Source organism: Tachypleus tridentatus, chromosome 3 (genome assembly GCF_004210375.1).
Source record: "Tachypleus tridentatus isolate NWPU-2018 chromosome 3, ASM421037v1, whole genome shotgun sequence".
Lineage (NCBI taxonomy): Eukaryota > Metazoa > Arthropoda > Merostomata > Xiphosura > Limulidae > Tachypleus > Tachypleus tridentatus.
This window is the reverse complement of record NC_134827.1, coordinates 77070399-77214577: the sequence shown is the minus strand read 5'-3', so window position 1 is coordinate 77214577 and position 144179 is coordinate 77070399. Positions and strand designations below refer to the sequence as shown.

Here is a 144179-nt window from a genome sequence, read left to right as displayed (position 1 = left end):
TCGCATTCAACTGTTCGGCCTATAGAGGCAATAAAGAACAAATAAATTGGTATTACTTTATCTTATTAACCGACAGCTCTTTCTAAACACTGTTAACAGACTTAGTTTTGTATTTACTGAATGACATTTATTAGGCTTAGGTATTCTATTTTATGATTGCTAAGCTATTTTTAAAAAGCTTAGTTCATAAAATTAAACCTTTTTGTTAAGATTAGGTCGAACGCCAAGCGAATAGTTTGTTCTGTCAGGCTATGCGAATATAGTAAATTCGTCCTATTAGTTAATAGTGTAAATAAACAATGTTCTTCTAGGATGGAGTTCCGTATCTTATTTTTTAAAACTTTGCCACTAACTTTTTGAATATAAAATGCAAATAAAGAAACACATCAGACGACGACATTAAAATTTAACACGGTGCAAACACACATCTATAATTTACTGTTTGCATTTGAAGATTAATTAAGAATTTTTTTAATTCTGAGCTTTTGAATCTAATTTACGTATCGGCAGCGTTATTGAGAAATACCACACCTTGGTAGTATTATCCACAAATATAACGTCTTGCCCTAACTTAATGCATCGTTATATAATAAAATGAGGAATTTAAGTCCACTTTTTAATCGGATGAGCACAGGTTGGCCTTGTGGCAGGGCTCTGGATTTCAGAGTTGACGAACAAAATGTTGTAGAACTTTAACATAACCTGAAATATTCTGTGGATTCGTAACGGTCGTTCCTTTAGTGTGGATGGTCGACAGTACAGCCTAGTGGCACAACGGAATATTTGCGGATTCATATTGCTAAAAACCGCGTTTCGATATCCGTGGTGAGCACAGCACAGTTAGTCCATTGCGTAGCTTTGTGCTTAACTTCAAGCAAACAAAGAAAAACAAGGCAAAAAAAACAAGAACAAGTGTATAAAGACCTTCTGGGGAACTGAGGGTGGAAGGAACTAAAATATAAAAAGAGGCACTGGATGAAAAACAAAAAATAAAATTAAGAAATGTTTTTTGTGTGTTGTATGTACACAGTAATCATGACTTTGTATTAGGTATTACCGATTCCCGGTGGGACAGCAGCAAGTTTTCGAATTTACAGCACTACAGTTAGGGACTGGATTTTCCTCTGTGGACGCAGAAGATAGCATAATGTGGCTTTGGCATAAGAAAACATAATATATTGTAATGTCGTAAGTATTTTTCGCTTGAGGTGACGAATGCACTTTGCAGTTTAACGCACTCTCTGTAGTCAACTTTATAAATAAAATTATTAAAATTTACATTTATTGAAACTTTCATAAGTTTAAAAACTCCTCGAAATAATAGTAGTAAAAATTAACAATTGTTATTAGTTCAATAGCAAAGAATAGTAAGCAGAATTGTGATTGGATAATGTAATCTTTCATAGAATGGCATTTTAATAGTAAACTTGCAAAGCATATTTCATCAAGATTCATAATAGATTTCTCTCCCCCACCCACCCTCCAGATTATTATCTCTAAGATAAATGAAAGTAGGCATAACTCAAAGTGTATGCTTGAAAGTATTGGTAAAACCTGTTCCAGTTTGGAAAATAAGACAAAATAAAAGTGACGTCACTTAAAAAGGGGAATTATTCCGAACGCGGATATTTATTACAAGATATACATAACAAAGTGGTATTTGTTTACGTGATAAGGCTTGCGTAAAGCTGTCTGGGTGACCCGTATCTCAGTAACAATTTTGGTACCAACTTCAGAAGTTTAACGTTATTTAATTTGAAATATACTTCAACTTACGGAAAAGGCATGCAGTGTATTAAATTTAGATGAAGTTTGGGTTTATTTCGGGTATTTCCACTAGTCCGTAGGTTTCAACTGATCGATCAGATCAAAGATTGGAAATCATTTGGTTAAAAAAAAAAGAGAACCAAACTTCATTCTCTTTGATAAGTTAATATTATTATAATAAACCAAATAACAAGTTAATAACAAACCAAATAAAATGCTAATAAACATAAATATAGAAATAATTAAACAGCATCAAAAGGAAGGAAGCACTTCTAAAAACCAAACGTTTAATGACAACCAATTAAAAAATTTAAAGAACAGTTTCTTTTCACGAAAATATCGCTATCTAACACACGATCCTTAAAAGTGTAATGTATAACTAGAGGGGAAGGGCACTCAGTAGAGGGCAACCCTCCCGCAGCGTTAGTTATATTCGGGTCTCAAAAATATGAAATGTGTCTGTCTGTTCGTCGCCCTCAACAGACATCGACCATTTTTGGCAGCTGGATAAGGAATATTGTAAAAATGCTCGTATTTTGATGCAACTTGGTGGACGTATATAGAATACTGAGTCATAGAGCACAAATAATGTGAGAAATCGGTCCCTGTGTTAACAGGTAGGAATATTTTCTATTTTCAATGTGTACTACCTGTCGTCCAAATCCATTTAACCGTTTCCGATGAGAAGTCTTTTAGACAAGGGGTGGAAGCATAACTTCCGTCCACCAAACGTGAAAATAAAAAATATATATATAAAAATATGTATAAATTGTTTATTGTGCCTATCGTGACCTGTTTAATGAAACAGCGCTAACAAGAGCGAGGTAAGGTCGTACTAGTCGACCAGTTGTACATTTGTGAGGATACTATTTAGTAAGAGATTCAAGAGCAGTATCTGGTCACTTGAAAAACCAGCTATAGGATGACGACTCTTGGACTAGAGGGAGGAGAACTAGGCTACAACACTTATCACCAGCTCTTGGGCTACTTTAAACTAATATTAGTATTTCACTATCTCTTGTAAGAGTACACGTGCCTCTAGGGTATGGAGCGCTATCTGGCGACAAGTTCCGAGCACTTGGATTCACAGTTCGGCACCGTTAAGCATTAAGCCACGACTGGCCCAACTTTAGATGAAAAGATAGTTGAACACAAAATTATTTATTGGTTACAGACTAGAGTGGAAACACAGTAAGTACTTCTAATCTGATGTACACTCATTTGTAAGTATGAAGACATAATAAGAAACACCTTAAAAGAGATTACAGAACTTTCATATAAACCTGTAAAAGATGGCATTTAATTAGAATTTTGATAAGTTTGTAATACTGGAAACGAAAGCTCGGGTCTTATCTAAACATCTTCGTTCCACAGAGTGATTACCCGTCATCTACATAATTGTGCAATTTATAAGAAAGTTAGCATTTCGGTCAGTTTAATAGAGGGTGTTACCGCCTTTCAAAGACTGTCTCGGGTGATGATCAGAACAAAGATTCTTTAATATTACAAGTCACGTAATACATGTTCATATTACGAACACAAAGCGACACTGCGAATAAAGTGGTTATAAAAGTTTAGAATGTTCTCGCTAAGCTACACAAAGACAGCCGTCCGTAATTACGAATTCAACTAGAGAGAAGACAGCTAGCTAGCAACACCCACTCTTAGGATACTCTAGTGAGTTAACTGACACCCACGGGCCTAAAGCGTGGAGAATGTTTTCGCGGCATCGGACCGCGAACCACGAATCCTCTAATTCATAGTCCGAGCATGCAAAGATATTGATAATGAAAGTTTGTAACCTCAAAGAATATCTTATCCAGAGGTAAGACCAGAATTAGTAAGCTAAATATTTTTCTTTTTATCTTCAGTATCTTAGTTTTGTTTAATTTAGATACACGGTTTTTCATTAGCCAATTATTTGACCTTCAAAATATCCCGATGAAGATGAAAGGTCAAATTCAAGAACTGTTTCTGTAGCAGGTCATGACCCTCGGATTCTTTGTTCACAACAAGGCCACTCACGGATCGAAGTGAACTGTAAGAATGTTCCAAGAAACATAGTACTTAAGGCAATACACAGAATGTTTGAAGATGGGGTTATAATTTATTATATCAAAAACCAATACCTGTTGTGTGAAACGCAATCAGAATGTTAATTATACAAGAGTTTGGGGCCATGCTCCCCAAAAATAGCTGCTATAGCAATAAATCTAAAAGCAATTTGCGAAAGAGATAGCTTAAACAGTTCTATAGATGTTCAGAAAATCTACAAACATCCAAAACGTTAAATACCATAAGTAGCTGCTATAAGAGCATTTTTTACATCACAAAGATAAGGAGCTCAATCGAAGCCCCTTAACAACCCCGCGTATGTGCGTGGCATCATTGGGATGACTTGAACTGTGTATAGAAAGGAAAATGTCATTTCTAAGATCCCCCCCAAAAAGGAAGCAACATACAATGAATACAGTGTGTCAAATGCGCTACGCGTGCTATACCCAGTGCCGAAGAAGCTTTTAGGCTAGTACCAGAACTCATTGGACTGGCTGGGATAAGGGAGGCATACATAATATGTTAGACTAGTTAATACGACATTTCATCTTATCGCGTCATTGCAGTTTCAGGCTTATTGCTGGAAGCGAACTCTGTTGTGGATCCTATTAACAACACGAGAAGATCCGGCGTTAGTGCTTCGTCATTAGGAGTTAATTTGCTTCAATATGTTTATCTGAGTATTCCAGGGACGTTTTCTGCTTCATACGTGTTTTGATCCACATTTTTAGATAAGCCTAACTTTGGTAAGATGGAAACAATTGGTTCAACTGGATTTTAATGATCCCTAAATTTATATTCTAATATATTTTTAAAGTATAGCGAGCCAAACTGTTAATAGTAATAAAATTATAACCAATGTTGAATTACATAATATTTTATAACTACATGATATTTAACCCTTTCTCTACTAGTTGGCACTTTGCTAGTCGACAAGTGGTTTAACTTTACCAAAATGGGGAGTCCATTGTAAAGAAAATGTTAAACAAAATTAAAATTAATGTTCTGTTTCAACAACTTTTACAGGCCAATGAATTAAGCCTGAAATAGTAAAAGAAACCTATTGCTTAAGCCAGGGCTTCAATTGAGGGGGGACAAGTCCCCCTTATTGAAGTGATATATTTCTCCTATTTTTACAGACCAGTGAATTAACCTAATGTTATAAAATCAACAATGTGCTAATGATGGGGGCGAGGCCTTTTAAGAGAAAAAAATCGTTTCCTTGCTTAACAGGAAGAAAAACTTAAAAATCTTCTGTCAAATGTCTTATTGTGAAAACGTTCACCCGTAAGTTGGTTTCACGTGTTCCATATATTGGTTATTTTTTGTTTTTTTACAACTGAGTTGCTAAAATCAACGAACATTTTAAAACAACGTTTGCACTAAGCAACATAAGTATTTGAGGACGCAAAATAATTGATTGTTCCTTTCCATACTAAACATATATGCTGAGCTTTGACGTGTTATAGAGAACAGTGACTTAAGCATTGGTCTATAAAAGTTGGCGCAGCATAAACAAAAGTTTATAAGAGTTGTTACGTTTGGAAGAGTTTGTGTGTTTTCTTTCAGCAAAGCCACATCGGGTTATCTGCTGAGCCCACCGAGGGGAATGGAACCCCTGATTTTAGCGTTGTAAATCTCTCGACTTACCGCTGTACTAACAGGGGGCCGTTTGGAAGAAAATGGATAAGAATGGTCAAGGAATAATAACGGCTGGGGGACACCCTTCCCCCGGAATATATTTGTAAATTTCACTGAAAATGGTGTATTTTGATTACATCTCAGGCTGTTCTTTATATCAGTTAAATATGTTTCACACGTATATGTAGATACAATTTAGGTGTCGCATTGTCAAACGGTGTAACGCAAAAGTTGGTTTATTGCTAATATTTGCGCCGAACTACCCGAGGGCTTGTTTGTTTTGTTTTTTGGTTTTTGAATTTCGCACAAAGCTACTCGAGGGCTATCTGTGCTAGCCGTCACTAATTTTGCAGTGTAAGACTAGAGGGAAGGCAGCTAGTCATCACCACCCACCGCCAACTCTTGGGCTATTCTTTTACCAACGAATAGTGGGATTGACCGTAACATTATAACGCCCCCACGGCTGAGAGGGCGAGCATGTTTGGCGCGACGGGGATGCGAACCCGCGACCCTTAGGTTACGAGTCGCACGCCTTAACACGCTTAGCCATGCCGGGCCTTCCCAAGGGCTACATCTCTACTGTTCATTTCTAGTTTTGCAACTGTAAACTCGAAGGAAGGCAGCTAATGAAAAATACCTATCGCAAGCCGTTGGGCTACTTTAATCGGATGGTGAGGTTTGATCGGCGCTCCTTTAATATCTACAAAATGCTAAGCGCGATAGTGAGACAACGGGATGTGAACCTAAAATTATCAGAACAATAGTCCGACACACTAACCAATATTAATGAGTGGTGTATGTTTTACTTCAGAAAACAGTTTCTCATTTTCCTTGAGAACTTTTTTTTTATTAGTCAGAATTTTTCGTCGTTTCTAGTTGCAGAATTTCAAGTTTTATTTATTTATCAGCGGTTGCTTTTCCTTTCTGTCCAGGATATTAAAAAACAGAAAGCACACTTCACTTGGTCATCTGAAATCGCAAAACGAATCTTACACTACAATCATTTAACCAATTTTATACCAATAAAAATAAAAACATAAGAATAACAGAAAATAAAAAAATTAGAATAACAGCAGCCGAATTAACAGAAATTAAAAAACATAAAAATAACAGCAATCAAAATGGTGTCAAACACACGGACATGTCCACGTTTTGGAGTTCCATCAACTTGATTTCCTGACATGATGTTTGAGATGAGTTTTAAACCTTAAATTTGCTGTATCCCTAATGTCCGGAGATGTTAACCTGAATAGTTGCATCTTGGGTAATGAATGGTGCTGCACTGCTAATCCAGGAATTTAGTTCAACATTGTCCAGAGCACAACGACTACACAATCTCAAATTCTATCTTCCTGGAGTAAACGCATACAGATAACGTTACCATTTTCCACGTAAGGAGAAATGTTGGAAGAAGTAATTGCCCTGCCATACAAGCCAGTTATTGGAACTACAGTTAACTCAGGGTTAGCCATTGTTCTTAGGACACGTATATCTGTATCCTTGAACTGGTTATGCTACCATGCTGAAATGTCCCCTGTAAACTTACCAGAAATGGCATTTTATGAGAACAACCACCTTGAACTCCACGCACTACAGAAATGGTATGTCTATGTTGAAATGTTAACATAATCTTAACATGTGGTTCATTCCACAACTGGAGAAACAAGCAACACCAAAAACCTTATACCACATGGGCCACAGCGAAACCCCAATAAAGAAAACCGTAACCACATACAACACCACAAACCTTATTATACCATATGGGCTACAGTGGACCACTAATAAAGAAAACCGTAACCACATACAACACCACAAACCTTATTATACCATATGGGCTACAGTGGACCACTAATAAAGAAAACCGTAACTACATACAACACCACAAACCTTATTATACCATATGGGCTACAGTGGACCACTAATAAAGAAAACCAAAGCTATAAGTAATACCATTAACCATTTTCTCTTGGTGAATCACCTGAATATGCTTAACTACTTTATCAGTCTAAACATTACAAACGCTCCATTATCAATGCATGTGTAAGATGTAAAACTCGTATAAATTTTAACATAATTAGTAACTTCATTATATTTATGAGAGTAGAAGGAAGGGGTCCGCTATTACACACCCTGTATTTATGTTTTCTTTTTGAGTTCAACATCATTTGTGTAATATAGTTGCATGACTTGTAACAAACTAGACGTGCTTTGAATTTTAAGTGTAAAAAACAAAACAAAAAAAATTCCTGTGTGGGTCTATTATATACATATCGAATTTCAGTCTCACCCACGATATTAACTGAATTTCATACATGCCTCTGGTTTCCCGCTGGTACAGAGTAAATCTACGGATTTACAACGCTAAAATCAAGGGGTCGATTCCTATCGGAAGACTCAGCAGATAGCTCGATGATGTGGCTTTGCTATAAGAAAACACACACACACCTCTGTATTAATTAGATTTCAGACTAACCTCTGTATTGGCCAGGTGGGTTAAGGCGTTCGACTCGTAATCCGAGGTTCGTAGGTTCAAATCCTGGTCGCACCATACATGCTCGTTTTCCCAGCCGTGGAGGCGTTATAATGTGACAATCAATCCCACTATTCGTTGGTAAAAGAATAGCCCAAGAGTTGGCGGTGGGTGGTGATGACTAACTGCTTTCCCTCTAGTGTCACACTGCTAAATTAGGGACGGCGAACGCATATAGCCTTTGTGTAGCTTTGCATGAAATTAAAAAAAAACCTCTGTATTACAAAATTTTTTATGCATACAAGAGAGGTTTACACATTTTGATGAAAGTTAAAAAAATTACCTTTACAATCCACATAAGTATATTTTTATTTAAACCAACCTTTACGGCTTCTTCATGGTTAATAATAATTCTTATCTCCTACTTGTGTATTAGTTGAAGTTCACGCTTATCCTTAAAGTATATTTATACTTCATAGTTCCTTTACATAAGCGCAGAGAACACTAGAGCAACTTTGCGCGAAATTCAAAACAAACCTTTATATAAATTAATTTTACACTTACCCTTGTACTGATTTGTTGACCCCAGTGGAACAGCGACATGTTTACGGAGTTATAACGCGAGAAACTGGGCTTCGATATCCGTAGTGAGCATGGCACAGATAGCCCAATATATAGCTTTTTGCTTATCTACAAATAAAATTTCACACTTGCGCTGCGTTAATCAATTTTCACTTAATTATAACTTTTGTAACCTCAATGACACACATTTGTATCAACTGAATTTCCTACTTTACCATGTAGCAGTTGAACTTCACACACACACACACACACACACACACACACACACACACACACACACACCTCTTTCCAATTGAATTTCACACTTTCGGTCGTATTAAATGCGATAATTAAATGTATCTTAAATAATGATTTTGAAACTTCTTTCTGTAACAGGCCCCGGCATGGCCTGGTGGTTAAGGCATTCGACTCGTAATCCGAGGATCGCGAGTTCGAATCCCCATCCCACCAAACATTCTCGCCCTTTCAACCGTGAGGGTGTTATAATGTGACGGTCAATCCCACTATTCATTGGTAAAAGAGTAGCCCAAGAGTTGACGGTGGGTGGTGATGACTAAGTGCTTTCCCTCTAGTCTCACATTGCTAAATTAGGCACGGCGAGCGCATATAGCCTTTGTATAGCTTTGCATGAAATTAAAAAAAAAAAAACCTCTGTATTACGGTGATGACTAACTGCCTTCCCTCTAGCCTTACACTTCTAAATTAGAGATGGTTAGCGCAGATAGCCCTCGCGTAGCTTTGCGCGAATTTCAAAAGCAAACAAACTTTCTGTGACACTCATATTGTGCTGTTGTTCATAGCCCGATTGCACAGTTTTCATCATGTTTTAGTACTGATATATTTGTGGTACTTGAATCAACTTAAATATCCCAACTTGTTTGAGAAAGCAGGTGGCAGTGTAAATTTACTCACCTTCAAACACTTCCGTAGCTCACCTTTGAACAGTGACCACTGTTGTCGTAAGCTCATTGGAGATGTAGTCAAACACCTGTGCATCAATTCCTTATGTACGTTTAAGAATATTAATAATTGACTTGATTTGTTGGTTTCTCAAACTAATAAACAATGGTAGAAGGTACACAGTTGTAATAAAACAGTAGAGAGGGGGCGATGACAGAAAGTTAATAAAATTATTATTAGGGCAATTGATACACCTACATAAAGGAGAAATCTCTTATATATCCGGGTATGTATATTAATTACTACACCCCTATTAAGCCTATATAATAACACCCACATATATAAATTCATATGGAATTTGGTGAAATAGAACCCACCTTGAAGCCACTCCTTTCCAACACCATAATTATTAATTTTCTAGAAACGTTTGATTAAGCTGACATAATGAGGTCAGCTGAGGGGATATGATTGACCTTCGTCGTTTTAACACTTTTTAAACATCGAATTGTAACACTACTGATGCGTTGGCGTACGCTAGGTGGAGCTGTCTGTACATAGGCGTGCCTCGCAGTCCTTAGATAAGACTTACTGTCGTAAATAACATAAATCATCCTCAAAATTTAAGCCTTTTGAAAAGAAGCGGGTAGTACACCCCCTCAAATTACTGTACGCTCTGAAGGAATCATGTTGCCAGCAGACTTCAACGAATGCACTCTTCAGTGCTCCTGTGAGTGTGACAGAACTTGATATGGGTCACAACCTCACAATTCTTCACTTATATTACGACTCGTAAAAAAGTAAAATTCAATTACAATTCAAGTATGTACGATAAATATCCTGACATTGTAATACGTTTAATCACCAATGGTTCAAATAAACTGTTTAATATATTACTTTTGTGGGCCATAGGGACTCTTGTTTTCCTTGTGATGTAATTGGTTAATATTTGCTGTCTTAAAAGAGCGCTTATAAACCAGCTGTTGAATGAACTAATCCGAAGTATATGTGTTTACAATAATATTTGAGGGAGTAAATTATGAAACATATTTAGAAATATGTGTGGGTTTTCTAGGCCTAACTGTACCAAAAACACTAGAGAAATAAATCTACCCTGACTGTATCTTGACTGTACATTGAAGAAACACATCTATCTTGCCTTCATACATCAGAAATAAACCTGTCTTGATTGTATCCTGACGAATTAAATTACCTGACAGTATTCTGGATAAACAAAGTTTCACCGACTGCCCACGACTTTATAAAGTGTTTTTATTAAAGACCGTTGTTTTTAACCATTTGTGAATGAATCCTAAGCCTTTCTCTAAAAAAAAAATTAAATTCTTAACACATTGTGATGAACAGAATAAGAAATACAATAAGTAAAGATTGATTTTATAATTTGTTTCATATGCAAAGAGAGCTGGTATAAAGAAAACTAATTATGAGCATCAAAACACGAGAAAAAAATCATGCATGAGAAACAGGTGTTGTGTGTGTTTATTGTTGGGCGAGTTCTTTCAGATAAAATAATTTATGATACTAACAACATGAAGTTTAGTCCACTTAATGGACAACAAAAACATTTCATTTCTTCCAAGTACTACCCTAATGATTACCAAGCGATAGGGCCCGACATGGCCAGATGGTTTAAGACATTCGACTCGTAATCTGAAGGTCACGAGTTCGAATCCCAGTCGCAACAAATATGCTCGCCCTTTCGGCCGTAGGGTGGTTATAAATGACTGTCAATCCCACTATTTGTTGGTAAAAGAGTAGCCCAAGAGTTGGTGGCGGATGGTGATGACTAGCTGTCTTCCTTCTAACCTTACACTGCTAAATTGCAGACGGCTAGCGCAGTTAGTCCTCGTGTAGTTTTGCGCGAAATTAAAAAAAAAACAAACAGTAACAAAAACAACATAAGTCGTTTTATGAACTCACCCTTCCTGCAAACTAGATAAATAACTTTTGTTTTAACCTTGTAAAACGAAGTGTGTCGTTATTTTGGTCCACTCCGTGTACATAAGATGACTTATCTTCTGTTAACTTGACGAGTTGTTTGATACTGTATTATTACTGGGAAATCCTTCCTTTTTACTGTTCCACTAACACGACTTGCATGTTGACAAGGAGAGTAAACTTTGGTGGTTTTACCTTGACCACACCTGGACTGAATGTCAGCCGAAAGAATAGTTTGTTTCTAGAACTTCGCACAAAGCCACTAGGGGACTATCTGTGCTAGTCATCCCTAATTTATTAGCAGTATAAGGCGAGAGGAAAGGCAGCTAGCTAGTCATCACCAGCTACTGCCAACTCTTGGGCTACTCTTTTTATCAACGAATAGTGTGATTGACTGTACCTTTACAACGCACTCATGGCTGAAAGGGCAAACATATTTGGTGGAACGGGGATTCGAACACACGACACTCATATTGCGAGTCAAGCACTGTAACCACCTGGCCATGCCGGTCTCAACACCTTATGTGCACGAAGACTAAACAAAATCCATAGGATTTAGGATTGGCCATTTCTAATTTGAACTGTTGACTCGAGGACAGGCACCCAGCCAGCAGCATCTTTCACCACAAGGGGTCTTTGAACTTAATAATGGGGTTGATTTTCACTTTTATAACTCACCCATAGCTGAATATGCAAGTTGAATTCAACGGTACTATCACGTTTCAAACCTCGGACTCACTATTACATAGCCCGATACCACAGTCACTAGGCTTCACCGAATAACGATTTCTAGTATAACTGATAGATGGGAGGTACTTCAACTTGTTTTTTTTTATTTTAAATAAAAATCCAAAATTTGAACAAAGAACACAAGAACGTTCCTTCCACAGACGAGCGTTGAACAATGTTGAAAAGTAGAACATCGGATCAGGATACGATAGGGTTTTCTCGAGCAGTAACTTTGTACGCAACAAAGCCACAAATTTCAGCTTCTCTTAAAGTACCCCCTCCTCAGTGGGTAAGCGGTAGTCCGTGGTTCGATTCACCATGTAACATTGCAGTTAGGAAGCAAATACATTTAAAATATGTTAAATCGAGGGATGAGCACGTAGTGTTTAACTCGCCTAATACGAACTGAACTCAGCAAGGGAGCAATGACCTTCATGAAGCTCTTATCCAATCTCGGCAGATATTTAGTTTCCTTATTTAAAAAAAACCAAAAAGAAACTGGGGTGTCCAGAGGTGTTTAGATCTCTCTTCGTCGCACTTGTTGTTAAGGGTAATTAAGGCAACGTGGAAAAAATAGCTTATATTACCTTTAAATTGTCATTTAAATGTTTTACTAGTACTAGGGTGTATCTGGCGTGGAGTGAAGCCGCCTCAAGAAATCCAAGAAAGTTATGAATGTTGTGGTACTTGAATGGTACTCGACTCGATTATGCTTGCAGATTGCTAAGCGTTCTACTTATTCAAATGGCCCTTGTGGGGCGGAAGGTCTTTCAGGGAGGGGGATTTATAAGTTCTATGTCTAAGGTGGTATCAATAAATCTAGTGCCCCGAGGAAACCCACTTTCACGGTCTAAACGTCGATTAAGAAAACCTGGGCCGTGCCCCAATAGATGTGTAAGGGAGGAAATCTGGGTTAGTACGCATGTAAAGCAAGAAATAATTTCAAAAATGTTGAAACTTTAAACTGTATTTAAATAAAGAGTAAGACGGTGTAAGATATTCGTTGACACTTGGAGGGTGATGACGTCTGTCGTTGGGAGATTTCATGAAAAACAAATCCATATCGGTGGACGGGTGGAACGGACTAGATGAACGGATGATTTTTCTTTCGTGGCTGAATTTCACTGGGAATGTCGGTCTGGAATGCAGAATGTGTTTGCTAGTTGAGTAAGGCGGGTTCACTGTCATGTTACTCCAACTGACCAATAAGGAGTGACTTGAATGTTTACGCCCATCCAGTACATATAGTTAGCAAGATCTTTCGACGAAAGGAAGTTCTGACGTGTGATTGACGTAGCATCCAGTAAAGCTACGTTACAGATAAGACAGATATGTAGAAAGTTCCATTTCATTATATTTATTTGTCATGACACGATACCAGAATTTTTAAAATTCACTCGCTGATGTAAAAACAAAAATAAACCTCTCTAAATGTAAGTGTTTTTAACAATTACACGCAACACACAGTACATTAAAACGTATTAATACAAAACACTGTAGATCTAAAGTTCATATTTATACAACACACAGTACATTTAAAGCTTATATTAATGCAACACAGAGTGCAAAAGTCTGTTTATTTGTTTTAGACCAAAGCTTCATTGAACTCTCTGCTGTAACGACAAGGATTCGAACGCCGGATTTTAACCATGTAAGTCCGTAAACTTACAGCTGGTTCACAGGGGGACATTTAAAAGTCGCAATAAACCAACTCCGTATATGCAACAATTATAATTAGATAACATATTATATTTAAAGTTTATATTTGCACTTTAAAGTTGAAATACGACAACATAGTTCGTATAAAAGCCCAAATCATTTAATAAATTCCAACAGTGTGTTCTGTTGACGATCATAAAGACGAGTTGACTGTTCTTCGTTGGAAAGGAAAAGTCTAATACAATCAAGCCGAACATTAAATAGGCCAACATTCGCGGACAAATGCAACATGTCTGACACCAGAAAAATCGAAAACTGTCCATATCACTACTTGAGACCTGTAGAAGGTGTCTTTATATCCAGTCCTATCTAAAATGGTTGGCGTAATACGAGCAGTTCGCGAAAATTCAAAACTGTGTTTTCCTTGCTGAAGAACTGAGAAAAAATAAAAATTCCAAAATTGTCTATATTTCTGTGTGAGACCTTTAGAAAAGTACCATTGTGCCAAATCCTATGTAAATTGGCAGAAATTCGACAGAGTAATTGTCAAAAAGGATAAAATTATGAAATTATGTTTTTTATAGCTTCTCGACCATAAAATAATATCAAATATGAAAAACTCCAACTGTTTTGAATATTAATGTGTTGAACACATGAATATTTACATTTGTGCTAACTTTCATTTTGATTGTCTCAAATATGACTGCACAGAAGCCCAAAATATACATGTGTGGGCTGTTTTACCTTTCATTCCATAAAATCTTTAAAAAGACTTAAATCAAAAATAAACCAATCAAAGGTATTTCGTTTAATCTTATCAAGCTTCGAGTTAATCATGAAGGAATTGTGTGTGATTGAAAAGTGTTTGAGACAAGAAACAATAGAAAACAAACAGTATATATATTTATGGACATTAAAAACAGTTAAGGTAAGAGCAGATAGCATTCATTCACACTTTTCATTTTTAATGTTCCATTTTTTTCTCAACAGATATTGATTAAATTAACGAAACGTTTTTTTCTTCGTGTCTTACAGTCTGAAGCTACATTTAACTACCTGGGTAATCGGCTCGTCATTACTTAATTATCTAAGGAAACTTGGTTCGAATCCTTGTCACAAGGTTCTCTTCCCTTCGGCCGTGACGGTCAATCTCATTATTCGTCGACAAAAGAGTAGCTCAACAGTTGGCGGTGGATAGTGTTGACTAGTTGCCTTCCCTCTGGTCTATCTCTCTTAAATTAAGGGCAGTAGTACTAGAACAATTGCCCAATAAGCCTCCATGCTTACAACGCTAAGAATCAGGTTTCGATACTTGTGGTGGGTAGGTCACAGAGGGCTCATTGTGTGGCTTTGCGGTTATCAACAACCAACACAAAGTTACGTTTAATTAACTTAGAAATAGACGAACGAATTCTTCGGAAAATCTCACCAACGCTGTTTTCTATGAGAAGTGTTTTGTACGACTATAAAACATTAGCTGATAATATTCGATAAAGATTGATGGATTACCACTGTACCTGATTAGATAAGTTGTAGAGAGGGCGTGGTAGTGACAGGAGTAAAAAAACTGAGACATCTGTAGACTCAACAAGACCACACCCCCTATTAATTATTAAGCTCCTAAAACCAATCGCTACTTAACGTAAGTAATAACTCGTTGGTGTTAATATCAACCATGCGCGAAATAAATTTTAAAGCGCAGATTTTGACACCCAATAAATAAGGATTTGTGCCTGGTTGATTTTTTATTTTTATGTTTTTTTTTATATTACGCAGCTCCACGCCTATCTGTCAGTCATCATACCTTTTCTATTTTAGGTAAGCCTAATTTTAGTTTATTTAGAAAAAGAATAAAAGGAAAAGTGAAATGTTTAAGTGTAAGTTACAGAGTCAAGGGTGACGTTTATATTTGTTTTGAAATACTAACAAACTATTTTTTTAATTCGTTTGCTGTTCCTGAAACGTAAATACATCAAACATCGAAAAATTCACATTTTTCATTCTGGCTAAAAAACAAGCCTTAACTCATATTTTTTAATAATATATTATTAGGATTTAGAATAATAAAAAATACAAACGCCATCTACATGTGAGACTACAACAAAAATCACGAAAGACATCTTACAGTAACGAGGAAATTATTAATATATTATTTACTATTTGTTTGGATTTTAACATAAAGTTCAATAATAGGCTATCTGTGTTCTGTCCATCACGGGTATCGAAACCCGGTTTCTAGCGTTGAAAGTTCGAAGACATATCGCTGTGCCACTGGTGAGTATTATCTACTCTTGGTAATTAACCACTGAACCCAAGATACAATTTTATTTGCACTAAGACAGAGTAGTTTACATATCTCATTTACCACTTAACGGAACTTCCATTCTTTCGATATGATTTATAATAATATCACAAAAAGTGTGGTTTTCCAACCTTTGATATTACTTGTTACTATTTTGTTTCATATTTCGGTGTTCTGTATTTGGCGTCTTATAGGGAAGAGCAAAACTATATCATAAAAAGTGAAATTTTCAGTCTCAACTACACATAGACTAAACTGTCAGTTGAGGGACCGTGGAATTACTGGACATGGGGAGAATGGTCAGAGCAGTAGTTTTTTTTTTTTCCCAACGAGAGCTTTATCCATACCTTTGGACCGAATAAAAGGCGTCCACAGCGAATAGACAATGATGCTCAATGGCATCACGTCTCGAACTTCGAACCATTCGATGTGTAATTCTATTATTCAATATATTAATGATGTTTTGTGAAGATATGTGGTCAGATATAAAACGTTATTTTCATGTGAAATTATTGTTTTTTATTCGAGTTGTACTGTACATTGTGAAAAAACGTTCCGAGCTTAAGTTACGTATTTCATAAAAACGCCAGGTGCTCAATGTGTTTTTTTTAGCATCAGATGACTACTTCTGTGCATGTTACCATCCACCAATCAGAGTTGTCGTGTTTAACTATTTTCGTTTGGTAATTGGAAACTGCAAGACTATTTTGTTTAAATATTTTAGACCAAGAAGGGAGACAAAAAATACCTTAATATAGAGCACGTTTCTACTTCTTGTATGTACTTTTATCATTTTGAATTTAAAGGTACAAGTACTTAGTTAAAAGAATTAATTATTATCTTCCACAAAGTAATGTATACAAGTGATATCTATTAGATTATTAGGGATTTGGTAACAAAAGAAATAAAGGGAACATTATCTGACATTGTTCTATATATAATTTTTGCTCTCTTAACGGGTACACTCAACTGGCTTATATAAATAAATAATTGTAATAAACAAATGAAACATGAATTTAATAATATCATGTATATGTGGGCGACAGTTTTCATCACCAAGAAACAATGAAGAGGACAATCTGAAAATGTAATCAAAATTCACGGAAATACAAAAAAAAACCAAAATAAAAACATATCAACAAACGTAACAGAAAAAAATTATTTATTATTAAACCTTCAAACTTCGTAAAATATACTTAAAAGAACTATAAGCCTAAACTGTATGCTTTCTTTTAGAATCAGGTCAGAACAACTATTAAACTTAGCCCTAAAATATCCATATTTACTTGTAACAATACATCAGTGTTAACCGAAGTCATTTCTGGTCAAAGAAGGCGTCATTTCCTTTGGGAATGTGTCAAACATGGTGGACACAGACACAGACTTAGCTTGCTAAAGTTTTGGAAACTACACCAATACGTCTTATTGATGTCAACAGCGCCGGGAACGGCGAAATCATTACTTTAGTTAATCGTAATATCATAGGCAACAGGTGTTGTTGATTAATTTCCCATCTACTAAAGTACCAAGTCAAAAATCTTAAGAGCTTAGGCATAGCCACCCCTAAGGTTTTGGTGTGTTTTTTTTTCTTCATACTTTATTCGACGAATCGCTAAAGGTGTCAACATACATACCTAGAGTTGATCAGGTTACAAAGTTCTTTAGGCACAGTGAACAAAGTTATGGATTTTCTAGATAAGTGAATCTCTTGAAATGCATCATTCTGTGTTAGTTATATTAACGTGTTTTTTTACACTTTTTAAATATTATTGTGCATTTTCGCAGGAGTATTTTGAATCATTCAAAATGTTTGAGCAAAACAAAGGCGATCTTAAAACTTCAAGGTCAGAGTTCTTCAGTGTGAAAAAGTTTGGAGAGCTGCCTCCTTCACCTACGTGAACTCACGTTGACTTGGAGAGCTGCCTCCTTCACCTACGTGAACTCACGTTGACTTGGAGAGCTGCCTCCTTCACCTACGTGAACTCACGTTGACTTGGAGAGCTGCCTCCTGCACCTACGTGAACTCACGTTGACTTGGAGAGCTGCCTCCTTCACCTACGTGAACTCACGTTGACTTGGAGAGCTGCCTCCTGCACCTACGTGAACTCACGTTGACCTGGAGAGCTGCCTCCTGCACCTACGTGAACTCACGTTGACTTGGACTGCCTCCTGCACGTGAACTCACGTTGACTTGGAGAGCTGCCTCCTTCACCTACGTGAACTCACGTTGACTTGGAGAGCTGCCTCCTTCATCTACGTGAACTCACGTTGACTTGGAGAGCTGCCTCCTTCATCTACGTGAACTCACGTTGACTTGGAGAGCTGCCTCCTTCACCTACGTGAACTCACGTTGACTTGGAGAGCTGCCTCCTGCACCTACGTGAACTCACGTTGACCTGGAGAGCTGCCTCCTGCACCTACGTGAACTCACGTTGACTTGGAGAGCTGCCTCCTGCACCTACGTGAACTCACGTTGACTTGGAGAGCTGCCTCCTTCACCTACGTGAACTCACGTTGACTTGGAGAGCTGCCTCCTTCACCTACGTGAACTCACGTTGACTTGGAGAGCTGCCTCCTTCACCTACGTGAACTCACGTTGACCTGGAGAGCTGCCTCCTTCACCTACGTGAACTCACGTTGACTTGGAGAGCTGCCTCCTGCACCTACGTGAACTCACGTTGACCTGGAGAGCTGCCTCCTGCACCTACGTGAACTCACGTTGACTTGGAGAGCTGCCTCCTTCACCTACGTGAACTCACGTTGACTTGGAGAGCTGCCTCCTTCACCTACGTGAACTCACGTTCACAGCTCCTCGACCTTTTAATCCGTTAAACTTTACTGTGTGTGCGGACAGCCTGACATGAAATATATTTAATGAAGTTGTGTGCAATCGTTTTCCTTTTAAACGTTCCTATGTTTCCCGCCAGGGGACATTGATAAAGTAATGAAGTAAAGCAACGCATCTGTTGTATGTTTATGCTGAACAGGTGGCTCCTATTGGGCGGTGTTTAGTGATCGGGAAAACTAAATAATTTCTATCGATACACGTGGGCTATAGCTTATCTGTGTAATTAACTTCCTAACAAATGATGGCGTTCGAAAAAACTGATATACCTTATACTTGTATGGGCCACAGTGGGCGTGGTTTCAAAACCCGGTTCGAGATAAGATTAGATGTCTCACGAGATACGCAAAATGCAATCGCCACAGAAGAGGGGAGTAAACTTGGAACTGCAACTGACGAAGTATAGTTATTTTTATTTTATTTTTTATCAAGGATAATTACCTTACTGCCTAGGTCGTGTTTTTTGGGGTTTTTTTTCCTTTTAATATGAAAATCAATTGAGTTTTTCATTTATGTTGCATGTGTATCTCTGGGTCATAGCAATTAGAAAAAAAAAATTGAAGAAAAATATATGTCATAAGACAAGCCTTATGTTGCTCATTAAAAACAAAGAAATTACAATGAGACCAAACGAAAAACTTCACTGATTAATTTAATCATTGATGGAGTGTTTGTGATATGAAATTGGTAAGTTTTATATGTTTCAGGTAACTGGAAAACATCCAACTGTAGGACTAACGTTATCCCTTTCTCCGTTTCTAGCTAGAGGATTAACGTTATTTCGCTGCTTCTACCTAGAAGACTAACGTTATTTCTCTTTTTCTAACTGAAGTACTAACGTTATTTCTCTGTTTCTACCTGAAGGACTAACGTTAATCTCTGTTTCTACCTGGAGGACAACGTTATTTCTCTGTTTCTAGCTGAAAGATTAACGTTATTTTTCTGTTTCTAACTGAAGTACTAACGTTATTTCTCTGTTTCTAACTGAAGGACTAATGTTATTTCTCTGTTTCTACCTGGAGGACTGACGTTATTCCACTGTTTCTAGCTGGAAGACTAGCGTTATTCCGCTGTTTCTAGCTGGAAGACTAGCGTTATTCCGCTGTTTCTACCTGAAGGACTAACGTTACTTCTCTGTTTCTACCTGGAGGACAACGTTATTTCTCTGTTTCTACCTGGAGGACAACGTTATTTCTCTGTTTCTAACCGAAGTACTAACGTTATTTCTCTGTTTCTCCCTGGAGGACTGACGTTATTCCACTGTTTCTAGCTGGAGGATTAACGTTATTCCGCTGTTTTTACCTGAAGGACTAACGTTATTTCTCTGTTTCTAGCTGAAGGTCTAACGTTATTTCTCTGTTTCTAGCTGAAGGACTAACGTTATTTCTCTGTTTCTAGCTGAAGGACTAACGTTATTTCTCTGTTTCTACCTGGAGGACAACGTTATTTCTCTGTTTTTACCTGGAGGACTAACGTTATTTCTTTGTTTCTACCTGAAGGACTAACGTTATTTCTCTGTTTCTAGCTGAAGGACTAACGTTATTTCTCTGTTTCTAGCTGAAGGACTAACGTTATTTCTCTGTTTCTACCTGGAGGACAACGTTATTTCTCTGTTTTTACCTGGAGGACTAACGTTATTTCTCTGTTTCTAGCTAAAGGACTAACGTTATTTCTCTGTTTCTACCTGGAGGACAACGTTATTTCTCTGTTTCTAGCTGAAGGACTAACGTTATTTCTCTGTTTCTGCCTGAAGAACTAACGTTATTTCTCTGTTTATAACTGAAGTACTAACGTTATTTCTCTGTTTCTACCTGGAGGACTAACGTTATTTCCCTGTTTCTACCTGGAGGACTAACGTTATTTCCCTGTTTCTAGGAATAAATCGAAATTTTTGTTTTATTAAATTAAATATCACTTGATCCTTTAATTTAGTGACTAAGAATGTCGTTACTACTTGTTAATATATGCACAAGTACAGTACATCATGGAAACATCTGAAAATATTTACATAATGAAAAAAGGAATACACGTGACGTATGAAAATATGAAAGTGTGATACTTATTCAAAATTATTAATTATCTCAACTCCTCGCGCTAACTCGATTTTTAAAATAGTCCTACTTTCCATATCAAAGATCATTGTTAATTTTGTCAAAGCTTTGACTTTATTATTTATAGACATTTAGTGGGATAAAGAATAGATAAATGTTTTTTTAAAGTGTTTCTTACTTCTCTAACACTAAAATCAGGGGTCCGATTCCCCTCGGTGGGCTCACCATATAGCTACATGTGGTTTTGCTATAAGAAAACACACACTTTTATTATAGTAATTGAATGATCCTGGTAGTGTGGTTTCCCTCACCATCTTCTACTCTCTAGAGGTAGGCTCGGCATAGCCAGGTGGTTAAAGCACTCGAATCGTAATCCGAGGGTCGCGGGTTCGAATCCTCGTCACACCAAACATGCTTGCCTTTCACCCGTGGGATCGTTATAATGTGACGCTCAATCCCACTATTCGTTGGTAAAAGAGTAGCCCAAGAGTTGACAGTGGATAGTGATGACTAGCTACCTTTCCTCTGATCTTACACTAGTAAATTAGGGACAGCTAGCGCAGATAGCCCTATAGTAGCTTTGCCATGCCGGGCCAACAAAATAGGAATGTTGATTTTTTTCCAGGCGGACAGCACGTGAAAAATGTGCCGAAACGTCTATTAATTCTCATGAAAATAACGCGAAACGTGAAATTCAATTCTTCTGAAGTGTGCCAATAAATAATTTTCTGGACAATGTTGAATTTTTTATTTCTTTGTTTAATTTTTGTTTATTTTTTCGTGTAGTTTATGTATAACCTGGTGAGACAAATAAAAACTAATACAATGGTTTCAGAAGGAACTGCGATTATAAAATGAAACTTCAATGACGTCTAAAGATAAGATGTAATTAAACCCTTGAAATTCAGTTAGGTATTTTGATGGGACACAATTAGAAACTTAAAGCTCCAAATATTTCGAAAATATTTGTACCAGTAGAATGCCTGATATACACAACTTATAACCTGAAACTTATTCGACTTGCGCGTAAAAGAAATATATATATATATGTATATGCACTGAGTTCATATAATAAATTAAGAACAATTATTACACCTTATTTGATTTTTGTCCTCTCACACACTCTCAAGGTTTAGTATCCAATAAATGTCACAGATTCTTAGTTTTTTTTCACCTTTTATTTTTATTTAATGTGGGCAAACGTGAAGGTTTTCGTGATGCCACATGCCAACAACGACAAAAAGAAAGGCAGGAAACTTGGCAAATTTGATTAAAACCGACGCCTGCGCCTCAGGTAAAGCTATTTATTTGTTGAGAGTGTAATTAACTCGGTCTGGTCACTAGATCGAAACTTGTCGGTCGCCGTGAGAAAGTCTCTTAAGTCAAATTATTACCATTAAGTTAGCCCTAGTTTATCAAATCATAGGTTTTATATTATGTCACACATGGAATTAATGAACCATGAATGTAGCAAGTGATTTTGAATTATGTTTGGATGGGGTACAGAGGTAGTTTAACTCGGTCCTATAATTACCGGTTGTGTCGTGACGTTGTTTTTTGGATTCTTAAGACAGGTCTTAAAACAATGCTCCGATTTGTACCCTCCTCCCCTCTACTGCTGAAGAGTAATTTTTACAAAATAAATGGCGAAGAATCTCTGAGGAGTCATAAGGTTAGATTTCAATTTACTTAAATGTCATGCTAAATCTAGCATGACTGGGTAATAGGGCACTCGACTCGCAATCTGTGGGTCGTTGGTTCGAACTCCCGTCACCGAATATGCTCGCTCTTTTAACCGTAGGGGCGTTGTATTGTGTTGATAAGACGATAGTCCAAAAGTTGGAGGTGGGTGTTGTTGCCTAGTTGCTTTACATTTACTCTATCGCTTAAAATTAGGGTTGGCAAGCGCAGATAATCCATGAATAGACTAGAGCAAAATCCAACAAACTAACAAACAAATAAGGTTTTATGAGTTATATTAAAATGAGCTACAACTGTAAATATCTTGTCTTACCACTTGCCTTCTCAAGTAAAACATAAATAACACAATAAAACAAAAACATAAAATTATTCAATATCATGTAATTTGTGGATCCCACCAATAAGGAAAGATATGTAAAAACACTAATTCATTAAGAGATTGCTAAGTATACCAAAGAAACACTAATTTCATTAAGAGACTGGTAAATACACCAAACAAACAGCAACTTCATTACGAGATTGGTAAATACACCATACGAACACAAACATCATTAAGAGGTTGGTAAATACACCAAACAAATGCTAAATTCATTAAGAGTCTAGTAAATACACCAAACAAACTCTTACTTCATTAAGAGGCTGGTAAATACACCATACGAATACAAACATCATTAAGAGGTTGGTAAATACACCAAACAATGCTAAATTCATTAAGAGTCTAGTAAATACACCAAACAAACTCTTACTTCATTAAGAGGCTGGTAAATACATCATACGAATACAAACATCATTAAGAGGTTGGTAAATACACCAAACAATGCTAAATTCATTAAGAGTCTAGTAAATACACCAAACAAACTCTTACTTCATTAAGAGGCTGGTAAATACACCATACGAACACAAACATCATTAAGAGGCTGGTAAATACACCATACGAACACAAACATCATTAAGAGGTTGGTAAATACACCATACGAACAATTTGTTGTTGTTCTCACTTTAATAAGAAAGTATGTTTAAAAACTACAATTAAGCTAGAGATTTCAGTGGTTTGATGTTCACACGCAGGTGACTTTTAGTTCTTTTCTCCATTGTTTTTAATAATGGAACTTTGTAAAAATGTGACGAAACCTTCATGTAAGTACAAAGTCAAGTAATGTTTTTTTTTCGTAATCTGAGACACTTATGAACATATAAATCAGGAAAGGAAGAACTCACGAAAAAATATGTCATTCAAGACGTTTAAAATCACAAATTACTACTTCCAGGATGGAATTGAAGACGTTTAAAATCATAAATAACTACATCCAGAACAATTTCAAGACGTTTAAAATCACAAATAACTTCTTCCAGAATAAATTTCAAGAAGTTTGAAATCGTAAATAACTACTTTCAGAATAGAGCTCAAAACGTTTTAAATCATAAATAACTACTTCTAGAAGTCAAGACGTTTGAAATCATAAATAAATATTTCCAGAATAGAATTGAAGACGTTTAAAATCACAAATTATTGCTTCCAAAATGGATTTGAAGACGTTTTAAATCATAAATAACTTCTTCCGGAATGGATCTGAAGACGTTTCAAATAATAAATAACTATTTGCAAAATAAAATTCCAGAGGTTTCAGATAATAAACAACTACTTCGAGAATAATTCCACGACGTTTGAAATCATAAATAACAACTTCCAGAATAGACTTCAAGTGATTTCAAATCACAAATAACTATTTCCTGAATAGAAATCAAAACATTACAAATCACTAATAAGTACTTCCAGAATAGAATCCAAGACGTGTCAAGTTATAAATATCCACTTCCAGAATAGATGTCAGGACGTTTTAAATCATAAATAACTACTAACAAGAATAGATTTCAGGAGGTTTAAAATCATAAATAACTATTAACAAGTATAGATTCCAGGAGGTTTAAAATCATAAAAAAACTACTTCCAGAATAGAAATCAAGACGTTAGAAATCACAAATAACTACTTCCAGAATAGAATTCAAAACGTTTTAAACCATAAATGATTACTTCTAGAATTCAAGAAGTTTGAAATCATAAATTACTACTTCCAGGATGGAATTGAAGACGTTTAAAATCATAAATAACTACATCCAGAACAATTTCAAGACATTTAAAATCATAAATATCTATTTCCAAAATGGAGTTTAAGACGTTTCAAATCACAAATAAGTGCTTTCAGAATGGATTTCAAGAAGTTTCAAATCATCAATAATTTCTTCCAAAATAAATTTCAAGACGTTTAAAATAGTAAATAACTACTTCCAGAATGGAGTTAAAGACGTTTTAAATTGTAAATAACTACTTCCAGAATACAATCCAAGACGTTTCAAATCATAAAAAACAACGTCCAGAGAAGAATTCATGACGTTACAGATAATAAATAACTACTTCCAAAATATAATTCAAGATGTTTCAAACCCTAAATCGGTATTTCAGAATAATATTCAAGAAGTTTCTATTAATTACTACAAGAATGGATTTAAAGACGTTTAAAATCTCAAAAACTACTTCCATAATACATTTCAAGACGTTTGAAATAAAAAAAAACTAATTCTAGAATAGAATTACAGACGTTTCAAGTAATAAATAACTACATCCAGAATAATATTCAAGACGTTTTAAATAAAAAATAAGTTCTTTCAGAATAGAATTGAAGACGTTTTAAATCACAAATTACTACTTCCTGAATAAATTTGAAAACGTTTCAAATAATGAATAACTACTTCCAGAATGGATTTAATAACGTTTTAAATATTATATAAATATTTTTAGAATAGAATTCAAAACATTTCAGATAATAAATAAATACTTCCAGAATGGAGTTGAAGATGTTTGAAGTAATGAATATTCCCAGAAAAGACTTCCAAATGTTTCAAATAAAAAATAATCACTTCCAGATTAGATTCCAAGACGTTTCATATAATAAATAACTACTTCCAGAATAGAAATCAAGACGTTTTAAATCATAAATTATTACTTCTAGAATTCAAGACGTTCGAAATCATAAATAATTACTTCTAGATTGGAGTTAAAGACGTTTGAAATTGTAAATAGCTACTTTCACTATAGAATCCAAGACGTTTCAAATCATTAAAAACAACTTCCAGAATAAAATTTCAGACGTTTGAGATAATAAATAATCACTTCCAGAATGGAGTTGAAGACGTTTCGAGTAATGTTTATTTCCAGAATAGAATTCAAGACATTTCAAGTTATAAATATCCACTTCCAGAATAGATTTCAACACGTTTGAAATCTTAAATAACAACTTCCAGAATAGAAATAAAGACTTTTTAAATCATAAATTGTCACTTCTAGAATTCAAGACGTTTGAAATCATAAATAATTACTTCCAGAATAGAATTGAAGACATTATAAATCACAAATTACTACTTACAGAACGATTTGAAGACGTTTCAACTAATAAATAACGACTTTCAGAATAATTTGAAAATGTTGAAAATCATAAATAAGAACTTCTATATTGGAGTTAAAGACGTTTGAAATCATAAAAACTACTTCCTGAATAGAATTCATGTCGTTTCAGATAATAAATAACTACTTTAAGAATGGAGTTGAAGACGTTTTAAGTAAGAAATATTTTCAGAATAGTATTCAAGACGCTTCAAATCATAAATTACTACTTGTAAAACAGTATTGAAGACATACGTTTCAAGTAATAAACAACTCTTCCAGAATGGATTTGAAGACGATTCAAATCATAAATAACTTCTTCTGGAATGGATTTGAAGACGTTTTAAATAATAAATAACTATTTCTAGAATAAAATTTCAGACGTTTCAGATAATAAACAACTACTTTTTGGATACTTCCAACACGTTTGAAATCATAAATAACAACCTCCAGAATAAAATTTAAGTGATTTCAAATCACAAATAACTACTTCCAAAATAAAATCCAAGACGTTTTAAATCAAAAATTACGGCTTCTAGAATTCAAGACGTTTCAAATCTTAAATACGTACTTCCAGAATATAACTGAAGACGTTTTAAATCACATATTACTACTTCCAGAATGGATTTAAGACGTTTCAAATAATAAATAACTACTTTCAAAATAATTTGAAGACGTTGAAAATCATAAATAAATACTTCCAGATTGGAGTTAAAGACATTTGAAATTGTAAATAACTATTTCCAGAATAGAATTCAAGACGTTTTAGATAATAAATAACAACTTCCATAAAAGAACTCAAAACGTTTTATATCATAATTAACTACTAACAAGTATAGATTTCAGGAGGTTTAAAATCACAAATAATTATTTCCAGAATAGAAATCAAGACGTTACAAATCACAAATGACAACTTCTAAAATAGAATTGAAAACGTTTTAAATCATAAATAACTACTTCTAGAATTCAAGACGTTTGAAATCACAAATTACTACTTTCTTAATGGATTTGAAGACGTTTCAAATGATAAATAATGACTTTCACAATAATTTCAAGATGTTTGAAGTTATATATAACGACTCTCAAAGTGGAGTTAGAGACGTTTGAAATTGTAAATAACTAATTCCAGAATAGAACCCATGAAGTTTCAAATCATAAAAAACTAATTCCAGAATAGAATTCTTGTCCTTTCAGATAATAAATAATTACTTTGAGAATGGAGCTGAAGACGTTTCAAGTAAGAAATATTTTCAGATTAGTATTTAAGACGTTTCAAATCATAAATTACTACTTTCAAAACAGAATTAAAGACGAACGTTTCAAATAATAGATATCTTCTTCCTGGATAGATTTGAAAACGTTTCAAATAATGAATAACTACTTCCAGAATGGATTTGAAAACGTTTCAAATAATATATAAATACTTTAGAATAGAGTTCAAGACATTTCAGATAATAAATAACTACATCCAGAATGGAGTTGAATACGTTTGATGTAATGATTATTCCAAAAGAGACTTCCAAACGTTTAAAATAAAAAATAACCACTTCTAGAATAGATTCCAAGACATTTCATATGATAAAAAAACTAATTCCAGAATAGAAATCAAGACGTTTTAAATCATAAATTATTTCTTCTAGAATTCAACACGTTTAAAATCATAAATAATTAATTCTAGATTGGAGTTGAAGACGTTTGAAATTATAAATATCTACTTCCGGAATAGGATCCAAGACGTTTCAAAATATAAAATGCAGCTTCCAGAATAAAATTCCAGACGTTTCAGATAATAAATAACTACTTCTATAATGGAGTTAAAGACGTTTGAAGTAATGTTTATTTCCAGAATAGAATTCAAGACGTTTCAAGTTATAAATATCCACTTCCAGAATAGATTTCAACACGTTTGAAATCTTAAATAACTACTTCCAGAATAGAAATCAAGACGTTTTAAATCATAAATTGTCACTTCTAGAATTCAAGACGTTTGAAATCATAAATAATTACTTCCAGAATAGAATTGAAGACATTATAAATCACAAATTACTACTTACAGAACGATTTGAAGACGTTTCAACTAATAAATAACGACTTTCAGAATAATTTGAAAATGTTGAAAATCATAAATAAGAACTTCTATATTGGAGTTAAAGACGTTTGAAATCATAAAAAACTACTTCCTGAATAGAATTCATGTCGTTTCAGATAATAAATAACTACTTTAAGAATGGAGTTGAAGACGTTTTAAGTAAGAAATATTTTCAGAATAGTATTCAAGACGTTTCAAATCATAAATTACTACTTGTAAAACAGCATTGAAGACATACGTTTCAAGTAATAAACAACTCTTCCAGAATGGATTTGAAGACGATTCAAATCATAAATAACTTCTTCTGGAATGGATTTGAAGACGTTTTAAATAATAAATAACTATTTCTAGAATAAAATTTCAGACGTTTCAGATAATAAACAACTACTTTTTGGATAATTCCAACACGTTTGAAATCATAAATAACTGCCTCCAGAATAGATTTCAAGTTATTTCAATTCACCAATAACTATTTCCTCAATAGAGATCGAAGCATTACAAATTACAAATAACTGCTTTTAGAATAGAATCCAAGACGTTTTTAATCATAAATTACTACTTCTAGTATTCAAGACGTTTGAAATCATAAATAAGTACTTCCACAATAGAATTGAAGACGTTTTAAATCAGAAACTACTACTTTCAGAATGGAGTTGAAGACATAAATAACTACTTTCAGAATATTTTGAAGACGTTGAAAATCACAAATAAATACCACCAGATTGGAGTTAAAGACGTTTGAAATTGTAAATAACTACTTCCAGTATAGAATCAAAGAAGTTTCAAATCATAAAAAAACTACTTCCAGAATAGAATTCATGTCGTTTCAGATAATAAATAACTACTTTCAGAATGGAGTTGAACACGTTTCAAGTGAGAAACATTTTGAGAATAGTATTCAAAACGTTTGAAATAATAAATAACTACTTTTAAAAGAGAATTGAAGACCTACGTTTCAAATAATAAATAACTTCTTCCAGAATGGATTTGAAGACGATTCAAATCATAAATAACTATTTCCAGAATAAAATTCCAGACGTTTTAGACAATAAATAACAACTTCCAGAATAATTTCAAGACGTTTAAAATCATAAATAACTATTTCCTGAATAGAAATCAAAACATTACAAATCACTAATAAGTACTTCCAGAATAGAAATCAAGACGTTTTAAATCATAAATTATTACTTCTAGAATTCAAGACGTTCGAAATCATAAATAATTACTTCTAGATTGGAGTTAAAGACGTTTGAAATTGTAAATAGCTACTTTCACTATAGAATCCAAGACGTTTCAAATCATTAAAAACAACTTCCAGAATAAAATTTCAGACGTTTGAGATAATAAATAATCACTTCCAGAATGGAGTTGAAGACGTTTCGAGTAATGTTTATTTCCAGAATAGAATTCAAGACATTTCAAGTTATAAATATCCACTTCCAGAATAGATTTCAACACGTTTGAAATCTTAAATAACAACTTCCAGAATAGAAATAAAGACTTTTTAAATCATAAATTGTCACTTCTAGAATTCAAGACGTTTGAAATCATAAATAATTACTTCCAGAATAGAATTGAAGACATTATAAATCACAAATTACTACTTACAGAACGATTTGAAGACGTTTCAACTAATAAATAACGACTTTCAGAATAATTTGAAAATGTTGAAAATCATAAATAAGAACTTCTATATTGGAGTTAAAGACGTTTGAAATCATAAAAAACTACTTCCTGAATAGAATTCATGTCGTTTCAGATAATAAATAACTACTTTAAGAATGGAGTTGAAGACGTTTTAAGTAAGAAATATTTTCAGAATAGTATTCAAGACGCTTCAAATCATAAATTACTACTTGTAAAACAGTATTGAAGACATACGTTTCAAGTAATAAACAACTCTTCCAGAATGGATTTGAAGACGATTCAAATCATAAATAACTTCTTCTGGAATGGATTTGAAGACGTTTTAAATAATAAATAACTATTTCTAGAATAAAATTTCAGACGTTTCAGATAATAAACAACTACTTTTTGGATACTTCCAACACGTTTGAAATCATAAATAACAACCTCCAGAATAAAATTTAAGTGATTTCAAATCACAAATAACTACTTCCAAAATAAAATCCAAGACGTTTTAAATCAAAAATTACGGCTTCTAGAATTCAAGACGTTTCAAATCTTAAATACGTACTTCCAGAATATAACTGAAGACGTTTTAAATCACATATTACTACTTCCAGAATGGATTTAAGACGTTTCAAATAATAAATAACTACTTTCAAAATAATTTGAAGACGTTGAAAATCATAAATAAATACTTCCAGATTGGAGTTAAAGACATTTGAAATTGTAAATAACTATTTCCAGAATAGAATTCAAGACGTTTTAGATAATAAATAACAACTTCCATAAAAGAACTCAAAACGTTTTATATCATAATTAACTACTAACAAGTATAGATTTCAGGAGGTTTAAAATCACAAATAATTATTTCCAGAATAGAAATCAAGACGTTACAAATCACAAATGACAACTTCTAAAATAGAATTGAAAACGTTTTAAATCATAAATAACTACTTCTAGAATTCAAGACGTTTGAAATCACAAATTACTACTTTCTTAATGGATTTGAAGACGTTTCAAATGATAAATAATGACTTTCACAATAATTTCAAGATGTTTGAAGTTATATATAACGACTCTCAAAGTGGAGTTAGAGACGTTTGAAATTGTAAATAACTAATTCCAGAATAGAACCCATGAAGTTTCAAATCATAAAAAACTAATTCCAGAATAGAATTCTTGTCCTTTCAGATAATAAATAATTACTTTGAGAATGGAGCTGAAGACGTTTCAAGTAAGAAATATTTTCAGATTAGTATTTAAGACGTTTCAAATCATAAATTACTACTTTCAAAACAGAATTAAAGACGAACGTTTCAAATAATAGATATCTTCTTCCTGGATAGATTTGAAAACGTTTCAAATAATGAATAACTACTTCCAGAATGGATTTGAAAACGTTTCAAATAATATATAAATACTTTTAGAATAGAGTTCAAGACATTTCAGATAATAAATAACTACATCCAGAATGGAGTTGAATACGTTTGATGTAATGATTATTCCAAAAGAGACTTCCAAACGTTTAAAATAAAAAATAACCACTTCTAGAATAGATTCCAAGACATTTCATATGATAAAAAACTAATTCCAGAATAGAAATCAAGACGTTTTAAATCATAAATTATTTCTTCTAGAATTCAACACGTTTAAAATCATAAATAATTAATTCTAGATTGGAGTTGAAGACGTTTGAAATTATAAATATCTACTTCCGGAATAGGATCCAAGACGTTTCAAAATATAAAATGCAGCTTCCAGAATAAAATTCCAGACGTTTCAGATAATAAATAACTACTTCTATAATGGAGTTAAAGACGTTTGAAGTAATGTTTATTTCCAGAATAGAATTCAAGACGTTTCAAGTTATAAATATCCACTTCCAGAATAGATTTCAACACGTTTGAAATCTTAAATAACTACTTCCAGAATAGAAATCAAGACGTTTTAAATCATAAATTGTCACTTCTAGAATTCAAGACGTTTGAAATCATAAATAATTACTTCCAGAATAGAATTGAAGACATTATAAATCACAAATTACTACTTACAGAACGATTTGAAGACGTTTCAACTAATAAATAACGACTTTCAGAATAATTTGAAAATGTTGAAAATCATAAATAAGAACTTCTATATTGGAGTTAAAGACGTTTGAAATCATAAAAAACTACTTCCTGAATAGAATTCATGTCGTTTCAGATAATAAATAACTACTTTAAGAATGGAGTTGAAGACGTTTTAAGTAAGAAATATTTTCAGAATAGTATTCAAGACGTTTCAAATCATAAATTACTACTTGTAAAACAGCATTGAAGACATACGTTTCAAGTAATAAACAACTCTTCCAGAATGGATTTGAAGACGATTCAAATCATAAATAACTTCTTCTGGAATGGATTTGAAGACGTTTTAAATAATAAATAACTATTTCTAGAATAAAATTTCAGACGTTTCAGATAATAAACAACTACTTTTGATAATTCCAACACGTTTGAAATCATAAATAACTGCCTCCAGAATAGATTTCAAGTTATTTCAATTCACCAATAACTATTTCCTCAATAGAGATCGAAGCATTACAAATTACAAATAACTGCTTTTAGAATAGAATCCAAGACGTTTTTAATCATAAATTACTACTTCTAGTATTCAAGACGTTTGAAATCATAAATAAGTACTTCCACAATAGAATTGAAGACGTTTTAAATCAGAAACTACTACTTTCAGAATGGAGTTGAAGACATAAATAACTACTTTCAGAATATTTTGAAGACGTTGAAAATCACAAATAAATACCACCAGATTGGAGTTAAAGACGTTTGAAATTGTAAATAACTACTTCCAGTATAGAATCAAAGAAGTTTCAAATCATAAAAAACTACTTCCAGAATAGAATTCATGTCGTTTCAGATAATAAATAACTACTTTCAGAATGGAGTTGAACACGTTTCAAGTGAGAAACATTTTGAGAATAGTATTCAAAACGTTTGAAATAATAAATAACTACTTTTAAAAAGAGAATTGAAGACCTACGTTTCAAATAATAAATAACTTCTTCCAGAATGGATTTGAAGACGATTCAAATCATAAATAACTATTTCCAGAATAAAATTCCAGACGTTTTAGACAATAAATAACAACTTCCAGAATAATTTCAAGACGTTTAAAATCATAAATAACTATTTCCTGAATAGAAATCAAAACATTACAAATCACTAATAAGTACTTCCAGAATAGAAATCAAGACGTTTTAAATCATAAATTATTACTTCTAGAATTCAAGACGTTCGAAATCATAAATAATTACTTCTAGATTGGAGTTAAAGACGTTTGAAATTGTAAATAGCTACTTTCACTATAGAATCCAAGACGTTTCAAATCATTAAAACAACTTCCAGAATAAAATTTCAGACGTTTGAGATAATAAATAATCACTTCCAGAATGGAGTTGAAGACGTTTCGAGTAATGTTTATTTCCAGAATAGAATTCAAGACATTTCAAGTTATAAATATCCACTTCCAGAATAGATTTCAACACGTTTGAAATCTTAAATAACAACTTCCAGAATAGAAATAAAGACTTTTTAAATCATAAATTGTCACTTCTAGAATTCAAGACGTTTGAAATCATAAATAATTACTTCCAGAATAGAATTGAAGACATTATAAATCACAAATTACTACTTACAGAACGATTTGAAGACGTTTCAACTAATAAATAACGACTTTCAGAATAATTTGAAAATGTTGAAAATCATAAATAAGAACTTCTATATTGGAGTTAAAGACGTTTGAAATCATAAAAAACTACTTCCTGAATAGAATTCATGTCGTTTCAGATAATAAATAACTACTTTAAGAATGGAGTTGAAGACGTTTTAAGTAAGAAATATTTTCAGAATAGTATTCAAGACGCTTCAAATCATAAATTACTACTTGTAAAACAGTATTGAAGACATACGTTTCAAGTAATAAACAACTCTTCCAGAATGGATTTGAAGACGATTCAAATCATAAATAACTTCTTCTGGAATGGATTTGAAGACGTTTTAAATAATAAATAACTATTTCTAGAATAAAATTTCAGACGTTTCAGATAATAAACAACTACTTTTTGGATACTTCCAACACGTTTGAAATCATAAATAACAACCTCCAGAATAAAATTTAAGTGATTTCAAATCACAAATAACTACTTCCAAAATAAAATCCAAGACGTTTTAAATCAAAAATTACGGCTTCTAGAATTCAAGACGTTTCAAATCTTAAATACGTACTTCCAGAATATAACTGAAGACGTTTTAAATCACATATTACTACTTCCAGAATGGATTTAAGACGTTTCAAATAATAAATAACTACTTTCAAAATAATTTGAAGACGTTGAAAATCATAAATAAATACTTCCAGATTGGAGTTAAAGACATTTGAAATTGTAAATAACTATTTCCAGAATAGAATTCAAGACGTTTTAGATAATAAATAACAACTTCCATAAAAGAACTCAAAACGTTTTATATCATAATTAACTACTAACAAGTATAGATTTCAGGAGGTTTAAAATCACAAATAATTATTTCCAGAATAGAAATCAAGACGTTACAAATCACAAATGACAACTTCTAAAATAGAATTGAAAACGTTTTAAATCATAAATAACTACTTCTAGAATTCAAGACGTTTGAAATCACAAATTACTACTTTCTTAATGGATTTGAAGACGTTTCAAATGATAAATAATGACTTTCACAATAATTTCAAGATGTTTGAAGTTATATATAACGACTCTCAAAGTGGAGTTAGAGACGTTTGAAATTGTAAATAACTAATTCCAGAATAGAACCCATGAAGTTTCAAATCATAAAAAACTAATTCCAGAATAGAATTCTTGTCCTTTCAGATAATAAATAATTACTTTGAGAATGGAGCTGAAGACGTTTCAAGTAAGAAATATTTTCAGATTAGTATTTAAGACGTTTCAAATCATAAATTACTACTTTCAAAACAGAATTAAAGACGAACGTTTCAAATAATAGATATCTTCTTCCTGGATAGATTTGAAAACGTTTCAAATAATGAATAACTACTTCCAGAATGGATTTGAAAACGTTTCAAATAATATATAAATACTTTTAGAATAGAGTTCAAGACATTTCAGATAATAAATAACTACATCCAGAATGGAGTTGAATACGTTTGATGTAATGATTATTCCAAAAAGAGACTTCCAAACGTTTAAAATAAAAAATAACCACTTCTAGAATAGATTCCAAGACATTTCATATGATAAAAAAACTAATTCCAGAATAGAAATCAAGACGTTTTAAATCATAAATTATTTCTTCTAGAATTCAACACGTTTAAAATCATAAATAATTAATTCTAGATTGGAGTTGAAGACGTTTGAAATTATAAATATCTACTTCCGGAATAGGATCCAAGACGTTTCAAAATATAAAATGCAGCTTCCAGAATAAAATTCCAGACGTTTCAGATAATAAATAACTACTTCTATAATGGAGTTAAAGACGTTTGAAGTAATGTTTATTTCCAGAATAGAATTCAAGACGTTTCAAGTTATAAATATCCACTTCCAGAATAGATTTCAACACGTTTGAAATCTTAAATAACTACTTCCAGAATAGAAATCAAGACGTTTTAAATCATAAATTGTCACTTCTAGAATTCAAGACGTTTGAAATCATAAATAATTACTTCCAGAATAGAATTGAAGACATTATAAATCACAAATTACTACTTACAGAACGATTTGAAGACGTTTCAACTAATAAATAACGACTTTCAGAATAATTTGAAAATGTTGAAAATCATAAATAAGAACTTCTATATTGGAGTTAAAGACGTTTGAAATCATAAAAAACTACTTCCTGAATAGAATTCATGTCGTTTCAGATAATAAATAACTACTTTAAGAATGGAGTTGAAGACGTTTTAAGTAAGAAATATTTTCAGAATAGTATTCAAGACGTTTCAAATCATAAATTACTACTTGTAAAACAGCATTGAAGACATACGTTTCAAGTAATAAACAACTCTTCCAGAATGGATTTGAAGACGATTCAAATCATAAATAACTTCTTCTGGAATGGATTTGAAGACGTTTTAAATAATAAATAACTATTTCTAGAATAAAATTTCAGACGTTTCAGATAATAAACAACTACTTTTTGGATAATTCCAACACGTTTGAAATCATAAATAACTGCCTCCAGAATAGATTTCAAGTTATTTCAATTCACCAATAACTATTTCCTCAATAGAGATCGAAGCATTACAAATTACAAATAACTGCTTTTAGAATAGAATCCAAGACGTTTTTAATCATAAATTACTACTTCTAGTATTCAAGACGTTTGAAATCATAAATAAGTACTTCCACAATAGAATTGAAGACGTTTTAAATCAGAAACTACTACTTTCAGAATGGAGTTGAAGACATAAATAACTACTTTCAGAATATTTTGAAGACGTTGAAAATCACAAATAAATACCACCAGATTGGAGTTAAAGACGTTTGAAATTGTAAATAACTACTTCCAGTATAGAATCAAAGAAGTTTCAAATCATAAAAAAACTACTTCCAGAATAGAATTCATGTCGTTTCAGATAATAAATAACTACTTTCAGAATGGAGTTGAACACGTTTCAAGTGAGAAACATTTTGAGAATAGTATTCAAAACGTTTGAAATAATAAATAACTACTTTTAAAAGAGAATTGAAGACCTACGTTTCAAATAATAAATAACTTCTTCCAGAATGGATTTGAAGACGATTCAAATCATAAATAACTATTTCCAGAATAAAATTCCAGACGTTTTAGACAATAAATAACAACTTCCAGAATAATTTCAAGACGTTTAAAATCATAAATAACTATTTCCTGAATAGAAATCAAAACATTACAAATCACTAATAAGTACTTCCAGAATAGAATCCAAGACGTTTTAAATCATAAATTACTACTTCTAGCATTCATGACGTTTCAAATCATAAATAACTACTTCCAGAATAGAATTTAAGACGTTTTAAATCAGAAATTACTATTTCCAAAATGGATTTCAAGACGTTTCAAATAATAAATAACTACTTTTACAATAATTTCAAGACATTTGAAATCATAAATATCGACTTCTAAAATAGAATTCAAGACGTTTCAGATAATAAATAACTACTTCCAGAATGGAAATCAAGACGTTTTATATCATAAATATTTACCTACAGGTATAGATTTCAAGAGGTTTAAAATCATAAATAAGTACTTGCAGAATAGAATTGAAGACAATTTAAATCACAAATAGCTACTTCCAGAATAGAATTCATGACGTTTCAAATAATAAATAACTACATCCAGAATGGAGTTGAAGACGTTTGAAGTAATATATATTTTCAGAATAGTATTCAAGACGTTTTAAATCATAGATTACTGCTTTCAAAATATAATTAAAGACCTACGTTTTAACAAATAAATAACTTCTTCCAGAATGGATTTACAAACCTTTCAAATAATAAATAAATACTTTCAGAATAGAATTCAAGACGTTTTAGATAATAAATAACTACTTCCAGAATGGAGTTGAAGACGTTTGAAATTATATAAACTACTTCCATAATCATTTCAAGACGTTTGAAATCATAAATAGCTACTACTAGAATAGAATTAAGGACGTTTCAAATAATAAATAACTACTTCCAAAATATATTTAAAGACGTTTCAAATCACAAATAACTCCTTCCAGAATACAATTCAAGACGTTTAAAATCATAAATAACTACTTCCAGAATGGATTTGAAGACGTTTCAAATAGTAAATATTTTTAGAATAGAATTCAACACGTTTCAAATAATAAATTACTACTTTTAAAACAGAATTAAAAACGTACGTTTAAAATAGTAAATAACTTCTTCCAGTATGGATTTGAAGACGTTTCAAATAATAAATAAGTACTTCCAGAATGGATTTGAAGACGTTTAAAATCATAAATAACAACTTCCAGAATAGAATTCATGACGTTTCATATAATAAATAACTACATCCAGAATGGAGTTGAAGACGTTTCAAGTAATGATTATTTCCAGAATAGAATTTAAGACGTATTAAATCATAAATTGCTACTTACAAAATTTAATTGAAGACGTACTTTTCCAATCATATATATTTTCTTCCACAATCGAGAATATAATTCAAGACGTTTGAAATCACAAACTACTTTTTCAGAATAGAACTGAAGACGTTTCAAATAATAAATAACTACTTCCAGAATATAACTCAAGATGTTTGAAATAATAAATTATAACTTCCACAATGGAGTTGAAGACGTTTGAAATTATAAATAACTACTTCCAGAAGAGATTTAAAACGTTTCAAATCGCTAATAACTACTTCAGAGTAGAATTCAAGATGTTTCAAATCATAAATAACTGCTTTCAGAATAGATTTCAAGACGTTTGAAATCATAAATAACTTCTTCTACAATATAGTTGAATACGTTTTAAATCATAAATAACTACTTCCACAATGGTGTTTAAGACGTTTAAAATCAAAAATAAAATATTTCCAGAATAGAATTCCAGACGTTTCAACTAATAAATAACTACTTCCATGATAGAGTTTAAGACGTTTGAAATGATAAATAACTAATTCTACATTGCAGTTGAAGACGCTTAAAATCATAAATAACTACTTCAAGAATAGAGTTCAAGATGTTTCAAATAATAAATAACTACTTCCAGAATAGAATTCAAAACGTTTAAAATCATAAATAACTACTTCCAGAACAGAATTCAAAACGTTTAAAATCATAAATAACTACTTCCAGAACAGAATTCAGAACGTTTCAAATAATAAACAACTACTTCCAGAGTGGATTTGGAGACGTTTGAAGTTACGAATAAGTACCTCTGAACAGGATATCCGAATAAGAAAACATTCTTTCAGGGTGTTTAATTGAATGTTTTAGTTATAAAGGCATAAGGCAAGATAGTGGTTTAAAGAACACCCATAGAGAGCTCTCATTTCTCTAAAGTTCTTGTTCTCCGCCTTCATTTCTATCAGTTGTTGCCTGCTGACCCTTCAACCTTTGTTTAGTTTTATACTCCACCTTTACTTTACTGAATTGGCCATGCCTGAGCCATCAATTATATATTAATTAACAACTTCGTTCTAGTGAGAAATGAAAATCTCATGGTCCGCCCTTTCAACACGCTCGTGGTCTTTGTAAGTTCGTTTGTAACTGCATGATTTAATGTGTTACATTAGTTAAAAGAATACTATTTAACAATTGTATGTTTTTGTTTCGTTCTTTCTCATCCCACCAGGGACACTTTATACAGTCTTTTGGTTTTAACAGCCGAAGTGTGGCAAATATACACATGCTTTTAAAGCCTAATTCATGTTAATGCCAAGTGGACATGTTTTTAAGGGCTGATTCATATTAATGTCAAGTGAACACATGTTTTTTAGGCCTGATTCATGTTAATGTCAAGTAAAAAGATGTTCTTAAGGTCTTATTCATGTGAATGCCAAGTAAACACATGTATTCAAAGCATGTGAAATTTGTAATATTCTGACGGAACGCTCCGCCTAAAAGCAAATGTAGTCTTCAGATAGACCACGTCTACTGTTTTCTCTACTGACATTTTGGTCATAATAGGTTATTGTGATTTGTTTCACGATAGTAAATGAGTTTTTATTTTCAGAATATGGCTAAAGGTATTTTAAAATAAATTGCTTCATTTTGTGGCCGCAAGTTTATGGTTTACTTCCCTCAACTGCAAAGAAAATAAATAAAATAATCACTACGCACTTTGTGTGCATAATAAACGTAACAATAAACCCCTATTTTTCAGTTGGAAAAGTGTAGCCCAACAACTGGTAGTAAGAATTGAATGGTTTGATTTATTTCTAAACTATCAGTGTGAAATTTGAGACGACTGAACACGAATAGACCATGATTTGAAGAAAGTTGTAAATTGTTTTAACTCTTGCAACTGAAAGCTGAATATTACTCTTTCTGTCACTCAGTAAATCATCAGAACTTATCATTCAAGAGTCGACCTGAATCCATACATTAAACACGCTCGCTCATTGAGTCGTGAGAGCGTTACAATACGATAGTCTTTGTTTGTTTGTTTTTGTTATCAAGCACAAACTTGCACAACGAGAACCTTCTGTGCTCTGCTAACAGCGGGTATCGAAACTGGGATTTTAGAGATATAAGACCTGAATATCACCATTGAAACACTGGGCGATGAGTAGTGTTGACCAACAGCTTTTCCCCCTAGTATATCACTTCTAAATTAGGGACGGCTGATATGTGTAGTCCTCGAGTTGCTTTGTACTAAATCCAATAAAACAAACACAGGAAACTTAATTTCACAATTAGGAAGAAAAATATCAGCTCAAGTGAACAAAAAAAATTACTGAATTTGTGAATGACACTCATGAAAAGAACAATTTATCTTCACCAAAAGATATGTGTATGTGTGTTTTCTCATCCAAATACTTACCGCTGTCCCAACAGGAGACTGTTACGTAAATAAGCAAACAGAATTCGAAATAGTTATGAGTTTTCTCTCACTGCTTCTACGTTTACAAGTAAAGGATATTACATAAATTTATTTATTTTAATGTATTTCACGTTGTTATGTGTATTTTACTAAACAAGTACCTGTCGTTAATAAGACGGGTTTATCTGTGCTCTATTCCCGTCATTTGTATCGAAATACAAATTAAAACGTGGTAACTTCTGAACGAATTAAAATTGAAATATGCACACTGGTCAAGAGTTTCAGGTGAATTTCTTTTACCACAATATGCGTACAATGCTGTTATGAAAAGACTGCCTTCAAAACATTAAGAATGTATTAAGTTAATTATAGACGTTTCAAACCAGAGACACATACGATAAAAAAACCTGCGTTTTTAATACCACCTCCACGTGACATATAACTTGTCCATTTGTGAAACCCAACGCTCACCCGTGTGTTAGACAGTTGTATTCTTTTCTTCCCTGATAGGGTACCTCAGGTTGAGAAGTGTTGGTGAAGTATGCCCACAGACAAGGGCCTGGTGGCGCCCAGAGTAGCTTCACGCACAGCCAGTAATTGGTCTTGGTAGGTCTATCCTGCATTTCACGGCTCGGTTGGTTCGTTAAAAGCGTTTATGGTTCGCTGTGTCCGTATCCATGGTTTTATTGATCGGTCGTCAGAGCTTGATGGCTCGATCGGTCCTTATCCAGCGTTTCGCAAATACCAGGTTCAGACTATGTGAAAGAAACGACAGTTTCCATCTTTAATATTAACACACAACTTCTGATTGTACTAATAAAACGTAGTTTCTGACCGTACTAATAACACAGTTTCTGACTATTCTATTATTAGTGATATATCAGTCGTCAGAAGTAATTATTACTACTGATTTGGGAATACATCAGTCGTCAGAATTAATTATTACAACTGACTAGTAATACGTCAGTCGTCAGTAGTAATTATTACAACTAGTAATACATCAGTGGTCAGAAGTAATTATTACAATTGACTAGTAATACGTCTTCATGAACAAGAAACACAGTATTCTTGGAGAGCCAGTTTCTTCGTTTCAGTTTTGTACTAAGTAACTTGTTTGTCCCTGTTTCTAAACCTTTAACCGCTATGGCCATTGTGTGTCATGTTCAACAGAAGCCGTCCTTGCAGAGTTTCCCAAGCTGCGTTCAAAGGCTCCGGTTACCTAAGCAACAGTTACTCAGGCGGTCGTTACCTTAGCTATAGTTACTTAGGTGATAGCCACTCGGACAACCGTTACAAGAGTAACAGTAACAATGTTGACTGCTACCCGGGTAACAGTTACTGAGTGGTTGCCTTTAATTTGCTTATGTCATAATAAAAATAAGACATTCATTAGTGTCTTTGCATGAGACTTCTTGGAATTGGCAATGCAAGGAAAAACAGACGTGAATTCTGTTGCTTTTGAGTCTGTGTGCATCCAAACGGATTGTGGAAAAACATGTTATTAAATATTTCGTAACGACAGTTTCGTCGTTTCTTATTATAACTGCTTTTGTTAGACAGGATAACGGATCAAGATAAAAAGTAAAAATAATATTGTTTCTAGACGATAAAAACAGTTACTAAAATAATCTATCAAATTTCGAACAACCAGTTGATGGATATTCTATAAACTCACACAAACTACAATCCATAAAATGTGACGTTCTTTACTCTAGATAATTTATTACCGTAAGTATATTTCACCATAACAGTAAAAAAATAATTACTTAAGAGATATAAAAAAAATACTTTGTAATCTTACAATAACAATGATACATCGTGTATGTTAACACCCATCACCCAGAACTGACTCATGATAATACCCACTTTTTGTCGGTTCAGTAAAAAAATAATTACTTAAGAGATATAAAAAAAATACTTTGTAATCTTACAATAACAATGATACATCGTGTATGTTAACACCCATCACCCAGAACTGACTCATGATAATACCCACTTTTTGTCGGTTGTTGTGGTTTTATTTACTGTATCATGAAGTATTTCGTATAAAGACTTTTGTCAGAGAATAAAAACCATAAGTTTACGGATTTCCACTTGTTTATAAGCTTTTGTGTTTGAATTTAAAGATACAAGTGATTAATCAGTTAAATAAGTCAGTTATTACCAACCACAAAGCAGTGTATTCAATTAGTATCTAGTGAGATCATTTATAAACAACAGAAAGAAAACGCACGTTACTTAACACAGTTTTTGCTTCCTTAACGAGCACCTATTATATTAATAAATGCCCAATATTTTAACGTTTAACATGAAACCTTCTACTGATAACTAACTGTTTAATTATTGTAAAGTCCAGCAACAAGAACAAAGTTCGAGACTGTCTCAATCAAAGCGCTGTGTATGTTACATATAAAGACAGATAGGCCAATGCTGATAGGACATTCTATAACCTGAAATATCAGTTTCTTACAGTTAATCAATAGAATGAGTTAATTTACTTCCTTCGTGTGGACAAACTTGTATATTTCATGGTTGCATGTTTGGTCCTTAAATTAACGCCATGTCTATGAACAAAATTGTATACAAATAACTACCCAATAACACGGAGTAAAAACACTTATAGAGGCCCCTGTAGTAATTGGGGGAGGGGTAATTAAACATTTGACGGTAACCCTGTTACCCATGTACTATTAGGGACTCTATAACCAAAGATAGTTATGAGAGGATGAGCAATTTGGAGCGAAAATATCTTAGAAAAAGGTGTTTTAAAAAGCCAAGTTGATTCATATGAGCCTCTCTAGGCAATCTTAGTTTTCAGGATATATTAATACCAACTTAGAGTAAAAGTAGCTCAAAGTTGTGTTATAATAATCATAGCGAGTCAACCACTTTATATCTTCTATATCAGGTGCCGACAAGGTATTTCGAACAATATCCTGGCTCTTCAACTACTTTCTCCATCGATGCAAGTCAGGAATATTAAATACTAACGTAAAAATATTCCTCAACAGACGTATATCACGATATGAACGTAGAACATTAAACTCCTCTGATGTAATGTAATATTTACTGAGAATGAGTTTTAATAACCATAGGAAGGTTTTTGCGACAGATTTCTCGAGCGGCCTTCAGACGATTAGGGAACTTCGAAACGTTATCAGAATCTACAACGCTTGCATTTAAATGATCGTGAGAGGAATATGAGGTTTGTATGTGTGAAACACTTGCAAGATTAGCTGCTTAATGACTTGATGAGTATCTGTCTTAAGCGTTGCATGACTGGAGGCTTCAAATCATTTACATCTTAACTTTTAACAACTCCGTTAAGGTCCTCGATGAATTTCAAACCATGTAACTAGACGACGGTTGACATACTGAGAAACTGTTGCTATGGCAACCGTGCTTTGACAAATGAACTGCAGACAGGTGACCGGTCTTCTCTTGATAAGTTTCAAACAAGGACAACAAAGATGGATGAAATGTCAACTTTATCATGGTGCACGCGCAGATCTTCCACCTCTTCCTTTGTCGCAGACGTCACGAGAAATACGTTGTCATAGTGATGAGTTGGTAGCCGAAAGCTAACATTCATGTACAGTGTGAGTGGATTCTTAAATAGTTGCTTTAAAAAAAGACAAACCAAACCAGAATTTATATACTAAGATCCACAGAAAGTGACGTCACTTATGATAAATGTACTTCTATAAACGTACTTCAGCCCAATAATGATTTCATTTACAAGGCATTTGGATATGACCACGTGATGTTAGACAGACTCGCACGTAAACAACGGTCCGTATAGATTTAGTTACTGATCAAATTGGCAGATAAAAGGAAGAAGTTAAACACAGAGACATAAGAAATAAGACAGCCTGCCAGCTATAGATATGTAGTCTGATTACGATCTAGACAACCATAATACGACAGATGTTGAGAAAAATTTCTGTGCTACTTTATTGAATCTCTTAAAACCCTTTTCCAAACTAATCGGACGTTCGTCTCTGGTGAAAGATAGCCGTGAGAAAAAAAAGATAACGTTGGTTAACTTCACTAGCTTATTTTTTATTCGATTTCCCAGCACGGTATGGCTAGAGACCTCTCGACTCATAACCTGAGGATCGCGGGTTCGAACCACCGTCACATCATACATGCTCATCATTTCAGCCGTAGGGGCATTATAATTACGGTCAATCCCACTGTTCTTTGGTAAAAGAGTAGCGCAAGAGTTGGTAGTGGGTGGTGATGACTAGCTGCCTTTCATCTAATCTTACAATCCTAAATTAGGAATGGCTAGCGCAGATAGCCTTCATATAGCTTTTCGCGAAACTAAAAAACAAACAAACAATCGATTCCCCTCCCGGGTGATGGAAACAGTAAGGGTAACTCTACTTTTTTGGGGGTTTTTCTGTAGGTTTCCCATTTCCCAACAATATGCCCTTGATGTTATGTGGGATATTGTATACATTAAGTCATTTTTATCCAAGTCATCGAGTTTCATCAAAAACTTGTTAACATCTTTAATGGATGTTATTTATTTATGGAGGTCTAATTTTAATTTTTGAAAGTTGATACACTTAAACAAAAATTCAAAAACGAAAATATCATCGCGATAGGCCCACTGATTGATAGGAATGTAATTTTTTGTTGCTCGGTTTAGAGATAAATGGATTTTGATATGCTACTACCACCATTTTCAACAGAGGTTTGAAGGACTCACAACACTAAAATCCGCGGTTCGATTCCCCGCTCTGGACACAGTAGATAGCCCAATGTGGGTTTACTTTAAAAGAAATACGGCTAAAATTTTTGCGCAAGGTCTCGGTCGTAGAATTTTCTTTATTTTTATTTTATACAAATATTTTATCATTTTTTTCAATGGTTACTTAAAACTACTGAGCTTCGTTAACCGAATATTCTCTTGTGAACAAAATCAATGGTCATATATTTAAAAAGAAAACACGAAAAGGTTAAAAGACATGCTTAAGTTAAAATACAGGGTTCCTAAATCACAAGACGCTGTTGGATGTTTAATTTTGAATGTTTGCTTGTAGAGTTCAGTGTGATTTAAAAAGGAAACATCAACTAGAGATGTTGTCGGTTGCCACTCCAGCCCAGATGGTGGTCGGCCATTGATTCTGATGACGTTAATTACTTTGTTGGTACACAACCAGGCCAAAGAAAGGCCGCTACAAATAGTTTATCGGTGAGATAAGGTGTAAGGGTTTGCTTGCTTCTCATTCCCCGTGGATGTTTGAAACTGGTTCCCCACAGGAATCACTGTAAACTAGGATGTCGCACTGGGAGGACTTTATTCTACCACTCTGCGTGAAATCCACCCCCTTCTCCTCCTTTTAGAGACGGGCAAGGAAGAATACAGAAAAGCAAACACCCCAAACAACTAGCTTAACGGCTTCACAAAGTATGTTCATTCAACACAGATGAGGGTGTCACTTCTTACCCCTTCCCCCTCCAACCTCCTCTTGGGTTTTTTCGTACACAGTGCATTCACTTGTCTACGTAAATGCACTACATCAAGCATACGTTACTTGCACACACAAACACGTCTGTTACACAAGTGTCTTATAAGTTCGTTTACGTTAAGCCTAACTATACTTAAGCTAAGCCTAAACTGCTGTTTTTTTTTACACGTTGCGACATTCTATTAGCAAACAGAAATTTTGCTCTTTGAACAAACGAGTGAATACATCGATGGTGTTTCACACATGAATGAAAAAAACAAACAAACGATATAAGCTTCTGTATACCCTAAAAATATACAAAAATGTAACTATGTATCGCCATTTTTAAATGTTCAAAAACAATCTAAACAAGGAAGAAGATCGACTAACAACCACAATATGAATTAGTTTAATAGATCGATGTGATATATCTTAGTATGATGAACTCACTAAAGTCATTTATATTTCATTTTATGATAATCCTCGAGAATATTTACACTTGATAATGTCTTTTAAGAATAGATAAACAATAGAAGATCATGGGTCGAGAGTATTTATGCTGTTCACAAGATTAACTCATCGCACAGTTGAGAAGACAATAACTGTTAATATTTTCTAGGTCCACACTATGTTGTCTTCTTGTTTAAAGTTATGTTGTCAACGTGAATCAGGATTGTTTAAGATAATGATTAAAATATTACCAGTCTATGTACTTACTCTAGGAGAAACAAGCAAACCAGAAATCTTGTACTACAATTTCAAACTTTTATAACAAAAAGAGACGAATATTTTTTGAGAATGCATTTTAATAATATATCTTTATACTATATATTTTATTTATTTACTATTTTAAAAGGAAAGAGAGGAATGTGGGGACCATGTCTCCAACACTGTTACAAGGATAAAGTATCTTTTTAAAATAGAGTACCTTTATACATACCTCATATGCAGAAACTGCTTCATCAAAAATAAACGAGGTCCTACAAATTAATAATTAACATTAGATATTTTAAAAATTATGATATATACTCTTTTATCACACCTCTTTTGTGAGTCGTTATTATCCAAGGTTTATTCATAATGTTTTCTATTTATGTATCCTTCTGTTTTAAAGCCCTACCGTTACAAACTGATAAGTTTTCCATAGGGACCGTTTCAAGTACTGTCACTGTACTGATGTATAGACAGCATTTATCTTTTGTTAATAACAGTTGTGCCCTAGCTATAGTGTCGTGACTAGCCCTTTTTTAATGAATTGCCTGCTGTTATTACGGGGGCTCGGCATGGCTAGGAGGTTAAGGCATTCGACTTGTAATCTTATGGTCGTAGGTTCGAATCCCCGTCACACCAAACATGCTCGCCATTTCAGCCGTGGGGGCGTTATAATGTTAGGTCAATCCCACAATTCGTTGATAAAAAAGAGGTAGCCCAAGAGTTGGCGGTGGGTGGTGATGACTAGCTGCCTTCCCTCTAGTTTTACACTACTAATTTAGGAATAGCTAGCACAGATAGCCTTCATGTAGTTTTACGCGAAATTCAAAAACGAACAAACAAATGTAGGTGTTGTTACGATGCTGGTAACAGCGACGAATACTGGGTTGATTCGGTGAATGTATTATGTATGCGACTTAATTTTGTACCTTAATGTTCGCAGCAATCAGTTGAAGATATCTCGAAAAAAAAATTTTTTCGCGTAATCCCACTTGACCTAAAGGTAACAAAGATTTATAACACGTTCTTTTAGGTTTTGCTTTGAAAGTAAACCACTTTCAAACTACATCCTTACTTGGAAGAGGGTCTAAAATACAATAAAGAAGACGTCATTTGTGGTATGACTGTAACAGAAAGCGAAACTCGTCAATAAATGAATTAATTATTTCATGTAAACTATCTTTTACTGAAATTGTCGTAAAATAATCAGATAAGTGCGTCTCACAAAACACTCCAGTAGCACGGTTGAGAACAAGTAATGGTGGACAAGTTAAGGCCAACGCCAACTATATTTTTAAACAAAATATCGATGGTTTATCGTGATAAGAATGTCAGCATTGAGACAACCACTATGTCGGAATATCATCTCGTGACATAGATGTAGTGGAGACCTTTTTACCTCAATTTAATGGTTACATAGAAGGTTAAGTCACCGATTTAAATACAATCAATGTTTGATTATTTCTTAGACGAGTTTCTGCGACATTTTATCATTTACGGCTTTTGTGGAAATTTTTTTGTTATAGGAGTTAACCCTAACCGTTGTGTGTGTTTTTCTTATAGTAAAATCATTGCAGGCTATCCGCTGAGTTCACCACTGTTTTTACGTTGTAAATCCGTAGACTTAACGTTGTACCATTGGGAGACCTTAACCGTCCTCTCTATAGGAATTTAATCTATATTCCGCTGATATCTGCAGAACCAGTTATCGATCAACCGGTCACTACTTTTTCAGCCATAATTTCACACACTACTGATGTTAGTATTTATTAGTTTAGTAATTTTTCTGCGTCACTGTTTAAAGGGTGCTATCGAGATTAGAACCTAGAATTAGCGGTTCTGATGAGCAGTTTCAAATAACACTGGTTTTAATGCTGGTTACTCAGCCGTGAAAAGTGTTTTGACAGTAGACAACAGCTACACATATCAGTTGTTAGGAACAACAGATAAGGGGGCCATTCCTTCATTTTTTCCCTACCAGTTTACCAAAGATAAGAATCAAGTTTAATGTCGTTGGATGTTTGGTAGGTGCATCTTTGATGAGCATGAAAAAATCTCACACATACGAAACATAGCTCAGCATAAAGAGGGGAAAAAGAAATGTCACGTTATGTACATAAGTAAAGGCGTTATGTATACACAAGTAGTGGTGTTATATGTGTAGAAGTAGTGGTATTGTATATATCAATAGTGTTATGTATAAACAAGTAGTGGTGTTATATGTGTAGAAGTAGTGGTATTGTATATACCAATAGTGTTATGTATACACAAGTAGTGGTGTTATATGTGTAGAAGTAGTGGTATTGTATATACCAATAGTGTTATGTATACACAAGTAGTGGTGTTATATGTGTGGAAGTAGTGGTATTGTATATACCAATAGTGTTATGTATACACAAGTAGTGGTGTTATATGTGTAGAAGTAGTGGTATTGTATATACCAATAGTGTTATGTATACACAAGTAGTGGTGTTATATGTGTAGAATGATGGTATTGTATATACAACCAATAGTGTTATGTATACACAAGTAGTGGTGTTATATGTGTAGAAGTAGTGGTATTGTATATACCAATAGTGTTATGTATACACAAGTAGTGGTGTTATATGTGTAGAAGTAGTGGTATTGTATATACCAATAGTGTTATGTATACACAAGTAGTGGTGTTATATGTGTGGAAGTAGTGGTATTGTATATACCAATAGTGTTATGTATACACAAGTAGTGGGCGTTATATGTGCAGAAGTAGTGGTATTGTATATACCAATAGTGTTATGTATACACAAGTAGTGGTGTTATATGTGTAGAAGTAGTGGTATTGTATATACCAATAGTGTTATGTATACACAAGTAGTGGTGTTATATGTGTGGAAGTAGTGGTATTGTATATACCAATAGTGTTATGTATACACAAGTAGTGGTGTTATATGTGTGGAAGTAGTGGTATTGTATATATCAATAGTGTTATGTATACACAAGTAATGGTGTTATATGTGTGGAAGTAGTGGTACTGTATATACCAATGGTGTTATGTATACACAAGTAGTGGTGTTATATGTGTAGAAGTAGTGGTATTGTATATACCAATAGTGTTATGTATACACAAGTAGTGGTGTAATATATTCAATAGTAGTGGTTTGATATATGTATAAAAGTAGTGGTAGTATATATACAAATAGTGTTATGCATACAAAAGTTCACACTTTAGATAACTAAACAAAACGTTTACCAACTGTCAGATTCTTTTCTGGTAGAACTTTCCAACTAATTATATAAAGAAGAAATATTCCGATCAGAGAAAGTCAGGAATATCATTGTTAATATTCAATCCGTTTCCTGTAAGGTGATGATGGATCATATCTGACGTTGTCATGACGTATACTTGAAGATAGAGTATTTCAGCCTTTCGGTTCGTGTACAAAGTTTGTCTTTTAAAGCAATAATAAAACTAACGAGGGATTAGCAAGGTGGACGTAATGTATTATAAAGCGAATGTTCAGTATAGAAACAAAGAAATAAATAATGAAAACCCTTAAAATATGTATACTGTTCTTAAATTCATAAAGATTACAGGACCGCTTATTCAAAATGTTAGGAACAGATCCACCTCTCCAAATTGTTAGAGACAAGTCCACTGTCTAAAGTATTAGGGACAGATTTACTGTCTAAAGTGGTAGGAACAGGTACACTGTCTAAATTGTTAAAGACACGTCCATGTCTAAAGTGTTAGAGACGGGTCCACTGTCTACATTTTTAGGGACAGGTCCACTGTCTAAAGTGTTAAAGACAGGTCCACTGTCTAAAGTGTTAAAAAAGACATGTCAATGTCTAAAGTGTTAGGGACGGGTCCACTGTCTAAATTTGTAGGGACAGGTCCACTGTCTAAAACGCTGGGGTTACATCGAGGCTTTGTAGAATATTACATTATAAAGTAAACAGGGACATCAAACACTCTCTATTTATTCAAATATTTCCTTGGAGCTGACTAATACGTTTACCCGGATATTTAATGAAATGTTTCCTTTTTCCTTCATTTCGATTGAACGTATCAAAGAATATTTCTAGCTCAAAATTCTCACTTTGAGTACCATATTTCATTGGTAATTTCGAACACTTAAGCTCATTAAATCTGTTACAATCCTACATTTAGTTGTATGTCTAAAGATTTAAAACGCTAAAAATCTGGTTTTGAATCCTTTAGTGGACATATCACAGATAGCCCATTATGCAGGTTTGCAAAAAAAAAACACAACAAAAACAAGTTATTCAAATTTGAGTATTATTTTTTCTGCTTAAAGGTATGTTTGTTTTTTGAATTTCACACAAAGCTTCTCGAGGGCTATCTGTGCTAGCCGTCCCTAATTTAGCAGTGTAAGACTACAGAGGGAAGGCAGCTAGTCATCACCACCCACCGCCAACTCTTGGGCTACTCTTTTATCAACCAATAGTGGGACTGACTGTCACATTATAGCGTCCCACGGCTGAATAGGAGAGTATATATGGTGCGACCGGGATTCGAACTCGCGACCCTCAGATTACGAGTCGAACGCTTTAACCCACCTGGCCATGCCGGGCCCTGCTAAAAGGTACTTTCAATTATATATATATATCATCTTTCACTACCTCAGTCACCATTACGGCACCTCAAAATTTCACAAACTACACCATTCGTTCCACTGGATGTATAGGTAAATGTAAATATCACAACAACAACAGCCACCGCACGTCCTTGTTAAAATGGGGTCACTTCCATTAACCTAAGAACCTTCAGTTCCAATTATTTATTCAACGCGGTAGTTCATAGTATGATTGGGGGCGGATCACGTTCGTGTACGCCCTGCCCCTGCTACCACCGTTTAAAACTCATAAATAATAATTTTGAAAATAAAAATGTTAACAGTTTCGACTAAAAATATGTTTTGTTTGTTTTTTTATCTATTTCTGTCCAACCAAATTTTTCCAGTTATCGGAAAGCCCCTGTTAATGTCTGACGAAAGAACTGACCAATACATCCTCAGACTTTGTATCCGTGTTTGTTCTATAGTCCTGCAACTTAAGGCAGGAATCAAGTAGTGGGAGATGTATGCAGAAACTTCTATCACATTACATTTTATATTCTTGTTCAATCTTTGTTTGCTATCCTTGGATGAACTGTTACAACAAACGTGTTCGCCATTTTAAAGTTTGCTCATGATGGATGGTTTACGGATAGAGAATAGTGGTAAGCCAAGTTTGCTCATGACGGATGGTTTACGGATAGAGAATCGTGGTAAGCCAAGTTTGCTCATGACGGATGGTTTACGGATAGAGAATCGTGGTAAGCCAAGTTAATGAGTTACTCTCTCTTTTTTTCTTTCTGGTTGATATATTAAGATTCTCTGAACAGAAATGAATGTTAGTTCAAGTAACTAATAGGTGACGGAGAAACATGCAAAGTAACACTGAATAATGCAACTGGTTATGTCAGAAGACTGGTGAACAACAAATTACTAATAAACAAAACAGCTCAGAATCCTAGTGGAGGTAGTACAAACTAAATTTAACAAAGTATATTTAAAGAGGAAAGAGCGAAAATCAGGTATTTGTAAGCAAGGAATAGACAAACTGGAACGATAAAGACCCTAAAGAGTTGAATTACCTACAATTCGTCGGGTTTTATCATTTTTATAGTATTTAATGAAGTTTGATTATATTTTATGGAAATGATAATACGTGACTTGGAGTCAAATATTATAGTGTGATCTGTAGTTAAACAAAATATTATAGTGTGATCTATAGTTAAATAAAATATTACAGTGTGATATGTAGTTAAATAAAATATTATAGTGTGATCTATAGTTAAATAAAATATTACAGTGTGATATGTAGTTAAATAAAATATTATAATGTGATCTGTAGTTAAATAAAATATTACTATGTGATTTATAGTTAAATAAAATATTATAATGTGATATATAGGTAAATAAAATATTATAGTGTGATTTGTAGTTAAATAAATAATTATAGATATTTTATCGATTAATAAACTTGTACGTACTCCTTACATCTATTAATAAACTTGTAAATACTCCTTACATCTATTAATAAACTTGTCCTTAAATATATTTATATCTCTTTCATGGAAGGTTAAATGTCGATTCTGTTCCTTTAAAAGAGAAAGGTAATGTAGCCTGAATATAAGAGAACTTGGACAACCAACCTTGTTGACACTACGAACCTTACACACGTACACCAATGTACGTTTATTGTTGAGATACAAGCATTCGAAGCCTTAACCTGAAATAGTCAAAATTAGACTTGAAAGTATAAAACTGTTTGCCTGAGAATAATAAAACTTTTCCACTGGTGAAGAAAGTTAGATAGTGCTTGTGTTACTGAGTTTTGTATTGTGTCCTAAATTTGCTTTTCAAACCTATGTGTTTTTCTTTATATATCACGATTAAGAAATTTTAAATATTTGATATAAGTTAGCAAGTGTCAGAACTCCAAATTAATGTAACCTGCGTGTCCACATAATATAATCTGTAACGTCTACTTAATAGAACACGATCCACTTGATACAGTCCAAACGTCATTTATCCATTTATTTTCTGGTGCTAGCTTTCCCTTTGTTGTTGATGGTGCGTGTTTTGGAATATAAACAGTAATTTATCAAATTATTATTATTGTATTTAAGACTTCTTCCAAGACAACATAATGCGACTGCAACACAGTTAAGATATATTACGTTACACCTAGAGACTTGTCAGCTGAAACACTGGTTTAAGGTTAAACAACTTGATGGTAGTAAAAACGACCTCTTAATTGGCTGATGGCGGATATTCTTTGGTTGTAGGGTATACAAAATATATAAAAACCTTAGAGATGACAAAATCTCTGCATTACAGTTCATCATTTATTCTAAACCAGGTAAAGTTCAACAACAACTATTATTTCGAAGTTACTTTTATCCAACTTTCTCGGATAGTGCACTAAGCCTTGCTTCACTGATTCCTTGTACATGTCCTTTCAGTTTAATAACCCACTTAAACGGCTTGTAATTATGCTACTTATTCATTAGGGATAATTTTCCAGATAAACTTGAAACCTTAATATTAACATCACACCGATGCTCCTGGTGTGTGAATTAATGAGAACTGTACGTGGACTTTTAAAGAAGCTAAAAAAGTGAAGAAGTATTAAAAAACTGTGAGAATTATAGGAGCAGTCGACTGATATTGTTAGGATTACGGCCGAAAATTACCCAACTGATCAAAGATATTATGTTAATTTTCATCTTCAGTTCTTTATATTTATCTCGGTAGTAATTAGCTGTCTTTAATGGTTCCTAAAATGAAATTAATCTTAAGTGTTGTTTTATAGTTATTATTTACATTTATTTACATGATAATATTCATTCATATTATCAAACTTTTAGGGTCAACTAGTTTAGCTAGATAGGTCAGATTTGATATTTGTACGAGGATGTTAGGAAACACAACAACTCGCTGGATCTTTTTCAAACAGGAACATTGACGACGAATTTAAAATCACAATTTTTTCTCTGTCTATTAAATGGTGCCTCCTTTTCCCCTACGAAAATTGGTTCCACGACAATCTACACATGACACAAATTAAACTTCTGGTTCAAAACCCAACAACTTTTAATATGAATTTACTTCAAAACAGTTCCTCGTTTACATCTTTAACTGCGTGTTACCAGTTCATCATTTATATTTTTAACTGTGTGTTAACAGTTCATCGTTTACATATTTAACTACGCGTTAGCAGTTCATCGTTCACATCTTCAACTGCGTGTTAGCAGTTCATTGTTTACATCTTTAACTGCGTGCTAGCAGTTCATTGTTTACATCTTTAACTGCGTGTTAGCAATTCATCATTTACATCTTTAACTGCGTGTTAACAGCTTTATTTTTCCAGTACAAGATCAATGGCATATATTTGCAATGCATTCACCTCAAGATATGTTTGTTTGTTACTAAGCAGGAAGCTACATAATGGACTAAGTGTACTGTGAATACCACGGGTATTGAACCCCCATGTCATGGAGTATAAGCTCTCAGACTTACCGCTGAGATAGCAGGTGCTTATTTACAAAAATGGTTTTGTTTCTTTGTTTTTTTTATAGCAAAGCCATATTAATTTATCTTCCGTTTCCACCGCGAGGAAATCAAAGCCCAGATTTGAATGTCTAAGTCCGTAAACTTAACTGTGTTAGCCATTTTCATAGATCCAGTAGCTACTCTTCAGCGGGTTTCGTTCACTTCTTCCGCTTGGTGACTCAACGGTAAATCTATGGACTTTTCCCGCAAAAAAATCAGGTTTCAATCCCCGCATTAGGCACAGCATAGACAGCTCATTAGGTATAGTTGTGCGCTTAATAACAACCAAGCAAAAACTTTTGTTTTTTTGTATTAAAATTTGGTTTAACAAGCGTGTTATGTTAAACAACGCATCAAACGATCTTACTGTCTCGTGCTTCAATAATTTTGCCCATCGCACCAAACACGCTCGCCCTTTCAGCCGTGAGGGTGTTATAATGTGAAGGTCAATCCCACTATTCGTTGGTAAAAGAATAGCCCAAAATTGGCGGTGAGTGGTGATGACTAGCTGCCTTCCCTATAGTCTTACACTGCTAAATTAGGGACGGCTAGCGCAGATAGCCCTCGTGTAGCTTTGCGCGAAATTAAAAAAAAAAAGCAAAACAAAAAACAATCAATAATTTTGCACTCTTCAGTGATGGTTTGGCGATACGCTTGTGCCATAAATTCAAGGGCCATAGTGACGATGGCTAAACCTTTGAACAAAAGAGTTTGTAATTAAATACACGGTTGCCATTTTGTTCAAAACATTTTAGTTTCCAGCAAAAACGGTAAATACAATTTCATAACAAGTTGTTGTTTAATTTATACCTTTTTAGTATTACTACCCGGCATCGACCCCAGCCGTGATAAGGGTTAGTTTCACACGTTTTGTTTTTTAGCATGACTATAATTACTGGTTAATTTAACTGCAACTGCATCATAGTGCTGCCCTCTTTCTTCTCTTAGTCGACACGAAGATTTATTCAAATTATGTATTCTTTAACATTTGATTATATGGAAGAGCACAGATATACATGTAACGTAAAGAGGTCCATGTTGGTCATCTGGACCGATATAATTACACATGTAACCTATATAGACCCATATTGGTCATCTGGACTAGTTTTATGGCAAATGGTGAGGTAAATTGTGATATCTTTTATACCATATGTTCTTAGTACTTCACAAGTGAAGATGTGAACCTGGTATTAATGTATTTATTTAGTTTCCTTTCAGCCAATAAGTAACTGGAATGTAACATTTAACAATTACTTCCAAACATTTTACGTATAAACTATAATCTGTGAAAAGAATAAAAGTAGTATTATTTGGAAATATGTAGAGAAAATTAAAGTCCAAGCCATCAAACGATGTCTACTGAATAATTTTGCAGTTTGTTTTATCCAAGCTAACCTTCCTATTCGAAGTTTATAGACTGGTCATCCTTCATTACGAAGTATTTCTATTGTGTATAATGTACACATGATTCTATCTTCCTTTTTTTAAATACCAGAATAATAAGAGGTTTCATTAACTAAGTACTAATTACGTAAGTTTAATGAACCTATATGAAGGAATAGTTACTATTACAAACTGTAGAAAGTCACTAGCAATAACCAGTCCTTCTGGACGATTATGCATGTTAAACATAGGCCCGGGGCCGAGAGATTGGCCCATGAGTGTTAGTGTAAGAGTGGACCTATGAATGTGTTTGGACAATGCTGTAATTGTCAGATAACGCTCTCAGATATTTTTCGTAAATGATTGCTGTATAATCGAGGTACAATAAACGTAAAAAGAAAACAAAAGTTACGATATAACAAGTCACAGACATCTCATCTAGCTACCTCTGACGTAAAACAATTTCGGCGGTAATTATATATTTCTGTTACCAGGTGATGCATAATATAACGAATTATTTGTTCAATGCCAGATGCAAGGTTCTGTTTGCATCCGAAATATCAGTTTATATAGATCATTATACCTTCGCTATGAATGTTTTAAATAAAACTAGATAAACTTAATGCTTTGGTAGGAAACTAAACACACTGGTAGAAGGACATCCATGTACTACAACTACATGGTCATTTGATTAAGTTTTTAGTAATAAGGATTATATATCACTAAATATTAAATACCAGAAAGGATAATGAAGGATTAAACGCCAGTAAGAATTATTGAGAATTAGATGTCCGTAGGGATTAATGAGGATTTAATGCCAGTAAGGATTGATAAGGATTAAATGTCAGTAAGGGTTAATATGGATTTGATGTCAGTAAGAATTAATAATGATTAAATGTCAGTAAGGGTTAATATGGATTTAATGTCAGTAAGAAATAATAAGGATTAAATGATGGTAAAGATTAATAGAGATTAAGTGTCAGTAGTCGTTAATAACTATGAGGTATCAAAGCCATTAATGAAAATACGTGAAATTGAAAGTTTCTAAATATTTATGTTGGTTTAAATTAAACTTCTTATAGCGAACGTTTCACTAGAACGTTCACAATAAACAACGTCAAGGAAAAAAAAACAGTTGTTTTAAAACTTGTCTTATAAAAAAAAGATTGTATATTGAACACACTTAGCCAATCGTACGCTAACTGGCAACTAAAGCAGAAAGATAATACGTTTCTCACCATATAAAGTGGTTTGGCGTGGCTTAATTTTTAATGTTCCCAGATAGTAACTATTGAGATTCATGGTTTGCAACCCATTATCACAACAACGCACGCTGCGCTTTGGAGCCATAAAAACGTTAAAATAATGAGGGTCAAATGAGATAAAAGTACCCTAAAAGTTGACAGAGAGTGCTGTTAACGATTTGTGTTAAGTACGGCTGTGCGCAGGTAGCACAGGTGCTGATTTATATCGAATTTCTGAAACAAGTGTCCCCCAGTGGTACAGCGGTAAGTCTTTAAAGTTACAACGCTAAACATCTGGGGTTCGATTCTCGTCGGTGGACACAGTAGATAGCCCGCTGTGGCTTTGCTGTAAGAAGATACACAGAAATAAACACACATACGCCGTGAAACAAGTAAAACTTTGTACATGATATACTGGAAATATTTATATTTAGAATCTCAGCTAAAATATTAAACTATATACACAAAGCCTGTTACATGTTGCGTGACAGGAACCTTGTTCCGTCAATTAAAATGTCGTATCACTGATAAATAAGTAACAAGTATTGTGTTCTTCAGATGTGTTTAAAGGTTTAAATGTTACAGCTCAGAGCAAACTCTGTCGTTGTTGTTTTGAATTAAGCATAAAGCTACACCATGGGCTATCTGTACTCTGCCCACCACGGGGATCGAAACTCGGATTTTAACGTTGTAAGTCCGCAGACATACCGCTGAGCCACTGGGGGCCCAAACTCTGTCAAGTGAACAACAACAACAAAAACACGGTTTGACGAATTATAATTAAGCTGACAAAATCTTTGTGATCAGGGCGTTTCTCAAAATCGTGACCGTGTTTCCATTAGGACTAGCAGAAGAATATTAAACAGAATCAAATTAGACACTGTCGTTTATTGTACACATTTAAAGGTAAGACATTACTTAACTAACACAACTATCAAAAATTAAGTCTGCTTATCGTATATAAAATTATGATGTTGTATAAGGTTTAGCTGTGAAAAGTTTGGGAAGTTTCACACTTGAAAATAGAAAACATTTCTTTTGCCAATTAGCGTTTAACATTACAAGACGTAATAAGTTCAGCGAACTTTAAAATCTTAACCCTTACACGAAAATACATTATTTGTTTATTACAAAATTTAATTACATTTTTGTAAATAATTGTTAACAACAAGTTTTTCTTTCAGCACCACTTAAACTTTAACTCATCTGTCTAGTAGTGTTTTGTTATGTTTGTTTTTTTGGATTTTCGCGCAAAGCTACTCGAGATGTATCTGCGTTAGCCGTCCCTAGCTTAGCAGTGTAAAACTAGATGGAAGGCAGCTAATCATCAACACCCACCGGCAACTCTTGGGCTACTCTTTTACCAATGAATAGTGGGATAGATCATTACATTATAACGCCCTCATGGCTGAAAGGGCGAGCATGTTTGGTGTGACAGGGATTCGAACCTGCGGCCCTCAGATTACGAGTCGAACGCCTTAACCCACCTGGCCATACCAGGCCATTTTGTTATAAACTTTACCTCATTTATTTAAATTTCTTTAATATTATTACACATATCAAAGTAAGTTATAACTGTTATAACTTGCCCGGACGAACTGGAGTTGTTTGTTTTTGACGAATTTCTGCGTACTTCGACGCCTCCTCGGTAAGGTTGACAACGAAGGTTCTAGACTAAATACCTGCGTTAGATACAACATAGATAGGCCATTGTGCAACTTTACTTTGTTCTTATGATTGTCATTAAATGATCTATATATACAGGTTTTGTTTCTGGCGTCTACTCGAGAGTTAAAATAGACGACTTGTACTCTCTAGATTATTTAGTCAACATTTCGTCAATAAATAAAGTTAATTGTTTTCTAACTTCACTGTTTCACACCTACAAATTTGTCTACATGGTTTAGATATGAAACACCACTTATTACTATTTATGATACTTAGAAATAGCTCTGGCTTAACGCCAGTTTTCCAACCCAGACTTCAATAGCCATGATGACATTAAATGTTAGAAAACTAGTCTTAAAGGTTATGCAACACAAGCATGTTTTCACGTTTCTATAACTTAAGTGACTCAGCCAAAATATCTTTTATCTAAGATTCTTGGTCTCAATAGTAAACATTTCGAGAGTATCTTCCAAGATTACAGAATCTAACAGTTGACGTGAGGATAGTGATATACACGATCAGACAATATTAACTGTTGAGGAGAATGGTACATAGGATTAGACAATATTAACTGTGGACATGAGAAGAGCGATACAAAATATCAGACAATATTAACTGTTGAGGAGAGTGATACACAAGATTAGACAATATTAACTGTGGACAAGAGAAGAGTGATACACAAGATTAGACAATATTAACTGTGGACTTTAGGAGAGTGATACACAACATTAGACAATATTAACTGTGGACATGAGAAACGTAATACAAAAGATTAGACAATATTAACTGTGGACTTGAGGAAAGCGATAAACAAGATTGGACAATATTAAGTGTGGCCTTGAAGAGAGTGATACACAAGATTAGACAATATTTGCTCTTCATTCTGGGAGAGTGTTACACAAGATTAGACAATATTGTGTATTTGAGGAGAGTGATATAAAAGATAAGGCGATATTAACTGTGGTCTTGAGGAGAGTGATACAAAAGACTAGACAATATTAACTGTGGACATGAGAAAAGCAATACACAAGATTAGACAATATTAAACTGTGGACCTGAGGAAAGTGAGACGCAAGATTAAACAATATTAACTGTGGACGTGAGAAGAGCGACACACAGGATTGTGCAATATTAACAGTGGACATAAGAAGAGTGATACAAAAGATTAGACAATATTAACTGTTGATATGAGACGAGTGATACAAAAGATAAGGAGATATTAACTGTGGACTTGAGGATAGTGATATAAAAAATTAGACAACATTAACTGTTGAGAAGTGTTGTACATAATATTAGACAATATTAACTGTTGAGTAGAGTAATACACGAGATAATACAATATTAGCTCTTTACTCTAGGAGAGTATTACACAAGATTTGACAGTATTAAATGAGGACGTGAGGAGAGCGATATAGAAAATTAGACAATATTAGCTGTTCACTTTAAGAGAGTGTTACACAAGATTAGACAATATTAACTGTTGAGGAGAGTGATACACAGGATTAGACAATATTAACTGTGGACATGAGAAAAGTGATACAAAAGATTAGACAATATTAACTGTGGACATGAGAAGAGTGATACAAAAAATGTAAAAAAAAATATTAACTGTTGACTTGAGGATAGTGATACACAAGATTAGACAATATTAACTGTTGAAAAGAGTGGTACATAAGATCAGACAATAGTAAATGTGGACAGAAGAAGAGTGATACACAATATTAGACAAAATTATCTGTTGAGGAGAATGATACACAGGATTAGACACTATTAAGTGTGGAAGTGAGGAGAATGACACAAAAAATTACACAATATTCAGTGTTGACTTCAGGAAAGCGATACACAATATTAACTGTAAACATGAGGAGAGTGATACACAACATTATACAATATTAACTGTGGACGAGAGGAACGCGATACTTAAGATTAGAAAATATTAACTGTGGACATGAGAAGAGTGATACACAAGATTAGACAATATTAACTGTGTACGTGAGGGAAGTGATACACAATATTAACTGTGAACATGAGGAGAGTGGCACACAAAATTATACAATATTAATTGTGGATGTGAGGAGAGCGATACACAAAGTTAAACAATATTTTTGTTGACTTGAGGATATGATACACAAGATTAAACAATAATAACTGTTGAGAAGAGTGGCACATAACATTAAACGTTGTGAACTGTGTACAAGAGAAGAGTGATACAAAAAATTATACAATATTAACTGTTGAGAACAGTGATATACAAGAGTAAACAATATATTAACTGTGGATTTGAGGAGAGTGATACACAGGATTAGACAATATTAACTGTGGACATGAGGAAAGTGATAAGCAATATTAAACAATATTAACTGTGGACGTGAGAAGAATGATACAAAAAATCAGACGATATTAACTAAGGACTTGAGGAGAGTGATACACAAGATTAGACAATATTAATTGTGTATTTGAGGAGAGTGATATAAAAGATAAGGCGATATTAACTGTGGTCTTGAGGAGAGTGATACAAAAGACTAGATAATATTAACTGTGGTCTTGAGGAGAGTGATACAAAAGACTAGATAATATTAACTGTGGACATGAGAAAAGCAAAACACAAGATTAGACAATATTAAACTGTGGACCTGAGGAAAGTGATAAGCAATATTAAACAATATTAACTGTGGATGTGAGAAGAATGATACAAAAGATTAGACAATATTAACTGCTGATATGAGACGAGTGATACACGAGATAATACAATATTAGCTCTTTACTCTAGGAGAGTTCTACACAAGATTTGACAGTATTAAATGAGGACGTGAGGAGAGCGATATAGAAAATTAGCCAATATTAGCTGTTCACTTTAAGAGAGTGTTACACAAGATTAGACAATATTAACTATTGAGGAGAGTGATACACAAGAATAGACAATATGGGCTCTTTACTCTAGGTGAATGTTACACAAGGTTAGACAATATTAAGAGTGTGATACACAAGATTAGACAATATTAACTATTGCCTTGAAGAGAGTGATACACAAGATTAGACAACTGTAGACTTGAAAAAATCTATACACAAGGTTAGACAATAATCACTGTGGACTTGAGAAGAGTGATACAGAAGATTAGACAATATTAATTTTTGATTTGTGGATTCAATTAGATAAGATCACATAATATTAATTGTGGATGTGTGATGAGTGTTTTCCGAGGTTGAAAACTTTTGACAGTGAATGATTTTTCCATTCCAGTTATTAAAAGGAAATAAATTATTTTTATTTAATTAGTAACTAAAATAACCTTACAGAAAGTCCAAAAAGAAAATAGTAACAAGATAAAAATATTTTTACTGACTTTAAGATTGGTTTGGTTTGTTTTGAATTTCGCGAGAAGATACTCTAGAGCCATCCCCAACTTAGCAGTGGTAAAGTGGAAAGGAAACATCTAGTCAACGCACCCATCGCCAACTGCTAGACTACTCTTTTTTTCCGACGAATAGTGGTATTAACTGTTCACATTAATTTTGTAAGATTCCACAAGGTGTAATACACCAGAAATGTGTTTCTAATAAGTTCTTTAATTCATTTCAGTAAGCTATGTACTTCTAATGTGGTATTTCTTTCTTTCCTGTCTATAATTGACAAAAGTCTTCCCAGGATGTTGACTCTCCGGAAGTCGTTTAGATTGGTTGAAAAACAACAAAACAAAAGTCCATAATTTTATTAATTTTCTCCTTGTTTTTCAGAACAAGCGAGTGACTTGTGACAAACCAAAGACGCTATTCTAATTACAGAACTTTCGTTTGAAATCCGTAATGTGCTGCTTAAGATAAATGATTTAAAATAATTGCTGTTAAAGCTATCATCACATTTTCGGGACATAACTGTAAATCAGAGAAATTTGCATGATCACGTTTTATGGATTGAACTTCTGGTCTGCATATATTTACATAAATAGGTGCTGTACACCAGATGGCGATGCTATTCGTAATAAACTTAGCATTTAATTATAAACATAATTTAAAATCTTTGGTTTGTTTTGAGTTTCGCACAAAGATACTCGAGGGTTATCTGCGCTAGCCGTCCTTAATTTTGCAGTGTAAGACTAGAGGGAAGGCAGCTAGTCATCACCATCCCCCGCCAATTCTTGGACTACTCTTTTACCATCGAATAGTGGGATTGACTGTACCATTATAACGCCCCCACGGATGAAAGGGCAAACCTATTTGGTGTGACGGGGATTCAAACCCGCGACCCTTAGATTAAAAGTCGAGTGCCTTAACCACCTGGCCATGCTGGGCCTTAAAATCTTTATAACTCTATTTGGAAAAGTTCGATTATTGCACATCTGGAAACATATCTGTCTATATTTTATTTATCATTCAGGGTCGACAAAGCCTAGTACTTAATGAGCAGAACTGTGAATCCGACAATCCTTGGTTCGCAGCTGGTTGGTACATGATAAGACTGAGTATTAAACACAGCTATCTGATTGGACAAAAGTTGACAGTAGGTGCTGTTGATTAGCTCCTTTTCATCTAGTGTACCGGTTAAAATTAGGGACGACTACTACATAAAGTTCATGTGTTCTTGTCTTCAGTTTAGCCTATGAAAGATGAGCTACATAGATATAATTGTCCTTATACCCGAATATAACAATGTGAATTGGCATTAATTTGTTACTGCACAAAAGTGTACGCAGATGAGATTTATAAATATATATCACATATTATTTTAGATACCCATTTGGTAGGTTTATACTATTTAATTACAGAAAACAAACTAAAAGGCGATTTTATCAAAACCTACGTATGTTGCTTGCGAAAGATATATTCAACAAATGAAGTTTCTTATTTTAAAACATAGCGATCAGTACTTAACACCAGAAGGTCATTTTTTAAAATATATTTTAGTTTAGTATTTTGATTCAACACCAGGTGGCATTTATACCACAAATTCTACAGATTTTGAAGTTACAGTCTTTCAACTTGTCTCCGTATTTTACCACTGACCACAAACTCGAGGGGTGCACGGGTCTATAAAAACATGCTTTGCAATATTCAGCTGTGGATGCATTAAAAGAGTGTCAGTCATTCTTGCTATTCTATTAAGAGTAGCTGCTTCGAATGGTGGATACTACCTTCCATCTAATCCATCATAATATGTGAACAATGAGAGAAAACGTTCTGACTTGACTGTTTATTCCATGATATACATAAGTTTGATTTGGTGCAAATCTATATGAAGGCAATCTGCGCTAGGCTTCCCTAATTTAACAGTAACAGATTAGAGGAAGAAAGCTAGTCAACACCACTCACCGCCAAGTTTTGGGCTATTCTCTTAGCAGTGACTAGTGGGATTGATCGTTATATTATAATGCCTCCGCGGGTGAAATGGCGAGCATGTTCTGGGAATCGAACCCTAAATCCTCAGATTGTGAGTTGAGTGCATTAACCAACAGGCCATGCCCGGTCTAATATAATACACTGTTGTGGTAAACAAACAAACTTGTGACAGTGAATGTTTTTTACAATTTCTCAGCAGTTTCGCGGTGTTCTTTGGTGAGTGGACGGTACGCATATGAACATACAACACAAAAATCCGGAGTTCGATTCTTCGCGGTGGACTCAGCAGTGGACTTTGCTCTAAAACAAACACTTAAACATGGTTCAGTGGCTCGAAAGTTAAAAAGAACATAAATCGATTGAAATAAAAAAAAATTGAAATACTTTAAGGTCTCTTGCGTTGAGATTTGGTAGTTGAAGATCTGGGAGGGTCAGGCGCATTGTCTCTCACAGTAGCTAAAACAATATTTACATTTCAACATTTCAAACGTTAAACGTTTACATGCTCTAAGATTATATTAATTTACCTAATAATAATGAGTTGACTTCCTCATCTCATGACAGTGTCCCGAGTGTCTTTTAAGAGTAATTAGGCTTAGCTTTTATTTCTCGCAATCCTTTGGATTTTTTTTATCTGTCAAAAATGTAAATTAAATACTTACAGATAATTAAATTAGCTTAATATTACACAGTAGGTTTGTAAAACTTTGCATAAATATTTGGAAATAAATTTATATTAGCACAGAATGAAAAACTAGTCTCGCTGTTCCAATTAAGCAGCCCCCCAGTGGCACAGTGGTATGTCTGCGGACTTACACACTAAAAACCGGGTTTCGATACCCGTGGTGGGCAGAGCACAGATAGCCCATTGAGTAGCTTTGTGCTTAATTCTAAACAAACAAAACTAAGCAATTGTCTAATTAAAGTCAATTATCTGAATTTCGAAATCATACGCAAATCTTTGTGAAAGGATCTTTGTTCGCAGCTAGTATTAAACTGTAAATTACTGAGAACTTTCTAAATTACCCCCTTATTCCTTGCCACCATGTTCCCCGTGGTTTTACGTTTAGGTAATTTCCTAAGGGAAGATTCAACAATCCAGTCTGACCTACGAACGTGGGACGTGAACCCTAGCTGCCACTGTGTTTCGTATAGTTGTTATAAGTGTGCGTAGGCTTCACTAGATATGTTTTTAACTGCTTCCACTACCGCTATCATTAAAAGTTTGAACATGGCGATTGTTTCTTTACGATGTTTCTTACGTTTACATATACATAATACGATTTATTCTACTTATCTAATTGTGACCTCAGGTCTGAAAACTTTATATGCGGTATGGTGAATCTTAAAGTAAAATTGCGCTTTCACTGAATAATATACGAAAGTACACTGAAAGTAGAGGAAGTAAGATATTAACATTTTTATTCACTTTCAAACTCCTGGAACAAGAACTATTTTAATAATATTTATTTACACTCGTTAAAATATATTGTTGTAAATTATATTTAATACAAGTAGCCCTAAAATATCTAAACAAGTTCTAACTTAGACGTTAAGGATCTAGTGACTTGTGGAACAACTGAGGGACGACAATAGTTTACATATACAAAGATATGTAAAATTAAGTCATTTATTTTCTGGGCGGTAAAGTGTACTGATAGTGAATACTTTTAGAGTCAGTCATTCAACGAAGATATAGTGAAGTATAGGGATCCGTCTTAGTTAAAGCGTACAGTTAGTTACTTGATCGATTAGCCATAAACAAGTAAAAGTAAGTTTATTTTTACGTTAGGTGATACAACTAGCGTGGTATAACCTTAGGCCTACAAGTAACAATAGCATACAAATGAAGGTAGCTTGTAAAAACATTGAGTAAAAAGTAAAGTATTTCATTATCGTTACCTAGACTGAGCTAAGCCTTATTTTCACCTCACAGTTCAAAAGAACGAACTGAAAGAAAGAGCAATGTTACAACAATATTTTAGTTGTTAACTTAATATTGTACTAAGTTATTGTTTAGTTAGCTTGCAAGCTTATTTTAATTGTTCTAATTACTTTCATATTCTTGCTAATTTTAATAATACTTCTTTAACAAGTCTGACAAATTTTTCTATCAGTTTTTGCGACTGCCCTCCGCGTTGAACATGTGTAATTAGAAATCTTTTTATTATTTTACTGTTTAACGATTACTGATGAGCCTAATTTCGTTAGTACCTAACAAAGGATGTCTGCTCGAAACGTTGTATAAAATGAACCAGAAAAACATTATTATTCATACGTGTCCATTTATTCTTTATTATAATAATAATTTATCAAAAAATAATTGACATGAATGTGTATCATTAATAATTATTACAAGTATATAATGAACAAAAATAATGCTCCAAGTCTAAAGGTTAATAATGCTAAAAACGGGGTTTCGATACTCGTCATGTTTACAGCCTGCTATGTAACTCTGGGCTGAACTACAAACAAACAGAAAAAGAGTATGTCATGCTTGGCATAGCCTGGGGATTAGGATGTTATAATGTAACAGTAAATCACACCATAAAAAGTATCTCAAGAGCTGTCGTAGGTGATATTGACTAGCTGCCTTTCCTCTAGTGTATCATTTCAAAATTATAGATGGCTAGCGCGGATAACCCTCGAGGAGTTATGCGTGAAATTCAACAACAGAGACAAAATAAAAACATTAGAATATTTGCATTTTCTACCTTCAACTAGCGCCCTCTAGAAAAATAAATCGTCTGCTCTTTTTAATTTTTATATTTGTGTTGTACTTAGGCATTTTTAATTTGTAAAATTGTCAGATTTAAAAGTGTACTCTTTAAAAGAACATTCCAGAGTGAGCATGTTTATTACATCTTTATGTTGACTTTAGTTTGTTTGTTTGTTTTAATTTCGCGCAAAGCTACACGAGGGCTATCTGCGCTAGCCGTCCCTAATTTAGCAGTGTGAGACTAGAGGGAAGGCAGCTAGTCATCACAATCCACCGCTAACTCTTGGGCTACTCTTTTACCAATGAATAATGGGATTGACCGTAACATTATAACGCTCCCACAGCTGAAAGGGCAAGCATGTTCCAGAGCATGTTTAACACATCTTTATATTGACTTTAGTTTAATTCTATTTGTTTACATAAAATTTATTCTTTCAAGTTAGTTTAATCCCGTCTCATTGAGCAAGTTAACATGATTAGATTTTAACAATGAGATTTAATGTAAACTCAACTATGCAGTTTAGTAAAAATAACAACTAAAAACTAAAGCTATATAACCATTGTACTTGGCGTGGCCAATACTGTGAATCCAAAGGTCTATGGCTCACATCTTGGTGCTGCAACAATACAGTCTGTATTTGGAGTGATGACCAAATATAATGATTCGATTTCACAAAATTGTAGCCGAAAAGGTAAAATGAGTTCTATTGACTAGTTGCCACCTTTTCAATCTACCATTTCAAAATAAGGAACGGATATGAACAGATAGCCCTTGTGTAGCTTTGCACGAAAACAAACATATCTGCTGATATTTTACCCATAATCCCCTTTGAAAACTGGTTTGCAAAAAATTAATGTTTTAACCGAACGCGAATAAACAAAATTCAGACATTAGGTACAGTCTAAATACACTAAAAGATATGTTTGTTAGCACAGACTTTCAATATAGATACCCATACTGATAAGCATGGCCCTTTATTACTTATTAACATTAGTGCTTCATGTACAGTAACTATACCAGTCCGGGTATCGAAAACCATTGTCAATATCCATACTTACGTTGTAAGTTAGTGGTGTTGGTAACCTTGTCTTAATAATTATTGATTGGAATTCATGACCTTTCACATTCTAGCCTCCCTCTACATCCGGTGTAGCTATTGACAATGAGTACCTTGAGAACGTAACACGTATAGAGAGCTCACTGTTATCTACAGCGCTTCCCTCCCCAGCAATCCACGATTTTAAGATTGGGAATCCCTGGCATAAAATATGATGTCATACATATATAAAGTTGACTATTATCCGTGTGCTTGTCAATCTGTCTTCCGAAACATCTAGAAGAGAGAAATTAATGTATAATGTAGTTTTCTATAAATTATCATGAAATACAACATTTGATATCTAAATCAGGATTATTTTTGTTTAATTATAGTTTCGATTCCTATAGATTCTGCAAAGTTTAGTCACTGATTTAGTTTATCATATTCCAAACTCAGTCTGCTTCTGTTTTATTTTTATAAATATATGAAAAAAATTAACATTGTTTAAGCAAGAGTCGGGTTGTCAGGACTTTAGGTGAAGTAGTTATTGAACTAATAACAGAGTACAAGAAGGAGATTTACATGATATATAGGCACTGATCAAGAAAAATATGAAGTGTGTGCAACTTTTGTTGTTTTTTTAATGCTAAGCCTTTTTCCTGTCCAGTGTAAAGCTCCAGTAGGTGTCGTTGAAATAATCGAAAGGCCTAGAGCGACAGCAACAAGCCAATACGGTAAAGGGGCCTGAGCCACAGAAACGTGTAATCAATATTGATAAGGCGTCACGTGAACAGCGAGAGACTAAATAATCAAGAGTTGGTGATCAGTGACGTCGAGAAAACCCACTTGTAGAGAAATATATATGCAAAAACGGCTCGTTTGGGTTGAGAAAATATTTTACGAAACAAACATAAACAAACGCAAAATTAAAGAAGCCTTACTTATACAACAACTTAAATCCAAAATAAACCAATATAAAGGAACGCCTTTATACCTATATTAAATATAATAAAATACAAATATATATTCAAACATCTAACTCCGCCCTCTACATTCCGACACTCAGTTACATAACCCCTTCCAAACATGTGGTCAGCTTCCGGTCAGTTACCTCTTTCTTTCTTTGTGAACCAGACGATGACCAAAGTAGGTCGAAACGTTGTCCGCTCTTCTACGTAAAATATTTTCTCAACCCAAACGAGCCGTTTTTGCACATATAATCAAGAGTTGCTCATGTAGGAATTCTTCGTGAACAAACATTTACGAAAGCAACAAATAACAGCTTCCGGTTCCGAAAAATATAAAACAAAATCAATACCAAATTTTCTTTGATTCCAGTCACAGCAAGGAAGAAATATCAATAAGGTGACACTGAATTAATCTAATCAAGAGGCGTTAATTAACTGGCAGGAAAATCTGTTCAGACAAAAATGTCACAGAAATATTAGTACTTATCCTGACACCCAGAGCGAACTTAACCTAACTTAGGCCTAGAATCAATGGTTGATTAAAGTATTATGGAATAGCAACACTATAGAGAAGTTAGTTCTGTCTAAAATACAAAGTCAAAGAAATGCGTGAGTGGGGCTTGTTTGATATTTCACGTGCAATATGACGGCCTAAATCACCGATGCTAAACATAAGTCAATTTTTATTTAATATTAAATAATACTTATATATAACATAATTACTTGTTAACAACTTTAAACACTTTTAATCTGAATAGAAAAAAATCAATAGCTTTAGGTTTCAAGAGCAAATTCTAAAATAGCATCTTTGTACTTCGTAGTGCACCCTCAAGTGGCTCAGCGGTAAGTATAAAGGCTTGTAGATTAACATTAAAAGACGCCATCTTAAAGAGAGGGTCAAAAATACAAAATATATGTTTATTTGTGTAGTTAAAGAGTTATAACATACAATTTGCACGTAGTAACATAAAAGTATCTTACTGTGTGTATATATACTACGATCCGACATTCTTATCGGGCCTGGAATGACCGGGTAATCCGAGGGTCGCGGGTTCGAATCCCCGTCGCACCAAACATGCTCGCCTTTTCAGCCCGGGGAGCGTTATAATGTTACGGTCAATTCCCCATTATTCGTTGGTGAAAGAGTATTCCAAGAGATGGCGGTGAGTGGTGATGACTAGCTGCCTTATCCTCTAGTTTTACACCGCTAAATTAAGGGCAGCTAGCGCAGATAGCACTTGTGTAGCTTTGCGCGAAATTCAAAACAAACCAACCCAAACCAAACATTTTTACTGGATGGAAAGCTGTGACACAGGTCGAGACAAGGTACTTTTATAAGTATGATAGTACAGTGTATAAAACTGACCGTTAAGTCTTTGATTATGAAGTTGTGGTGTTGTAGAATTTTCGAGTTTTACCGGAATTATTTTTCATCTTGGTTCAACACTAACAGTCCGGTCCACTTTTTGTTATCATTTTATTTAACCTTAGAGGTGTGTTTAATACAGTTTGTTAAGGCTTAGGTAACCAAGAAACCAATGCACAACACCTTGCCATGTTAATGAAGCACTGTTTATACTATTCTTATGAAGTCAAGTCCTTATACTTCTTCTAACTTTGTCATCTGTTAGCCAAATCCTCGTTCACTTGGTTATTGTGGCTGTAACAAGCCTTCGCTAACAACACGTTCCATATATATCATTGATAAAGTAATTTAATAAGGCCTAATATTCCACGTGCAAACGTGCTTAAACATTTAACCCTTACATGAAACATTACCAATCGAAAGAACGGATGGGAAAGTATGCTGTGAATTTACGAAACTAAGATTGGTTATCTTCGTGAATAAAATATGTTTCATACAGAAACACGACCACAAGTAAAACATGATGGGGGATGTAGAGATGTTTATATGCTGCAGGAGCAAATATTGGGGAAATTGATGATATCATAAAGGAGGACAACATTCTGGAAAGTCACGCAATGCCTTGTGGACAAGATTAATTGGCCCTCGTTTTCACTGTCAGTGGACTAATGATCCAGAACGCACTGCCACAAGAATAAGAAGTGGTGAAGCAAAGATCTGGTGACTTAACAATTACGAAAATGGCCGTCCCCAAAACATCTATCCCAAACTAATTGGAACCAGTTAAAAAAATGGTATTGTAAAGAGAAAAAAAAAGGAGGAAAACCAGCTGATCTATGGCAAGGTGTGGGATTACATATTTAAAACAAAAATAAAAACTGTTGAATAACTGTCTCTTAAAAACCAGGCATCGTTACACCTGCTCGATTTACTTCCGTAATTAGACCTAGAGAGGGTATACTAAATATTAATTACTCAATTTGTTATCTCCCTGAATAAACGTCTTTTACTTGTGTTGACTATAAATATAACATGTCAATCTCTTTTCTCTTCTTCTGGATCTCTTAAGAGTATTTGTAATATATTCAGATAAGGGGTGGGAAATGGTCAAAGCCCAGATTTTAGCGTGGTACGTCTTTAAGTCTAAAGTAAAATGAAATAATAAAATGTCTTGGGGTTTTCTTTGAAACAAATATATATGTGATTTATTTTTATATATTAAAAATAGAATGAAAATTATCTGAGTTAAAAACATTTTATTGCTCGAACACTGGGTAAATTTGTGTACTTGTTTTTATCTCAAATTACAGAGAATTAATTATCGAATGAGTCACTTTACATACAAAATATATCAGCTCGTGCACACTTAAAGAATAATTTGTGTTTTATTGCTGTTTTTAGCAACGGCTTTCTGAGTGTAAATAGTTATAAGATATAATTCCCCACCATTGAAAAACAATTCTCAGTTCTTTTATTTGCGAAATAATTTCTGCGTACTATGTGGCAAAGCTACTGAGACTGGAGATTGTGTACCTCTGTTCATAACTTTGAACTTCTTATCAGAGGGGAAACAGCCAGTCAGCAACACTTTACCATCTATCTTCCAAACTAAGGTATTTACTCTCACTCCTATAATGCGCTTACAGGTTTAAGGTGTGGTGAATGTTTTGTAGTGTGATATAGATTTGAACCCAACTTATCAGATCTGAAATACGAAACTCTACCACAGGCAAACCCGTGTCCTGATGAATAATGTTAACAGAAAAAGAAATATACTAAACGGTAGTAACGGTGTTAAAAGTAAACAAGTAACCTTCATGTGATTTGTAAAGAACTTACTGTTACTAATAGTCACGCTTCAGTTACTTCATCTGGCTCACGCGCTAACAGTCGTTGTTCATGGAAACGATGATGTAAATAGCGCCTAGACAATCACTATACTGTCGTACCTTGAACAGCCTGACGAGCCTTGGTATTAAGCGAAAGGCCTTATCAAGACTAGATTTGTTTTTTGCTATTAAATAGTACGACCTCTATGAGTAAAAGACACACGCCAATTAAATAGTTGTATCACGTGTTTGCCTGTTAGTAAAAGTATTAAACAGTTAGTACCTATAAAATAAAAAACGCATGCCATTTAAACTATGATGGATCATCTATGAACTTGACAACACAAGGTGGCGCCAGAGTCGATGTAGTCCCAGCATTGGGCCAGCATGATTCGCAGTTCAATAATTGGTCAGTTGATACGCCTGTGGTACATGAATTTCACTTGTTTTCCTGGTGCTTATTTTACCAATTCCACAAAATTAGTGTGAAGTGTGAAAATAATAATCTCAGCATGATTGAGACGAAATTTAAATGCAGTGAAGCTAAAAATACTGGGAGAAAAAGCCAATCTGATCGACAGACGAACGCAATAATATAAGCGATAATACAGTGTCAGACTGTTGTTTTGTTAGGCGTAAACAAGTATAGTTTAAATATGTTGGGAAAACCTTGCTCTAAGTTACTCAATGTAACATGATGTAACTGTAGGTATTGAATGAAATTAATGATAATAATTAGCTTTTGTCTACATTTAAATATGTCGATTTCTTACTAACATTAACATTTTATAGGCCTACGAGTTTTTTCGGATGTGTCAGTTACTGGTTGGTTGATTCGTTTTGTCCTTTTCAATGTTCACTGGGTTCTTCTCGTGGACTTCGGTGTGATTGTCTTGAACCAGCTGAACATTCAGAAAGGCACCAGGTTTTACCTACCTTTTCTTGGGGTGGTGGTGAAGGTCCAAACAATAAAATAACATATATTTTTTACTTTTATAATATTTGTAGGCCTACTACAGATATTAACATACAGAGTAAGTATTATTGAAATATTAAATCTCCAAGAAGTATTATACATTATCTAAGCTTAATCATAGGCCTATAAAAATATTTTTGTGGACTAGGCTTAGCTAAACAAGATGTGGTTGGGGGAGTTTATTTTGAAAATAAAATTTTAAAACTTGTCTCAACGTAAAAAAAAAGGTTATAAAATGTGGATAGCCTGAAACCAATTTATAAATGAAAAGCGGAGTTATTAAAAACTTAATTAAACATAGGCCTAACACAGTTAGTTTCAGATATATAAATGTCAGTTACGAAGTGGTTATGACAAACAACTTTCTTCGGTTTCTTTCCAGGTTTCAAGGTCACGAATGATCACTTGACTTCCAGGCACACAATAATTCGTTTGAGGCATGTATGAGCTATTATATTTATCATTATTATTATCATGATAATACTTATCATCATGATATACTTATGAAGCAAACAGAAAGCTCGATAACATGGCGAGACATACAACTTAAAGAATATAAACATAGACAAGTACCGCATCGCTACCAGTGCCCTCTACAGGTATAATTAGCACGGGCCTATGTTAAAATAAATATTAAACAGTACGCTCCTAAATAGTTAGAAAATACATCGTGCAAATAATTGTATGAAGTATTGCCAACGTTAGCATAAACAGATCAGAATATGAACAGAATAAGTTGATTAAGTTTTTTGTAATTGCTTAATAAAATGTAGATGAATTGAAATTATTGTTAACAAAAATTTTTGACCAATACTGAGTTGTAGATAATAAAAATTAATTCTTAAAGGTTCTATCAATACTTTTATTCGGTTAAAACAGAGACGAAGCTTTTGAGGCGATGGTAGCTTATACCTTCCCTCTGGTCAGTTGTTCAAAATCAGATTGGACTAAAGATGAACAATTGAGTCTCATCTAGCCGTTCAGTACATTTGGACAGTAACTTCAAAACCACTTAAAACACTTGACCTGTATTTCCATTATGTCGTCTCGAAGTTCGAAACTTGATCTATCCTTCCATCTGTTAAGCAGTATTAAAAGCAATATATAAATCGATATAATTAACACTGATAATAATAGTTATTCGTTTCTAAAATCTACATGCGTGTGCTAGTTGTTACAATTATTTAATTATGAAGAACAAAATAAAGCTATCTTACAAGAGGGACTATGAACCTCTGAATAAATAATTCCATCTTAAAAGAACTATGTAAATGGTAGTGTGGAAGTGAAAAGATATTACTGAAACGGACACCTTGGAGTTACGCTTTTTTTTTTTATAGTATTTATCAGATATCCCTCATTTCAGTTACATAATTATGAAAGCAACAACTAAATAACGAATCGCTGAAGGACTTTACTCCAGAATCAGAACAGGATGAATTGGAAGTTGAAAAATGACAATTACTGCAATTAAAAATCAAGCATCAAAAGAGTAGCCCGTCAGCGCCACATAGATCAAAGCGATTACAGAGCCTATTTCCTTTTTGCACAGTAGTTCTCTTCCTGTCTAATCGGCGCGCCCCTTGGGGTTGTTTTACATTGTATGGATGAAGTTCAGAATTGGAATAATTCTTTCAAGGCTTAACGTCATCACAACGCAAATTAAATAGCACAGAAATCCGTAGACAAAGAAAAAAAGAAAGGAACACCACATCTTGGAAAATAAGAGGGCAGTGTACACCAATATAAAGAACTTGAAATGACAGAATTCTTTTACGATCTATAAGAAAATAATAACAATTATTAACCAGCGAACAAAGAACAAAATACTAATGCTAAAAAACATAATGTTCCTGCTACTAAAACACAAATTATGCCGACGTGTTTATGAAGTCTCTGTTGCTTGTTGTTATTTGTTTAAAACTTCTTCATTTCGGGGTCCCTGGACAACGGTGTTAGTGTGACATGTCATTGGTTAATTTTGACTGGTCTGCTTTAAATTCTTTTATTCAAGGGTATAAATGACATACAAAAATTAGTTATCATACTTTGTTTCTTTAGGAGTTTTATGCTCCTTCCAAAGAGCGCACTGGTACATCTGCGGATTCACAACACTAGAAACCGGACTTCGATACCTGTGGTGGGCTACTCTGTAGCTTTGTGCTTCACTTCAAAGAAATACAACATATCTGTGCAAAGCGTGTTAAAGATTTACCAAATCAGACATGAATCTAATGTAATAAATGAATTTTATGGGGTAGAAGTTTTTAAAGCTAAAATTTATATTTTTATGTGCTCATGTGGAGCTTGTTTTTTAGTGAAAATGTTTCAAACTAAAGCATGGAGACCCCATTGGCCCTAAAGCTTACATGCGAATCGCTGAGGAACTTCAACCTGGGGAATTAAATTGTATATAATTTATTTTCTCCTTTAATAATCATATTTTAATTTTTTTTAGACTTTAAAATAAGACTACAAGGATTAGCTGTGCTAAGCCAACCTTCTCTAATTTAGAGCTGATATAACAGAAGGAAAGCAATTGAATAATAAATGTTACTTTTGTCTGATCGAATATTGCGATGTGATCTCACTCATAGAGCATGCCAGTAAGAGTTTCATACGTTGGTGTGTGTGTTTTTGTTGTAGCAAAGCCACGTCGGGCTATCTGCTGAGCCCACCGAGGGGAATCGAACCCCTGATTTTAGCGTTGTAAATCTGAAGACATACCGCTGTACTATCGGGGGGCTTCATACGTTGGATGAAACAATACCCATGGTTCCGTCAGTAATAGTTTCATATTTTGGCTAAAACAATACCTGTTGTTGTGTCGGTAGCAGTTTCATACTTTGGTTTATTGTTTAGTTTAAGCGCGGTTTAATTTTTGTTTGTTTGTTTATTTTTAATAATACAAATTAGATTGAAGTGAAATTGTTTTTAATTTTATTAACCTTAAAGGTGAATATTCGTAGTGTGTTTCGTAATTTCCTAGGACACATACACACACACTGTTTGTATGTGTCTATGTGTCTTACAGTAAAGTCACTTCGATGTATCTGCTTTGTCTACCAAAGGGGATCGAACAATCCTGTATAGACTTACCACGGAAAACGGGGGCCTTAACAAACAGAAGCAAAATTTTCTGAGATCAAGAGTCATTTGTTGTTACCGCCCTTTAACGAGCGGGGTTGGACGGAAGAATGCATTTTTAATGTCTTCTTACTCACAGGACCAACATTATCAAATAACTTTGGTCACAACGCATGTCTAAAAAAATCTATCCTAGTAGCCAATTTTCGTTGTCCTTATAATTTTAGGAAAGTTACCTTTCGATTACAAACGTTATATTAGGGTTATTCCTGTCATTTGGCCCTCGACTGCAGTACAATTTATCTCCCATAATCTACTCTTTGTCTCATTCTTAGTAGAGAGAAATGTGAAGATGATTATCCGTTAAGTTATAATTATCTTAGTAAGACCTTGAACTTTGTACTTTCTATGACAGCTCCCTCTACAAATTGTAATGTGTAAATTCTTTATTATACATTAAGTAATTTGGATTCTTTACGCACGGAGGGAATTGCTTTGAACATACACACTTGACAGTGGGTTATGTTTATGTCCTTTAAGAATCTTGTAGTGGATTGTTCAGGTAGTAAACAATGGATCGTCAAGCACTGTTGTTAAATTTCTGTAAATACACTAACAATGGGGCCTTGGAGGCACGTTTTGTTCGTAATTACATTGAATAGAAGTAGTAAGTAGTGGTTGTAAGCTATAACATTTATGATAAACAAATCACATGATTTTATTGTTACTCCTACCAAACTAATCAAACTCAAATTAGATTCCGACCAAAATAAAATATCCCATTACAGCTAACAACTCTTGCCAGTAATATGAAAAACTTACAACCCAACAATAATACGTAAATTCCCACCGCTAATATATAAAAACTTACCGTACAACCACGTACAAACCTCACCATTAATACGTAACCGTCTAAAGTTCCACTACTAGTGCATAGCCACCTACAACCACACTATAACTACATAACTACCTACAATCCACACTGGGAAACGTCGCTTGGCAGTGGCTCATGGGGTCCATGCCCCGTTTCTAGTTGACCGTGCCCAAAATTCCTAGTTGGTGTGTTGAAAATTCAGAATAAAAAAAAAAACGTGAGCGACATCATAGTGAATCGTTGAAAATTCCCTCGCACCGATCGGGTCGAGTCCCGAATCTTTTCCTGACCCCATCAGTAAGACATAACCACGTACAACCCACATCACAATAAGATCACACTTACAGTCTGTGTCAATTACTTCCTTGTCCTTTACTTTAGAACCGTCCAGCAATTACTTCATTGTTCTTTATTTTAGAACCGTCCAACAATTACTTCCTTGTCCTTTATTTTAGAACTGTCCAACAATTGAAGGTACAATAAAATATTTAATTTTTATAATTCTTACGGATTTTTCTTATTTTTGTGCTTGTTAAGAGCAAAGCTACACGATCGGCTCTCTGTACTCTGCACATTACGGAAAACGAAACCCGATTTTTAGAGTTGTAAACATGCTGTGCCATTGGAAATGTCTCAATTTCTTATTGATTAAATACATTTTTTATCAAGTATAAGGTACGGTATTAATATTCTATGTATGTTTATATTTGTAATAATCTTATACAACTAACTTATATGTAATTATTTAATTGTTATATATATATATGTATATATATATGTTTTTGAGAGGTTTTATCGTTAAGTTACATTAGTAACGAAAACAGTTACTAATGTTTTCTTGCCACAATATACTAAACTAATTTAAATTTACTCTTTTTAATCTTTCATATTAAATATTTAGAAACTGTCCATCATTTTACAGTTTTCAGATTATTTTTGTATTTCCAAGTGTGACTTTTGCAAGTTTTGTAGCTGAAATCGAATAGTATCGACGGTACTTTTTAATTAACATGAAGTTTGTGGCAATTTAGTATCAAATACTAACCTGAAAATTGTGGCAGTTTATTATTAGATGTTAGCATGAAAACTGTAGCAATTTATTATCGGATGTTAATATGAAAACTGTAGCAATGTATTATCAAATGTTAACATGAAAATCATGGTACTTTATTATCAGATGTTAAAATAAAAACCGTAACAATTTATTATCAGATGTTAATATGAAAATTGTGGTAGTTTACTGTCCGATGTTAACATGAAAGCTGTGGCGGCTTATTACCAGATGTTAATAACTAAATATTATCTTTTAATTATATAGCTATATATAAATGTAAATCTCTGCTGTCGTCATAGTCTCTGGTATTTCACACCAATCAGTGAAGCTGCAAGTGTGGACATTAATAATAAAGACACAAATAGCGTTCCAATGAATTTGTTTTATTTATTCTGATCATTTATAAAAATAGCAGTACAAAAAAACAACAGACAACGATTCATAATTATTGAGCAATCCACTCGGATCAGGTACGACACAGATGGTTAAAATTGAAAACCAAAGAAACGCACTTTACATACTAATTGGGTCGTGTCTGTACATAAATCAATATATTTTACCATTTCAAAAACGTAGGAACAGAACGAAACAATATGATAAAATCACCTTCATTGTTGTGTGAACACTTTCATATTTATATGTTTGTTCAACAATGTAATCGATTTTAAAGAGACACTTCTTTCTATTGTTTATAAAGTCAGGCGGTTTATACAGAGCTTGATTTGACTGTTGACATTGTTGTTAAGCTGTCAGTATAAACACATATCAACACTTTTACTTTCGTTTGTTGTGTTAAATTGTAAATATTCTCAAAAACCTCATTCTAAGTAATTACAAAAGAATACGATACCATGGCAACAAGAAATATAGGATAGGAATATTACATGTACATTATACAATGCTTTTCAAATATAAAACTTTTTCTATAACTATCAGAAAAACTTTTAAATTTTATCGCACAAAGTATTTAAAAAAAAAATCTAAACGGATTTATAAGTACTTAAGCCAACTGCTGTAAAATCAACTTCTAGATTTATAATTATATGCAACAACTTGCATAACTGACAGATGAAAGCTGTGTGCCGTTAATAAAAAACAATTAATTTAAGAGAGACTGTGGTTTTTGGTTTTATTACTATATATTATTGAAACACGTGATTAGGCCTAGAAATAATAAATTAATAGACTTTCTTGAAATGTGCCCTTATAATTATAACGCATCAATTCGTGACAATTTGTTCATTGGTAATTTTTGGAACTAGAACTGTCCAGTAACTGCTAGTTATTTCAGGGGTTGATTATGGTGGAAGGAACAAGGTAGCATCGAAAAGCTTTCCCGACTAAGTTTGTCATTAAGAAGGAAGCAACACAATGGGCCATCTTTGTGCCCGCCTCGTCTATCGAAACCCGAATTTTTGCGTTACAAGTCTTGAGACGTGCCGCTGGGGAGGGGGTGATCCCGACTAAGAGGGCAATAAAAATATATAACAAAAACTAAATGTCCTTTTGCAAAAGATATTTGTAGCTTTGTCACTATGACAACAGCGATTTTTAGCTTGTTCTTTTGTAAATATTTGCTCGGAGATGTAACTATTCGATGTTTTTATATTTTTACAAACATAAAGGTTAACGCTTTATATGTTATATACCCATAGTTGTGTTTGTCTATTGCCATACTGGGGTGAGTAAATAGTACTGAAACTGTAACTGACTTATTGACGAGGTGCGGTTGTGAGACCCAACCCTCAAGACCCGGAATAGGTATCACTAGCTCAAATGGTAGAGCACTTGATTGTGATTGGGGGTGGGAAGTGCGAAAGGTCTTGGAGTTGATCCGGAGCACAAGAAACAGAAAAAGGGTTACCACATTTTAATATTGAGCATTATGCAAAAATATAACGTATATCGTATCACAATGTTAAATTGATCTAACAACAATATACTAAAACAAGTTCGTCCTGTGTAATCAACAAGAAACTCGTCTTTGAATGTTAATATCCTGTTAAGAAGAAGTGTAACAGACAAGATCGATCGCCTTTCTCATCACAGTCTTCGTATCACGGAACATTTCTGGAGAAGTCATATCATAAAAACAACACTATACGTTCTCCTGTTGTTCTATTTATTATTAAGGCAGTATTGAAAATGACAGAGGAGGAAGGTTTTCAAACGCAGCATTACAGAATAATGGGTGAGAAAGGTTCTCATACTGAGCTCTCAAACACTCACATATTACACACCGATAATGAGCAGCAACAGGTGTTTTTTTTTAAAAATTGGCAAACTGTACAAATGAGATACAAAAATAAATTAAAAGCCTCTTATCAAAACCAACGTTTGGCACAAAACAGAGATACACTATATTACACAAATTAAACGAAAACGTGCCGAATCGGTAGGTATGTGCAGGGTGAGCTAAAGACAAACAGACTAATAAGTCACATTTATTAATCATCACAGAGACTGTGGTAACAGCAATGAAATAAATCTTTATAGACTTTACCATTCAAACAAGTGTTCGTTTGTTTAAACTTTTTTACGTGTGTTACGTGGACAGAGTTTGTTATCGGTAAATAAATGTCTTCTAAATGCATATTCTAGAGTCACACCCATTTTGGGCCACCCAGTATGTATGGTTCAGTGTATTTGTACAGGGTGAACAAAAATTCCTTGTATTACTTAGTGTTGTGAAATAAGCGTCGAATATCGAACAATCTGCTATTACTGGGTGTTTAGACATATTGAGGATCCGTCTGTTATCTGGCACAATGTCATGACATAAAAATAATACCAAACTAATTCAAGTGCTATAAATTTTATAATGACAAATTTTATCTCAGACTGACTGCTTTAGAGATAGCATTTAATTTACCTTGATTTAATATCACGATATCGTGTCAAGTAGCAAATGGTTTCCAATATAACTAAACACCATATTTGGCATTCCACGCCTACTTCACAACAATAGGAGAAGCTAAAGCTTAAGAGTTCATTCTCTGTGTGTTGTATGTCTATATAAACACTACGTGATGGTGAAAAATATTTAAACGTAACGCAATATTGTTCTGTATCGTACTACATAATAATTATTTCTACCTAAAACGTGTACGTTCATCCAAAAGGGGAGTTAATATGGACTTCAAAAACGTAACAGAGAATTCAACCTTGAGCAATATCAGTGTACAGTTTCGAATGTAACACACGTATGTGCTAGAAAATTATATGTATAAAACAGTATAGGACTGGGTAAAAAAAAATCCATAATAATTTTATAACTGCTGGATAAAAACAGTTTTCACCAGTTTTGTTGTGGAAAATGGATGAGTATGCTCTTTGTCTCATAAATACTTTGTTTTGTGTTTCTATGTTGTTAAGCGCAGAGGTACACCACTGCGCCCATCACGGGTATCGAAACCTAGATTTTAACGTTATGTATTCAGCCTTGTAGCTGAGCCACTGGAGAAGAGTGTATTGTGTCCAACCTTTTTTTTTTAATAACTTATTGGTCAGACTTTTCTTTGTTTTTTTTTTTTAATATATCAATCAGGGTCGTAGCTGGTCGTAGTAATAAATTTTAAGATAAAAATAATTTTTCATATGAAATATCATACTGATTATTTTCTCCCAACAAAATTCAGGGAAATATGCAAGTTTTTCAATACTTTATGCCGCCTGTATGATTCATTATTTATTAATTATATACGCAAAGAGGTAATCAGAAGGTACCATTTCAGGTCTGAATTTTCCGGAAGATTCCCCTTGTTTCAAACTTTCCCTTTGTGCGTATCTCATCTTTAGGCCTAGATACGTTTTTTCTGATTCTCTGATCATGTTCCACACATCTTCCAGTTTGGATGACATTAAAATGTAGTAACAAATGAGATCTTAAGTTGTTGTCACGTGACTTGGATGAACCAAAGATGTCTGTTGATTTAAACTCCACTTGAAGAACCATTAATGTACATGTCTTCCACAGCAAGCTGTAACAAAAAATATTTACGTACATTAGCATCTGTCACTTTATCTCGTACGTGATTCTTTTATTTCATATATATACAAGATTAACAATGGTAAGAAAAGTGTGAATAAAGCTTTTCTCAAACACATCATCTGATAAACTTGTTTGTTATTGTAGACCGGCAGGACCGAGTGGTTACGACGCTTGACTCGCAGTCTGAGGGTGTCAGGTTTGAATCCTCGCCCCACCAAATATGCTCGTCCCTTTCACCCGGGGGTGTCTTATAATGTGGTGGTCTATCCCACTATTCGTTCTTAAAAGAGTAGCGCAACAGTTGGAGGTGGGTGGTGATCACTAGCTGACTTTCCTCTTGTCTTTCACTGCTCAATTATGGACGGGTAGCGGAGATAGCCCTCGTGTAGCTGTGCGTGAAACTGAAACCCAAACAATGTTGTTAATTCCCACGCCGTTCCTAATTTAGAAGTGGTACATAAGAGGGAATGCAGCTGGCCAACACCACCAACACTTTTACTGACGAGAAGTGGGGTTGATCGTGAACTGAACGGAAGAGCACATTCTATGACTCGATTCGAACTCGCAAATAGGTATGACAAGAAGGTCGTGGATTGTCAGATATTTAATAAATTACTTTACGTTATTGCATTATGTTTCTTTCGAAGGGTATAAACTCAGAATCTTACCAAAAAATAAAATAGAGCGGCAATTCAAACGATAAGAATCTACTGTCAATGTTTAGTGCAGTTCTGGAAAGCTATGTTATATTTTACACAAAACTAAACGTGTGATTTAGAGGATAGTTTGACAACACCATGTCACAAGCTCTTGGAATATTTTCGTCTAACAGAATAATGGAAGTTCACTGTCATTGTCAAAACGCATTTAAGCTCCAAAGCGTGGATATTTCTTTTAAAGTAAATGGACGCGAAAAACAGCTCCACAGTCTGGCACACTACATACTGGACCACATTAAGAACAAAGCAATACAAAAGTTTGGTATGCTAAATACTGGACCACTTTGAGAACAAAACAATACAAAAGTTTGGTACACTAGATACTGGACCATGGAAGGAGCAAAACAATATAAAAGTTTATTACACTAAATACTGGACCATGGAAGGAACAAAACAATACAAAAGTTTATTACACTAAATACTGGACCATGGAAGGAACAAAACAATAGAAACGTTTGGTACACTAAATACTATACCACGGTGAGAACAAAACAGTACAAAAGTTTGGTACGCTAAATACTGGACCATGGTAGGAGCAAAACAATACAAAAGTTTGGTACGCTAAATACTGGACCACGTTAAGAACAAAACAATACAAAAGTTTGGTACACTAAATACTAGGCCATGGTAGGAACAAAACAATACAAAAGTTTATTACACTAAATACTGGACCATGGAAGGAACAAAGCAATACAAAAGTTTGGTATATTAAATACTGGACCATGAAAGGAGCAAAACAATAGAAACGTTTGGTACACTAAATACTAGACCACGATGAGAACAAAACAGTACAAAAGTTTGGTACGCTAAATACCACGTTAAGAACAAAACAATACAAAAGTTTGGTACACTACATACAGGACCATGGAAGGAGCAAAACAATACAAAAGCGTATTACACTAAATACTGGACCATGGAAGGAACAAAGCAATACAAAAGTTTGGTATGTTAAATACTGGACCATGGAAGGAGCAAAACAATACAAAAGTTTATTACACTAAATACTGGACCATGGGAGGAACAAAAGAATACAAACGTTTGGTATACTTAATTCTGGTAGGAACAAAACAATAAAAAAAGTTTCCTCTCTCAATGTTAATATTTTTTTACTATTTAACTCTAAGGAAACTGAACTGAATTTTGGTTTCATTAATTAGGGCAAAGCTACACGAGAGAAATTTGCACATAGTTGTCCTTAACAAGAACTGATGGACTACTAAACTAAAAACAACAGCTTAGGAAAAGCGCCACATCACCAACCTTTTGACTTTTTTTTTTGTCATATCGAACTGTGAGATATAACTGCTACTCTTATAATGCACCCGCGGTCCCGAGAGAGCAGCGCGTTGTAGTAGCAAGAAGTCATGAATATTGGAATTCGCAGTCCGGACACACAGTCCATTGGTTTACACCTGTCACACTGAACCACCATGGATGGAGGATAAATCTTATTAAAACGATGTCTTCTTTAGTTGTGCAGTCTTGAAGGTTAAACAAATGTTATTCCATATCGCAGCTGCTATCGGCTAGCCCCCTTTAGTCGACATGTGGCAAGGTCGGGGCAGCCCTGAGGTAAAGAAGATACGCTATCATCAAATGTCGTCAAACGAGTTATTAACATATTCTCTTCTCCACAGCTTGTGTAAGTAGAGTAATATTAGGGTTATGTATTAGCCAGTAGCTAAGAGGAACTACTGAAGCCGCCGCAAGGAAAACACGTACAGACAACGTCTTTAAGCTTCTATATAACATATACACACTTATCATCATAAACTACGCACACTGAAGAAATAGAAAAAAAGGACGAAGGTGTGTGCGTATCGCACTTAAACATATCATATACGAACCTAAGGTTTGGTTGGAATTTCGCGCAAAGCTACTCGAGAGCTATCTGCGCTAGGAGTCCCTAATTTAGTAGTGTAAGACTGGAAGGAAGGCAGCTGGCCATTACCACCCATCGCTAACTCTTGGGCTACTCTTCTACCAACGGAAAGTGGGATTGACCGAAATATTATAACGTTCCCACGGCTGAAAGGACGAGCGTGTTTGGTGTGACGGGGATTCAAACCCGCGAACCTCAGATTACGAATCAAGAACCTTAACCACTTGGCTATTCCGGGCACCGCGGAAAGGTGACTCTCGGAGAGATTTCACACAAAAATGACTCATGGGGACATTTCATAAAAAATGAAATAGTTCACAAAGAAATATTATTGCACTTAAAAAGTCTATCATATTTTCCAGTCGTTTAATTTCTATCCTTGACAACACGTTTTTACATAAATTTAATGAAATAATCTGTTTGATTTAAAGCATAGCCACAATGAGCTATTTGCTGCGTCTATCGCGGGGAATCGAATCACAAACTTTAGCGTTCTCAGTCCGTAAACTTACTCACTCGAGAGCGTAACGAAAGAGAGTTTAGCTGACACATTTCCTTCATAAAGTCGCCATATAAAACTTGAATTTTAATAGTTTGATTACATCACACAAAACTGAAGTCATTTGGATACTGAGTTAATTGCATCAACAACTGTAGAATTCCTAGAAGAGAAAAAGCTTAATATTACGTTTCTAGCACATGACCCCGACGATAAAGATTTTTTGCTTGATGAGTTATACCGTGTCTTATGGTATCTTCCAGGAACTATATATAGTTTCTTGTGTGTTCTTCAGTACCTAAGAACATTACATAACTGCTAGTTTCGTATCTATTCACAGCAGCAACGTTTTTCTTGTTGAAATATACGAGAAAGACTGGATATCAGAATTAAAACTAACGACTTTATAACACCAAAATGTTGCTTTTATTTAATTAAACTCTCAACACTGGATGTCTTTTACCCATTTATACGAACGGAATATGGCCTCAGTGCAATGTGTGAATTCACGTGGAATAACAAACAATTTGAAGGTTAATAGACAGTGTCAGATAAAGTTTGAATTTTATCTCTCACAGTTTCAGTTTGTGTTTTAGTGGAACACTCCTGAAGAGACTATAAAATGAAACGCTTAGTGTAATTAAAGAAAGCAACAATTTTTTGTTATAGGGTGATTTATTTCTAGTGTTAAAATGTCTCCCATACACTAACACCCACTACAGAAATTAAGTACCGATTATCGCAACGTATACAATAGTTAATAATGATATTTATACAGTTATTCATTTATCGTTGAATTCAAAACCATGAATGGGTTGAATGGTACCCAGATGTTAATGTGCCAGACCGTGTATCCAAATGTCCGTGGTTCACGTTTCGTTAACCACAGAGACAAATTGAGCGCTCAGCACTTTATATGGCATGGGTGTGTTATAAGTATGACGGTCAAATCCCACTGTTCATTCGGAGAAGAGTAACCCAAAAGTTGACGGCGGGTGATGTTCACTAGCTACCTTTCCTCTAATCACTTCATAATTAAGGGCAGCTAGTGGAGATAACACTTGGTAGGTTTCAACAAATAAACAGATCCACGTTCAATAACTGTTTCCCCTCCGATGTGTGCTTTTCACTTGTTGCTATAAGTGTGTTTCTGGAAAGTATACAGTGTTCTGGTTTTTTCACAGCAAAAACCAGAGTCGCGGGCCAATGATCACATTTCATTAATTATAATTGTGAAGTAGTAATCCATAACTATTTTATTATGTACGTGTTTTATCTTGTAGCAAAGCCACATCGGGCTATCTGCTGAGCCCATCGAGGGGAATCGAACCCCTGATTTTAGCGTTGTAAATCCGGAGACATACTGCTGTACTAGCGGGGGACATTTTATTATGTAATATCAAATGTATTCTTTTTTGTTTACTTTTAATTTCGCGCAAAGCTACTCGAGGGTTATCTGTGCTAGCCATCCCTAATTTAACAGTGTAAAACTAGAAGGAAGGCAGCTAGTCATCACCACCTACCACCAACTCTTGGGCTACTCTTTTACCAACGAATAGTGGGATTGACCTTCACATTATAATGACCCCACGGCTGAAAGGGAGAGTTTGGTGTGACGAAGATTCAAACCCGTGACCCTCAGATTACGAGACAAGTGCCTTAACCTCAGGGCCATGCTGGGTCTCTTAATACTTTTTTTACATTAAATACTTAATGACTTGATTCTACACAAACATTTAATAATCTTTACATTATAAAGTAAAAAAAAAACAATCCTGCTAAGTAGCTTTATATACCTGACGGTGTTAACATACAATTTTCTCTTTAACTTAGAAAAAATACGTATATCCAATTAATATGTGACTGGTTTTTGTTCTACAATATCAAAATAGGGTGTAGCAAAATTACAAGACAAATCCAAGGTTCGGACATCTTAGGTTAGTCCTTCGTTTGGTTTGGTTGAGTTTTGCGCAAGGCTACACGAGAGATATCTGCGCCAGCCCGTAATGTAGTGCACTAGAGGGACGGCAGCTAGTCAACAACACCTGCCACAAACTCTTGGGCTACTATTTTACCAAAGAATAGTGGAATTCACCATGAAATTACAGTGCCCCCACAACTGAAAGGGCGAATATGATGAGTGACGGGGATTCACACCCCTAACCCGTAGGTTTCGAGTCCAACGTCCCCTAACCACCAGGCAATCCTTGGCCTAAATACAATACAAAAAAAAAAATCCTCATAATAAAAGATATATATACGTATTGTAAAAGATAATAAAAATGAATATATTAGATGCATAGCATAGATAAACCAACACCGTTAACGAAAGTGTCATTAAATATGAACAAGTTACAACTGACAAAGACGCATAAAAAACTAGCTTCTACCTGTTTCTTGTAACTTCATCGAATCTTTGTCCTTTGAAAAGAAAACATCAGTGTCTAATCTCCCCAAGAACGTCTAAAAGAAAACATCAGGTGTCTAATCTCCCCAAGAACGTCTAATTACCAATAATAAGTCATTAACGAATCCGACAAAGTAATAAACTATTGTAAGTTTTTATTTAACTATAACGTCAGGTAGAGGAACGATATATGAAAAAAATATTCTTATAAAGATACAAAAATAAGTAAATAAAATGAATGAGAGACTTCATGGCCGGAAGTGGCCAACTGTGTAAATAATTACAATTACATGTTAAATAATATAAACGGATGTAACTGTACTAATGACGTAATATTGTGCTATATATAAGGAACTGATATATACAGTTTAGTAGACGAATTTCAAAGGTAGCTATTAACTACGTCCAACTGTTTATCACATGGATTTAACTACTGGAAAATGGAAAATAAGAAACAAAAAACTCGTGTTTTTTGTTGTTTTCATTACCAAAGTTGAACTACAGGCCAGCAATTGCCAATGATCAAATTGTATGAAGCACACCTTATGGAACCAGTTTAAGACCACTTCACCCCAGAAGCAAACGACCACCACTACATTGGATCTCTAAAGAGGTTGGAATTAATGTCATTAGGTGTCTGTACTTTTCACAAATGAGTTAAAACTTACAGTCAGAGTTCCGTCAAATACTGACGACATTTTCACTCAAACCTCAAACACTGTAGCAGCTAACTGGTAGAATGGGAAGGGATCAGTGTATGAATACATTTTTCACTTCTGAAAACCGGATTAACTGCTCGTCTTTACAGTGATCTTCAACTGGATTGGCTAAAGAGAATTCCTCATTAACTTCCTCTGTAAACTGATTACATGTGTTAAAGAAAGTCCCTCGTAACGTCCTCTGTGAACTGATTACACGTATTAAAGAGAATCCCTCGTAACTTCCTCTGTGAACTGATTACATGTGTTAAAGAGAATCCCTCGTAACTTCATCTGTGAATTGATTACATGTATTAAAGAGAATCCCTCGTAACTTCCTTTGTAAACTGATCACACGTGTTAAAGAGAATCCCTCGTAACTTCCTCTGTGAATTGATTACATGTGTTAAAGAGAATCCCTCGTAACTTCCTCTGTGAACTGATTACATGTATTAAAGAGAATCCCTCGTAACTTCCTTCCTCTGTAAACTGATTACATGTGTTAAAGAGAATCCCTCGTAACTTCCTTCCTCTGTGAATTGATTACATGTGTTAAAGAGAATCCCTCGTAACTTCCTTCCTCTGTGAACTGATTACATGTGTTAAAGAGAATCCCTCGTAACTTCCTCTGTGAACTGATTACACGTGTTAAAGAGAATCCCTCGTAACTTCCTCTGTGAACTGATTACACGTGTTAAAGAGAATCGCTCGTAACTTCCTCTGTGAACTGATTACATGTGTTAAAGAGAATCCCTCGTAACTTCCTTCCTTTGTGAACTGATTACACGTGTTAAAGAAATCCCTCGTAACTTCCTCTGTGAACTGATTACATGTGTTAAAGAGAATCCCTCGTAACTTCCTTTGTAAACTGATTACACGTCTTAAAGAGAATCCCTCGTAACTTCCTCTGTAAACTAATTACATGCGTAAAACAGAATCCCTCGTAACTTCCTCTGTAAACTGATTATCTGTGTTAAACAGAATCCCATATAACTTTGTCTACTCAGAAGTGTTTCACAAAAATGCACATATTTTAACAATACTTATAACACCCATACTTAACAAGTCAACACGTATTTCTGAGATTTCTTAAGTTAAATTTTCTGTAACTGTATTCAGTGAATGTAAGAGACTCACAAGATTTATTTCAATCTTAATTATGTTGCTCATCTGGTTAATATATATATTTATACAAACGAGACGTCAAAATAAATAATGTTGATATTCATGTAGAGAGAGAAATAGCTTGAGGCACTCTTAAATCTTTTACCTTTTTAGTGCGCTACACATCACATATCCTGAAAATTAACTATTTATTACTACAGGGAGCATTTTCCTCTGTCTGCCTCTTCTTGCCGCCTACCTTCAGGCACCTTTTATCTCTCTGGCAATACAGTTATTTACATCTGTCGAATGTCCAGCATGCTTATGGACACCGTAAACTTTACTATAGCAAAAAGTAACTTAACATTGCATCCATCCTGTTTATAATACATTCTTACCGGAAAACCGTTAGATTATACAGTGAATTCCTTGTAAGGCAGATTTACTCTTATTTTCGAAATCAAGTCTAAGCTACTTGCCACCTGGCAGCTCTTACCACAATGATTAAGCTTCACAAAGTCATAAACTTACAACGGTCTCTCATTAACCATTATCTTTTTATCCCGAAAGAATAAAACTCTAGATGACGTCACAGACCATGAACCCCTTTAACTTCCAACGGAATTTTCAATAACAACGTCTGAACCATTTTATTCCCTTCTAACGATTATTTATTATCTTTTGTTGAAGTAAATACTTTTATTTGCCATCTTACCAACGAATAGTGAGATTGATCGTACATAATAATGCTTCTAAGGTTGAGAGGACCAGCATGTTCGGTGATGGTGATTCGAAGCTGTGACCAGCAGCTTGCGAGTCGAGCGCCAATCTGAACGTCCTAACCACCAGGCCATGTCATGCTTCAAACTATGTATATTTTATCACTGAGATGTAGAGAGAAGGCGTGTTACCGTGTTAGAAGAGTGCATTTCTGTCCAAGATCTACTAAATACAGAGGTGTAAGATAGCCCTGTGGTAGATAGATTTGTGGATGTCGGTGCTTTAAGCAATGGTTGCGTTAAGAAAATAATAGCAGCGGTATGGTGCTGTTAACTGGCTTGCTTTTCCTCTGGCAATAGTTAAACGTTAATGACGCCGCCAGAACCAGTTTTGCCATAACTTCAAGATACGAACAGAGCATGAAGACCAGTTCATATGTTACACCTGGCGGTGAACTATGGAAATTAAGTCAAAGTCCCGTTTGATTTACCCGATCAAACTATATGATAACGGAAGTAACCAGCCTGACAATATGAAATTATGGAGTTACTATAATCTTTCTGAATTTCTAACTCAGACCTACATACAAAATCCATATCATATAAATTCACATATAATGTATTATCACTAATGTTACCATACACTATTACCAGAATCACCATATACTATCACCAACGTTATCGTATATTATCGCCAATATTACCATGTATTATAACCGACATCACCATTATGTACACTTAGGTATATCTTGATAATATTTATTTAGTACTAAAGTGATACTGAATTACTTGAATTTTAAAACAACTTAACATCGTAGAAGTATTTACGGCCCGACATGGCCAGGTGGTTAAGGTACTCGACTCGTAATACGAGGGTCGCAGGTCCGAATCCCTTTCACATAAAAAATGTTCTCCCTTTCAGCGGTTGGGGGCAATACAATGTTACGGTCAATCCCACTATTCGTTTGTAAAAGAGTAGCCCAAGAGTTGGTGGTGTGTGGTGATGACTAGCTGCCTTCCCTGTAGTCTTACACTGCTAAATTAGGGACGACTAGCGCAGATAGCCCTCGTGTAGCTTTGCGCGAAATTCAAAACAAACCAATGACTATTCACCATCGTAGAACTATTTAAGTACACTTTTCTTGTAAAGATTAAAATACATCGTTTCATCAGTTTAGTAACGTTGTTAATGATGTATTCACTACTATATCAAACAGTTCAACCGGATGAGATTTATAGTAGTTATAAAAAATGCAACAATGTTAATTGATGTTTACGATAGAAGTTTGGTAATTAACGAGTAATTAAAATAAAGGCGACTACATTTGATATTGTAAATAGTGTATCAATGTTAATAATGAACCGAAAAATAACAAAAGAAAATGGAATACCTTATGTCTCAGCAATAAAGCCGGTTTATTAAATAACTACTTTAACCTAATGTTTAAGAAAGTCACAATTCTCTCAGGCTGCGACAACTCATAACTGTGAGTCTCACGGTCCTCCGGTTGAAATTCACAGCATGATCTGAGGGCTAGCTATCCTCCGGTTGAAAATAAGAGAATAGTTTGGGAGCCAGTTATCCTCGCACTGAGAATAGCAATATAGTCTAGAGGCCAGTTGTTCTCCGGTTGAGAATTACAGAATCGTCTGGGAGTCAACTTCCCGGTCTGTGTAATTTCAAGCCGATGAAAACAGAAAGAGTAGCAACACGAGGCCAGATCGTGGGCTACTTTAAACGGAATCTGATCTTCGCTCGTATAGTACACTCATGATCCCAAAGTTTGAAGCACGTTTTTGCGCTAACTGACCGCAAACCACAGATTCAAGTGTGGTAACAGCTAGGCCACGCGCAGCCTTTCTTTAACGATGTTACACTATTTCAAAAACATTTGCACTTATCACATTGCGACTTAAATCTTCGAAAATGGAACCCCCAAAGAGTTATTGCTAAACCAGTTTCGTTGAAATTAAAAAAGTATCGTCACATGTTTTCGACAGATGGCAGCAGCATCGCCAACAATTCGTATCTAATGAAAATCGGACTTGTACGTTAATAAAAACTCCAGAAGTATACATGTATATAGGGCAACGTTGTAAAACTTGGAAGTGTTTCTAATACAAAGTTTAACAAATAAGTATCACATGTATTTCCTAAATAGACCTTATAATATTTATTGTTTCTAATAAGGCCCTAACTGGATATCATATAGCAGAAAAATATTGTCGTTTTAGTGGACAATTTACCTAATCACATATACGCTGTTGCTACTTGATGTAGAACTTCAGATTTCTGCATCTTTCTATGATATTAAATAAAATATGATCTTTATTTCTTCTTCCCCATGTGAGAATTTTCTTTTCGAACTTCATCAGTTAAGTTTTCTTTATGATGAAGCTATATTTCATTGTTTGTAGTTAAGCTCAATACTATACAATGGGCTATTTGTACTCTGCCCACCACGGATATCCAAAGACAAGAAGAAAAGCAATCAATTTAACTACACCCACCTCCGATTGTTGGGATACTAACTAAATAGGATATTCTTACGGAATACACACAATCCCAAAGTGCAGAGCACGTGTTAACGGTAACGGGCCGTGAGCCATGAACTTTAGGATTTGTAGTTCAAATATGTTAATCATTAGATTATTGTTAGGTTGTTTTTGGATTTCACGCAAAGCTACACGAGAGCTATCTGCGCTACCTGTCCTTAATTTAGCAGTGTAAGACTAGAGAAAAACAGCTAGTCAACAACACCCCCCCGTCAACCCTTGGGCTACCCTTGTCTGACCAAATAATGGTATTTTTTCGTCACATTTATAGCGCACCCACGATAATAAAATGCGGAGCGCGTTTTGATGCAACGGGATGCGAACCATAGACCCTTGGATTCGTGGACCGACATGATAAACGTTAGGTTACATCTTGCATGATGTATTTAGAAACTACAGTAATCAGTGTTATTTGTTGTATCTCAGATTTTCAGAAAATGACTTTACATAACACGTCTTAGAATCAACATTTACCAAAAAACCAATACCATCTCATAATGCCACTATTAAAACACTATTGGTGAAACAAAAAGCAAAGTTAATGCTGATGTCCGAAATACGTCTGAAACATATTTCCCATTACTGAAAGTGAAGAGAGCCGAAATAAAGGGGACATTTATCGGTCAGAATTAAATCTGGAAAGATGCAACGTTGTAATATTACCTGTGCTAAATATTTAAGTTTGTCAGTTATGGAAATACAATTTGAAATATCCAAGCAACGTACGGGAAGGAGTCATAACTAAATACCGACCCCAAATACTCGATGTTTGGTCACAATCGGTCCAGCAGTTTGCCAGCCAGAAGCAGACACAAACAGAGTTTGTTCAAACATTGATTTCGACAACAATTTCTGGCATTTGCTTAATCATATGTGTTGTATCCCCTGCCGTGATCTAACTCCGAATTTTAGAGACATAAAACTTGAAGTCTGCCGCTGAACATACGGATATTTTTCCATTAAAGATATACTCAGTGCTGGATTGACGCAGGAGTTTTACAGGTTGGACACAGGGACCATAGGGAAAAAAAATATTTTACTATATCTAAGAGCCATATAACATTATGGATTAAGAATGCTAGTTTTACACAAACAACTGCTGCTACAAAAAAACCCACAAACTTTCACACAAAGGGAACCATACTTGAAGTATTAGGGACACCTAGATTTGAAAAAGTTGTGTTCGTTGTTTATAATTACTATACTATTTTTAATTTTTAAATTTAAATATAATATACCAAATATATAAGTATTTAGAAAAAAAAAATGTTTCTGTTTTTATTTAGTACAAACCCTCTTACTAATCTAATTTGTGTAATTAATTAATTAATTATGAGAAAAGCAAAGAAATTATAAAAACGTGACCCGCCTAAACCAAAGCTGCACCTTGAGATCGCATTAAAAAAAACGACTGGTAATGCGTTGAAGTGATATATCAAAGAGTTCAATTCCATTCTTGTTTGTCCTTATAAACTACGCATGCTCAGTTCTTGTTTATAGGCAGTGGGCGTGTTTTTGATCCGTTTACTCGAAGTACGACATATAAAAGTATATGTTTTGAGAGCAGGTTCCACAGTATTTTTTACCATGTGTCATGTAAATGTATAGGTTTTCAGTGCAGGTTACACAGTCACTGTATAATAAAGTGTCATTATTTGAATATTTCGCATAAAGTTACACGATAGCTATTTGCGCTAGCCGTCCCTAATTTAGCAGTGTAAGACTAGAGGGAAGGCAGCTAGTCATCGCCACCCATCGCCAACTCTTTGGCTACTCTTTTAACAACGAATAGTGGGATTGACCGTAACATTATAACGCCCCCACGGCTGAAAGGGCGAGCATCTTTGGTGTGACGGGGATTCAAATCCGCGACTCTCGGATTACGAGTCGAGTGTCTTAACCAAGTGTCATATAAATGTACATATTTCGAGTGTAGGTTCCATGGTCACTATTACCATGTGTCATATAAATGTACACGTTTTCAGTACCCGACAAATTTTATTATATTCAAATATGCTTTGTGACTGAAAAAGACAGTAACCATATTGTTGAGAATCTGGTAACTTTGATGAATTTTTTTGTAATGATTATTAAAACGTAGTATAAACTAAATATTTAATTAGAACTTTCACTCAACTTAGTAAAATACGATGTCTGTAGCCTTGATTTTATTTTTGGTAAACAGAGGTATGAGTTGGTAATGAAGAAAACATAGCTTTAGTTTTTATAGTCAGCTCGCATGTTTTTACTTTCTAACTTTTGTTCCGAGTTTACATTGAGATAAATTATGTAACATCTTTGTTACTTATTGAAACAGATTATATTGAAACATATAAATGACGTCAATGTTTTAGTTTACGACATGATATCTACACAAACCTTACTGGCAACATAATGTGTTATAAAATCAGTTATTATACGAGTCGTTTATACATCCAGACGATGCCAGCTAGCTTATCCAGAACATTCCAATCATCATTACTGAATTTAAATAACAAAACTACTTTGGTTGACTCAAACATATACATGTAGTATTTCTATATTGTCAAGTACACATGCAACGTAAGTGACATTTCTTCGTGAATGGTCTCCCCCTTGCCCGTGAAACTACAGTGAATGTTATTATTGCTTAACCTTAGAATATAACGGACAACATTTTTCAAAACATATTTCAATATTTATAAATTTCTTTATTCTTGTAATGAACGCTCTCTTGGCTATTATTAAATCGATATGGCCACAAGTAACTCTGTGTGCACTATGCCTCTTGAATAGACAATACCATTTAGAAATAACCATAAATTACTCGCAGTCTGAGGGGGTGGGGTACACATATTGTCATTTTCTCATATGCATGACTACATACCGCAGGTAAAACGGGCAAACAATGAAAACACACTGACAACTACGAGCTTTGAGAAATTGTTGGCACGGGAAAGTTAAGTGATTATGCCAAGAATTTAGACACAGTCTCGAACTACGCTAGCATCACCTCCCACCCCTATTATTAGACGCCTCAGGCTTGTGGCAGCGCCTTTTGGATCAGTGGAAGTCTGTTTTCTAATTCTTTGGCTCTGTTTCAAGCAATGAAAATGAACCTCTCAAATACAGCTTGTTCTAAAGTCCCAAATAACATAGAACAGAATAAAAAACGTGCAAGTCATGCACCAGCCCGCCCGGCAGGCTTTCCCTCGTTACTAGTTTCAGGGTTTATATCGGTTTTCATCACTTTCAACCAGGAATGCGATATTTTTCCACCTACGACAACCCAGTTCAAAACCACGGCCACTTAACCGTACACTTCGTTCCTGATCACCCAAGAACCAATTAGCAACCAAATTAATTTTGTACATATAGTTTCAATGGAATAACTTAATAAATGTGTATCTGTTTGTTTGTCCGAAATCTGTAACTTAATAACACGTAATAACGAATGAACAGTTCGTCTCGTCAAAGTACATTACCACACCAAATTCAAATTTCGTTCATGTACTCTGTTGCACCAAATTCCAAGTTCACATCAGTTTAATTTAAATAAAAACAAATGATTTCTATTTTCTAAGGAAATAATTAAATCACACGTTCCTGATACACTCTTTAATGTCGCTCAGGTGCATCACATTATTTTATATGTCAGCCCGTGTCAACATTCGCAGTAAATTACTGAAGATGACTGGAGTTATTATTAATGCCACTAATTGTGATATTTAGAAACAATGACAAAACATACTGCAATTGTTGAGCTTCTCTTAGTCTATAAACAAGGACAAAACATTCTGCAATTGTTGAGCTCCTCTTAGTCTATAAACAAGGACAAAACATTCTGCAATTGTTGAGCTCCTCTTAGTCTATAAACAAGGACAAAACATTCTGCAATTGTTGAGCTTCCCTTAGTCTATAACAATGACAAAACATTCTGCAATTGTTGAGCTTCTCTTAGTTTATAAACAAGGACAAAACATTCTGCAATTGTTGAGCTTCTCTTAGTCTATAAACAAGGACAAAACATTCTGCAATTGTTGAGCTTCTCTTCGTCTATAAACAAGGACAAAACATTCTGCAATTGTTGAGCTTCTCTTAGTCTATAAACAAGGACAAAACATTCTGCAATTGTTGAGCTTCTCTTAGTTTATAAACAAGGACAAAACATTCTACAATTGTTGAGCTTCTCTTAGTCTATAAACAAGGACAAAACATTCTGCAATTGTTGAGCTCCTCTTAGTCTATAAACAAGGACAAAACATTCTGCAATTGTTGAGCTCCTCTTAGTCTATAAACAAGGACAAAACATTCTGCAATTGTTGAGCTTCCCTTAGTCTATAACAATGACAAAACATTCTGCAATTGTTGAGCTTCTCTTAGTTTATAAACAAGGACAAAACATTCTGCAATTGTTGAGCTTCTCTTAGTCTATAAACAAGGACAAAACATTCTGCAATTGTTGAGCTTCTCTTCGTCTATAAACAAGGACAAAACATTCTGCAATTGTTGAGCTTCTCTTAGTCTATAAACAAGGACAAAACATTCTGCAATTGTTGAGCTTCTCTTAGTCTATAAACAAGGACAAAACATACTGCAATTATTTAAATTCTCTTAGTCAATAAACATACTACGATTGTTCATCTGTCGGGAAACGCTTAAATAATTAATCGCCAATTCTGGTTGCTGCGTTTACTGCACTTGCCTGGAGGAAACCGGAGTTTCTTTTATCGTGCGATCATTGGAACGAAGAGTTACCACACGGATACGCCAAGTTATTTTAAATAACTGTTTCGTTACCCAACGTTTAATCTCCTTGTTCCCCCATTTCTTTAATAACTTTAATTGCAAAGATTGCGATGTGCACTAAAAGGACAATTGGTAGTGAAAAATATCTGCGCATGTCAAAATGTCACGTGCACTTGAGAGGTCGGTCGTTGTAAAGTGAGCCCAGCCAAGTCTTTCCATGTGACTACACAACCATAATGAACGAAGGGCGTCAAGCAAACTGAGGTTGGCTTTAATCTACCTTTATGTGTCTATTTTCATGTTCACTTACTTGCGTGTCTATTTATGATTATCTCATTTTACTGGTCACCCACAGACACGGAATCGTTATTTTTTTATTACAAGAATACTTCGTCAATAAAAAAATTCAACAACCCAAATTACCCCTTCTTAATTTGGATGAACAGAAATTCTGCAAAAAGGTCAACAGCATCCATCCCGACCTCTTATAGCGCACCCATAGCCTGTAATTGTTGAGCGATATTTTGCACCAAGACTCAAACCATGGATCCTCGGATACAAATCCTGGCGCACGCTTATCACTAGGCTTAGCTTAGACCCTACTGAAGCAAAGGCGATTCTAAAGATAACTTGAACTTCTAATCAAAACTATTTTTCACTTTTTGATACACAATATTAACTTTAAACAGTTAATTCGTACACGTTAAAATCTTGCTGAACGGATTTCCCGCTAGAATCCGAGTTTCTATTCCCTGCAGTGGACACAGCAGATTGTCCAATGTGGCCTTGCTCTCAAACACACACACGCGCGCGCTGAAGCTGTTTTTAAATGACGTCATGAAACAGAATTTTGGGCCAGTAAAAAAAAAAAAAAAAAAGATATCCTAGGTAGAAATGTTTTATTTTCTTCATATTACAAGGCTTCTTGGTTTAATGTAAGACAGGACTAAAGTGATTACAATAACTCGATGTAAATGTGTTAGGATTGTGAAGTCTCATGTTAGTTCAGTGGTGTCCAAGGTCGTGTGGGCAGAGCACAGATAATCAACTCTAGAGTTCCGTGCTTGACAATAAACGAATAGTACCAGACATTTCTATTTACAATAAATTGTGTCTTGAAAGAAATGTTATATTAATAATTATTCCTTACACTGGATTATTATAAACTAGAACTGTAATTACGAGCAACATAATATCATAATTCCTCATATAAAATTAATCTTACCGATAATTTAATATTTAATACACCTATGGAATAAATAAGAAAGATGAAGGAGAAAATTCTATACTTTTGGGTAGGCCTGGCATGGCTCGACTCGTAATCTGAGGGTAACGGGTTCGAATCCCCGTAAAATCAAAACATGCTCACCATTTCAGCCGCTTGTGCGTTATAAATCGACGGTCAATCCCACTATTCGTTGGTAAAAGAGTAGCTCAAGTGGTAGATAGTAATGACTAGCTGCCTTCCCTATACTCTTACACTGCCAAATTAAAAACGGCTAGCGCAGATAGCCCTCGTGTAGGTTTGTGCGAAATTTAAAAACAAACAAAATTCTGTTTTAGTCTATACAAAAGTAACCAGTGAGGATAGAATGGAGTTTCTGTTACTCATTCCAACATCACAACACCTTATGAAAAAATACGTTTCAAACTGTGGTTTTCACCAATTCAGAAGAAACTTGTGAGATCTTATTCTGTATCTTTCTGTCTGTCTGACTGTTTGTCATTATCCATCTATTACTAGTATCACGTGGCACATATTTCAGATATTAGATCCGCCTAAGAATTTGATAACTAATTTTCAAAACGCGTTTATACAATTTGTTTGGAGAAAGGTTCACGGGATTAATATAAATACTTTACCTTTAAAAGAATGTTGGTTAAGTCCTATATTCTGAATTAAAACTAACTATTTTTAAAACTCGTTACTTCGAACGTGTATCACATAAACCACCCCTGTTCACCCATCTGATTTACATCTTAAACTATTTCTAGACGAGCATATCAACATTTTGATTTTCTTACAGTTCTTTTTATGGATCTCATGGAACCTCGAGGAAACTCAGGAATGTCTTATATATCTGCTTTATAAAAGGTGGTGTGGCTTTAACACGAGAAGTAAAATTAAAATTATTGTGTTTCAGTTAAGATACTCTTTTGTCAAATTATTACTTGTTAGATAATACAGGGAATCTATTTTGTTTTATGTGTCGTAGCTGATAAATAATACGATAACAATATCAGACATTGTAGATAAGAAAATGAACAGTTATAAGCACATAAGGTTCATATTTGTCGTCACAATTATAAAATGCTGAAAATTAGGAGCATTTGAAACGTTTAGTGACTACGATTACAATACAGTTTAGACATATTGTTAACCCTATAGTATTAACTAGTAATACTGAACACCTAACTAATAACGAACAAGGTAACACATCTAGTTTAGAACCGTCAGTAGCAGAACAGAACATTAAACTCTTGTACACAAACTTAGTAGAAATAAAATAAAATAATTTTATAAATAACTTTCATCCTTAATTACCAAAACGTATATAGACTGTAATATATAGAAGTCGGGCTGTGAAGACTTATGTATGATGCACTATCTAATATCCACTATAGTTAAAATGAATAAATGTGGCTGAAACGTCCATGTTGTAGTACTACGACAGGTAACAAATGGAACATCTACTTCAAGTATAGAACAAATTAGACGTGATTTTAAGTCATGTGCGAACAGTTTAGGGAAGAACATAATAATCATACGATTATTGGTATTTATAATATTATAAAAGTTGCAATAACTCGAAATTACTTGAGGTATGTAATTTATAGAGTTATTGGTGTGAAACACACACAAATCAACATGTTCTGTATCTTCAAATAATTAAAGAGAAATTATTATGTTATTTTATTAATAAATTCAAGTCATGGATGAGGTTAGAAAAAATGTGGACTGTACAGAATGGTGAATTAGAATTATTTTAAAATAATTGGATTCAAGAACATGGTGATTTATTATAGATGAAAATATTATGAAATTATTTGAATAATTGATTCATTTTTCCGCTTCTGTGTGATATATATATATATAATAATTATTGTACGATATATTGTATTAAGCAAATAATAGTTCACAATTATATACTGTATTAAGTAAATAATAGTTCACAATTATATACTGTATTAAGTAAATAATAGTTCACAATTATATACTGTATTAAGTCAATAATAGTTGACGATTATATACTGTATTAAGTAAACAATAGTTGACGATTATATACTATATTAAGTAAATAATAGTTGAAAATTATATATTATATTAAGTATATACCAATAACGTGATAACAATAATACCTTAATAAAATTATTCATAACAAATTCAACATTTTACAATCACTTCTGAGATTGTTGGTTATAGTTGAAATCGTTAAATTATAACATTATACACTTTAATTATGTATTAATTATTTATGGATTCTACTAATAGCAATGATAACTAGGTCATCTAAATAATGTTTCTACTTTTAAAAATGGTTGTTTGGTGTCAAACGTGTAAAACGTAGTTTGGTTGATTTAATAAAACGTATCTGCTTCGATCTGTCTATCTATTATTTGTTTGTTTATTCTCTCTCTATATTCATCTGTTTATCTGTTTATATCAGTTTATCTACCTGTTTCTCTACGCTTCTGTCTATATGCTTGCTTGCCACTCTAGCCATCTATCAGTTTGTCTCTCTATCCGTTTGTCTACTACTCTGTTTGTCTTTCATTATATCTGTATACCTTTTTCTCTACCTATATGATTGTATATACTTACCTAAAGTGTTCTTCAAACGATAATTTAAAAGTTATTTCTTTAAAATATGTAACTTGATACGACTCTATAACTGTACTAGTTTTCACTATTAATGTTTCTAAGTAACTCTCTATACGTTAATATGTTATTCACAATAAACTATATCAATTCCAAACAAATGTGAAACAAAACTATAACTCCTGAGCTGAACTGAATGTATATTTGTATCGCATTTGATATCTTAATAAGTCACAAATAAGAATATATTTAATAATTTATAACTTTACATATACTTGTATTATTTGCAATTAATAAATAAATATTTTTTATCACAGTTAGATTACTGTTTAAGAATTTTACGGGAATAGGGAATATATATATATATACATACATACCCTCCCCCCCGTAAGCTATCTGTAAATTTATCTAACAGTAAAATTCGGGTCTCGATTCCACGTGACGGACGAACCAGATAGCCCAATGTGGCAAACAAGATATATATATATATACGATTGTATGTATGTATCTGTGTGTATAAATATATATATTATTTTGCTGTTCAGAGTAATTTGACATTAAATAGAAACAGATGAACACCGGGTTTCAACAAAATGTTATTAGCTAATACAGCAAAGTGCCCGTGCTAGTTGTCACCTCCCGGTCCTCTTACCCTCATAAGAAAAAAGCCGCGTGCAACTCTCTATCATTCCTATTCCAATGCATGTCTGTCGGACAATTCCCACACATCACCGACAATATTAAAGCACCCGGCTAATAAATAAATCGACCAGTTTGGAGGTGGTATAGATTTAAAGTTAGCAGCATACACTTGATCTTGGTGGTAATGTAACACATCGAAACATAGCATAGCAGTTTGTTTTAGAATAGGTCCGAATTTTCAGACGCAGCATAGTGGCTCATAAAACGTCTCTAATTTGTTATTTTTCCAATACAAATATTTAGGTAATTGCTTGCACTAAGGAGGTCAAACCCTTTCCACTGATGTACTTGACAACGCCAAAGGTCTCACAGAGAGTAATAAAATCGAATCGAGTATAAAGGAGGTCAAACCCTTTCCACTGATGTACTTGACAACGCCAAAGGTCTCACAGAGAGTAATAAAATCGAATCGAGTATAAAGGAGGTCAAACCCTTTCCACTGATGTACTTGACAACGCCAAAGGTCTCACAGAGAGTAATAAAATCGAATCGAGTATAACAGCACCCCACTCTTGGTATCGCTAAAGCTCAAATATTATTTTAATAAAATGGAGAAAAAGTCTCATAGATTAATTTGCTCTAATTCTGCCCAGAATAAATTCAAGTGCATTGGTTAATGAGGATTGTCTGGTTTTGTTTAGGGCTGTACCCTGTTTTTAATCAAGTTTAATTATTATACAACTAACCAATGTTCTTGTTGTTTTTGATGTTTTTAATATCTCACCCAGTCAAATAAACCAGTGTGTGGGTGAGAAAGAAGTGGTCATCATTAAACAAAGTATAAGAGTAATTAGCCGTGTGTAGTTCAGGATTTCTTGTTTTACACTGCCACAAAAAATATAAAACTCATGATTATAATATTTCTCTCGAAGATAGTACAGTTAAGTATGACCATTATGACATGCGAAACCCAATGACAAAAACTTACTGCCAGGTGGCACACAAAGGAACCTTTTCTAAATGACGTATCTAATATATCTTTCTCGTGTACAGCTCATGCGTTACATGAATGAAACACAAACACCATTACCAGCTCTACTCTTACGTATATAGTCGATGATACAACAAGCACTATCGGATGACGAATGTTTTATGTGTTATTACATCTTAAGTGTTATGACAGTTATAACCTGTGAATTTCAGCACTGTCGTGTGTGAGATATACCCTTCTGAATCGGGTGTAAGACAGTGTAACCCTGTTTACTTCTGAGTAATTAATTTAATTAACTCTTTCAATTACAACTGCTTCTTAGCAATGACCAAATAAATCCAATTAATTAAGAGCTATATAAGTGTCTCCAACATGGCCTTAATTTCGGTGACCACTAAAAGAGTTTAGTTGTTTCTTATTAAGTACTTAATGGGCGTCTATCTTTGTTCTGCCTACCGCTTGTGTCGTAACTTGAATTTTAGAGTTGTAAGTTGTGAGACATACCGCTGAGTCGTCAAGGGACCACTAAAAGGAAAGTTTTTATATAATAATTTAGTCGATTCTATCAATATATTAATTTATTTTATTTGGACAATTGTTTGTTTTCCCCTGAATCTCTTCTCAGTTTTCTCGACCCCTATCGTAAAGTATATTCTGAAATGTTAGCACTGTGTGGTTAGAACTGTGTTAAAATGTTGTCCTTCTGACACGCATTAAATGTGTAAGAAAACCAGTGAACATCGGTTGGAGCTAGTAGCTCTGCTAAACGCTACATATCTTAGATCGGTTGGAGCTAGTAGCTCTGCTAAACGCTACATATCTTAGATCGGTTGGAGCTAGTAGCTCTGCTAAACGCTGCATATCTTAGATCGGTTGGAGCTAGTAGCTCTGCTAAACGCTACATATCTTAGATCGGTTGGAGCTAGTAGCTCTGCTAAACGCTGCATATCTTAGAAAACTCTGACGTTGATAACCTGAAAGTAAAACCTTAACCTTTATACACCACTTTTCTGTCTTGAAATATGTCTGATTTCCTTACCTCAAAACACTGAAGTGTCAATCTTTTAGTGATGTCACAGGACTCCTAACGGCCAAAGTGGTCATTTTTCTCGTGGGTGACGACGTCTTAATGTCCTCAGTATCAGGGGATGTTACAGTATCTATTTCCTTCGACAGTTTGTCACGTGTTGGTTCGCTAATGTCATCAAAACTGGAACTGCTGTCTGGGATCTCGTACCTAGCGTGAGTCCTCATGTGGCGGGTGATCATATCTCGTCGGCAAGCCGCGTATGGACACTGGGGACATTTATACGGTTTCTCGCCGGTATGTGTACGTTGATGGGTGCTCAGGTGGTCACTTCGACTGAAGACTTGGCCACACACTCGACAGGTATATGGCTTTATACCAGTGTGTAGTCTCGTGTGTCTGGTGAGCATGTCACTTCGCGCGAATGGTCTCTTACACACTTCACACACGTAAGATTTGTTGTTGCTGGTTTCGGTTTGTCTGTTACGATGCCGTGAAGCCATGTGTTTGGCTAACCTGTCGTGGAGTGAAAACACCTGGCCGCAGATCGGACATCCGTATGACACTTCAGAACCCCCTTCCACTTCCAGATTGTAGCGGATCACTGGATTACCTCGTTGTGCCGTTCCCGATCCTGCAACGACGGAGCTGACGTGAGTGCCGAAAGTATAACCGACCTCTCTTTTCACCGGAAAGAAATTTCGCGATTCTGGAGACACGCCACTTACCAGATGAGGAATTTCGAAGGCAGTAAAACAATGTGATAATCGAGAATCTCCTTGCTGTTGCTTGTAGTCCGCAATCGATAATGAAACATTTGGAGTTTTCACAGCATCCGAGACAAATGGACCTGATTTATTAAGAGATCGAGGACTGGTGCACCTCACAGACAAATCCAAAGGAGACTCTTGAGAGAAAGCCTGGCTTGATTCACGTATACTAATTTTACGGACAACAGGCCGTTGTATGTGGCTAGGAACTGAAGACTGACTTTGATCTGGTTCCATTTCTTGATGTGTATCCTCTTCCAACCATTGATGGAGATCGCTGTCTGAATGGCTTCTCCTGCGATAGTACTCTGGGAGGAATCTGGACTGGATTACACCATCCAAACTGCACGTGACAGGAGAAACCGCAGTCACTGGCGAGATGGACGAAAGCACGTTCTGGTTTTCTGTAATCATTCTATGTTTGGATAATTCATCCCATGTAATATTTAAAGGAAAATGTTTGTATCGGCCACTAGCTTGGCCGGCTAATGTCTGGCAGTGATGACAGCTACAAATAGGAAATGTGGGAAATGAACCATTTAAAAGTGGAAAGATATTTAAATTATTACCTTTACCTCTAAACGAAGAGTCGTGTGCCTTGGGGACGTGATGGCGGACAGGGTGATTGGGACGTAAAAATGTTCTTGACGAAATGGTTTGGTATTTTTCAGAATGGACTAATTTTGCGTAAACTTCGCCATTTTTATCTGTCTTCCTTTCCGGACAGAAGTGTTGCTCCAAATATTGTCTCTTTCTGTCTTCATTACAAGCGCTACTGGATTCTTTAGTTGCTAATAAAGATTTGTTTTCATTACATTCTTCTAATGTTCTCACTTTTTTCTTTACTTTTCTGGCGAGGCCTAAAAGAAACGTTTCTGTCCTTTCCTTCTCAGTAGTGTCTTCAACTTTATCAGACATATTTGACCAGTATGACTTATTAGGACAAGGAGGAACAGGATGCGTGGACTGGGCTATTATCTCGTCCGATGCAGGTGGCATGTCTGAATTTAGAGTTAATTTCTCACCCGAATCAAGGTTTAATTGCGTTCTAAAGCTTGCGTCAACTTGTGGTTGTAGTGATTTGAGTGTCGAGACATTGTCTTCGAAACGAGTGCCGGTAACAATATCTTCGTCATCTAGCATGACGTCCGCGCTCCGGCGCTCGATCTGATTCGTCAACTTGTGTAACACAGCACTTAGACGTTTTCTTTTGCGAGTATTCTCAGTCAGATCGACTGATTTCTTATCATCTTCGTTCTTGCTACTGGTCATTGGAAGAGCAAGTGCATCCATAGCATTCTCTGCTACTTTTTCCTAAGTTGTCGTCCATTCAGTACCGAACTTTAGAATATCAATCCAGTGCAAAGTATATTAGTATTTACCGATCCTAATGTGGACGGAATTAATAAATCACATACAATAATAATGCGATGAAACTTCTCAGAGGTCCATCAGCTAGCAAGCAGCTAATTTTCTGAAAGACAATAGATACATATCGTGTTAGTTTCTCAGAAAGTGAACTGAATTACGATCACAAAGATATATTTATTAGTGAATAAATCATACTCCTTAGCAGATTCTAAACCTTCATTACCATAGAAATTAAGCCAAAACAAAAATAAATTAAAGATATATTTTCTTCTCTATACCAAATGTAGACACTTTCGAAACACTGAAAAATAACTGTATATATATATATATATATATAAGCACAACAAAAGGCTATCTGTGGTCTGCTCACCACAGGTATCGAAACCCGATTTCTAGCTGTATAAGTCCACAGACTGTATTACCTCATATGCTCACATATCGAAACGCCTGCATGGAAGACAGAGAATACAGTGGCGTAAAACTTAAAGTGGCGTAGGGGGACAGATCCCCTTCTAAATTTTTTCCCAATAAAAGGAGGAGAACAAATAAAATGTTTAATCCAGTGCCCAAGAGCTTGCCCTAAGGCGACTCCTGGACTCTGACTATAAGTAGTTAACAGGTGGCGCACATTCGAATAAACTTTAGGCCTCTACACCTTTGTTCTTGCTACGCTTCACCTTAGCTGTAAAAATTCTTTAAAAATTAATCATCGTACAGTAAACGTTCTTACTTTTTCTGTTACTTGCTTTCAAAACCTCAGAAGTTTGTTCGTATGTCACAACAATTTTTTTCCCTTAGTTTTTAACAGTTGTGTACAAATACAAATCACTCATTTAACAACCGAATATTTTGGCCGCTAGATATAAAAACCCGGTGTTCAAACAACAAAATTCGTGGCAGGAATTTAGGCTTAAGATATCTTGCAAGCCTTTAAAAACCAGAAAGAAAAGAAAAGAGAGAGAGAAAAAAAAAATCAGATATTTTTGGGATTTGAAAGACAACCGAGATGGGTCAGAAAGTTTTGTTTCTCTTCACTCGTATTATTTATTATTATCTGTAGCAAATTTTAGGCTTACGGATTTCCAGCATTTCGGCGTTGAAACTAAGTTTAGATGACGACAGTTTTATAAAATCATTTATTTCTCATCGTCTGGCCTAACTGAAGAGTTATGGTATTGAAATAAAGGCTTCTTCGTGTGCGACTTGAGTGACGCAGCAACTTGTGGTACAAAGTACAGATTGCTACGTCTCTCTTCTTCCTTTATTACTGAAGTGTTATAACCTTATAAGTTGCTTTTTTTTCGTGTGATTTACTAAAATGTTTGGCCCGGCATAGCCAGGTGGGTTAAGACGCTCGACTCGTAATCCGAGGGTCGCGGATTCGAATCCCTATCACACCAAACATTCTCGCCCTTTCAACCGTGAGGACGTTATAATGTTACAGTCAATCCCACTATTCGTTGGTATAAGAGTAGCCCAAGAGTTGGCGGTGGGTGGTGATAACTAGCTGTATTCCCTCTAATCTTACACTGCTAAATTAGGGACTGCTAGCGCAGATAGCCCTCGTGTAGCTTTGCGCAAAAGTCAAAAACAAATTTAAATGTTTTGTAAGTTTCACCCGAATGAATATTATACGTAGACAAGAGCACACCTTGAAGACTACAAGCTGATAAGGAAACACAGTTTCTCGATACTTAAGTATCCATATTTATAAAACATTATTTAAGAATGTAGAGAAAAAAAAACAGAGAAAGGCATTACCTTCATTTTGACTGTCTTCGGACTTCTTTTTATTAGAAATAAACTGCTGTCACGCGTATAATAATACACTGTAAACGTACATACTTATACAATTGTACTTGAGTTACTGATTTCAGACGTACATAATTTTCTCAACAAACGTGTCCTCATTTTCATCAATACAAAATAAATCGTTATTTCCTGTTGATTTGTTAATTAAATTACAATGATATGTTATCGCACTGTTTCCGCATTACATACTTATATTTTCTACTTTCAAAGACTGGAGTTACTAATGAAAACTGTAAATATTGTTCCACTTTGTAAATTACACACGGTGTACTTGTTATAATTGGCACACGGGCTTGAACCAATTTATAACACAATTGTTATATCGATATGAACACACAGGTTTAGTGTTTTCAAACAGACAAATAATGTGAGGTTTACGTTTATTTAAATACGTTGTTGTGTCGTGAAATAATATTAGTGTTACGTTTTTTGTAGTTTATTTTTAATTTCGCACAAAGCTACACGAAGGCTATCTCAGCTAGCCGTCCATAACTTAGCAGTGTAAGACAAGAGGGGAGGGAGCTAGTCATCACCACGCACCGCCTACTACTGGGCTACTCTTTTACCAATGAATAATGAGATTGACCGTCACACCTCAATGCTCCCACGGCTGAAAGAGCGAACATGGTCGGTGTGATGTGGATTAGAACCCAAGACCCTCAGAATGCAAATCGAGCGCCCAGCCACCTGGCCATGCCAGGCCCAAAACATTTTATGGTAATTAAGCACAAAGCTACACAAAGAGCTATTTGTGCTCTGCTCACCAAGGGTATCGAAACCCAGTTTCTGACGTTGTAAATTGCGGACATATCACCAGTCAACACATTTGTTGAATTTTTATATTTAATTTTGAGAATACCTGTTATTTTGATTTCTTTTCCGAACTTTGCACAGAACAAAAATGTTTAAAAATTAAAAGTGTGTTACTTATTAAATAAAAACCACAACAAAACTTAAGAAACTTGATTTTTTGCTTATTTCAAATGTTATAAATTATATACCTCGTTTACCTGTTGCGTCTACAGATATATTCGTTGATGTGTTTTATGGTTTGTAAGACTTTAATCGTGAGAACCTTTAATGTATAACAAAACATGCTTTTTTACTCTTTTCGTAGCTGTATGCTTAAAGTTAAATACTTCTTTACAATTTGGAGACGTCCCCTGAACGAATCCTATCTATACATCTGATATTAGCTTTCCAACAGGTATTATAGGTAACACCAAAACACGTGTAATATTTTTTGTTATGTCTATCCACAGGTGAAAACTTGTACGTGCTTTAGTTATATCTATCCACAGATGGAAACTTGTATATGTTTCGGTTATACACACACACACACACACAAAACACTTTGTAGTTTTTCGTAGTTCTTATGGTGTCACGTGTTCTTATTATATGTTAAACCTTACTGTGTTCCTATAACTCTAAACAAAAGCAATGTAACAATAAATCACTGCATTAATTGAAATACGTTTGTAATTGAGTTTGTGTATTATGGGTTCTCTACACGTCCGGTTTGAGGTTCAGCAGTGATTGTATTTAAATGTCTATGCGCATGTGCTACATTCCCCAAATTTAGAGTTTTTAGAAAGTTGTGTGATTTCCTAGTAACAGAACAAAAAATGTGAAAGGAAAAAAAAAACTACTTATCCAACAGGCAAAGTATAACAGTTAAACTTGACAAAAAATAACTGTCCAACAGTTTAAAACTTATCCAAGGTGATATCAATTGAACATCCCAGTTTCTATTTTGTTTTATATAAACAACTTGTGTTGTTTTTAATCTGAATTTGTGTTGTATCCATTCAAGCACTAGGCCTTTGTTTCCTGTTACAGTATGCATTTTTTGCTTCCTTGAACAGTAAGCTATTTTACTTTCTAACATGAACTGTATTAGTTCCTTCCTTCAAAAATAAGCTATTTTACTTACTAACATGAAGTGTATTGGTGACTTTCTTGAACAATAAGCTATTTTACTTCTTAACATGAAGTGCATTAGTTCCTTCCTTCAACAATAAGCTATTTTACTTACTAACATGAAATGCATTAGCTCCTTCCTTCAACAATAAGCTATTTTACTTACTAACATGAAATGAATTAGTTCCTTCCACGAACAATAAGCTATTTTACTTCATAACATAAAGTGCATTAGTTCCTTCCTTCAACAATAAGCTATTTTACTTACTAACATGAAATGCATTAGCTCCTTCCTTCAACAATAAGCTATTTTACTTCATAACATAAAGTGCATTAGCTCCTTCCTTCAACAAAAAGCTATTTTACTTACCAACATGAAATGAATTAGTTCCTTCCACGAACAATAAACTATTTTACTTACTAACATGAAATGCATTAGCTCCTTCCTTCAACAATAAGCTATTTTACTTACTAACATGAAATGAATTAGTTCCTTCCACGAACAATAAACTATTTTACTTACTAACATGAAATGCATTAGTTTCTTCCTTCAACAATAAGCTATTTTACTTCATAACATAAAGTGCATTACCTCCTTCCTTCAACAATAAGCTATTTTACTTACTAACATGAAATGAATTAGTTCCTTCCACGAACAATAAACTATTTTACTTACTAACATAAGGTGCATTAGTTCCTTCCTTGAAAAATAAGCTACATTACTTCCTAACATGAAATTATTAGTTCCTTCCACGAACAATAAGCTATTTTACTTCCTAACATAAAATATATTAGTTTTTTCCTTCAATAATAAGCTATTTTACGTACGAACATAAAGTGCATTAGCTTTTTCCATGAACAATAAGCTATTTTACTTACTAACATGAAGTGCATTAGTTCCTTGCTTCAACAATAAGCTATTGTACTTACTAACATGAAGTGCATTAGTTTTTTCCTTGAACAATAAGTTATTTCACTTCCTGACGTAAAGTGAATTAGTTCCTTCTTTGAAAAATTAGCTACATTACTTCCTATCACCAGGTGTATTGGTTCCTTCCTCGAACAATAAGCTATTTTAGACTGGACCGTCTATTACACCAAATAAGGATTGCTGACTAAATCTACTAAAAGTACATCACTTGAAGACCGCTTTTAAAGCTCCTATTTTTGTTCGACAGTTTTGTCGACGAAGTTGATTTGTCATCTCAGCCGTTCGAATTTCCAAGATGTCATCTACGCATCAATTTGTCACGTATTCACATACACACACAAACTGCTCTGTATAATACATGAACTATCAGTAAAGTTCTAGTTTCATACTTTTATTCGTTGTTCTTGAGGAAATAACGGGTATAAAATTCCATGTTTAAATGAACTGTTTAATGATAACATATCCAACAGCCCACCACGCTCTCAGAAATAGATGTTTAAATGAACTGTTTAATGATAACATATCCAACAGCCCACCACGCTCTCAGAAATAGATGTTTAAATGAACTGTTTAATGATAACATATCCAACAGCCCACCACGCTCTCAGAAATAGATGTTTAAATGAACTGTTTAATGATAACATATCCAACAGCCCACCACGCTCTCAGAAATAGATGTTTAACATTTTGTTTTCTAGATGACCATATTGTTTCTATTTTTTATTCCATGTAATTCCATTCACTATTTTTCGTCTGTATCTATATTTATTATACTACTTTGATAACGTCCGTAAAATATAGCGTGTCCCATGTGGCAGTTGGAAAAAAACAAACAAGGTATTTCAATCACTGCCTGCGGTGAACCGGCGGGCTTCTTGCGTTTCTAACGGAAACAGGCACCTGTGTCGCTCGGCGCTGTACAGGTACCAGGCACAACTAACGAACATGGTGCAATCATGACGTAAGCCTTCTGTTGTTTTGAAAATTGTTATATTTTTATGAATATTTATTGAAATTTTAAAACATGCGTTTGTAACTGTAATATGCACCCAAAATTAAATTCAGCAAATTATCAACACATACGTACAATGAACAAGGAAATGAAATACAATAGGTAAACACAGACGACATTAGAATCTATTATGTTCAAATACGTTACACCAGACTGACACATTTACACACGTTGATTTATGTTACATTTAATATTCTGTTTCCATTATCAGTTGTGCTAAACAAGGAGGTCTATATGAGTTGACATACATTAAACTAGATTACTACCTGTTTATATATAAATTATTGACTTCATACGTGTTGGTATGTTAACATATTAATTACTGATGTAACACGTGGATACACTAATCAATACTATCTTAGCATATGGATTAGGACTAACAGACCCTCATAAAGTATTATTGGATTTATGGGTGAAAATATCGCTAACAGTGAAGGTACCTAATAAATGAATCAATATATTTTAATCATTATAAGTAGGGATGGTATATTACATTAACTATATTAATTAATGGATGAAACCTAGGTTTTAAGCTATGTAGATAGTTTGTTGTTAGCAGAAGTTAAAGATTTGATATATAAGGAAGTAATAATAGAGCAAGGATTACCCCCCCCCCCACAGGTCTATATAAATGTACAAACTAGGAGAGAAAGTAACTAATTTGTGTTTACCACTCGTACACATTACTTTTCTAATGTAACATTCTAGATATGACGTCAGCGATGGTCAAGAATAACTGTAATGACATGTACTGTAGTAATTACTAAATAATTATTTCAACAATATTAATACATAACACCCCCACTCAGTGACTTAACACTGAACGCTTATAACACTAAAAACCAAGTTTATATATCCATGGCGGGGCGCAGTACATTGTGTAGCCTTGTGCTTAACTTAGTAACAAACAAATAAATGTATACAACATGATACTATGCTCAGGTTATTTGCCTTTGTTTCCCCTGTGCATAAACATTCTGTAACTGAGGTGATGCCAAGCAGTACAGGAAAATTATTGTCAAAAGAATATAGCTGTCTACACGATTATACAGACATATATGAGTTTCTTTGTTTTAAAAACCAGTCAAAAACTGTTTTAACAGATAAACAATAAATAATCATTGAAGTTACGTTTGTTTTATGATCATAAGGGGTAGAGTTGCCAACTGTCCTTAAATTCACAGACAGCCAATAAAGAAAGTCACATGTGAGCACAGTTTGTAAAGCCATGGCTAAAAAAACGTTTCATTTCAAAGTTCTAAGATAAAGTCACACATTAACACAGTTTATAAAGCCGTAAATAAACAATGTTTCATTTTAAAGTTCTAAGATAAAGTCACATATTAACACAGTTTATAAAGCCGTAAATAAACAATGTTTCATTTCAAAGTTCTAAGATAAAGTCACACATTAACACAGTTTATAAAGCCGTAAATAAACAATGTTTCATTTTAAAGTTCTAAGATAAAGTCACATATTAACACAGTTTATAAAGCCGTAAATAAACAATGTTTCATTTTAAAGTTCTAAGATAAAGTCACATATTAACACAGTTTATAAAGCCGTAAATAAACAATGTTTCATTTTAAAGTTCTAAGATAAAGTCACATATTAACACAGTTTACAATGCCGTAAATAAACAATGTTTCATTTTAAAGTCCTAAGATAAAGTCACATATTAACACAGTTTATAAAGCCGTAAATAAACAATGTTTCATTTTAAAGTTCTAAGATAAAGTCACATATTAACACAGTTTATAAAGCCGTAAATAAACAATGTTTAATTTTAAAGTTCTAAGATAAAGTCGTATATCAACACAGTTTGTAAAGCCGTATATAAACAATGTCTTATTTTAAAGTTCTAAGATAAAGTCGCATATTAACACAGTTTGTAAAGCCGCAAATAAAAAAAAAAGTTTCATTATATTTAAAGGTCTAAGGTTGTTTAGAAGACAAGGAGGTCTATTACCTTGAATGTATTATGGTTTAAGATTATTAACTCCTGTCTAATAAGAAAAGGATTTACTGAAATGGCAATCACATTTCTATGGATATAAATGGGACAGCAAATGGTACAGCTGGCCTTACAACTTTAAAACTACGTTATTCAAGTTATTAGACTCTACCAAAGAACAATTACTTAACTAAACATATCTACAATTTAAAACACCACGTTCATACCTGCACACTAGTCCATTAGGGTTCCTACAAAACCTGCACGTGCATTGACGTCTTCAGGTGTCGTTTAGCGCAAGCTATTCAACACAAGCGTTTCGGAGCTACTGCTTCCCGCCTCCACCGCCGTATGTGGGGGGCTACCCCCTTCCTTCCTTGGGGCGCCAGCCTACCCTGATGACGGGCGGTTGGTTCTTACATCCCATCTCTTTGCGTGTGCCTAGTCTGAACAGTCTCCTCCCCTCCACAACCGTGTGATAAGACACATTTCACCACTCCCAATCTATCGTTTAAAGTGGTCCTGGTCCCCGGATTCTCTACCACACAAGAGACATCACTACTCGAAAAAATGGCGACAGTTTTCATCTAATGAAAAGTATCAACTTTAAGTGGGTTTCTTACTAGAAGTCTCCATTTTCGTGTCTCTGAGTATTAAGAAGTGTCGCTTTACCCTCACCAACAAGCAACGAAGCTTTAAAGAGACTGAACCACTAATCTGACTAGTAAAGCAAGGTTTAACAGCAACGAGGCCAATAATGCCCTCCCCTTCTCCCTATAAACGAGGGAAGTAATACGGATTTAAATATTTATATGAATAATATGAAGATTTAGCAGGTTAAAAAACATTTTATACGCAGTCGCGGATATCTGGATTTACGTGTTTAACTTATTTAAGCAGCCAATAACGATAAATCTTAACACACCACATTGTTTACAGCAAGTCCAGTAAAAAAAAAAAAAAGAATAGTTTGTGCTGCCATCTGACGGAAGATAGACAAAGCGATAAGAAACTTGAAAAAAGGTTTACTTGTGCCAGAATAGTAAAATATTTTCCGGGTACTCTGCTATTAAAGCATTCACCAGATTTGTTTTTAAATTAAACGTATGCTAAACAATAGACAGCTTTAAGCAAAAAGCATACCAAAAATATAAATGAAATATTGTTTGAAACTTTTGTGAACATTTTTTTAATTAGGAAAATTCGAGAATGAGAAAGGCAGAGCCTTAAAAATAAACAGAGAACCAGCTTATTGTGCTAACTTAGCACAGTTTGCGAATATATTTATTACTAAGGCTCTATCTGGTGTTTTGAATGCGAAGTTCTAACCACGAATTTAAACGGTATATTAACTGTATGTGTCATACTGTTACAAGTTAAGATTGGATAGGTGAAATTTCCTGGGGATAATATATGTAGGTTCACTGGCACTGCGTTTAGGCGAGTTTAGTTCGTACCTTTAGTTGTGTTTGAGGTCCAATTCAATTACTATTTAAACGTCCTACCAGCCACAGCAGGCTTTCTTTGATTGATTCACGAGATTGACTCCTATATAACATCGTTTACAAGCAGTTAAGTCAGGCGGTTCATTAAGAATATGGCACAACAACTAATCAGGGTTTCTGTCTTTGGTTACTACACGACTTATGGTCAGATAATAGTATGGACACCAGAAACTTTAAAAAGCTGGTATTGAATATGGAGGTATATATGTCGTTTCATAATTCTTGTTTGTCTCCATCTGAAGCATTTGGTCACAAAGAGTTAAACCGTTTCCAGAGTATATTAGAATGCTTAACAGCTTAACTAATCACTGAAAAATTAAAGAAATAATGTACTTGTGGCTAGAAAACAAAAGAGGAAACAGGATTAAGTAAGGTGTGAATAGCTCAGTGGTTTGTATCCTTATAGGAGTCAATTAGTAAAATATATTTGAAGAAAGAATCTATTCGCTATTATAAAAAGATAAACAGAACTCCGTCATAAGCTGGTGTAATATAAAACGATGAAATCCCTTCACCATAATGCAAAAATAAGCAAGTCCGTCCTAAGCTGGGATAGCACACATCTTCCTCAAATTTAAAAACATGACAAAAGATTACGTTAAGTTACATAGATATTTTTACTATAACCATTTTTACTAGCACATTCTGATCAGAGACGTGCAAAATATGTATAGGACAACGTTTTATATCTCGATTTATCTGTTACAAATCACTACGAAGATAACTTTCTTTCAGTACCAAAATTCTTGCTTCGTCTGGGTCTTTGATGGGAAGTCCTTGATAGACGGACCAAGGAATCCTTATAAAACAGAAAATTACTGTGTGTGTGAAAACTCAAAAGGAAGAAAGTGCGTGTACTTGTTACATCCAATAAATAACGACACTTGAGACAAGAATAGTTTGGGAAAACAACTAATTAATTAGTTGTAATAAACTATAATGGTTTATTATATATAATAATAAACTATAATGGTTTATCGTTGAAGCAGGGTATAGTATCTGATTCCAAGGTACGTGTTTTTGTTTCGTCCATCTTGGAGCTTGATTATTTGTTCTGTTGTTTCTTATCTTATGAATCTAATGATTGATTTGGTTTCTGTCACTATCAACTTCCAGAGAAATAACCTATATACCTGAAACTAACACTAACTCTTATAACACCGTAAGTGTGTGGATCGTTTACGCTACTATCAACTTCAAGAGAGATAACTTATACCACCCGAAACTTACACTCACACTTATAACACCAGCATGGCTTTGCGCATTACCTCTTCAGTGGAGCACCGCTTTCGCTACCATTAGATCAAGAAAGTAGACTGGTGCTACCGCTGTAATTAAAACTAGCATTTTAAGTGACAATTTTGTTGTTGTTGTTAATCGATAATGTAACAATAAAAGACGCACATTTATTGTTAAATAGTAATACTGTATTGATGCAATAACATGATACAGACTTTTCAGTCATACAGCCTTAGATACAGTCAACAGTAGTCCTTAAAGAGCACAATGTCAAAACATAAATGAGTGTGATGACTGTACTAAGAATAAATGATCTAAACTTATATAATAACATTATAATAACATATTATTTATTAAATATTATAAATCGTGATTTATGTTAAGCACAAAGCAAACAATAGGCTATCTCTGTTCTGCCCACCACGAGTATCGAAACCCGGATTCTAGCCTTGTAGTTCGTAGACATACATCTCTGTCACTGGGGGGAGGCAGTAAGTTCCCACCGTCAGAATACCCCTTCTCCTCAATCAACGAAACGTTGATGGTGCCGAAACGAAACTATTAACTTACACTTGACAAAAGTACCTCGCTGATACAGCAGTAAGTCTACGGACTTAAAACGCTTAAATCAAAGGTTATCTTACCCTCGGTGGACTCAGCAGGTAACCTGATGTGGCTTTGCTATAACAAACACACATTTGATAAAAGCTTCAATAAACACATATCAATGTCGTTATATATATATATATCGTACCACAAAAATAAATTAATGAACCTTTTAAATTAATATTAAATTAAACTGAACATCTAAAGAGTATGTGTGTTATCACATAGTAAAGCCACCATCGGGCTATCTGCTGAATCCACCGAGGTATCTAAAGAGTAAATATAACAATATTAAAAAAGAGCATAGTATTATGTTTGTTCATTTTGAATTTCGCTTAAAGCTACACGAGGACTATCTGCACTAGCTGTTCCTAATTTAGCAGTGTAAGACTACAGGGAAGGCAGATAGTCATCACCAACCACCGCCAACTCTTTTACCAACGAATAGTGGGAGTAATCGTAACATTATAACGCTATCACAGCTAAAAGGACGAGCATGTTTGGTGTGACGGGGATTCGAACCAACGACCCTCAGTTACGAGTCGAGCGCCCTAACCACCTGGCCGGCCACCATTATTATGTCACGGATAGCTGGTAAGCCATCGATGTACATATATAATAATTGTTTTTATAAATAGATAAAATATCATTGTATACAATAAACAAATGATTATAATTTATACCTTGCGTTAAAAATGTAACGAGTAGCGACGCTACCTACAACCGCTACAAATTTTCAGATGTAGCGCTGTTCCATTAGTCTCTTCTAGAAACATATGATCTCTGAACGACACACGATATGATATATTTCAGCAAAAACTTACTGAAATATATCATATCGGGTGTAGGATACCCTTCTGTCTTGTGAAAGCAAGACAGAAACTCATGAGAATTAGTATAAATAAATGTTGTTTTTTGAATTAAGCACAAACCTACACAATGGGCTATCTATGCTATGCCCAACACGAGCATCGAAACCCGGTCTTTAGCGTTGTAAGTCTGCAGATATACCGCTGAGCCACTGGGGGCGTGTAAATAGATACATAATTGTATATATATGGTAAAACTTAAGGCTATCTATTGTCTGTCGAGTCCCTAATCTTGAACTACTGGCTAGAGGGAAGACAGCCAGTTAGCATCACCCAACATTCACACTAAGAATCTGGCTGTCACTCTTATAACAAACCCAGAGTTTAAAGTGTGAGGAATGTTTTGTGTTTTCGTAGGGTTTCAAACCAGGCTTGCCAGCTCCGACATTTACAGTTTTACCTCAGGGCCAAAACGCGCCACGTATATGTATGAAACGTAGTTACGCAGACAAACTAACAGGTAGACAAGATAGACAATAGATATTTTGAATAACAGATGCGTTATAATAGTTTTCTTCAGAACAAAATAAAACAATTCCAAGAGGACCTGAGGGTCCTCTGAAAACAGAGAACACTAGTCTTGGTAGTAACACTAATCCATTATGGGAAGGTACATAGGTCGAAATGTGATCTTAACATTAAGTCGACTGAAGATTCAAGGCCAGTTAGAGCGGCTTTTATCATCAAACCAATCTAAATCCTAAGCCAGATAAATGATGACGCGGCTACTGTTTAGCACAAAGGATGTGCCTTCATTGCGCATGTGTTATTCAGGATAATTAAGTATTGAAATACACCCGTTCTAAAGACATAATATATAAAAAGAACTCTGCTTCGAATACCTGTGTATGAAGTCCATAAATAAAGATAAGGGAGCGTGGGAGGTAGATGACATGTTTACATTACTTCACGATGAAAGATAAAGACATCGATAAAGTAATTGGTTTGATTTAAAGGTGAAAATGACAGGTTAAAATAAACGAACGCTTAAAAACATCAGTTTTTAGAACGACTATCATTTGTGTAAGTAGGCTTAACTATAATAGACAAGTTAAACAGGGATAAAATATATGTTACAGGTAAGTTGAATATAAAAACAGTAACAGAATTTAACGAAGTTTTAAAAACTGAAATGTGGAAAAGTTACTAAAGAAAGTTATATGTGGGAAGTATTGTTCAAGTAACGGTGTTAAGTTAGAATAGTTTATTAAAATATATACATGTGGGAAGTATTGTTCAAGTAACGGTGTTAAGTTAGAATAGTTTATTAAAATACCTATATGTGGGAATTATTGTTCAAGTAACGGTGTTAAGTTAGAACAGTTTATTGAAACAACTATTTGTAGGAAGTATTGTTGATGTAACAGTGTTAGTTAAGAATATAGTGGTAAAAATGCTAACATTAAGTGAAAAGGGCTATAAGGAAAGTGTGAAAACAAAGAACTAATGGTGTTATATTAATACAACTGTGAAGAAAACTGTAAAGGACTAATGGTGTTATATTAATATAAGTACGAAGAAAAGTTTTACAAAGAGGAGCAAATGCAACTACGTTATATAATATATGTTAAAGTAAGGTTAATTAATTTAGACGGAGGAAAATGAGACGACGATAAACAAAAATACAGTGAAATAGGATTGTCATTTGAAAATAATTGTGTCGTCTGGATATTAAGACACAGAGTACGTATAAAACAAGTTAATAATTTGTTATAAATTATAACAGATATGGAGTTAACATATTAACCAGTTCAGACAAACAGAAGAAGTGAGGTGATGAACGTTGACTATGATATCGTAAAAAATTACTTTTCATCAGATGATTTACTTTAAAAGAATATCAGTAGGAAAATAGTTCAAGTTTTATCAGTTGGCGCGTTACGTATTTTTGTATTAATAGATATAATTCGTGTTTGAAATTACCTAAAACATGTTCATAATTGTAAAAACAAAAGTCAAAAGTTATTGCAATTTTCAAACTGAGTGGTACTATATGCAAACGAGGACCAAGAGGGTTATTAGCAGAAAAAACTATTGAACAACAAAAACAGACTGTGGGAAAAGAAGAGTTTTGAAATAAATCTAGAAGAAAACGACAAAAACACAAAACAAACAATGCCGATACAGATGGGTGAACAATAATTAGAATAAAGAAATTAAACTATCCTCACTGACTCTTGTTCAGCCTGTAAAGATATAAACCATCAATAGGTGGCGTTTCTGCATGCAGTCATTAATTTAAACCGAAATTAGGTGATCGAGAGTTACAAAAATATTATCTACATGTTACATACCTACCACACAAATTCATCCTGACATCTCCTGTGTTTATTACTCAAAGGAAGGTGATAACTGCTGTTAATGGCTTTATAACATATATAAAATTATTATAACACCCATCTCGCTGAACATACAGCTGTTTCTCAGCGTGACTAAATCGTCTTTTAACATTTAACCTAAAACTTTTCGTAATGATAAATGAGCAGTGATTCGTTCCATGGTTGTTTAAGGACAGCTGTGAAATTAAAGGCTTTGACCAATAAAGGTTCTCAAATAGAAGCAATTTTCAATGAGTACAAATACGCAATTACGATTGGCTGGTCATAAGACGAAGGCGACCGTTATTTTTACGACCAACAGGGGCCCGAACTTGAGTATAACGACCCCAAACTTTCACTACTTGCCTTCATGTATTTTTCTTTTTTTATGTCAGCTTCCTTAATGTTCAAACAGGTTGAGCCTTCCTGTTCTGGGGGCAAGCACTTAGCTCCCAAAATACGCCCCCTCATATTACAGCCATAGCAGTCAGATACCAATACCTTGTTTTTAAACTGTTTACATCACTGGCAATACTGGAAGTATGTTATAATAATAACTAAACTGTTTAGTACTGTTAGATGTACTTTATATCATACTGTAATAGCTAATCTGTTTAGTATTGTTAGACATGCTTTATATCATACTGTAATAACTAATCTGTTTAGTATTGTTAGATGTACTTCATATTATATTGTAATAACTAAACTCTTTAGTATTGAAAGATGTAATTTATATCATGCTGTAATAACTAAACTGTTTAGTATTGTTAGATGTACTTCATATTATATTGTAATAACTAAACTCTTTAGTATTGAAAGATGTAATTTATATCATGCTGTAATAACTAAACTGTTTAGTATTGAAAGATGTAGTTCATATCATATTGTAATAACTAAACTGTTTAGTATTGTTAATTGTACTTTATATGTTACTGTAACAACTAAAATGTTTGTTATTGTTAGATGTACTTTATATGTTACTGTAACAACTAAAATGTTTGTTATTGTTAGATGTACTTTATATGTTACTGTAATAACTAAAATGTTTGTTATTGTTAGATTACTTTATATGTTACTGTAACAACTAAAATGTTTGTTATTGTTAGATGTACTTTATATGTTACTGTAATAACTAAAATGTTTGGTATTGTTAGATGTACTTCATATCATATTGTAATAAGTAAACTGTTTAGTATTGTAAGATATTGTAATAACTAAACTGTTTAGTGTTGTTAGATGTACTTTATGTCATATTAATAACTAACCTGTTTAGTATTGTTTATTTCTTTCATAAACAGTTATTCAACTTTTTAGGAAGTTATTTAAGTTGCTTTATAAATTAAATTCTATTGAAACAGCTGAGTTTTCATCTGTTTGGAGTTTGCATGTTACATCGTATCTGCCTCGTCCTCGGATCCTGAAGAGATTTTTTTTTTGTTTTTCAAGTACGCTCGTTTGAGAATAGCGTTTGAAACAACTGACTGCGTGTGTAACTCATTGGTTTAAAGGGACGGCTACGCGTTACCTGCCCGCTATCCTCAATACGAATCACTGAAGAAGGAATATAATATCCTGTTTCCATTAGAGCACTGTACGATTATATAAAATAAAGCATGGACAAGACAGCGCCTGACATTTCACTCATGGACCACATTTTTTGAAGAACATCTGTGAATTTCGAGAAAAGACGAGCATTTTCAGTAAGTTTCCCTCCTTCAGTGACACAGAGATAAAGCCTGAAGGCTTATGTCGCTGAAAATTGTGTTTAAATACTCGTGGTGGGAACAATACAAATAGCCCATTCTGTAGCTTTGGGCTTAAAAACAACAAACGGAGCCGGAAGTATGACACGTAACACTTGTCCAAGTATGAACAAAGTCAGAAGATTTTGACGTCATAATTGTTTGAGTTTAAAGAAAACAAGCGTCTGCTATTCGCCCTTTTTCATAATCAATCTTAATTTATATTTGTAAAAGTAGGTTTAAAATAACTTCAACAAACCAATACAAGAATGTAAAAAAGTGACAACTCATATAGAAATACGATTGAAGATAAAAAAGGTTACCAAAATTAATAAGGAAAATAAGATTACAATTTGCCCAAATCTTTTATCAGATTTTATCTTATTTGCGAATTTCTTGTGACAAAATATCTTGCAAATATTACTGAAAGTAAAGGTACTTCATGACGTGGACTTTGCCATATTAAATTGAATTTAGAACGTGTAGTTTTGTACAAATGAAAAAAATATTTCCTGTGTGAAGAAACGAAAATGTTGTACTTTAGTTACTTGGGCGTGAATACAGTTTTTTTCTTTTCACTATCTTCCGCGGGTCAAGCAGACGGGGAATAGAATCGTTTGTTCGAACTTCAAACTTTTTTGTTCACAGTTTATTCAGCCGCACCGACTCACGTGCTCACTTTTGACCAATGAGGCTCACAATCCTTTAAGACTGTTTTGTTTCATTTCATCCTTTGAAAATATGTGGTATCATCTGTGGTAAACAATATGTTGCAGCATGTGTGGTAAACAATATATTGTATTATCTGTGGTAAACAATATGTGATACCATGTGTGGCAAACAATATGTGGTATCATCTGTGGTAAACAATATGTGATACCATGTGTGGCAAACAATATGTGGTATCATCTGTGGTAAAGAATATATTGTACCTTGTGTGGTAAACAATATGTGGTGCCATTGTGGTAAACAATACATTGTATTTATTATCTATGGTACCATGTGTGGCAAAAAATATGTGGTATCATCTAAAGTAAATAATATATTGCATCATCTGTGGTAAACAATATATTGTATTATCTGTGGTAAACAATATACTGTATCATCTATGGTAAACAGTATGTCGTATCATGTGTGGTAAACAGTATGTCGTATCAAGTGTGGTAAACAGTATGTCGTATCAAGTGTGGTAAACAATAAATTGTATTATCAAATGTGAGAAAACACATACAGAAGAGAAAATTAAATCACTAAAGTTGTATTCTACTGTTTTCCATAGTCCGGTTTGTTACTGTGATATCCAGTTTTATTAAAACCTGCTAATTGCTCTATCGGATCAAGAAATGATTATTTACGCCATAAAGAAGCACGAGAGTAGAATGTTAAAAAGATCTTCCCTCTCCCTATGACGTCATAATCTGCAAAACTATCTTTTTTTTCACTTTTTTTGGAACCTCAGTTCAGTTGTTCGTGATGACTTGAAGTAAAAATATATCTCCAGACGGCTGATATGGGTATTATTAAAGGGTTTTATTACCCATGCCAGCCGTCTTGAGATACATTCTCAGTTCAGATACGAGACCCTTGCACATGATCACTTTTGAATCGGTTCAACCTGATTGCAAGCGTTCTTACGCATTAGCTCCACTGTCACTGGTGTAGAGATTATTGGCTACAAGCCATTAGCAAGGCTCAGAATAAAACAATTTTCAACGAATAGTTAGTATCTGGTAGTTCCATCTCTTCATTATTGTGGAAGGTATTTTTTGTTGAGTTACTAAATAATTTACTGAAATATTGGAGGGGAAATCTCAACATTTTACTAGCCTAATGAGAAGAAAAATGCACAAATTCCATCACGTGATAAGAACGTGAATACGTTTCTTTTCTTTAAATATCTATTTTATGCTCAATTTTCAGTTTAGAATACAATAGAGGAAAATATAATAATCAAGATTCTTAGGTATTTAAACGTGACAAAAGAAATCAGTAAGTAATCCTGAGAGAAGGAGAGAGAGTGAAGAGCACGCACGTATATAAAGTGTTTCCCCACGGAAACAAAAATTCTAAATCGAAATTAAAAAGACAATAAAAATAAACACGGTTAGGAAATAACTTTTATACAATTTCAGAGCATCCGGAGAGATTCGCCCCTGGACCCATTTTTATAGTGGACAGCTTCCAAACCTTCATGCGTCATGTTATTTATTTCTGATGCAACTTAGATTTAAATGTTAACGAAATACATAAGTATCCCCACCTTCATCGATTATCAACTTCTCTCATTTTCTGTTACAGTAGAGCACAAACCAGTGATCAGCGAGTCAGAATGAGGGTCGCAGGACTTATAATTCAAGAACTTATACCGTTGGACATCCTGCATATTTTCAATTTTAAAACATGACATTATAAGTGTCATGCGGTAGCAGATACTGCTGGTTGGTCGGTTTCCCTCGGATCAGTAGCTCAATTTTAAGAAATGGTAAGCCTGACCCCTCGAATGTCTGACCTGGCCGTTTAGGATAACAGTCATTTTAATTAGTGGGCTATCAAATTCTCACGGATTCAGTTACCCTCACTGCATCGAAAAAACAAACTTACTGTTCAACTGGACAATCTATAAGCCATTTTTCAAAATACTTAGGGAGTTCTTAGGTATCTGTTTTATCATTATTTTGCCCTTAAAATCTGGTTAGATAATTTGTTATATCAATATTTGCCCTTACCATCTGAATTTATTATGCCTCTTTATAAATTTAAAGTTCAATCGCCATTTCTAATTAACCTTTAAGGTTAGACCGGACAATCTCTGTTCACTTTAACCCTTAAGGTTTAATTGGACAATTTTTTATATAATTTTGTAAATTTTAAGATCCGGTTGGACAATTTATATGCATTTTATAACGTTAGGATCTAGGTGAGTAATCTATATGGTAACTCTTAAGTAATATTTTTAAACTCTTCAATCAGATAATCTGTATAGTTTTTAACTCTTAAAATCCTGTTCAACATTTTGTTAAATGTTCCATTGGGTTATTATTAACCGTATCTGTTGGACTTACTCTGTACATCATAACTGGATATTCCACTAACCTATCTTCAGCTTGTGTCTAATCATCGTCCATCCTCAGGTAAGTTTTCATTTTCTCTTGAAACTTGAATAGATCAAAGTAATTAAAATATGGAATATAGGGGGAGAACACTGCCCACAAAACACGCCCTCTTCACCCAGATTTGAGCCACTGTACGTTCCCACGTTGTACACACGGTCGTCTCCCTCTAGTCTGGTGACATTAATGTCAAAGATAAGCTATGTTTGAAGAACTTCATCCAATCTGTCCTTCTTTTTGTCCTGTGCGTATTACAGTAGTCAGATCAACCATGCGAACCACGGAGGGTGGGTACAGAGAACCATACAGAAAGAATGTTACATTTCTTTCTAATCTTTACCATCTCTACATAAACGATGAAGGAAAGAGAGAAGTGACATATACCTATATATCTATCTTCGCATACACGTGATGGTCTCTTCGTAAACCGGTCCAAGAAATTTAGGGAAAAAAGTCTAACGTCTTTCTAAGTTTCAATTAAAACAAGTCTAATGTATTCCGAAGATAGTTCCTACTAATATTTGTCTAATGTATTTCTATGTTAGTTGCTACTAAAAGAAGTTTAATGCATTTCTAGGCTAGTTTCTACTATTACAAGTCTAATGTCTCTCCATGTCTAATGTCTTTCTAAGGTAGTTTCTACTATTACAAGTCTAATGTCTCTCCATGTCTAATGTCTTTCTAAGGTAGTTTCTACTATTACAAGTCTGATGTCTCTCCATGTCTAATGTCTTTCTAAGGTAGTTTCTACTATTACAAGTCTGATGTCTCTCCATGTCTAATGTCTTTCTAAGGTAGTTTCTACTATTACAAGTCTGATGTCTCTCCATGTCTAATGTCTTTCTAAGGTAGTTTCTACTATTACAAGTCTGATGTCTCTCCATGTCTAATGTCTTTCTAAGGTAGTTTCTACTATTACAAGTCTGATGTCTCTCCATGTCTAATGTCTTTCTAAGGTAGTTTCTACTTAAACAAGTCTAATGTATTTGTAAGCTAATTTCTACTAAAATAAGTCTAATGTACTTATATGCTAGTTTCTAATAAAATAAGTCTGATGTCTTTCTATGTTAGTTCTTAGTAAAACAATTCTAACGTCTTTCTAAGCTAGTTTCTATTAAAACAAGTTTGACGTCTTTCTATGTTAGTTCCTACTAAAACAAGTCTAATGTATTTCTAAGTAAGTTTCAAGTAAAATAAGTCTAATGCATTTCTGTGTTTGTTTCTAATAAAACAAATATAATGTATTTCTCTGTTCGTTCCTAGAAAAATAGTTTAACATCTTTCTACGCGAGTTTCTGAGTCAAATCTATTTCTATGTTAGTTTCTACTAAAACAAGTCTAATGTATTTCTAAGATAGTTTCTTCTAAAATAAGTCCAATGTCTTTCTAAGATAGTTTCTAGTGAAACAAGTCTAATGTATTTCAATGTTAGCTGCTACTAAAACAAGTCTTATGTATTTCAAAGTAAGTTTCTACTAAAACAAGTCTGATATATTTCTAGGTTAGTTCCTACTAGGCCCGACATGGCCAAGTGTGTTAAGGCGTTCGACTCGTAATCCGAGAGTCGCAGGTTCGAATCCTAGTCGCACCAAACATGCTCGCCCTTTCAGCCGTGGAGGCGTTATAATGTAACAGTTAATCCCACTATTCGTTGGTAAAAGAGTAGCCCACGACTTGGCAGTGGGTGCTGATGACTAGCTGCCTTCCCTTTAGTCTTACACTGCTAAATTAGGGGCGGCTAGCGCAGATAGCCCTCGAGTAGCTCTGCGCGAAATTCGAAATAACAAATAGCAAGTTCCTACCAAAACAAGGCTGATGGATTTCTAAGGTACTTTCTACTAAAACAAGTCAAATGTATTTCTAAGGTACTGTTTCCTAAAACAAGTCTAATGTATTTTTATGCTAGTTTCTACTGAAACAAGTCTCATGTATTTCTATGTTAGTTTCTACTAAAACAAGTCTAAAGCATTCCTAAGTTAGTTTCTATAAAAATAAGTCTAATGTATTTCTATGTTAGTTTCTACTGAAACAAGTCTAATGTATTTCTAAGTTTCTACTAAACAAGTCTAATGTATTTCTGTGTTAGTTTCAACTGAAACAAGTCTAATGTATTTCTTAGTTACTTTTTCTAAAACAAGTCTAATGTCTTTAAGAAGCAGTTTTTATAAAACAAGAAAATATATTTTCAAGTTTCCGGCCATTCAGGGACACAGCATAATGTCTTCCGACTTACAACGCTAGAATCCGCGTTTGGATACCCGTGGTTGGTAGAGCATAGATAGTTCATTGTGTAGTTTTTGCTTAATTATAATCAATCTTTGAAACTCAGTGATGTCGAGAAACCCACTTGTTGAGAAATTTATATGCAAAAACGGCTCGTTTGGGTTGAGAAAATATTTTACATAGAAGAGCGAAACGTTGTTCGCTCTTCTGTGTAAAATATTTTCTCAACCCAAACGAGCCGTTTTTGCATATAAAAATCTTTGGAACTGGACGTAGCTCACGTGCATAACGTGCTGTTCACATTAAAATTTCCCAATTCCAATTATAACCAGGCATCTACTATTTTTTCCTCGCTATCTATCTAATTATAATTACTTCCACCCATCTATCAATTTATCACTAACATTTACATCACTTGCTTACTTTAGCTGTTCATGTTTTTCTTTTTGTCCCTGGTACACCATATATTTTCTTTGGTAGCTTTAAAGACGTGACCACCATCGAACAGTAGCAATAAATTATTGAACTAAATAATTAACATGTAAAGCGTTCGCAGTGAGGCACTTTTTAAACTACTGACTTACCCAACTATCATATTACGATTGAATTTAGAATTGAAAATTTCAACCTGAACGACACGTGCATACGCCTATGGGCTAGACGGCTAGGTCAGAGACCTCTAGCGGTTAAGGAATAGCAGTCCCTAACTTTGAACTAACAGAAAAGGGAAGGTACCCCGTCGGCAAAATCCATCGCCACAAGGGCTTTACCTGATTATAAGAACCCGGTAAAAAAAGAAAGGGCTGACTGTTACTCTCTCTCTATTGATATTACTTCTCGAACCTTGGACCTTTCGTTCCGCATCCTAGCACATATTACCAATAGGCTACGCCCGACTAATGAATTTTGGGAAAAGCTTGTTTTTAACAAATGGCTCAAAAGCGACACCAAAATATATTTTTTTAATGATATAAGGTAAACCTGAGAGATGGATAGTATGGGAGTTTTCAATTTTAAAACTGATTTATTGTCAGCGATAGAATAAACATATAGATAAGCTATATTTGATCTTGCTGTTTATTACCAGTCGTCGCTACGAATAAGCAATCAAAAGTTGTTTATATTTAGACCCATAAAGAAAACAAAAACATGAATACCGATATGGTTTTTTTTTAATTTCGCGCAAAGCTACACGAAGGCTATCTGCGCTAGCCGTCCCTATTTTAGCAGCGTAAAACTAGATGGAAGGCAGCTAGTCATCACCACCCACCGTCAACTCGTGGACTACTCTTTTTTAGTGGGATTAACCATCACATTATAACGCCCCCACGGCTGAGAGGCATTAGCTATGCCTACAGATATTGGAAAAAAAACATAAGAATGATGGATAATAATTCACTTAACGAGTAATTCTGTTATATGCTAAGATTGAATAAGTTTAGTCGTTTCTACTCTACATGGCAAAATATTCAATAATCATTATTAGATAATTTATTTTATCTTTTACTTTACTATGATCCCAAATTGTTAAGGCGCTCAACTTGTAATCTGAGGGTCGTGGGATCAAATTGCTATCATCCTATAACGCCTCCACGCCCTTTCAGCCGTAGGGGTGCTATAATGTGACGCCCAATCCAACTTTTCGTTGATAACAGAATAGTACAAGAGTCGGCGAGAGTAGTGATGGCTAGCTGCTTTCCCTCTAGTCTTACACTGCTTAATTAGAAACGACTAGCGCAGATAGCCCTTGTGTAGCTTTGCGCGAAATTGAAAATGAATAATTTTACTTGATATTTAATGACACTTAACAGAAATTAAGAAACCAAAAAGTGTAAACATTTAATAGAATTTCACAAATTCGTAAACAAAATCATAAGAAAAAGCACTAAAAGCTGAGGAAAATATTCACAGCTTTACAGGGACAGACTAATGTGGCTGAGGAAAATATTCACAGCTTTACAGGGACAGACTAATGTGGCTGAGGAAAATATTCACAGCTTTACAGGGACAGACTAATGTAGCTGAAGAAAATATTTACAGTTTTACAGGGACAGACTAATGTGGTGGAGGAAAATATTTACAGCTTTACAGAGACAGACTAATGTGGTGGAGGTAAATATTTACCGCTTTACAGGGACAGACTGATGTAGCTGAAGAAAATATTTACAGTTTTACAGGGACAGACTAATGTGGCTGAGGAAAATATTCACAGTTTTACAGGGACAGACTAATGTGGTGGAGAAAAATATTTACAGCTTTACAGAGACAGACTAATGTGGTGGAAGTAAATATTTACCGCTTTACAGGGACAGACTAATGTAGCTGAAGAAAATATTTACAGTTTTACAGGGACAGACTAATGTGGCTGAGGAAAATATTCACAGTTTTACAGGGACAGACTAATGTGGTGGAGGAAAATATTTACAGCTTTACAGAGACAGACTAATGTGGTGGAAGTAAATATTTACCGCTTTACAGGGACAGACTAATGTAGCTGAAGAAAATATTTACAGTTTTACAGGGACAGACTAATGTGGCTGAGGAAAATATTCACAGTTTTACAGGGACAGACTAATGTGGTGAAGGAAAATATTTACAGCTTTACAGGGACAGACTAATGTGGTGGAGGAAAATATTCACAGTTTTACAGGGACAGACTAATGTGGCTGAGGAAAATATTCACAGTTTTACAGGGACAGACTAATGTGGCTGAGGTAGTTAGTTATATTTCAATTAGCTATCAAACAAGAAAAAAAAAAATATATAGCGTGTCATAGTTTGCATAAGTTTTTTATAAAATTCTAAAACTTTTGACCCTCTATTTGTCCTTGACTTTCAAACTCAACTGTTGTTTGATGAGAGTTGGCAATATTTAAAGTGTTTTAGTTGTTTTATTAGGAGACTTAACATTTCTGTGTTATTGTGAATAACCATACCTAACTCCAAAAATACTTTACGACGGACTAGCAAGCTTGATAATAGAGAGAAAAAACCCAAAAGGTAAGTAATTTATTTCCTCCATGATTAGATAAAACCAAATGAATTATCTGCCAAATTAAATATAATTTATTAGACGTTCCGTTGCCCGAAACGTGGTCGAATAAATTATGTTTAATTAGAAAATGAAACGATCGTTGTGGCTGCTGAGTCCGCAAAGGTTTGAGAACAATAAAAAACACTTAGCCCTCCAGACTTTTACCAACATGAGTTTAGAAAATGAGACCAGGATGCAGTGACATACATATAATGGTCGATTTCAGCGAAAGAATGAAGCACACCTAAATATTAATGTAAAAAAAGTAACTCCGGAGAATGGTCTAAAACACTTATAACCCGCAAGCAGTCTGTCGGCGATGTGAGGGGAATGCCCCAGCTAGATTCAGTCCCCTATGTAAGTGGAATGCCCCAGCTAGATTCAGCCCTCTATGTGAGGGGAATGCCCCAGTTAGATTCAGTCCATTATGTGAGAGGAATGCCCCAGCTAGATTCAGTCCCCTTCTTCAGCATCGTTTCTCAGGGGTAATAAACTGTGATTGAATTTTTTTTTGTTCTTGTTGTTGCGAGAGAGTTTCTGTGTACTAACAGAATAACTCACAGTTTCCTTTTTATAACAGAAACGGTTTTCGTGTGTTGACTACAACAACCGTATTTCAGGAAGTAGGTGAGTGTATTCAAAAAACTGTATTGGTTGCTTGTTTGGAATTAAGTACAAAGCTACACAATAGGTTATTTGTGCTCTGCCCACCACGAGTATCGAACCCCGTTTTTAGTAGTTTGAGTCCGCAGACATAACGTTGTGCCACTGGTGGGTCAGAAAGTGGAAAGTAGTGTATGTGTTTTCTTATAGCAAAGCCATAATTGGCTATTTGCCGAGTCCACCGTGGACAATCGAACCCCTGATTTAACTGGAAAGGAAGTTCTTTATTCAGTTATCAGACCAACTGTGTTTGTATTTCGTGTTAACAGCTAAGCTATTGAGGCCGTCTTCCACCGTCATTAATTCTGTGATACTGAACAGAATTACCAACCGTCCACACCACAACCACAGGACCCGGCATGGCCAGGTGGTTAAGGCACTAGACTCGTAATCTGAAGGTCGCGGGTTAGAATCCCCGTCGCACCAAACATGCGCCATATTAGCCCTGGAGGCGTTATAATGTGACGGTCAACCCCACTATTCATTGGTAAGAGTAGCCCAAGAGTTGGCGATGGGTGGTGATGATTAGCTGTCTTCCCTCTAATTTTACACTGCTAAATTCGGGACGGCTAGCGCAGATAGCCCTCGAGTAGCTTTGTGCGAAATTCCAAACAAACAAACAAAATAAATCACACAAACTATTAAAATCAAATTTTTGTAAAATATTTCAAGCTTTTCTTGCTTTGTAACAAAAACATAATCAGGAAATGTATATATATATATTTTAAAATAGTTATGTTGTTAGGTGTTAATTAGAAATGTTACTAGGCTACAGTATCAGGTGTTAATCAAAATTCCTGTGAGCCTTCAGTATTTAGTGTTAATTAGAAAACTTACCAGGTTGCATTGTTAGGTAGTAATTAAAAGTGTTGTTGGGCTGCAGTGTTAGGTGTTAAATAAAAGTGTAAGCAGGCTGCAGTATTAGGTGTTCAGTAGAAGTGTTAGGTTGTTTTGTAATAATGTACACCTATTCTAGTTAAAAATTATGAATTGTGTACTGATTTAAATGATAAATTATTCATCGAATTTTTAAATAAAAATTCAAATACTTTACTTCATCATTTTAAAGTGGTAATACTGTTTGTTTTATCATACGAACAACAAATTTACAACAATATTGTATATAATAACATCCATAAGCCTTCATAGAATAAATAACATATATAGCTGAGAGTTACATTGAAAACTTATTATTGTATATACTATCATGTTTCACAGACTCTGTTCTCATGAGCAAGTGATCACGTGGTGTGTATGAATTACACTGAATCCAATACTACTACTTAAAAAGAGGATATATAACAATCAAATGGAACCTTATTATCGTATAAAAAACGTTTGTCAAGGATTTGTGAGAGCAATAAGATTGCAACCAGTTTCAAAACCAATTTAGGTTGGCATTTCCTGTCCTGAAATTGTAAGCTTAATTATTGTTTAATATACTTCTTTTGCATATTGTGAGTTGGTCTTATTATAGCAGGGAGCGAACAGGTCAAAAAGAAAAAAAAAATTAAAAATGCAAAGCAAAATCGTCATGTCGCGTTGGGTTGATCATACTCGCCATCTGTTGCTGAGAATAGTAACTATAAATACTTGCCTAAGAAAGCACCTCATGCCAATATAATAATAAGTTGGCAAGCAACGATTTTAAAGCATAATGAAGTGATTTATTTATAGTAGAGCATACTAAGTGTTTCGACAGAACACTGGTCTGTCTTCTTTTACCATAATTACTTCACTTTATTCTGCTTAAAATTTTTTTTCCTACCTATTACACTATTAGTGACTATACACGGATCAATGAATAACGCTTTTGGTTTTATTTCACTGAATGCAAACAAATAACAAAGTCACATTACTAATAAGTTATGTTTATACATTCATTGTACTATCGCTAGTATTAATATCAGAATTTCTTTAATCGCTGACTACATTTATATTTATATAAACTCTAGATATATTTTAATGCACCTATCTATAAAACATATTTGACTGAGTATCGTCTAATTGTTAGCGTGCCAGGTTGCAAACTGGAAAGTCAAAGGTGCGAGCTTGTAACATTCCACTGAACACACTCCATACTTTCAACTGTGAAAGCGTTATAAGAATGGGGCAGTTTCATTATCATATTAAGAATAACCGTGAAGATAGCGGGGGCTACCCACTGATTGTCCTTCCTCTGGTCAACAGTTTGAAATAAGAGGTGGCCATACCTTAACTTTCGATTCTTTGACTGACATTTTATTTCAATTTGTTGAATAGACTTTTTAATTCACCCTGTTACAAGTATCTAATCTCTTTCTTTTTCGACATTTTTACGGGATCCCACTCCTTAGTCCATAATTCTTGTGTGCCTCTCTTTACTTTCGTCTCCTGACACCTTATCAACTCGCTTAACTCGTTTCCTCAGAACTTATCGACTAGTTTAACTCACCACATATTACCAACTCTTTCAGCTCATTTCTCACATATTACCAGCTCATCTTTCCTTTTTAATAACAGTCTTATTTCCTTCTAATGTCCCTAGCCTTTATTATCTTGATAACAGATCAGTATCTAGTAACACTCTAATGACATTTTTTTATTTATAAGGAATTGCCGAACATGTAAAACGTGTAGAAAACAGAATCAAAGCAACAGTGAACATGTGATGTCTTACAAGAGGACATTTCTAATACTTATGTAGATATACTGTTAAACAAATGAAATAATAGCAGTGGTTAACAGCCAAGGTATGTTATTTCTCCTTTTATTAATGTTGATTTATAATATTTTAAAGGTGCATCACAGTAAATTGTTCAATGTTTGTTTTATCGCAAAACACATTAACAGTTGGTTGGGCCATGTTTATCACGCATTACTAACCTCGAAAGGTTTGTTTGTGAATTTCGCACAAAGTTACTCGAGGGCTATCTGTGCTAGCCGTCCCTAATTTAGCAGTGTAAGACTAGAGGGAAGGCAGCTAGTCATCACCACCCACCGCCAACTCTTGAGCTACTCTTTTACCAACGAATATTGGGATTGACCGTCACATTATAACGCCCCCACGGCTGAAAGGGCGAGCATGTTTGGCGCGACAGATATGCAACTAACCTCGAATTTTAATTTTTTTTAAACACACAAGCTCATCACGAAGTCTCCGATGAGGGTGGGAGTAGATATGATTGTAAAGCATTCTATTCACTTGGTAAAAACATTCAAATTATCTAGGCCTAGTTGAATAGTTGATTTTCTACTAAAATTTTGTCAAGAATTTGGTAAAATATAAAGAACGTTATCAGTGTTAAAATAGTTATGTTATATTTGATAACACTATCCGCTCAGGCTTACGTCCGTTTTCTTTTGTATTCTACTAATTTCTACAACATTTATTGAATACAGTAGATATCTCATTATTGTTTATTTATATATTTGTTTTTTGTTTTGTGTGAATTTCGCGCAAATCTACTCGAGGGCTATCTGCGCTAGCCGTCCCTAATTTAGCAATGTAAGACTAGAGGGAAGGCAGCTAGTCATCACCACCTACCGCCAACTCCTGGGCTACTCTTTTACCAACGAATAGTGGGATTGACCGTCACATTAAACGCCCCAACGGCTGAAAGGGCGAGCATGTTCGGTGCGACCGGGATTCGAACCCGCGACCTTCGGATTTATATATTTAATTGCTTAAAGAACGAATTCTAATCTTCTATTGGTCAGTTCTGAACTATTCTTCAGTAAAGATCTTGCTGGACTTCCGATCTTACTTTCAGTTTACAGTCAAGATTTATCCATTTATTGAAGACTATATGGAGCTTATAGTCAATATTTATCCATTCATTAACAACTAACTACGAGCTTACAGTCAAGATTTATCCATTTATTAACAACTAACTACGAGCTTACAGTCAAGATTTATCCATGTATTAACGACTATTTGGAACTTACAGTCAAGTTCTGGTCCATTTATTAACGACTATATGGACCTTTCAGTCAAGATCTGATCCATTTATTAACGACTATTTGGAGCTTACAGTCAATATTTCTCCATTTATTAACAACTAACTACGAGCTTACAGTCAAGATTTATCCATTTATTAACCACTACTTGGTACAATTAGTAAATGTTTTCCGTTTATTCTGAGGTTACATGGAACATACAATAATGAACCTCATTGTTCATCTTACCAACACAACAATAATTGATGACTTTTGTCATACAACGAGAAGATATCGATGTTGAAGCTTATTCTAGTGAGACACTTGAGTTTTCACGTTTTTAAACCTGTTTTCTCTATTTGTGAAACTTGGTCACGTTTTGTTTTAATACTCTTTAAGGACATTCTAGGTTTTATAATCAATTTATGTATTATAGATGAACGTTATTTAAGGCGTGCAGTGATGGAACTTGCACCTAAACAAAACACCTTGTTGATTGTTGAGTCGCTGCAGATCAGATTTACACAGGTGTATAGAAAACACCATATAAAGTTGAACTATATATATGATTGTTTCTTTGTGTATAAAATAATGAGGTACAAGCATGCCAGATACAGACGTGGCGAAGTTAAAAGTTAATGAACGAAAACAACGAAGTATACATAAGAACTACAAAGCACGTGACTTATGTAATAATATTGCAACAAACTCTGGATAAAACATGAGCACCAGCTATGCCTACCTATGTTTTGGGGCTTCCTTTCTGGTAGAGATCTCGTGGAGAGTACTTGAAATTACTGGTATGTTGGTCACTAGAGGAACGAGCCGTAGATACACACCTTACGATCTAGCTCGGCAGTACTGGTGGTGTCAACATGGGCACAAGCGGGCAAGACATCTACACCTTGTGACGAGAATAGGTACCTCACCACCTAGTTGAAGCTCCCATCCCTAACCTTTTTGTGGTAGTTTCAACGTCTCATCAGCCCCCTCGTGGCGGTAGTTTCTCACTGATCTGATGTATTCTCCACCAAAACCCAAGTGAGTTAATTTACTGTTCCAAGCACATTTTATTGGCTACCAGAAAACTTATTTTTGCGTAACAGTACTGTAATGCTTTTTTGGTTAAATGTACAGTTACATAATTTAATAAACCTGAACCAGTTATATCATTTTTCTGTTGCCCTAAATTGTTCGAAACACAATTAAATTAGAACAAATGATTTATTTATAGTTTGTTTGTTTGTTGTTAAGTACAAAGCTACAAAACCTGTGATGCGGGTATCGAGAATACATTTTTAGCGTTAGAAGATATCAGACTACCAGACTGACCACTAGGAAGAGAACGAAGTTTGTTGTTGTTCTTGTTTTATGGCAAAATACTACTTTGTGAGTGATGTACGCTTTGTGTACCACAGAGAATCGGACCTCAGATTGTAGCGTTGTACGTCTGTACACTTACCGCTGATACATCATGGTCGGGGTTACAAAATTAATGATAATAACAATATTACAAGAAAACTCAGAAACTTCAAACATTTATAAAAACTGATTTTTACAGATGTTACAAATGCATAAAACTACCAGAAGAACTGCGCTCGTAAGGAACTCAGAATAAACAGAGTTACAGTAGGGTAGTGTTTAAGATATCATATCTCTTTGTGACATTGTTACAGTAGGATAGTGTTTAAGATATCATATCTCTTTGTGACATTGTTACAGTAGGATAGTGTTTAAGATATCATATCTCTTTGTGACATTGTTACAGTAGGGTAGTGTTTAAGATATATCTCTTTGTGACATTGTTACAGTAGGATAGTGTTTAAGATATCACATCTCTTTGTGACATTGTTACAGTAGGATAGTGTTTAAGATATCATATCTCTTTGTGACATTGAAACTTTCTCTAGATGTTCCGGGTTCATTTGTGAAATCTTAATGTTTTCAGCCTCAAGGCCTGACTAGGTTATCAGGTGTCATGTTGACAGTAAGTTTTTACTGTATTTCTTATTCCTTACCGGAAGCTACACAGCTTTTGAAATGTGTATGTTTTTTCTATTTATAGCAAACCTACTAAGACTTTCTGTTCCCGTTTCTAATTTTGAACTACTGACCAGAGACAACGTTACAAAGCAGAAGCATCCTAAGGAATTGACTGCCACTTTTATAACACACCAACAACTTAAAGTGTGGGAACTATTTTATGGTATTGCAGGGACTCGAACCCAACTTGTCAGCTCCAAAATCTATAGTTGTACCATAGGGACAACCCCCATACCCTGTGTTTAAAGTATGTCACAATAAACAAAAGTTCTACCATAGGGCCAACCCACACCCAGTGTTTAAAGTATGTCACAATAATCCAGAGTTCTGTCACTAACCCACACTCAATCTAAGGTATGCCAAGATATTTCTTCTTGTAGAACAATTGTAAGTAAAGGAATGACAAGCAGCGGCAGTGAGATGACATAATAAAAACATCTAGACACCCACAGTTGGAATGAGGTCTAACTAAATTTCTGTTTCTATTTTTTGTAGCTGTTTATATATAGCTTGAGTTTGTTCGACTCATTCTAATGAACACGCTATTATTTTTTCAAACCCAATTTTAGTATCTGTATCGAGAAATATTATTCATCATCAAAAATAAAGCGAAAGATAAAAATACAGCTTTCCACACAAGTTTAGACTATGAAACTAACTTAATGAATTTAAGGATACTGCACATTTCTAGGTTACACTGCCCGTATGGAAACTCATTTCATCTCGTTTTGTGTTGCTTTACGTTTCATTTCTATATTTATTTGTCATCCACTGGTACGGTGGTAAGCCTACGGATTTACAACACTAAAATCAGAGGTTCGATTCCCTTCGGTGAACTCAGCAAATAGCCCGATGTGGCTTTGCTATAAGAAAACACACACATTTTTATTTAACATCGTAACGGCTGTCCATGGAACAAAACACCAAATAAGTGAAATCAATTTTTAAAGCTTGCGTTCAAGTAAGCATCATAAAAATATTCACAGGTTTTTTTTCTTCAGACGTTTTGGTAAGATATTCGCTGTCGAATGTTTATGTGAACTAGAAGAAAGTTGAAAGTTTTTTATTTAAGCACAAAGTTTCACAATGAGCTACTTGTTGTATGATAACCGCAAGGATCGAATCACGGTTCGAATCTTAGTGTGGTAAATCCTTTAATTAGTGATGGCCACAAAGAGTAGGGGACAAATTTAAGAATATTGCTAGGCCTTGTACAAGTAGAATCAGTCATTTCTTTGTCTACTAAAAGTTTAATTACGGTTTCCAGGAAGATGTATCAGTGTGAGGACTTACCAAAGAAACAGAAATAGATTACTTAATATTTGACATCAACCTCTATTATGGATTACATTACCTCTTAATACATATATCTTAACTCCGACATTGTCGTTATGTTTGCTGAATTCGATACCCAGAATTCAAGAGAAATGTAATCTATGTGTCTTTAATTACTATTATTTAAATATATCTCTGTCGTTTTATTTGTGCTAAACAGCGATATTGTCTATTTAAATCCAATAAATCGATATTATAGGCACGAGCTACTGTATTTAAAAACAATTAACATCATTTTAAGTACAAAGCTGTAAGTGGGCTATCAGTGGTACGACCATCGCAGGGATTAAACTCTGAGCTTTTGCATTATGACTTCTCAAGATTGACGCACAGCTATCGAATAGCAATAAGCATGATATTAAAGGTAGCTTGAACGGTAATGTAATATTTTATCAAACCAGACTTTTACACAAACATCAACAAAGAAGTCACAAATACCTTGAACGGTAGTGCTATATTTTATTACACCATACATTTACACAAGCATCAACAAAGAAGCTTAAAATTTACACATGACATTATGAGTTTTATTGGATGTCTGTTCCTACTGATTCCTCAGAATCACGAGCTATGCACGTGCAAGTTCAAGCAGAATCTTTGTCCGTCTGCCCTCCATCATACGTATACTTACACTAAGAGTAAGGAACTCACACACTACTTACAACTTCTACTTATTTTAAAGAGTTAATTACATATTTTGATAACAATATACTCTGTTGATGTTCACTAATACAATATTTTAATATCTACATTTTCTGGTGTACATTTACTTCTAAGACTCGACCCTAATAACCTAATTAAAAATTTTATGACTGATGTAATTTAAACTATTTTTTGTCAGTCCAGAATTAAAATCAATAATTTGTAAACAGTAAACACAACTAAAAGTTAGGATGTTTGTTAACCGTCTATCGTAGTTTTTAACGTACAGGTAATAAATATATATTTAATACACACAGAAACGTTTTGATTCTATGGTTCAGTATTTTTAGATCAGGTAACGGTGAATAAACCGTTGAATTATTTGTTATATTCCAAAATCTGAAGAAACCTCTGAGGCGAAACGTTGATTTAAACAAAAATATATATTCTTTTATACATACCTGGAGTGTATGGGTAGTTTTTCTTAACCTTTATCAAAATGTAGAATTGTTATTGTTTGCTCTTTAACTCGACAATGGTATATCTGGGGAATATACCCATCTGTCTTTTGTGTTAATCTATTGAGTTATCGAAACTGTAGGCATTTGACCTTTATTTGCATGAACATTTTCACGATTAATGGGTTGGTTTGAATTTCGCTCAAAGCAACACGAGGGCTATCTGCTCTAGTCGTCCCTAATTTAGCAGAGTAAGACTAGAGGGAAAGCAGCCAGTCATCACCATCCCCTACCAACTCTTGAGCTACTCTTTTACTAACGAATTGTGGAGATTGACCGTAACATTATAACACCCCGACGGCTACAAGGGCGAGCATGTTTGGTGGGACCGGGATTCGAACCCGCTACCCTAGTATTACGAGTCGAGGGCCTTAACCATTTGGTCATGCCGGGTCTTCGCAATTAATATTCAGATCCACAATAAAGAGTCCACGTCTAATGTCAAGAATACAGTAATCAACATTATTGTGGCATTATTTAAGAATTTTAACTTTAGGGTGACATAAAGCATACACTTAATGGGTTTGTGGACTACTTGGAAACCACCTTTCATAAAAGTGTAAAACAAATTTAAGATTTTTTGTCATTTGACACTTGTCAAAGGGCCCGGCATGGCCTAGCGCGTAAGGCGTGCGACTCGTAATCCGAGGGTCGCGGGTTCGCGCTAAACATGCTCGCCCTCCCAGCCGTGGGGGTGTATAATGTGACGGTCAATCCCACTATTCGTTGGTAAAGAGTACCCCAAGAGTTGGCGGTGGGTGGTGATGACTAGCTGCCTTCCCTCTAGTCTTACACTGCTAAATTAGGGACGGCTAGCACAGATAGCCCTCGAGTAGCTTTGTGCGAAATTCCCAAACAAACAAACAAAACAAACACTTGTCAATATCCATACCCGTCGTTCTGAGATACATTTTTACTTTAACTTGGTTTCTCGTCATCAAGAAAATCTACTTAACCCAGTAAAACTGATTAAAATCAAATAGACAGATAATTAAAATGGTTGAAATAATTCAACAATCAGTTTTATTCTTCTTAATTTCAAAAACATTTTGCGATTTCTTAAAAAATATAAACAAATAATATCAAAAATTAATTTAGCACTATTGAATTTCATAAGAGCCTATAAAGCCTCATTATTTATATTATTAGTTTTAAAACTATTTCCTAAGAGTCGCTTTACTTATAATTATACTTTTTGAGGTGTGGGAAATTTTCACGCTGGTCCACCTCCAAATTATTTTCCTTTGAGTTCCCTACTCTAATTTGCTACTTTGTCCTAGGTTTCTATATAGAAAACACACACAGGAAGCATGTATCATGTACATCCTTTCCTAGAAGGAATAAAGAGGGAACGAATATGTCTTTATGAAATGTCTCTATAGGTATTTGCAGTGATCCAAGTGTAAACGGCGTGCTGAACGCGATAGTTCGGTGTATTGTTACGTCAGCTGTCATCTTCCTGTTACGTTATAAATCCGAGTGGGGAGATGTATGGGCAGCTCTATGGATAGGTTTACTTTCCCACTGCGTTACCGGAAGAAGCACGGCTCCCTCGCCTAATCTCAATGGGTGCTAGATCCTTAGGTAACGGGTTAGGCCTAGGAGAAAGTCAGGGTGCCATCTGTAGATAGTTCGGACAGCCACAACTTCCCACACGACTAGCTCCGCATATCTGTACAATGGAACTTGTGTCCAGGCATTGACTCATCTCACGTAACTGTTGGGTAAAGCCCACAGTTCGCTTCCTGAACTGAGAACTTCCGCTTGCGCTCAGGTTTTCTGAAAGCTATTTATTTTCTCCGACATTTGGCTTCAACACGCGCACTTTGGTAACGAACAACTTGGATCTTACTGGACTTGGATTATAGCGCTTGGGAGGGAGAAAAGAAAAGAGAGGGCTGTAGTTTTAACCGTGAGTCTGTATTTCGAATGAAGTTCTCACGCGACACCCGCGAAAAATTCGCGACAGAAAGAAGAAGCAGGTAAAAGAGTGAAAACGAGGCTAAGAGATCTATGTCTACCTACACAGAACTTCGTTAAATTACATGACCGCCTATTCGTTTTTTTTTATTAACTCCTAGCATTACTGTAGAGTCGCATGCTCTTCACTTGGTGACAGCACGTGCTAAGAGACCTACCTCGTACTCGTATAGCTATAAAACAAAAATTATTTAATTATAATCCGTCTTAAACTTACCTTCTTATAAATGCTTCATCTTCGATTGGTCAATTTAAATATCTTCCAAATAATATTGGTACAAGTTTTTAGGACACATACATGTTTATTAAAGTTTTTATCAAATATAAGTTAATAATTTCGTTTCGGCACCATCAACGTTTCGTAGACTGAGAAGGGATATTGTGATGGCAGGAACTTATTTCAATGGCTCTAAATTCTCTATAACGTTTCATGGTTATGTCTAACGACAGTTTTTTTTTATTTACAATATTCTATTATATTTCTGTACATAATAAACGTGTGCACGTGGATGTATTTAGTTTATTAATGGTAATAAAGTTTTGAGTGGCAAAGTGTCATTTTCATTTATTTAAGAATGAAAATCGTACTTTACTTATTTTCTGTCTGTTGTTTAACAATAGTTGGTATACAAATATCTGTCCATGCTGGAAACTAGACTAGATAGGCATGTGTAGATTATGTTTTCATTCTTTTTAATTTAGATATTTCTGTTATTATAGTGCTTTATGTCGCATTATGCTGGAACTTTCTTGAAAGCGTAGAAAACGACGTGAATGACAAACAATACGAATTATGAGTTACTGATTAAGTAATGAAGCCGTTAAGCACATAAGAAGTTTCTTATTCGGTGAGTTATCACTGAGTGATTTTGTGTCCACCACTCAGTTCGTGGCTCTTAATAGTGAGTTTGAACTTCTTCAAAGAGATAGAGGTATGAAATTAGCAAGTAAATTAAGTTTCTGTTAAACGTAGTTTATCTGTAAGATTTGACTGACCGTGGAATTTGTAGTGGAAGAAATAGAGCATGTGTTATGTGGACTGGGCTGGGTTGACCAACAAAATTTTTCAACAATATACGTTCTTGATCCTGAAAAAGAGTTTTTTAAAACGTTAGAATAACCGCCCGTGCTGAGACTCACGATGTCATTAAAGTAATAGTGTTTTTAAAGTAAAGTGATCAACGAGTGTGGCCTGGTGGTTATCCCGCTCGGAGTGTAAATTCGAGGCGCCTGTCCCGTTGCCACAAACACTCTTTGTGGATCCGGAGGAGTGTTATAAGGGTGGCGGTCAAATCCTATGATAGTATTATGGTACCAAGAGGTACCAGTGAACGCTCCTGCCAAGCTGCCTTCGTTATAGTTGTTGATTATTATATTTATACCATCTCAGCTGAATGAGTTGTGGTATTATGTGAAAGGCCTTGTCAGCATTGGATATGACAAGTGTAATGTTGCTGACGTTATAAACCACTGTCTTTTCAACAACTTTAAGTTACGAAGTCTTAGAACGGCTCTGTAAGTTCGAGATTAAAGAAGTCCATATGTACACAGACCTTTCTATAGCTTGGCACTAAATTTTCTAAAACAAAGAATGCAATTATTTGTTGTGTTTTTATCTCGTGTGTGTGTTTTGTTTTGTCCATGCACTAAACTATGTCCTCTCTATTTTCAGTTAGTTAATTATTTAATTAAACACTTACATTCAATGTATTTAATTTTTGTTTTCGTTTCATTTTTCATTTGGATGGAGAAATAAACGTTTTCTATAAACGAACAGTTCAAATTACGTTCAAATGACATTACACGATAAAACATCAGTGCTTGTTACTCGTACTGCATCAGCAGTAGAAGAAAAGACGATTTATACTGTAACACTTTATGTCTACTTGTAGTTAAGCACAAAGCTACAGAATGGGCTATCTGTGCTTAACAAACCACAGGTATCGATACGCAGTTTTTACCGTTATAAGCCTTCAAAATATGAAATAATTTCATTACAGTTTGTTCTTCTAACATTTCATATCATAAATGTGTTAGTTACAAATTAAAAACATTCACTCCCAGTCTCATATAGGTTTCATTTACACGAAGAAATAAATTAAGCTGATGGAAAACAATGTATTTTCTCCTTTCTTGTCAATAAGATGTTTTAATTTGATTATGCCTGATATAGATAGCTGTCATATATATACTAGCTTAGTCAGATCGGGCTGTTTGATTCATGGGACTCCTAACCCTAACTAAAATTAATCACAAATACTGGAAACTAAAAAAAAAAACTGGCAGAGTTTTCTCTAATATTCTTCCCAAATAGGAGGCTAGCATGACATAATAGGTAGCGTGCTGAATTACAAATCGGTAGGTCCAAAGTTTGACCTCGTGATATGGCGTAACTTGTTGCTGTAAGTACGCTGTATAAGTTGTACCTCAACCCCGCAATAACCGTGATGGTGATGCTAAGCGGTTACTGGGCCTTGGAGTCGTTGATTTGGCTGGACACTCATGTCTGAACCTTGGAGTCGTTGACCTGACCTTTCAGTTCATGCGTCATAAGGTTTCCTTAAAGTGTAAAATACAAAACGTCTCTCATGGTAAAGACACAATGTTGTTAAGCGCCAGGCTACATTATGGGCCATCTGTGTTGTGCTCACTACAGGTATCAATACTCGGTTTTTAGTGTTGTAAGCCTTCGGGCTCACTGCTGAGCCACAAACAAAGTGT

General features: G+C 34.5%; 2 protein-coding genes across 5 annotated transcripts in view; one reads left to right on the top strand and one right to left on the bottom strand.

Moving 5' to 3' along the window:
- The window catches only part of LOC143247250 (solute carrier family 15 member 1-like), a 116079-nt gene extending 114801 nt beyond the window's left edge, over positions 1–1278 (top strand). The window contains exon 21 of one of the 2 annotated variants that reach the window (XM_076494978.1): positions 1051–1278. The gene's annotated coding sequence lies outside the window, so the exon portion shown is untranslated. Of the gene's footprint in view, positions 1008–1050 lie in introns of those variants that run through there. The other variant, XM_076494979.1, reaches the window with a different exon arrangement.
- Positions 1279–40640: 39362 nt separating this feature from the next.
- Positions 40641–114629, bottom strand: LOC143247249 (uncharacterized). 3 transcript variants are annotated; one of them, XR_013026449.1, is made up of 4 exons: positions 113941–114629; positions 103956–106187; positions 87642–87714; positions 78534–82140 (listed from the first exon to the last, which is right to left on the bottom strand). XR_013026449.1 is itself a non-coding variant. In XM_076494976.1 (3 exons), the coding sequence occupies exon 2, from the start codon at positions 106004–106006 to the stop codon at positions 103973–103975; it is 2034 nt and encodes a 677-aa protein (XP_076351091.1). In that variant the 5' UTR covers positions 106007–106187; positions 113941–114629; the 3' UTR covers positions 40641–41101; positions 103956–103972. The 3 variants fall into 3 exon arrangements, 2 of the variants coding, with proteins under 2 accessions (XP_076351091.1, XP_076351090.1); XM_076494976.1 differs by lacking the exons at positions 78534–82140; positions 87642–87714 and adding an exon at positions 40641–41101; XM_076494975.1 differs by lacking the exon at positions 87642–87714.
- Between the last annotated feature and the right edge of the window lie 29550 nt (positions 114630–144179).

Excerpts from the sequence above, each read along its gene's own strand:
- LOC143247249 (XM_076494976.1), bottom strand. The coding sequence starts at position 106,006 with ATGGATGCACTTGCTCTTCCAATGACCAGTAGCAAGAACGAAGATGAT.